The 144,179-nt window shown below is 41.6% G+C and overlaps 1 protein-coding gene across 2 annotated transcripts; it reads right to left on the reverse strand.

Annotated features, from left to right (window-relative positions):
* Positions 1–17,291: 17,291 nt before the first annotated feature.
* On the reverse strand, positions 17,292–95,636 carry NSG2 (neuronal vesicle trafficking associated 2). 2 transcript variants are annotated; one of them, XM_040415686.1, is made up of 5 exons: positions 95,500–95,636; positions 95,070–95,221; positions 85,601–85,717; positions 24,961–25,071; positions 17,292–18,945 (listed from the first exon to the last, which is right to left on the reverse strand). In XM_040415686.1, the coding sequence occupies exons 2-5, from the start codon at positions 95,196–95,198 to the stop codon at positions 18,754–18,756; spliced, it is 549 nt and encodes a 182-aa protein (XP_040271620.1). In that variant the 5' UTR covers positions 95,199–95,221; positions 95,500–95,636; the 3' UTR covers positions 17,292–18,753. The 2 variants fall into 2 exon arrangements, with proteins under 2 accessions (XP_040271620.1, XP_040271621.1); XM_040415687.1 differs by lacking the exon at positions 95,500–95,636 and adding an exon at positions 95,339–95,400.
* Between the last annotated feature and the right edge of the window lie 48,543 nt (positions 95,637–144,179).

Raw genomic sequence — 144,179 nt, forward strand, 5'->3', positions numbered from 1 at the left:
CCCTTTTGCCGTGAATAAACCCCTGCTGTGCCTGGGTGACAGGGGCCTAAATCTCTCAAAATCATCTGTTGTATTGCTGGGTAGGAAATAATTGTCAGAAAAATAAAAAATAAAATAAAAATATGCATATAAGATTTGGTCTATAGTGTTATTGACCTTCTTACTCAACAGCTACACAGAAAGCGCCTAATCCCCACAGACATCAATGATAAAAATCAATAAAAATGTTTTGATATATCTCTATACAGTACTTTTAAAATCATTAACGTCATGAATGGCGAATTTGTACACTGCTCCAAAAAATAAAGGGAACACTTAAACAACACAATGTAACTACAAGTCAATCACACTTCTGTGAAATCAAACTGTCCAAATCAACACTGAGTGACAATCAATTTCACATGGTGTTGTGCAACTGGGATAGACAACAGGTGGAAATTATAGGCAATTAGCAAGACACCCCCAATAAAGGAGTGGTTCTGCAGGTGGTGAGCACAGACCACTTCTCAGTTCCTATGCTTCCTGGCTGATGTTTTGGTCACTTTTGAATGCTGGCGGGGCTTTCACTCTAGTAGTAGCATGAGACGGAGTCTACAACCCACACAAGTGGCTCAGGTAGTGCAGCTTACTTAGGATGGCACATCATTGCGAGCTGTGGCAAGAAGGTTTGCTGTGTCTGTCAGCGTAGTGTCCAGAGCATGGAGGCGCTACCAGGAGACAGGCCAGTACATCAGGAGACGTGGAAGAGGCCGCAGGAAGGCAACAACACAGCAGCAGGACCCCTACCTCCGCCTTTGTGCAAGGAGGAACAGGAGGAGCACTGCCAGAGCCCTGCAAAATGAACTCCAGCAGGCCACAAATGTGCATGTGTCTGCTCAAACGGTCAGAAACAGACTCCATGAGGGTGATATGAGGGCCTGACGTCCACAGGTGGGGGTTGTGCTTACAGCCCAACACCGTGCAGGACGTTTGGCATTTGCCAGAGAACACCAAGATTGGCAAATTCGCCACTGGCTCCCTGTGCTCTTCACAGATGAAAGCAGGTTCACACTGAGCACATGTGACAGACGTGACAGAGTCTGGAGACGCCGTGGAGAACGTTCTGCTGCCTGCAACATCCTCCAGCATGACCGGTTTGGCATTGGGTCAGTAATGGTGTAGGGTGGCATTTCTTTGGAGGGCTGCACAGCCCTCCATGTGCTCGCCAGAGGTAGCCTGACTGCCATTAGGTACCGAGATGAGATCCTCAGACCCCTTGTGAGACCATATGCTGGTGCGGTTGGCCCTGGGTTCCTCCTAATGCAAGACAATGCTAGACCTCATGTGGCTGGAGTGTGTCAGCAGTTCCTGCAAGACGAAGGCATTGATGCTATGGACTAGCCCGCCCATTCCCCAGACCTGAATCAAATTGAGCACATCTGGGACATCATGTCTCGCTCTATCCACCAATGTCACGTAGCACCACAGACTGTCCAGGAGTTGGCAGATGCTTTAGTCCAGGTCTGGGAGGAGATCCCTCAGGAGACCGTCCGCCACCTCATCAGGAGCATGCACAGGCGTTGTATGGAGGTCATACAAGCACGTGGAGGCCACACACACTACTGAGCCTCATTTTGACTTGTTGTAAGGACATTACATCAAAGTTGGATCAGCCTGTAGTGTGTTTTTCCACTTTAATTTTGAGTGTGACACCAAATCCAGACCTCCAAGGGTTAAAAAATTTGATTTCCATTTTTTTTATTTTTGTGTGATTTTAATGTCAGCACATTCAACTATGTAAAGAACAAAGTATTTCAGATGAATATTTAATTAATTCAGATCTAGGATGTGTTATTTTTGTGTTCCCTTTATTTTTTTGAGCAGTGTATTATAAAGCCACCCACACTTAAGAAGTTGCTACTCACTTCACTGGGGGGCTGTCAGACAGGTTATACTCAAAACACCTGAGACAGTACCCCCCCGGCCAAGGTCGCTTAAAGAATCTGAAACGTTGGATTCAGCACGCGAAATCTTAAAAGGACACACACTTTGGAAAATTGCTACTCACTTCACTGGGGGGCTGTCAAACAGGTTAAGCTCAAGATGCCTGAGACAGTAAAGGCCAGGTTCGCTTGTAGTGTATCAGAGGTTGAAGTCAGCACACACATCCTGTTCCTAAAACCCCTAGAGCTCTCCCTGACTGCTCTGCCCATGCAAAGATCTTTATGATAGATAATTGCATGCCCTCGTACCTAGACTGTGTGACACCTGAAAACCCTATAATAGTGAGGGGACACGACCACCGGCTCCCTGCACTTAAAACGGAGGGAGTCAGGGTCACCTAGAATCAAGCCAGCACGGAAACACAAATAAAGGAAAAGACTTATCTGAGGAACCAGCAGTTGCAGCATGTAGCAGTGAACACAATCCAGGAAGTAGTATAAACCACAAAGTGAGGCAGTATGGGAGGGAATATAAAGGGAGGCAATCAGTGTAAATAGATGACAGCTGGGAGAAGGAAAAGATATGACAAAGTGAAACCAAAACAAAGAACATCATGCAAGAGGTACAGAAGAACGTCTGCCAGAGCTTCTCAGAGAGCTGGCGGTGACAGTACCCCTCCCTCTATGAGTGGACTCCAGAAACTCAGAGCCTACCTTCTCAGGATGGGACCTATGGAAAGCCCTGATAAGACGAGTGGCCTTAATGTCCGCCACTGGGACCCACATCCTCTCCTCAGGACCATAACCCTCCCAATGAACGAGATACTGGAGAGAACCGCAGATAATGCGAGAATCCACAATCCTAGAGACCTGAAATTCAAGATTACCATCAACAGCAATCGGAGGAGGAGGCAAAGAGGAGGGTACAGTGGGTTGGACATACGGTTTTAATAGGGACCTGTGAAAAACATTATAGATCTTCCAAGTCTGAGGAAGATCAAGACGGAAGGCAACGGGTTTGATGACGGACAAGATCTTGTAAGGCCCAATAAACTTAGGACCCAACTTCCAGGAGGGAAGCTTCAGTTTGATATTCTTTGTAGACAACCACACCAGATCACCCACATTCAGGTCCGGACCAGGCACACATCTCTTATCCGCCACACGCTTATATCTCTGACTCATCCTCTTCAGATTACCCTGAATCTTTTGTCAAATAAATGACAAAGACGAGGAAAATCTCTCCTCATCAGGTAAACCAGAAGACCCCTCTTCAGAGAATGTTCCAAACTGCGGATGAAACCCATATGCACCAAAAAATGGTGACTTATCCGAGGACTCCTGGCGACGGTTATTTAAAGCAAACTCAGCAGGGGACAAAAAAGAACACCAATCCTCCTGATTCTCTGCCACAAAACAGTGCAGATATGTCTCCAGATTCTGATTGACGCGTTCGATCTGGCCATTCGACTGCGGGTGAAAAGCAGAAGAGAACGACAACCGAACCCCCAAGCGAGAACAGAAAGCCTTCCAGAATCTGGAAACAAACTGCGTGCCCCTATCAGAAACTATGTCTGAAGGAATGCCATCCAATTTGACAATGTGATCAACAAATGCTTGCGCCAGCGTTTTAGCATTGGGTAACCCAGGAAAGGGAATGAAATGCGCAATTTTGCTAAAACGGTCCACTACTACCAGAATCACAGTCTTCCCCGAGGAACGAGGCAGGTCCGTAATGAAGTCCATGGACAGATGCGTCCAAGGACGGGAAGGAATGGGTGAAGGGAGGAGAGAACCCGATGGCCGTGAATGAGGGACCTTTGCACGAGCGCAGGTCTCGCAGGCTGCCACAAAACCCTCAACCTTCTTACGAAGAGCCGGCCACCAGAATCTCTGAGCAATGAGATCCACTTTGGCTCTACTCCCCGTGTGCCCAGCAAGGACAGTATCGTGGTGCTCCTTAAAAACCTTGTGTCGTAAAGCGAGAGGCACAAACAACCTCCCAGGAGGACAAAGATCAGGAACCTCTGCCTGGGCTGCCTGAACCTCTGCCTCCAAATCAGGATAAAGAGAAGAGACGACCACCCCTTCAGCCAAAATGGGACCCGGGTCTTCAAAGTTCCCCCCTCCCGGAAAACAACGTGACAGGGCATCAGCATTCACATTTTTAACCCCAGGGCAGAACGTGACAACAAAATTAAACCTAGAAAAGAATAAAGATCTGGCCTGTCTTGGGTTCAGACGCTTGGCTGATTCCAAGTAGGCCAGATTCTTATGGTCGGTAAACACGGTAATAGGGTGTCTGGCTCCCTCTAGCCAATGGCTACTTTGATGACCAACAACTCCCTATCTCCCACATCGTAATTTCTCTCTGCGGAGGAGAGTTTCCTTGAGAAAAAGGCACACGAGAGGGCACACGAGAGGGACCCTGAGACAAGACCGCACCCACAATCACCTCACACGCGTCCACCTCAACAATGAAAGGCAGAGAGACATCAGGTTGTACCAAGATGGGAGCGGAAGCAAAACTCTCTTTAATAGTAGAAAAGGCCTTAAACGCATCTACCGACCAGGAGGAAAAATCTACCCCCTTTTTAGTCATATCAGTGAGTGGCTTAACAACAGAGGAATAATTCAAAATGAACTTCCTGTAATAATTGGCAAAACCCAAAAACCGCATCAGCGCCTTCGGATTCTCAGGAAGCTCCCAATCAAGCACAGCGCGGACCTTCTCAGGGTCCATGCGAAAACCAGAAGCGGAGAGAAGAAAACCCAGAAATTGAATTTCTAGAACCGCAAACACACATTTTTCCAGTTTAGCGTACAATTTATTCTCCCGCAGAATGAGCAAGACCTGACGTAGGTGGTCCCTATGAGTTTTGAAATCAGGAGAAAAAATCTAAATGTCATCTAGATACACCAGTACAAATTTCCCCATTAAATGATAAAAAATGCTGTTCACAAAATGTTGGAAGACGGCCGGAGCATTCATCAAACCAAAGGGCATAACCAAATTCTCGAAATGACCCTCAGGGGTATTGAAGGCCGTCTTCCATTCGTCCCCTTCCCTGACCCTGACTAGGTTGTATGCCCCTCTTAAATCCAACTTAGAAAAAACTTTAGCCCCAACAATCTGGTTAAACAGGTCCGGGATCAGAGGAAGCGGATAAGGGTCACGAATTGTGATACAGTTCAGCTCCCTGAAATCCAGACATGGTCTTAAAGAACCATCTTTTTTCTTAAAAAAAAAAAAACAGCGGCAACAGGTGACTTCGAGGGTCGGATGTGTCCCTTTCTCAGGCTCTCAGAGATATAAGTACGTATAGCGACCCTTTCAGGTTGGGAGAGATTGTATAAACGTGATTTTGGCAGCTTGGCGCCTGGGATGAGATTAATAGGGCAATCGTACTCCCGGTGAGGGGGCAGCTCCTGGACACCACTCTCTGAAAACACATCCGAAAATTCAGAGAGAAAAGATGGTACAGTCTTGGTAGAAACCTCTGAAAGAGACGCCGTGAGGCAATTCTCTCTGCAAAAGTCACTCCAACCATTTATTTGCCTTGCTTGCCAATCAATGGTGAGGTTATTTTTAGTGAGCCAGGGTAGCCCCAACACTAGAGGAGTAGGTAATCCGCTTAGGACGAAATATGACATATCCTCAACATTAGCATCACCCACAGTCAAACGGATATTGTGAACTATGCCCTTTAACGATTTTTGAGAAAGTGGAGCGGAATCGATAGCAAAAACAGGTATATCCTTTCCCAAAGTGCATACCTGGAAACCATGTGTTATAGAAAATTGATTATCAATGAGATTGACAGCTGCTCCACTATCTACAAAAATCTCACAAACAATGTTCTTGCTCTCTAGCGCCACCCTGGCAGGTAGGACAAAACGGGAACTACAAGCAAACGGCAAGCCTTCAATTTCCACATCAACCTTGCCAATAGTAACAGATGGAAAGTTTTTAGAGGGTTTTTTTCTTTTTGTTTCTTTATTACCCTCAGAAAACTCCCTGAATCTCCTAGAGGGGCAAACATTTGCCAAATGATTTATACCTCCACAACAGAAACAAAACCCTCCTCTGAGAGCTGAATCCTCTACTATCAGAGGCAAGCAAACCCAGCTGCATGGCCTCCTGCTCAGAGGGGATTGAAAGAGACTGAGGCCCCTGCACACTGAATGAGACCGCCCCACTGTCCTTGGAATGAATATGACAGGAAGGAGTGATCTCTCCTCTCTCTCTGACGCCTGTCAATACGAACAGCTCGAGACATGGCAGACTCCAACGAGGCAGGTCTCTCATGAAAGGCAAATGCATCTTTCAATCCCTCCGAAAGACCATGGCAAAATTGACTTCGGAGTGCAGCATCATTCCAACCAGTATCAGCTGCCCATCTCTGAAATTCTGAACAATATACAGTACAGACCAAAAGTTTGGACACACCTTCTCATTCAAAGAGTTTTCTTTATTTTCATGACTATGAAATTTGTAGATTCACACTGAAGGCATCAAGACTATGAATTAACACATGTGGAATTATATACATAACAAACAAGTGTGAAACAACTGAAAATATGTCATATTCTAGGTTCTTCAAAGTAGCCACCTTTTGCTTTGATTACTGCTTTGCACGCTCTTGGCATTCTCTTGATGAGCTTCAAGAGGTAGTCCCCTGAAATGGTTTTCACTTCACAGGTGTGCCCTGTCAGGTTTAATAAGTGGGATTTCTTGCCTTATAAATGGGGTTGGGACCATCAGTGGCGTTGAGGAGAAGTCAGGTGGATACACAGCTAATAGTCCTACTGAATAGAATGTTAGAATTTGTATTATGGCAAGAAAAAAGCAGCTAAGTAAAGAAAAACTAGTGGCCATCATTACTTTAAGAAATGAAGGTCAGTCAGTCAGCCGAAAAATTGGGAAAACTTTGAAAGTAAGGGCTATTTGACCATGAAGGAGAGTGATGGGGTGCTGCGCCAGATGACCTGGCCTCCACAGTCACCGGACCTGAACCCAATCGAGATGGTTTGGGGTGAGCTGGACCACAGAGTGAAGGCAAAAGGGCCAACAAGTGCTAAGCATCTCTGGGAACTCCTTCAAGACTGTTGGAAGACCATTTCAGGGGACTACCTCTTGAAGCTCATCAAGAGAATGCCAAGAGTGTGCAAAGCAGTAATCAAAGCAAAAGGTGGCTACTTTGAAGAACCTAGAATATGACATATTTTCAGTTGTTTCACACTTGTTTGTTATGTATATAATTCCACATGTGTTAATTCATAGTTTTGATGCCTTCATAGTCATGAAAATAAAGAAAACTCTTTGAATGAGAAGATGTGTCCAAACTTTTGGTCTGTACTGTATCTCTGCGGACTGTTTACCCTGGCATAAAAGACTCAGTTTAGATTCAGCCAGAGCAATACAATCCGGATCATCATATATCTGCCCCAGGGCTACAAAAAATTCATCCTTCGATCGGAGGGGCCGTGCCCCCACCGGCAGCGAAAAGGCCCAAGACTGAACGTTATCCCTGAGCAGCGAGATGATGATCCCACCCTCTGCTCCTCATCACCAGAGGAATGGGGAAGTAGGCGAAAATGGAGTTTGCAAGCCTCTCTAAAACGAACAAAATTCTCACTACCCCCGGAGAACGTATCCGGAAGCGAGATCTTAGGCTCGGAACAAACTCCATGAATGCAAGCAGAACCGGTCACCTGAAACTGAGACACAGTTTTACGGAGATCTGCTAACTCCAGTGAAAGACCCTGCATGCGGTCAATCAAGGCTGAAACCGGATACATGCTTAAGACGGTTTCGGCGGTTTATAATGTCACGGATGGTGTTGCAGAAAACTGGAAGTTATAAATAAACATCCGACTGACTTGATCCCAAACTAAGGAACATATGGGTGAGCCCTATAAAACCTCTAGAGCTCTCCCTGACTGCTCTGCCCATGCAAAGATCTTTATGATAGATAATTGCATGCCCTCGTACCTAGACTGTGTGACACCTGAAAACCCTATAATAGTGAGAGGACACGACTACCGGCTCCCTGCACTTAATACGGAGGGAGTCAGGGTCACCTAGAATCAAGCCAGCACGGAAACACAAATAAAGGAAAAGACTTATCTGAGGAACCAGCAGTTGCAGCATGTAGCAGTGAACACAATCCAGGAAGTAGTATAAACCGCAAAGTGAGGCAGTATGGGATGGAATATAAAGGGAGGCAATCAGGGTAAATAGATGACAGCTGGGAGAAGGAAAAGAGATGACAAAGTGAAACCAAAACAAAGAACATCATGCAAGAGGTACAGAAAAACGTCTGCCAGAGCTTCTCAGAGAGCTGGCGGTGACAAAATCTCTCAAAATCCTCTGTTCTATTGCTGGGTAACATGAACCCCCTTTTGCTGTGAATGAACCCCTGCTGTGCCTGGGTGACAGGGGCCTAAATCATCTGTTGCATTGCTGGGTGACATGAACCCCCTTTTGCCGTGAATAAACCCCTGCTATGCCTGGGTGACAGGGGCCTAAATCAAAATCCTCTGTTCTATTGCTGCGTTACATGAACCCCCTTTTGCTTTGAATAAACCCCTGCTGTGCCTGGGTGACATGGGCCTAAATATCTCAAAATCCTCTGTTCTATTGCTGGGTGACAAGATCCCCCTTTTGCCGTGAATGAACCCCTGCTGTGCCTGGGTGACAGGGGCCTAAATCTCTCAAAATCCTCTGTTGTATTGCTGGGTGACAAGAACCCCCTTTTGCCGTGAATAAACCCCTGCTGTGCCTGGGTGACAGGGGCCTAAACCTCTCAAAATCATCTGTTGTATTGCTGGGTGACAAGAACCCACTTTTGCTGTGAATGAACCCCTGCTGTGCCTGGGTGACAGGGACCTAAATCTCTCAAAATCCTCTGTTCTATTGCTGGGTGACATGAACCCCAGTTTGCCGTGAATGAACCCCTGCTCTGCATTGCTGACAGGGAACTAAATTTGTTGAAAACATCTGTTACTAATCGGAAGATGCGCGACTACAAGCGCACACTGATGATAGCATTCCCACCTGACAGCGGGGGCACAGTGGAAGCACAAGGCGAAGGCAGAGGAGGAGGAAGAAGTCGCCAACGCAGCTGGGGCACCACCAGCACCTGAGAAGGCAGGGTTTGCATGGCCAAAATGTGGAAATGCTTTGTCAGCCTTGGAGGTGCTGACCTGCCTCGCAGCCAGTGTATAGTGTGAACGTGTGTTTAGCACGGCAGAGAGCATTATCACAGGCCGCAGCCAATGTGGACAAGCTTACGTTTATTAAAATGAACCAGGCATGGATCCCACAGGACTTGTCCGTACCTTGTGCAGAATAGACATTTATACCAGCCTCAACCATCCATTCTTGTACTTAAGTGCACTTATTCTTAGTTTTAATTATTTATATGTCCCAATATTTTGGAGGATACCCCAATTTAAAAATAAAAAATAACACAAATCAGTGTTGGCTACCTATTCCTCCTTCACCGCCGCTTCCACCTACACCGCCACGTCAACCTACACCGCCACATACACCCATCCACCGCCTCCTCAACCTCCTACTCCTAGATCCAGATTGTTATTTTAAATTTTTCTGTATTTTATGTTATTTTAAGTAATTTCCCTATCCACATTTGTTTGCAGAACAGTTGCCATGCTCTTAAGCACATTTTGATGCCTTTTGCAGCCCTCTAGCCCTTTCCAGGACTATTGTTTAGTCATTTTAGTGCCCAAAAGTTCTGGTCCCCATTGACTTCAATGGGGTTCGGGGTCAAGTTCAGGTCAAGTTCGGGTCCCGAACCCGAACTTTTTTTTCAAGTTCGGCCGAACTCGTCGAACCCGAACATCCAGGTGTCCGCTCAAATCTAGTTGTGAACATTGATGTAAACAGTGGTCTAGTTCAGTGTTTCCCAACCAGTGTGCCTCCAGCTGTTGCAAAACTACAACTCCCAGCATGCCCCCACAGCCAAAGGCTGTCCGGGCATGCTGGGAGTTGTAGTTTTGCAACAGCTGGAGGCACACTGGTTGGGAAACACTGGTCTAGTTAAACAACTCCTTTGTCATTATCAGATAAACTTATTGTACTTCCCCGGCAAATAGTCTCACATCTTCCACGAGGTGGAACCATGTAACCTGTTCTCCACTGGGTGTCAGGAAATATTACCTGCTGCACTCGGTAGCCAATACTAATGGACTGTATCCTTATTAAAGAGGCTCTGTCAGCAGGATCAATCCTATTAAACCATACTACCTGGTAGGGCTCATCATGCTGATTAAAACTATACCTTTCTTTTGTCTGTACAATAAATAGCTGCAGAGAAATCTGCCTTTTATTCATATGATTTTAAAATTGAGAGATTAGTCAACATGTCCTACGGTGTAGAACATGTCTAAGCCCGGACACCACGACAAGGTTTCTCAAGTAGCCCGGGACCCTACACTCTCCTACCTGAGCCGTATGGGCGATACCAGGAGCCAGTGGGCAAATTACAGGAGCATAAGGCCGACTCACAAACAACTCACCAGTTACCTCCAGCATGTGGCCATGCTTGCAATGGGAGGAGGGAGGAGTCTGTGAGTCCCACTCAAGACTTGCTGATATGTCCCAGGCCTCACAGGTGCACCTAAATGTGACCTGTAGATGGAAAACAGGCACATTTAAATAGGAGTTTATACACCTCCAGGGATCTATATATACAAACTAAGAAGACAGGTTGGCATTAGCAGGAGGTGCTCAAACCCACATGCAGTTGTGCATATATATAGGGGAGCAAATCCTGCACTTGTGGCCCGTTGCTAATGGCAATCCCCAGCAAAATGCATACAATGGAGGATGCCCGCTGCGAACCACAAGTACCACAATAGACATCCTACACAAGGTAACAAGTGCGGATGTCATAATTAATATAACAATATAACAAAACAATAACAAACACAGGTGCACTCTGCAGTCTAACTCAATCCTCAAACTGATTTTAAAATTGAGAGATTAGTCAACATGTCCTACGGTGTAGAACATGTCTAAGCCCGGACACCACGACAAGGTTTCTCAAGTAGCCCGGGACCCTACACTCTCCTACCTGAGCCGTATGGGCGATACCAGGAGCCAGTGGGCAAATTACAGGAGCATAAGGCCGACTCACAAACAACTCACCAGTTACCTCCAGCATGTGGCCATGCTTGCAATGGGAGGAGGGAGGAGTCTGTGAGTCCCACTCAAGACTTGCTGATATGTCCCAGGCCTCACAGGTGCACCTAAATGTTACCTGTAGCAACGGGCCAACGGGCCACACGTGCAGGATTTGCTCCCCTATATATATGCACAACTGCATGTGGGTTTGAGCACCTCCTGCTAATGCCAACCTGTCTTCTTAGTTTGTATATATAGATTCCTGGAGGTGTATAAACTCCTATTTAAATGTGCCTGTTTTCCATCTACAGGTCACATTTAGGTGCACCTGTGAGGCCTGGGACATATCAGCAAGTCTTGAGTGGGACTCACAGACTCCTCCCTCCTCCCATTGCAAGCATGGCCACATGCTGGAGGTAACTGGTGAGTTGTTTGTGAGTCGGCCTTATGCTCCTGTAATTTGCCCACTGGCTCCTGGTATCGCCCATACGGCTCAGGTAGGAGAGTGTAGGGTCCCGGGCTACTTGAGAAACCTTGTCGTGGTGTCCGGGCTTAGACATGTTCTACACCGTAGGACATGTTGACTAATCTCTCAATTTTAAAATCAGTTTGAGGATTGAGTTAGACTGCAGAGTGCACCTGTGTTTGTTATTGTTTTGTTATATTGTTATATTAATTATGACATCCGCACTTGTTACCTTGTGTAGGATGTCTATTGTGGTACTTGTGGTTCACCGCGGGCATCCTCCATTGTATGCATTTTGCTGGGGATTGCCATTAGCAACGGGCCACAAGTGCAGGATTTGCTCCCCTATATATATGCACAACTGCATGTGGGTTTGAGCACCTCCTGCTAATGCCAACCTGTCTTCTTAGTTTTTATTCATATGACAATTAGCAACTGGAGCACCAAGAGGTGGGGCTGAATCGTTTGAGGACTGCTTTGTAACACCCACTGTGCCCTGCACACTTCCCCCTCCCCTTGATTGACAGGACTAGACAGCAGGCTGTGTGGGCAGAGCTGTGTCCTAGCATGTAGATATCATTTACACTATGTACTATAGCTTCACCACACTGAGATCTGCTCAGAAATATACATATTATTGCTTTATTCACAGGCACAATGTATAATTATTAAAACGCCTGTCATGTGTGATAGCTTCTAAACATAGAAAAAACGTATATGTCTATGTGATAATGCTATAGCTTAGTGGTATAGTTGTTTACCATTCATGTTGAGATACTAGGTGCAATTCCCAGGAAAGATAAAAGTTTTTTTCTGTTATATTTTTTCCCTCATATTTAAAACCATAATAAAAGGCTATACTATAATAAATAACATATTATTATAATAATAATAATAATAATAATGATAATAATGATAATAATAATTAATAATAAAGGCCCTATTATATTGAGAACAGTGAGGTTTATTTTGCTAAAACCTTTAGCTTGTTTATTCAGACAATATATGATTATAAAAAAAACTGTAATATTTATTAGCTTTCTAAAAAAAATATATATATTCTCAATATGATAACGACATAGAATGTTCTTATGGGATAAATGTGGAAGGAAAAAAATATCTGAAGGAAAAAAAAATTTAAGTCTCTCCCAAAATTCAAACCTGGGGTCTCTACATGCAAAACTAATCATTTAACAACTAAGCTATAACATTACCATACAAAGATATATGTTTTCCCATGCTTATAAGCTAAAACATATCACTGGTATCTTTAAATCATACATTGTGCCTGTGAATAAAGCAGTAATATGTAGATTTGCTTTCTTAGCAGATCTAAGTGTGGTAAAGCTATAGTACATGGTGTATATGATATTGCTAGCACACAGCTCTTGGACACAGCTCTGCCCTCAGTATGTCTAGTCCTGTCAAGCAAGGGCAGGGGTGTTACAAATCAGTGCTCTCTCCTCTTAGTGCTCGAATTGTTCATTTCAATATGAATAAAAAAGCATAATTCTCTGTAGAGCTGTTTAGCATACAGACAAAAGAAAGATATTCTTTTAATCAGCATGATTGGCCCTTCTAGGCAGTATGTCTGTTTTAACAGGGTTCATCCTGGTGACAGAGCCTCTTTAAACTTAATCTATTAACAGTTAAACACTAATATCACATGTATCCAATCAAAACAAAAAATTCAATCATGAGTATACTTTTCATACTGTACCTCAAGCCATTCTAGCACTGAAGCAAAATGTGGACTTCTACAGGCAGGATCCTTATACTAGAGAGCTGCTTTAGTTTTATTTGTGCCTGCAGAAGGAGACAATCTCAATGGAATTTTAATGAATAACAAAGTAATTTCTCTTTGGGTTAAAAAATATATAATAATAATAATAATAATCAGTGTCGACTACTTTTCTTCCTCAATGTTGCATGAGTAGCTATATAGCCATTCAATGAATGTGCCTACAGCAACCCATATGTCAGCAGCCCATATGGATCTCTCTTAGTAAGAAAGTACATGGAATATTCAGCACAGCGCCAGTCAAACATTATTTCTTTTGTTCTTGGACTGAAATGTTTTCATGTATGCAGCTTGTAAGGATCCATCAAAGAGCTGACATTTTTGAGCTCTATACTATATTTCCATATGATTCTGATTTCAAACATTGCCACACAGAAGCTTTTTTTCTGTTGGATTTTATTCAACTGCAACAGAAAAGAGATTGTGGAATACTCCATATGAACACAGGTAATCTCCCCTAGAAACACTTAAGCACATTATGTCAATAGACAAGATAATAAACTGAAATTAGTGAATCTGTGAAAATCTGTTTTGATGGCATTTTGCCAGGGGTGGACTGGGAACTTAAAGTGGCCCTGGAAAAAATAAACATGGCCTCCATGTAGTAGGTCCAAATTGACAAACTGTGGGGCAACAAAAGTAGGCAGGGTCAACAATACCATACTGTAGTTCAAAATATTGTACCAGCAGAACCAAATACCACAGTGCCCCTAGTAGTAATAAGGCCCCCTACTGTGGCCCCAGTAGTAATAGTGCCCCAGTAGTAATAATGTCCCCTGTAGTGCTCCCAGTAATTTTAATGTCCGCTATAGTGCCTCCAACAATAATAATTTGCCCTATTGTGCCCCCAATAATACAAATGCCCTCTATAATAGCCCTTAGTAATACTAATGCTCCTCTAGTGCCTCCAGTAAAAATAATTCCCTCTATTTTGGCACAATATATATGTATAGTCAAGTGCATATACACTATAAATGTGTGTGGTGCTAAACATGTCTACTCTAAAGAAAGAAAAGGATATGCCCCCATCGTCTGATAGGTGCGGGGAAATGAATGGGGAAATGCGCAGCCGCCCTCCATTAATTTCTATGGGGCTAGCGAAAATAGCTGAGCGCTGGCTCGGCAATTTCCGTCTGCTCCATAGAAATAATGGGAGCAGGGGCCACGTGTTCACAGTGCGCTCCCATTCACTTCTATGGGAGCAGCGCTTGGTGGCGGACTGACTCCAGGAAATCCAGGGTCCTCCAGCCACAGTTCTCCCAGCTCCGTTCTCGTTGTAGGTGGGGGTCCCAGAGGTGGGACACGCACCTATCAGACAATGGGGCCATATCCTAGCGATATGCCCCCATTGTATGTGATGGGAATACCCCTTTAAAAGCCATACCCACAGCTTTAAATAGACACGTCAGGCATGGCGGAGGTGTGATGTCTGAGGAGTATATAGGGGAGGCTTTTGTACTGTGATTTTGGACTATTTTGAGGATAATTTTTTACAGCCTATTTACCTCTTAAATAAAATACCTATCTACTTGAATGTGTTTTTCTTTTGCAAATTAATGTATACACTAGACAGGATATTGGGTTGTAATGTTTTCATATGGCATGTTCTATCTATTTAAAGCTGTGGGTATGTATTTTAAATGATTTTATGGTATGGGTATGTGTTAATAAGAATATATTTATATTTGATACAAAAGTGTGGTGCCATCATTTTTTATTCTATCTTTGGAATTTACAATTTTGTCCCTATTAATAATGTCCCCTAGTGCTCCCTATAATACCCCCTATAGTGCATCAGTGTTAAAAATGACCCATAATTCCCCCTATAGTGCCAATAGTAATGGCCCCTATAGTGCACCCAGTAGTATGCATCCCAAGTGGTTAGGGAAAGACAAAAGGTCCTGTTTCCAGTCACTGTCTACGATGCAGGCCATAAGCCTTCTTCAACCTGTGCACGAGACGCCTGTGTCCCTGTGCCATTTTTACACTGCCTCATATAGTGCCCTGTGGCATATGAGGGTGAACAGCAGGGCAGGGAGTCATGAGCTCCCATCCTCTGCTGCAGTACTCAACTGTATCACCATCCTGAGGACAGCCATACAATTGAATTCATGAGGCCACCTTAAAGGGAATGTCCGGGCTTTTTAATATTGATGACCTATCCTCAGGATCGGCAAGAGTCCGACACCCAGAACCCAGGCTGATCAGCTGTACAGGGATACGGCTCATGCAGAGCGCACGTGCCATCTCCTTTCTCTCTTACTGTCCACTGCTGTTGTCCCATAGACTTACAGCAGAGGACAGGGAGACAGTACGTGCGCACTGTGCGATCCATCTCTCCGTACAGCTGATCGGCGGGGGTGCCGGATGTTGAAATAAATCTTTGGATTTCACTCTCCATTGTCTCATATGGAAACATTATGACTTCATCATTAAGAACTTTACCTGCTGACAATACTGTAAATTTTAAGAGATTTGCTCTAACCCACCATGTTAGGCTACTTTCACACTTGCGGCAGTGTGATCCAGCAAGCAGCTCCGTCGCCGGAACTGCCTGCCGGATCCGGCAATCTGCATGCAAATGGAAAGCATTTGTAGACGGATACAGATGCGGATCCGTCTTACAAATGCATTGCAAGAAAGGATCCGTCTTTCCGTATGTCATCCGGAAAAAGGATCCCTTATATATTTCTCTCACATTTTTACCAGTCTGCGCATGAGCAGACCGGAAGGACGGATCCGGCATTGCGGTATTTTTAATGCCGGATCTGGCACTAATACATATCAATGTAAATTAATGCTGGATCCGGCATTCTGGCAACTGACCCGGAATTTTGGACGGAGATACAGCAGCATGCTGTGGTATTTCCTCCGTCCAAAACGCTGTTCAGTGACTGAACTGAAGACATCCTGATGCATAGTGAACAGATTTCTCTCCATTTAGAATGCATGGGGATAAAACTGATTAGTTATTTTCCGGTAAAGAGCCCCTAGGACGGAACTCAGTGCCGGAAAAGAAAAACGCTAGTGTGAAAGTACACTTAGAATAATCAATGTCAAAATATCAATGGGAATTGAAGGAATAGGAACTCTTGTATTGGAATCTTATCATTATTAATTATGCCCGTTATAAATAATGTATGAAACATTAGTCACAATTCAGACACATCCAGCTTTATTTTCCTGTCAGAAAAGAGTGCAAGGATTACATCAAAATACTCCAGTCTCTGCTAGCTACTAACAAGAAACACACCACAAAATTAGAAACTATTCAGAGGGCAGATGATATTATACATAGTGACAATGGATGTACAGGTTAGAAAAAGTAGTGTAGAGAAGTCCATTCGAGAATTTGGCACTATAGTCTGGGTACAGCACATACTACACCTTCAGCTCAGGTTTATGGGGGTACATATAGCAGCATATCACAGTTCAGAAAGCTCTACACAGTTCTCACTACAAAAGAAATGATTTCAGTTTCAGAAATACATGGAAAATCTCTGAACTAGACCCTTAAGAATCCAGCTCGACAAACAACAATGTATACACCATCATGATATTTCATTTTTATGAATGTAGTGCTGGCCTGACCCTTGTGTACAATCTGACTGGCTGTGGAGGCTGCAGTCCGGTTACAAAAATGCAATTATGGCTTATGAAAATGCAATGTATGAAGTCTATCAAGGCAGGTGGATGTTACTCTTGTCTGTAGCACAGTCAGTTTTAACCATGATGATAGAGTGAGCTTTTATTGAATACCATAAGCTTAAGCAGGTTTAGCAAGAACAAAAATAGTAGCATTGCCTGGATAGGGCTCTTCGAGCCACAAAATCACAGTCACTTCTATTCTACACATAAGTTGCTCATAGGGACGACACAGGAAAGCTTGCCGCCATTATAATGTGAATTTAAATCATTTGAGTGGTTAGAACAAAATGAGGACATCTTCAAGCTACATTAATGTATTATCCTCAATAAAGTATCTTACTACATTTATAAGAAATTCTCAAAACTAGTGCAAAGAAAGAGAAAGAAGCTGCTCATAGCAACATGTAGACATCAAGTCTCGTTTCTCAGTGTTTTTTGGCAACATGAATGTAGCAACCTGATTAGTTACTATGGGCCACTGCTCCAGTCATTCCTTGCATTAGTCATCATTCTGGCAGGGCGATGGTAAGTCTGGTTCAGTAGAACCATGGTTGAGAGTGCAAGTGTTTTATCCTTAAAGGGGTTTTCCAAGATTAGTATGGTTTCTAAAAGATAAGCTCATGTAGTTGCTTCTCCATGCTTTTTTTTTTTCCTTTTGACTTTTCTGACCCATTTTCACCGCGTAAACCAATCCACCTGGTTTGTTTCTATTCTGTATGCAGCACTTCCTATTTCTGTATCCAACCAAACCCATGATGCACTTCTTCTTTCTCTGCCACAGCTTCAGCACCGCCCCTAACAACTTCCAGCTAGTTTATAGCTCCTCCCACCAGCTAGCTATATAGACACTTCCCTATCACTGCCCCATCCATGGACATAACATTACTGGGAAAAAGAAAGAAATATGTTCCAAAATTACAGCTACCATCATAAACAATTATTTTAAATGATACTGATACAAACCGGAAAACCCCTTTAATACGGACAGTAAAATACATTCCTATAATGAGCTAGGAAATGCTTTTTCAAATAAAGCGTGATATATTCCCCTGGCTACTAGTGTGCAATGACAAGGTCCCATTAAAATGAATAATTACTCTACAGTACTTCTAATCCCATCAATTTCTAGATATATCCATTTATTTTTGCCTACAGCACTACAAATGCTATATTCCTGGATCTTCTAATCTCAGAGTGCTAGCTATAGCTATTCTATGGCAACGTCATCTACCTGGGGTTCTGTATATTTCTAATAGCAAGCCTGCATCTGGATCCTTCCATTACATAACTGCTCTTTCCGCTAGTTCTGTCTCCGACACATTGCACACTTGTGAAGGGATCTATCCCGCATTACTCCTGTCCATACTATAGTGGATTGAGCTCCCTTTCAGAAGCACACAGTACCACTGTGCCAGCTCACAAAAAACAATGACTATTATAAATGAGCAATAAGCAAGCCATTCAGTTGCATATGTCTGCATTTTCTATCAATAGATTATTGAATTTGGCAATGTTAAAAAAAAGAATTCTCTTTGCACTTTTGTTTCCTATTTTTACATTGCAGATAGACAATAAACATTGAACATGCCTTTGTACAAGGTTGTGACTCGGTTACAAATTAACGATAACAATGCACAAAAAAGAAACATCTTGCTGTTCATTAAAGACTCCTGAAGTTTTTAGCTTCGCATCTTAAATGTGGCACCTCATCTGAGCCATGCCCAGGGCTCTAGGAACACCGATGTCCCTTGTTCTGCTTGACCTTCTAATGACCGTCAGTTTTACTAGCCTTGCTATCATGATTAACGGATCCTGAAGAAAGCCATGGAGAGACAGATCTTGAGCTTGTCTGCTTAGCCATGCTGTAGTGGCTAATTACAGTGTAAAATCTTCCTCGTGAGTTGGAATCCTGTGCAGAGTAGTAGGCATCCAGTGAGGAGGGTATGCATCGCTTATGCTGTAATGGAAGAAAATAATTGCCTTTTAATGAAAGCGGAATCCTTGGCATAAACAGTGATTTACACACTCTGTGTAGGCTATATGGTAACCACTGGACACATATAATAGTGATTATACTGCCTCTCAACCACGTGGACACAATGAAACATTAAATTAATAAAACTAAAGATTGGGATACAAAACCAAAGAAAAACAGGATGAAAACAACATAACACAACCAAAAGGATTCCCAGTAACATCCGGTTTATCAGACCACCATGCCAACTGTTTCATTATGTGTGTGTATGTGTACTGTATATACAGTTGTGTTCAAAATAATAGCAGTGTGTTTAAAAAAGTGAATAAAGCTCATAATCCTTCTAATAGCTTTTATTTCCATACAGACAAATGCATTGGGAAAACTACACATTCTATTCCAAATCAAAACATGGAGAAAAATATATCAAATTTGTGTTGTTCCTCTAAAAAAAATTGAAGAAAAGTGAATATTAGACTTCAAAAAAATAGCAGTGTTTGTATTCTTCTGTACAAACTCAAACATTCACTATATAAACTGAAAAAAATGTTTGAAGATTTTGTTTTTCTTTGAATCACCTAACTAATATTTAGTTGTATACCCACTGTTTCTGAGAACTGCTGTACATCTGTGTTGCATGGAGTCAACCAACTTCAGGTATTCCAGCCCAGGATAATTGGACTACTTTCCACAGTTTTTCTCTATTTCTTGGTTTTGCCTCAGAAACTGCATTTTTGATGTCACCCCACAAGTTTTCTATTGGATTAAGATGCAGGGATTGGGCTGGCCACTCCATAACGTCAATCTTGTTGGTCTGAAACCAAGATGTTGCACGTTTACTGGTGTGTTTGGGGTCGTTGTCTTGTTGGAACACCCATTTCAAGGACATTTCCTCTTCAGCATAAGGCAGCATGACCTCTTCAAGTATTCTGATGTATTCAAACTGATCCATGATCCCTGGTATGCAATAAATAGGCCCAACGTCTTAGTATGAGAAACATCCCCATATCATGATCCTTGCGCCACCATGCTTCACTGTCTTCACAGTGTACTGTGGCTTGAATTCAGTGTTTGGCGGTCGTCTGACAAACTGTCTCCGGCCACTAGACCCAAAAAGAACAATCTTACTTTCATAAGTCCACAGAATGTCTCTTTAGGCCAGTCAATGTGCTCTTTGGCAAATTGTAACCTCTTCTGCACATGTCTTTTTTTCAACAGTGGGGCTTTGCGGGGGCTTCTTGCAGATAGCTTGGCTTCACATAGGCGTCTTCTAATTGTAACAGTACTCACAGGTAACTTTAGACCTTCTTTTATCTTCCTGGAGCTGATTGTTGGCTGAGTCCCTGCCATTTTGACTATTCTTCTATCCATTTGAATGGTAGTTTTTTGCTTTCTTCCACGTATTTCAGGTTTTGGTTCCCATTTTAAAGCATTTGCGATCATTTTAGCTGAGCAGCCCATCAATGTCTGCACTTCTTTATATGTTTCCCCCTCTCCAATCAATTTTTTAATCAAGGTACGCTGTACTTCTGAACAATGTCTGGAACAAGCCATATTCCTCAGAATTTCAGAGAGAAATGCACTGTAACCAGCATGTACAACATTTGCTGCCTTCCTTCCTTAAATAATTGCCACCTGTTTTTCAAAGAATGAATGACCTCACTAATTGAACTACACACTGCTATTATTTTGGACATGCCCCTTTCAATAAGTGATTGAATTACAGAGAATCAGCAGCATGCATGTCATAACTGTTGGGTCTGTTGGGTTTCTATTACTCTACTACACCTGCTAGTAAATTATTTGCCATGTAGAAATATAATTTCTATCAAAAAGAGTGATTGATCAGGTTAGTGATGTCTGACTGCTATTATTTTGAACACAACTGTATATATATATATATATATATATATACACTGCCTGTCCCAAAAAAAAGTCGCCAGCTAAATTTAACTAAGCAAATAGTTATGAGCCTCCTATTGGATAATTACTGCATGGGTGATTATCTTTCATCTGCCAATAAGTTATTTAACCCCAACTGGTGCAATGAGTTGCTTCTCATTTCTTAAACAACCATGTCAAAAGACACCTCTCTGTTTGAGAAGGGTCAAATCATTGGCATGCATCAAGCAGAGAAAACATCTAAGGAGATTGCAGAAACTACTAAAATTGGGTTTAGAACTGTCCAATGCATTATTAAAAACTGGAAGGATAGTGGGGACCCATCGTATTCGAGGAAGAAATGTGGCGGGAAAAAAATCCTGAATGATCGTGATCGGCGATCACTTAAATATTTGGTGAAATCAAATCGAAGAAAAACAACAGTAGAACTCAGGGCTATGTTTAATAGTGAAAGTAAGAGCATTTCCACATTCACAATGTGAAGGGAACTCAAGGGATTGGGACTGAACAGCTGTGTAGCCATAAGAAAACCACTAATCAGTGAGGCAAACCAGAAAAAAAGGCTTCAGTTTGCTAGGGAGCATACAGATTAGACTCTAGAGCAATGGAAGAAGGTCATGTGGTCTGATGAGTTCAGATTTACCCTGTTCCAGAGTGATGGGCGCATCAGGGTAAGAAGAGAGGCAGATGAAGTAATGCACCCATCATGCCTAGTGCCTACTGTACAAGCCTGTGGGGGCAGTGCTATGATCTGGGGTTGCTGCAGTTGGTCAGGTCTAGGTTCAGCAACAATATGTGCTCCTAGAATAAGGTCAGCTAACTACCTGAACATACTGAATGACCAGGTTATTCCATCAATGGATTTTTTCTTCCCTGATGACACAGGCATATTCCAAGATGACAATGCCAGGATTTATTGGGCTCAAATTGTGAAAGAGTGGTTCAGGGAGCATGAGACATCATTTTTACACATGGATTGGCCACCACAGAGTCCAGACCTTAACCCCATTGAGAATCTTTGGGATGTGTTGGTGAAGGCTTTGCGAAGAAGTCAGACTCTACCATCATCAATGCAAGATCTTGGTGAAAAATTAATGCAACACTGGATGGAAATAAATCTTGTGACATTGCAGAAGCTTATCGAAACAATTCCACAGCGAATGTGTGCTGTAATCAAAGCTAAAGGTGGCCCAACAAATTATTTTTGGTGGCGAATCTTTTTTTGGATGGGCAGTGTATATAGGCACATAACTGATATGTTTGCTAAATTTGTTCAAAATGTGCGCTAAGAATTTCAACTTCTCTGTAAAGTAAATATGCAGTGATGCAATTCAAAATAACCCATATAACCAGTGTTGGCATATCTTAAAGCAGTTTGCCGACCTTACCATTCTCAGCCACACAATAAGACAAACATGGAATTTTAACTGGATTTACAAAAGCCAGTAGGATACATTTTAGGAAGACAGTAGTAAAATGACCACCAAATTATTTGGCCAGGAATTTGCATTATTAAATATATTATTTCAATAAGTAATCACATTTTATGCTCTTTTTAAATATTTGGTAACGAGTTTAAAAGGGTTTTCTGGGAGTTCAATTTTGATGGCCTATTCTCAGCATAGGTCATGGATATCTGATCGGTAGGGGTTTGATTCTTGGCATCCCTGCTGATTAGCCATCTGAAAGGGCTGCAATGCTCAAATGGCCTCTTCACAGCATACCAAAAACAGTACTTTACACTGTATAGCGGCTATACTTGGTATTGCAGCCCAGGTCCAATAAGTGACCAATGAACATAACGTCACTGGCCTAGGAAGAGGCTGCAGCTCTCCCCGAAGTGGCAAGGTCTCCTCAAACAGCTGATTGGCTAATGTGCTGTGAGTAAGACCCCCCACAGATCTGATATTGATTACCTATTCTGGGGGCAAGCCATCATTATTGATGTCCTGGAAAATCTTTTAATAAAGAACCCTTTACTGTTAAATGCAGAGAAATCTCTCCAAAAGACCAACCATTTAAAAGGCCACACTGTTATCTAGACCAGATTTCATGTGAGGATTTTTAGTTTCAACATCTATATTTTGCATACTGGCTATCTTGTTTGAGACTACTCCCAAGAGAGTAATTTTGCCAGTCCTCTCAAAGAGGTCACACCGTATATATGTTATTATTATATGACTAAAACCCATGCACATTAGTTTAACTAAAGTTAGAATTACAGTTGACTACTTTGGTCTAATGGAGGCTTTTAAAACTCATATCGGTGTACAGGCTGAACTTGTGAACCTGTTAGGTGTATTGAATGCCTAAGGCTACTTTCACACTTGCGTTTTTGTTTTCCGGCAGACGACCTCATTACAGGAAAAAAATGTTTTTGTTTAGTCCTCATGCATTCTGAATGGAAAGAGATCCGTTCAGGATGCATTAGTATGTCTTCCAATCCGGCAACATTCCACTTTGTGACCGGACACAAAACCGCCACAAGCTGCGCCACAAGGAAGTTTATCTTTACTTTGAATATTATATTGGCTTGTGCATGAGGGGAAAAAAGAACTTTTGCTGGGAGAAGTCACGTGTCAATTCAGAGCCTTTTGTTTCCTTATTCTGATAAGCTACCCATTTCATTTAACAAGTAATTTTATTGGTTTATTTATATCTTACACGTTACCTATGTAATTGATTGAACCTATTTGATCCTTATTCTTTGCTTGTCATCAATTCTATATTTTATTATTATTTTGCACAGATTTTTTAAAATAAATATATATATTTTATATACAATTGTATCCCTCTTGTCTTCAACTCAGCAGAAATAACGAAGTTGTATTAATGTTGATTTGTTGAAATAAGTTGGGAATCTCCTTCATTACAGATCCTTGCTTGTTTTCATAGATAGAAAACTGTTTATCAGAGCAGTATAAAGATTCTGACAGTGTAAAAAGGGGAAATTTATCAGAGTTGCAAAAAGGGATGATGACTGGTTTTCGGGCCAAGGGTGGTAGTATTTCTGAAACTGCAGTTTGTGAATTGTTCACGTGCTGCTGTGGTAAAAGGGTATCAGGAGTAAACAAATAGCAGCATTGTGAATAAGTGATGTGGAAACTGAGCAGCACCATGTGCCATTGATGTAAGGGGTGAACGTTGGCTACAAAGGTGCTCAAGGATGGACCGACACTATAGTTGAGCAGTTCACCACCAAAATGAACCAGGGGGCTAAAACAACTGTTCAGCGAACCCTATTGCATATGGGACTCTGAAGAAAACGGATTGTCACTGCATTTCTGCTAACAAATATGTATCGGCAGAAGAGGCTTCACTTTTCGTAGCAGTATTGGAGCTCCACTGATTGACAAAGGGTAGCCTTTACTAATAAGTCACATTTTCTGCTTCATCAAAAGGATGGATGTTGGCATGTCAGGCGGGAAACATCAGAGAACAATTACCATGCAACCATTGCTGGAAGAACACAAGATGGCTGGGGAATGTTTTTGTGGCATTCTCTGGGCCCACTCATCCATGTGGAAGGTGCTATCTACCGAGTTGGCTATGAATTCATCCATGCCGATCACGTACACCTATACATGCTGATTGTCTTCCCTAGGGCGGATGGGATCAGCCAGAAAGACAATGTGACATGTCATATGAATAGAAATGTCTGACACTGGTTGGAAGAGCATGTCCAAGACTTCCAAATACTACCCTGGCCCTTAAATTCCTAGACCTGAACCTAAATGAGCATCTGTGGGACCACTTTGATCATTGTGTTCGCTCTACGGATTCTCCCCATGCACCCTCCAGCAGTTGTGAGGTACACTGCAGTCTGCATGGCTCCAGATACCTGTGACAACCTACCAGGACCTCACTGAGTCACTCCCAGCTCATCTAGCTGCTGTCCGTACTGCACACAGCAGTTACTCTGGTGATCATAATAATATGACATGGTAATGTGGATATTTACTGAATGTTATTTAGCTCAGGATTACTATTCCTTTGAAGATGAAGATGTTTTTTTTTCAATCCCAAAATGTGCCATTTTTTGTATGGTATAGTTTAACATTGCATTTTTGTTCTGGGAGAGAAATGACTGCATACCTTGTATACAAATCCATCTGGACAGCTGTGATCATATGTGAAGGCTTTGTAGACCACAAGGAATACTATGCAAGCAAGAAATGCCAGTGCCAGGCTTATTAGGATAGTGACCTAGAGGAAAAAGAAACAGAATCATAAAGTGAAAACCCAACAACTGGGGAAAAAGTGATCTCACATTGTAAATGTAATCATTAGGGTCTCATGACATGATGTATCAGTTATACAAAAACTTCAATGGAAAATATGTTTTTAAGACTGTGTTTTGCCCTTGGGATACATAAGAAGGACACTACAGTAATGAAGCGATTGCAGTCAATAGGAGGAAATTGACAGCCTTCCTTTTGCAGCTCCTAGGGATGAAGACAAGTAAGCATCATTAGGAACTGAGAGCTCTTTCTGATCTTCCTGGAACCTGACATCATGTCTTTCTTTGCACGGCCTTTTTAAATGCATCATAAATTAAATTACACGGTGCATCTCAAGGATTCAAAGAAAAAAGCTTTTTAAGGGGTTTGTACTCTCAGCACATCTGCTCAGGAGCAGAAAATATTCTTAGAATCTATTTACCAAAAGATCACATATAACCTGGCAATCCCACCACTTACACTAAATATGTCGTTCTTATATCACAATATAATTAAGATATAATATCTCTAGAAATGGCTCAAACATGGGTGGAACTCCATTCAATTACATATTGAAAACATATACAGAAGTGGCATATATTAAATAAAATGGTTTTATTGCAAAATGGACTAAATTGGAAAGTGCTCATGCATTAGTCTCCAATTCTATAGTCCTCCCTTTTCATCTCCTTGCCTCTGGAATGTATCAACCAGGATACAGAACCTTTACTCTGATCACACTTCTCCAATGACACACATCCGATATGCCAAAAATATTTATAGTTGGAATACCTATAGGAGCATGTTTCTCCCTTGAGGATTCACTTCCAATTTTGACAAAAAGGAAAAAAAACTAAGCTACCTTGTGATTCTGATTAGTGTTCAGCGAATCAAAGTGCACAAAGTGCACAAATATAAATTTCGAAATTTCCTCGTGCTTCGTGGTAATGAATCGATTTTTCCTGAAATGGCGGTACAAATGAAAAAAATAAAAATACTTACTTCATCAAGACAGTGGAAAACTGCGCTGCTTGATACACCTCCTCCCTTCTTGGTACGGGTTACAAAAGGCACGGGGAAGGATCTGCAAGGGGTATACCCGAGGATCCCTCCTCTTTCCAACACTCCTGTGGGTAATTAAAGGTCGCTACAATAGTGAAGCCCAGACTGCCACTGTCACGTGCAAAGATTTATTGTACTTACAACAGTATCTCTGATAAAACGCATAAAACAATGGTATGCACACTTCGGTATCGCCCAACCCGTGTTTCGCTGTCACGCTTCGTCAGGAGCGAACATCTTAGCATCAGAAACTAATCTTAAAGAGAACCTGTCACCTGGATTTTGTGTATAGAGATGAGGACATGGGTTGCTAGATGGCCACTAGCACATCCGAAATACCCAGTCCCCATAGCTCTGTGTGCTTTTATTGGGTTAAAAAACCCGATTTGATACATATGCAAATTAACCTGAGATGAGTCCGTGAGGTTGTAAAGTGCCCAAATTGTACATCCATTCCACCTCTTTTTTGTTGATTTTGGCACAGAAGTCCCCCCCACGCCAGTGTGTTTTAACTAGTTCTACACCAGTGAACCTTAATCCTTTGGGATTCTTTTGATGACATTTATTGAAATGTAGGGGTACACTATGGGTCTCCAGACCTTTTTTTATGTTGCAAATATGCTCCTGTACCCTTATCTTAAATTTTCTGGTGGTCCTCCCTACGTACTGGAGGCCACATGGGCATTCCAGCACATAAATCACTCCTATGCTCTTGCATGTGATACTCCCCTTGATTTTAAAGTCCTGTTGATTTTTTTCTGGAATTAATGGACTGAACATTCCTCCCCTTATCTGACTTCCCTCTGTTTTTGCAGGGAAGACAAAAACCACACCAGGAGAACTTAAGTTTTTTTGCTTATCTATTGATTTGCATTCGGCACTATGTACCAGGTGTTGCCGTAGGTTAGGGGCTTTTTTGAAAATAACCAGAGGGTATTCAGGGAGAACTTCCCCTAGAACGGGGTCATTTTTGAGAATACCCCAATTTTTGCGGATCGCATTTTTTATTTTTCCTGCATTAGTGTTGAACTGGGTAATAAAACTGAATCTATAGTCTATGGTCCTATCTTTTTTCGCACCACTCTTTTCCTTTCCACTTCCCTCGATCTCTTCTATACACCTAGTCAGATCTTCTTCCGTATATCCCTTCTCCAAAAACCTTTCTTTAATATTGGTACTCTGTTCTTGAAACACTTTTTCATGGGTACAGTTCCAATAAATTCTCTTGAACTGCCCTTTAGGGATATTTCTAAGCCAGGGGTTATGATGGCAACTTGACATATCGATGTAAGCATTTACATCGGTGACTTTAAAAAACGTCTTTGTTTTTAGCCTGCCCTCCTCTACAAAAATAGTCAGGTCTAGAAAATCTACCATACTGGCACTAACAGTACTGGTAAAGTGAAGGTTCCAGTCATTGATATTTAGCTTGGCAATAAAATCCTCCAGACCTTGCCTCTCTCCCCTCCAGACTAATAGGCAGTCATCGATATATCTGCGCCAGGTAAACAGTTCACCCTTTTCCAGTGTTATATTTAGCAACGGGCTGATGTTATCTTCCTCCCCTGAGTCCATGAAAAGATTTGTGAAACTGGGGGTGAATTTCACCCCCATCGCGGTCCCGGTGCACTGCAGGTAAAAATTGTTCTCAAAAATAAAATAGTTATGGCACAAACAACAAATTTTAGTATGAAGTCCCTTTGGACAGGATTCATATTGGGGTTCCTGCTGAGGGCCTGCTCTACACCCCTAAGTCCCAAATCCTTGGGAATGACAGTGTAGAGTGAGGTGACATCAACAGTGGCCAAAAATATATTATCTCCAATGGGCCCCATATCATTCACCAGCTGTATTACACTTCCAGAATCCCTCAAATACGAGGGAATCTGCGAAACAGAACAGGATTGCTAAGTTGTGGATTTTTGGGAGGTGGTAGATGACCGGTGTAACTGGATGTTTAATCTGCAGATAGTCAAATTCTTTCTTATTTAGGGTACCCTCATCGTAGCCATCTTGGAAGAGTTTGAATATTTTTTTCTTAAATTCAGTGACCGGATTACTTTTTAGTTTCCGATAAGTATCCCCATCTGCAAGGAGCGTACGCATTTCTTTGTTATAATTTTCTACATCCATAATAACCACCCCTCCCCCTTTATCTGCCGGTTTAATCACAATTTTTTCATTAGTCTCCAGATTTTTGAGTGCCAATTTTTCTTCCTGTGTAAAATTAAAATACCTTGGTTTAGTGTCTGACCTTTCAAGTTCTCATATCAGACCTATTTTGAAACTCTCTACACAGTCATTCCCTTTAATAACTGGGAAGAATTTTGACTTATCACGTAACTGTGTATGAACAGTCCCCGCAGCTATTTTGGCATTTTTAATAGGCGCTGCCTGGTTATTTATAAAATATTTAGTGATGTTCAGTTTTCTTATATATTTGTGGATATCAAGGAAAGCTTTAAACTTATTCTGCCTTTTTGTGGGTGCGAATTTAAGACCTCTCCCCAAAACCCCTTTCTCCTGTTCAGACAACACGTGCGTACTGAGATTGAAAATCCCTTTTACTTCTCCCTGCTCTTTTTTCGGTCCTTTGCCCCTCCCTCTGCATCCTCTAAGGGTCCATTCACACGTCAGTATTTTTACCTTTCCAGATAAACGTTACTTTTTTTTGCGGATCCGTTTTTCAGTACAACCTTCCGTTTTTTTTACTAAAGTGCTTCCGAATCCGTTCTTCCGTTTTTTCTTTGTTTTGTTTTTACATCCATTTTCCTGTCAACGAATCTGCAAAATCGGATGACATTCGGATGGTTTTGTGCATGTCATCCGCATTTATGCGGATCCATTGACTTGAATGGACAACGGACCCGAAAAACGGACAGAAAGTAGGAGAAGCTTAATTTTTTTTTCAGGATCCGTATACTCGGAAATAGAAAAACGGAACGGATTCCGTGATTCGGACAGCACTATGATTGGTGTCCGCATTTTTGCAGAGACAATTGAAATTAATGGATCCGAAAAAACGTTCCGAGTTTCTGAACGGAAACGGAGTGTTATAATGGACGTGTGAATGGACCCTAAATGTGTTCTTTTTTGTGGGATATTTGATCTTTCTTGGGTTTTTGTTCTTTCTACTACATTCTCCCTTTGCTCTCATGGGGAAAATTTTGTTTCTCCTGGGTCCCTTCCCTTTGCACACTAGCCTGTGGGGGGGTCCTCTATCTGATCTCTTTAAAAGGAAAATTGTTCAGATGATTCATAATTTTGTTCTGTTTGGTGGTAATTGTGTCCCCTATTTTTGTACTGAGGTGGTCTTTGTGGATATATTTGATAGTTGCCTCCCCCCTGCTGGTAGGTTCCATTTCTCCACTCTCTGGAATAGTGTGGGTTAAAGCGTCGGTATGGTTTCCCACCTATTGAATTGCCTGGGGGGTCTCTCAAATCCATTCCCCCTACCTGGTTGATTGGAATAACCATCCCCATAATATCTGCTATACTGATTATACGGTCTATCTCCATAATTTCCACCCTGGGGGTTGTAGGGTCTATAGGAATTATTGAAATGATGGTTAAAAGGTCGAACATAATCGTTCCCACAATGGTAGTTCGGTGGTTGATCCGCATAATTTGGTAGTGCAGGTGCAGTCCTTGCATTCACCGTGCTTCCATAGTTACTACCTCGATTTCCATGGGATAATCCCTGGTCAGTAGTGCCCGTGCTTTTATTATCTATACCCAAAGGGATTGAGGGTGTTGTTTTTTCTTTCCATTTATAAACCGCCTTATTTTTATATTCCTCGCAAACTTTAAAATACTTTTTCTGCTTTTTGCCTTTTACTTCCTTTTCTACCTTTACAATATTTGCCTGACATTTCCCAAACAAGACCATATACTAAGACTGCTCTTTGTAAGGCTTCAGAACTTCATGCAGACATTCAATATTTGCATACTAAATGTAGGCTAGGGACTTTATACTAAAATGTACCGAATTTTGTTTGTGCCATAACTATTTTATTTTTGAGAACACTTTTTACCTGCAGTGCACCGGGACCGCGATGGGGCGAAATTCACCCCCAGTTTCGCAAATCTTTTCATGGCCTCAGGGGAAGAAGATAACATCAGCCCGTTGCTAAATAAAACACTGGAAAAGGGTGAACTAATTATCTGGCGCATATATATCGATGACTGCCTATTAGTCTGGAGAGGAGAGAGGCAAGGTCTGGAGGATTTTATTGCCAAACTAAATATCAATAACTGGAACCTTCACTTTACCAGTACTGTTAGTGCCAGTATGGTAGATTTTCTAGACCTGACTATTTTTGTGGAGGAGAGCAGGCTAAAAACAAAGACGTTTTTTAAAGTCACCGATGTAAATGCTTACATCGATATGTCAAGTTGCCATCATAACCCCTGGCTTAGAAATATCCCTAAAGGGCAGTTCAAGAGAATTTATTGGAACTGTACCCATGAAAAAGTGTTTCAAGAACAGAGTACCAATATTAAAAGGAAGAAATAATCCAGCTCACCTATCTGGTCTGTACATGATCCCGGCTCCGAGGGCCCTGGGGAAGTGTTCCCGTGGCAGGCAGAAAAAAATGAAGGAAGGATCCCGGATACAGATAAATTCCTCTTTCAGCTCTTCTTTATTAATTATAGACAGTAGACAGACATAACCATCAGGTGCACGGCAAGATTGACGCGTTTCGGGTGAGTACCCTTAGTCGTAACAAATTGCTAAATGTGGCCCCTCAATATAAAGGAGTTGAAATCACCCCTCCTCTAATGGGGGGGAACTGGTTTCAAGCAACATCCGTTGCACCACACCTAGACACACCTTTTTTCCAGCTTGCATCAATCAGTTTGTGATTACTAAAACACTGTGCGAACCTTCCTCTGGCATCTTAATCTCAGGTTAACCCGTGATTGCATTCAGTACAAGTCGCACAGTGTGAATACTTCATTGTATAGAAAACATAAAATATGTATAAAAAACTTTGGTACAAACGTTGACATACAAAAACAAGTACAAATACAGTGGCCTTTTGCATTATAACATATTCTGATTGATTCCCTGATAATGACATTCTCAGAGCAGATTTGTCTAGACATATAATGTTGAAAATACATTATTACATGTCGGTGGAATTGGAAGATCACCACCTACCCGGTATCAAACTGGGAGTTTGGGATACCATTACAAAGTAAATCAGGTAACAGGTGGAACATAACATGAAATTGTTTCGGTCCTGCGCATAATCGTTGGAAAATTATTACTTGCAGCATCTAAATAAATTTACTACTAGATGCTGCAAGTAATAATTTTCCAACGATTATGCGCAGGACCGAAACAATTTCATGTTATGTTCCACCTGTTACCTGATTTACTTTGTAATGGTATCCCAAACTCCCAGTTTGATACCGGGTAGGTGGTGATCTTCCAATTCCACCGACATGTAATAATGTATTTTCAACATTATATGTCTAGACAAATCTGCTCTGAGAATGTCATTATCAGGGAATCAATCAGAATATGTTATAATGCAAAAGGCCACTGTATTTGTACTTGTTTTTGTATGTCAACGTTTGTACCAAAGTTTTTTATACATATTTTATGTTTTCTATACAATGAAGTATTCACACTGTGCGACTTGTACTGAATGCAATCACGGGTTAACCTGAGATTAAGATGCCAGAGGAAGGTTCGCACAGTGTTTTAGTAATCACAAACTGATTGATGCAAGCTGGAAAAAAGGTGTGTCTAGGTGTGGTGCAACGGATGTTGCTTGAAACCAGTTCCCCCCCATTAGAGGAGGGGTGATTTCAACTCCTTTATATTGAGGGGCCACATTTAGCAATTTGTTACGACTAAGGGTACTCACCCGAAACGCGTCAATCTTACCAATATTAAAGAAAGGTTTTTGGAGAAGGGATATACGGACGAAGATCTGGCTAGGTGTATAGAAGAGATCGAGGGAAGTGGAAAGGAAAAGAGTGGTGCGAAAAAAGATAGGACCATAGACTATAGATTGTTTTATCACCCAGTTCCACACTAATGCAGGAAAAATAAATGTGATCCGCAAAAATTGGGGTATTCTCAAAAATGACCCCGTTCTAGGGGAAGTTCTCCCTGAATACCCTCTGGTTATTTTCAAAAAAGCCCCTAACCTACGGCAACACCTGGTGCATAGTGCCGAATGCAAATCAATAGATAAGCAAAAAACAAATAAGTTCTCCTGGTGAGGTTTTTGTCTTACCTGCAAAAATAGAGGGAAGTCAGATAAGGGGAGAAATGTTCAGTCCATTAATTCAAGAAAAAATCTACACGACTTTAAAATCAAGGGGAGTGTCATATGCAAGAGCATAGGAGTGATTTATGTGCTAAAATGGCCATGTGGCCTCCAGTACATAGGGAGGACCACCAGAAAATTTAAGATAAGGGTACAGGAGCATATTTGCAACATAAAAAAAGGTCTGGAGACCCATAGTGTACCCCTACATTTCAATAAATGTCATCAAAAGAATCCCAAAGGATTAAGGTTCACTGGTGAAGAACTAGTTAAAACACACTGGCGTGGGGGGGACTTCTGTGCCAAAATCAACAAAAAAAGAGGTGGAATGGATGTACAATTTGGGCACTTTACAACCTCACGGACTGAACATCGAGTGCGATTTAAAACCTTGCATCGTATAGTCCGGTTTATTGTACATCCTCCACTTCTCTTACCTGTGACCAGGTAGGACCTGTGATGGGAGGAGTTCTTCCTAACAGGGATAGGATGAGAGGTGGATTGATGGTCTGACGAAGTAGCCCGGGGCTAACTAGTCAAGTCATGTGACAGAATGAATGAGGTGATTGAGCAGAGCCGCTGTGACCAGCTAGAAAGAGCCGGCCTGAGATAGAAGTGTGGAGGGGTATTGTACATCCTACACTTCTCTTACCTGTGACCAGGTAAGACCTGTGATGGGAGGAGTTCTTCCTAACTGGGATAGGATGAGAGGTGGATTGAAGGTCTGACTAGTCGAGTCATGTGATAGAATGAATGAGGTGATTGAGCAGAGCCGCTGTGACCAGCTAGAAGGGGCCAGCCTGAGATAGAAGTGTGGAGGGATATTGAAAGAGGTAGTTTTAGATCTATTAGGAGCGAGTACTAGAAAGATGGTTTTAGTTGTTTTATGTATTTTGATGATGTGAATCTGTTGACATTTAGGCTACATGCACACGACCGATGTGTGTTTTGCGGTACGCAAATTGCGGATCCGCAAAACAAGGATGGCGTCCGTGTGTGTTCCGCAATTTGCGGAACGGCACGGACAGCCATTGATATAACTGCCTATTCTTGTCCGTTTTGCGGACAAGAATAGGACAGGTTATATTTTTTTTGCGGACCCTGGAACGGAGCAACGGATGCGGACAGCACACGGAGTGCTGTCCGCATCTTTTGCAGCCCCATTGAAGTGAATGGGTCCGCATCCAAGCCGCAAAAACTGCTGCTCGGATGCAGACCAAAACAACGGTCGTGTGCATGAGGCCTTACTGAAATTATTTATACACTTCTTTCATGATAAATTTTGATGTATTTTTTTATATTATTTTTATATTGTAACAAAGGAGGAGTGGTGACACAGGGAAAGGGTCTGCCTTTTAATGGTATTTAAGATTAGTTTCTGATGCTAAGATGTTCGCTCCTGACGAAGAGTGACAGCGAAACCCGGGTCGGGCGATACCGAAGTGTGCATACCATTGTTTTATGCGTTTTATCAGAGACACTGTTGTAAGTACAATAAATCTTTGCACGTGACAGTGGCAGTCTGGGCTTCACTATTGTTGCGACCTTTAATTACCCACAGGAGTTTTGGAAAGAGGAGGGATCCTCGGGTATACCCCTTGCAGATCCATCCCCATGCCTTTTATCCGTACCAAGAAGGGAGGAGGTGTATCAAGCAGCGCGTTTTTCCACTTTCTTGATTTACTTGCTTCTGTGATCTTCCCACATTGCATTGAAAACCTGCAGCGCAAGATTACAGATACAGATACGTTTACTAGTGACTTTTTTACTGTGAATACTTACTTCATCCATTTGAGTGAGAAAAGGCCGTCGGAGCCATCTTGCTTGAAGATTCCACGCAAAATCTCGTGCAGGGTGATGTATGACATCTCCATGCCAGCCAACATGATGACGTCATCACGCAAAGCATAAGATTTTGCGATGGATCAAGCAAGCAAGATGGTTGAGGCGGCCTTTTTGTGATCAAATGGATGAGGTAAGTATGATTACATTTCTTTAAGATTTGCAAACAGTAAAATGCTTTAATTTCAATTTCAGATGCCGCAATCAGTGATAAACTTGGCATCTGAGGCTTGGGGACGGCGCAATTGCTGTTCCCTGTAATTGCAACCACTATTTACAAAGAAATGCACTTTGTGACAAATTAATTAATCACAAAGCAAATTTGTTTGTAAAATATGGCAAAGCAGCTGAAATCAACTTTAAAGAACTTAGATCATCTCTAATCCTGATCACAAACTTTAGCATTTTGCAGAAAAAAAATTATGTGAATGTACTAAAAACATGTTGTAAGTGGAAATGTATAATTTTCCATTCAGTAACACGGAAATATCTGGATACTGTGGTCTACATTTACTAATGGAGTTTTTTTGTGGCTTAATTTGTGCCTAACTTTCAAGGCAACTGTTTCAAAACATATTTATCAGCCATTTGAGACAAAAAGAACAGTGTATAGGGTCTAGATGACAGACAGTGGTTTAGAGGTGTGAGGGATGAGAATCCATTTTGTATGAGTATTCCTTCCATCTTGTGCATATGTGGAAAATTAATGAGTCAGATGGCAGGATTTAGGGAGTCTCTGTGTATAAAGATCAAATGTTCCTATCTGCAAGGCCAAGGTAGCTGCCCCCTCGCTCCCTTATCAGAGTTTGACATACAAGAGAGAGTTATGTTTCTTCTGAGTTTAGAGATGTACTGCTGGAGAATGTTAACTTGCTAACTAAGATAAGATGCTGCAGAAACTTTTTAATTATTAGAATTTTGTTAGTATAGTGCGTAAGTATTGCCTTTTATGAATAACGAATCAAATCACTAGTTTCGATCTCCACCCCCTTGGCGGTGTGCCAGATTTGTCTATGATTATCTGTAGTGTTATAAAGATGTATACTTGTATGGAATAAAGGAGAGAGAATCTGACTCAGCAGTGTGTCTGTGTCAACTCTGTGAGCGCTCATAAGGACACTTCAATTGGGACCCCGACAATCATAGAAGAAGGGGTTTTTGCCCCAACAGAGGAGAGGGGACGTAGAGTAAAACCTGAAAACTTGCAACAAAAAGTACAAAAATTATGGTGCAAATATTTGGCAAAAACCAAGCCAGTGGACAGGTGGTTTATTGATGGACACAAAGGTCTAAAGGTGCATCAGATTTATCAAAGAGTATTTGCCAGTGTGATAAATGTAGCTTATTTTCTAACTGCTTGGTCTAGGATTACACTGTCTAAGGCTATATTCACATGGCTGTATCAATTTTGCAGTCTGCAAAGTGCAGATCTGAACAAAACATGGCTACCAGCCATGTGCACCCTGCATTTTCCAGTTCCACACATGCCTATTCTTGTTCACAAAATGGACAAGAATAACACATGTTCTATCCTTTTTGTGGGAAGGTGGAACAGACAATTTTTTTGTGGACCCATTGAAATTAGAGGGTCCGCATCCGATCCGCAATTGGGGACCACAAATACAATTGTGTGCATGTGGTCTTAATGTTAGACAAAATGGGTAAATGTTGGCCTGTGCACCTATACAGTTTTTTTTCTTCAGACTCTCATGACATGATATTGCAACTAGAGATGAGTGAAGCATTAGAAAATTCAACTCGGTTGCTTCGTCGAATTTTAAAAATAAATTATTTGTAAGTAATCGGTGCAATGACAGGAAATGGCGATTGCGCCGCTTCCTGTCATTGTACCCCTCAGATGCCGTGTTCATAGCTGATTGCGGCATCTGACATTAACATTAAAGTGTAAAATTAAAAATAAATAAATAAAATCATAATTACCTCATCCATTTTATCGCAAAGAGCCAGTTGCCCCCATCTTAATTGAAGATCCAGCGCGAATACTCCAGCGTAAATCCAGTGCGGCCTGTGATGACGTCACCACGTTGGCAGGCGTGGTGATGTGATATGTCACCGTGCACGGGATTTCGCACGGGATCTTCAATCAAGATGGCGACGGTCAGCCCTTTGCATTCAAGCGGATGAGATAAATATGTTTTTTATTTTTTTACGCCAATCAGGGAAAATGGATTTGTTACTATAAAGCACGAAGAAATTTGGCTTCGCAGACTTCATGGACTTCGATTCGCTCAACACTAATTACAACTCACAAGCCGCATACCTTATAACTATTCTCTCCATCTACTGTAGGTAGAAAGGCCTCTTTCACATCAGCTTAACTGATTTCCGTGGATCTGCTTCGTTATAGGAGCAGAGCGAAAATAACGTGTCAGATTCGACACATAACAGACTTGAGCGGAGCCAAACAGGTCCCACTGACTATAATGGGATTCATTCTGTTTCTGTCCAAGAGAACACATTTTTAGCAGAGAAAATGGAGTCTCCAACTCAGATGTGAACATGCTCCAAGTAACATCCAGTAGTAGTATCAAGCCTATCCCTACAATGGCTATTACTTGGAGTTTGTTTAGTGTTATAGAGTAAAGTGAGCTCGGTCTTATGTCATACCTAGAAATCTTTCCACCAAGAATATTTGACAATGTATAAGATACAATACACAGCATAAACAGATCTATTGCACATTTCCAAGTGAGACATCTATGAATCAATGTTATTTTCAGATTCAATGACTTTTCTATTAAAATGTACTATGAATGTATATTTGATGTTACTAACATTTCTAAGTATTAGACATTTTCTATCAACATATTCACTATTATCAATGATGAAAAACGTGGAGAAAATCACAGTGATAAAGGAATGAACATTTCCTTATAGCTGCTGAGCTGCGTGTAAGGCCTCTCAGGTAACCAACCAGTACCCTGCACTGTACTGATGAGGGGCAACAACAGTGCTGCCTACAGATAGGTGTCTCTGGTTTGGCTTCTATGAGTTCATTTGCACATACGGTATAAGATATTGACGTTAATGTACAAATTAATACTTTGATACCCTTTCTTCCTTGTATCCTCTACAACATAACAACGATGTTAAAAACACAACCTCACCCTATTTTTTACACCCATCTCTAAACCCATCTTTCCAGAAAATGTGATGCAATATGTACCATCAGAACTGGCAGAGTAGTAGGTGACCATGCCTAGAGATACAAAGTACCTTTCCATCTTAACCTACTGAGATGTTGATACACATTATTGGAGATGCGGCCCGTTTTTACCAACAGTGCAGTAACCATACTCACTTGCTACCCCATGTGACCTCTCTGGGTGTATTTCTCTGGGCACACAAGTACCACTCATATGTGACTGTCGGTGCAATATCTCGTGTGCACCGCGCTTTTTTGAGCGCTTTGTACGTCATGTATTGATATGGATGTATAAGGGGAGCTTTGGGTTCATTAGTCAGACTAGATATATGACTTATTATTATTTTCTACCTTAATAATCGTTTGCTTTAAAAACCTTGGATGATTATTATATTGCCATCTGTGAGACAACGCATTTTTGCTTATCTATTTGTATCTGTATGATGCCTATTAGGAAACAGTTTTTAGTGTCCCCTGATGAGCCCAACTAATAACATTGGCCGAAACGCGTTGGTATTAAGGGGCCTAATGCTATGTGCTGTCATTTTTGATTGCTTAGGTGCCTGCTGTAGAGAATATCTCTAGTATTTTTTATTGCATGTCTGTACATCTCAGTATTGATTGGAGCAGTATTATGCATTAAACATTTATTATTTTATGTATCTAGAATAGGCCACTGAATATGCGCATTGGGCACCTTATTATGGTTTGCCTGTGTCACCTGTTTTCAGGGCCATCCTAGGGAATATAGGAGGTTCCTGAATACGGGATTGCCCCTATCGGGGCGGCCATTCCATTCTCTAGGCAGGGACATATAGTTTAGGGTGATTATAAGGGAAAGGTCCCCAATCGATTGCCACCACCCTGCCTAAAGAGCAGTTTCTTCCAGAATCTTGGAGGATTTATGACTATTGTGTCCCTATCTTATTTATCATTTTTTTGTTTTTGTATATGTTAATTTGTTTGTGAGGATGTTTTAATCAGTATATTAAAGGTTACGGGTGGTACTCTGTGACGAATAGAGATACAAAGTAGTCATCTAATGTCTGTTATGCTTCTTTCTAGCTGTCAAACAGTAAGCTGTAGAAGAAATAATTAGAAGGGCTCACTCACAGTGCAAAATTCACTTTTACAGTATAAAATATGTAAAGTATAGCTGCATTTCATGGCCATTTTTGGATATAGCTGCCGTGCGTGTACATATGAAGAATAACACTATTTCTGGCTATTATAGGACTTGAATGGATCGTTTTCTAGCAGTCTTTCCCTTTGGAATCTCTGTAATTCTATTTTTTGACTTGTGGTTTGAGACTAGCTGAAATCATGTCTGCCAATACAAAAGACATGGGGAAACAGGATAATCTGCTTCCTAACTCATTGTAGCTCAACAGTAGAGTAATGCTGGATTTACACGCTCTACCCAGCAGCCAACTATCAGGAAGGAAGCGTTCCTTCCCAACAATTGGCTGCTCTTTCAGCAGAATGCTGTTTAGACAGCACATTTTGGTCATTTGGTGATCTGCGGCACCTTTATACGGATCATTCAAAACCCAGAATAACATTATACAACAGAATTAAGCAGTTTAGATGTAAATCCAGCAATCAAGGCAGTAAATCTCTTACTAGCAACCAGAAGTCTCTCTGTCTTTTTCTGTATCTGTACCCATCTCCAGTAGCCCAAACCTTCTACTCCTTCTTCCCTCTCCCTAGCTTTCTAAGTAATATGATCCTTCAGTAAGAAATCACCCATCTTCTAGATGTATCTGAATCAACTTTGCAGGGTAACAGGCAGAACTGGATGGGCATGTCTTTTTCAAAAACACTTCATTTAAAAAAGGCCAATTTCCCTGGGTTGAGGGCAGCATTTCAGGGCATGGACTGGGAGCAGCTATTGCAACATACTAGTACAGAGGATAAAAGGGAGAGCTTCAACTCTACATTGGGTAATTATACTGAAAAATGTATTCCTGTAGGTAACAAGTATAAACGGGTAAAATTAAACGTGGCTTAAAGATACTGTAAAAGAGCAATAAACAACAAAATGGACGTTTAAAAATATAAATCTGAAGGGTCAGCTGTAGCCTTTAAAATTTACAAAGGGCTTAATAAAATCTGTAAAAAAGGGATAAAATCTGCAAAAATACTAAATTAATGACTACTAGACAAAAAGTACAAAATAAAATCCCCCAAAATTGTTTAAATATATAAATGCTAAAAAAAAAACAAGATCTGAACATGTAGGTCCCATAAATAATGGTAATGGGGCATCAGAAAAGGCAGAGCTACTAAATGTTTTTCAGCTCTGTATACACAAAAGAAGTGAAAGGAGCTGATATTGGTGGTTTCATGGCGATATTACATCCAGTAACATACTAAATTAGCTAAATGTAGATATGATCCAAGCTAAGTTAAATGAGGTAAATGTGAACCAGGCTCCGGGTCCAGATGGATTACACCCAAAAGTTCTTAAAGAGTTCTATTATTGCTGTGTTCCTGTTCATAACTTTTATAGATTCTCTATCGACTGGTACCGTGCTAAGTGAATGGCACAAGGCAAATGTGGTTCTCATCTTTCATAGGTAATTATAGAGCAGTAGGTTTAACTTCTCTAGTGGGAAAATGTTTGAATGGACTCTTAAGGGTCTATATACATCAGTATGTGACTGTTAATAATATCATAAGTAAAAGCCAGCACGGGTTTACCAAGGACAGAAGTTGTCAGACTCACCTGATTTATTTTTATGAGAAGGTGAGTTGAAGCCTTGATTTATGGGTAGCTATGGACATAGTGTTCTTGGACTTTGCAAAGGTATTTGATACTGTCCCTAATGGACGTTTAATAGGTAAAATAAGGTCTATAGGCTTAGAAAGTATAGTTTGTAACTGGACTGAAAACTGGCTGAAAGATCGTGTCCAGATAGTTGTGGTCAATGATTCCTATTCAGAATGGTCCTTAGTTATAAGTGGTGTACCCCAAGGTTCAGTGCTGGCTCCCCTACATTTTAATTTATTTATTAATGATATCGAGGATGGGATTAATAGCACCATTTCTATTTTTGAAGATGACACCAAGCTATTTAGTACTGTACAGTCTTTGGAAGATGTCCATAAACTACAAGCTGACTTGAACACTCTGAGTGATTGTGTATCAACTTGGCAAATGAGGTTTAATGTGGATAAATGTAAAGTTATCCATATGGGTACTAATAATCTACATACATAATATGCCCTAGGGGCAGTAACACTGGAAGAATCACTGTAAAAAAGGATATGGATGCACTTCTAAGGCTAGAAGGATATTGTCATGTATTTATTGTGGGAAGCACCTTGATATGCCACACCTGGGAGGTGGGATAGATAATCTCGGCAAAGGAGAAGTGCTCACTAACACAGATTTAGACAGATTTGTGAACAATATTTGAGAGTAATGGGTCTTTTGTGTATGTAGAAAATGTTTCAGATCTTTGAGTTCAGCTCATGCAAAATGGGAGCAAAACCGAAAGTGTTGCATTTAGTTTAGTCACCCTGTACTTGAGCAGTGCTTATAGTGGATGTATTCACGCCCGCTGCTTGCTAGTGCGTGTGTGTTCCCCAGCCATATTCATAGCTGTATTGAACAGCTCCAAGGTGCATACCCTTGAGCTGTTCTATACTAACAGCCAGAGGACATAGGAGGTGGCCGGGAGAGGAGCTACTCTGAGGTGATACGAGGTGGCCGGGGATGGGAGTCACTGTGCATGCACACTAGCCTATGCACTCTGGTTCCAATGATCCTGGCCACCAGAAAGAGTGGCATTGCAGTGGTAGCTGTAACTCCCAGAGACAAGCAGTGTCTAAAAATAAGCAAGGACTGAAGGCATTATTGCTAATGAAAATATTTTGGTAAGTGACTAGTATTAAGTTTTTACACATCATCAAATGTCAGAACAATGAACTTCCCATTACTATATGGATCTATTAAGAAATTAAACAATGTAATTGACATGATGTAGGTTAAAAAAAAAAAAAAAACAAGATGATTATTTTATACAAACCCCAAAAATGCCACAAACCAGGACACTTTGTATGTAGACTTTAGAATAATTTACTATTGTCTTTAATGTAACAACTGGCACATCATTTTTAAGCATAAAATAAGGTTCAAAACACAGTAGAGGCTACTAATAATGCATCAACAACCTGTGTATGAAACCACCCTAAAATGGCCAAGGAATTCTAATGACATCAAAATTGAAAAAGAAATATAAAACATTTCCAAATTTTACAGCTCATGTAGGATTTTGAACTCTACTACATAAATCAATACAAAATGTCCAGAGAGAGTCAGAAAGTGCTGCCTGACACTTTAAAAGACAACTATACGACTAACTGCAAAATACTGTGCAAGAAAATTTTTGTTTATTCTATTCAAAGCTGACCTAGTTAGATGGAAAGAGTTAAAATAAAAGGTGAAGATCAGGTGATTCAGATGAAAGGTTTTATAGTGGTTGAGTCAGTCTATCCCAGTGGTTTGTCTAGATCTCTAGATGTTATTTAGGTCATTTCCAGCAGCACTGTGCTTGGAAGCAGTCTTGCTGCACCGTAGGTTTTTGGAAGCTGAAATTTGTACATTCAAAAGATATTGAAATGTATCAACTTGGTAAGGCTGAGTTCACACTTCAGTTATTTGGTCAATTATTTCCCTCAGATATTGTGAGCCAAAACTGGGTGCGGGTGAAAAGCACAGAACAGGTGCAGATGAAATCATTACACCGTATCTCTGAGGAGGCTTCACTACTGGTTTTGGCTCCCAGTCACTAATGGAAATAACTGATCAAATAACTGAAGTGTGAACTTGGCCTATTTATTCCTTGACATCTTTTGAACCCATAGCACAGAATCACAGGATTTGAAATAAATCTGAGTTATAGTTAAGTCACATAACTCGTAAGAACACTAATGCCCCTTGCAGACGAGCATGAGCAGATTAAGTCCGGATGCGTTCAGTAAAAAATGCGTGATTTCGCAAGCAAGTTCATTCAGTTTAGTATGCGATTACGTTCAGTTGTTCAGTTTTTATCACGCAGGTGCAATGCGATTTAATGTGTTTTGCACACGCGTGATTAAAAACTGAAGGTATACAAACATCTCTTAGCAACCATCTGTGAAAAACGCATCGCATCCGCACTTGGTTGCAGATGCAATGCAATTTTCACGCAGCCCCATTCACTTCTATGTGACCAGCTTTGCATGAAAAACGCAGAATATAGAACATGCTGCAATTTTCAAGCAACGCATAACTGATGCGTGAAAACCAACGCTCATGTACACAGACCCATTAAGATAAATGAGTCCGGACTCAGTGTGGGCACAATGCGTTCACATCACGCATTGCACCCGCGCGGAATACTCTCTCGTGTGAAAGGGGCCTAAAGGTGGACATACATGTTAGATGAACATCGGCCAGTGTCCCAACTCTCACCTGATGGCCAATGCTGGGAGAAAGAAGGATCAGGCATGTTAGGAGCATGCCTAATCCTTTCTCCTTACAGGAGACAAGCCACCACCGGTTGTATTTGGCAGCGACTTATTCCCTGTTCTCTACTGGGAACAAACTTGATTGAGCCAACAGTGAATCTGTATGAGATAGGGTGGGGTAGCGACATCGGGAAGAATAGCTGTGGAATGAACATTCAGCCGACAGCTATCAGAGGTTTATAAGCACCTTCAACCTTATTTATCACTTTTAATTCAAAAGGGCCTTCTTCAGTGTGACATGAACTTGAATCTTCTGTAAGAGACATGACAGATCTGTTGTATATTAAGCAGTCAATGCAATTATCCATGTTATGAAATAAATTTTATTTGATAATTTGCATAATAATATAATTTACCTAATTTCTTTTGTGCTAAGTCAGACAGCAGCAGGAAGGAAATGCTAAACCAGACTTCTTCCTGCTCGTATTTTTTCTAACAAATGGTGACAGCAAAATGAAATGTCAAGAAACAGAGAGGAAAACCTGTAGATTAAGTTACCACCTACTCTAATAAGTGAAAATTGATTTGTAGGGTAAAATTAACATTTCATACTAGGCACTTGTAATGAGCTCTCTAACTATATTAGTCACAAAAAGAATTTTTAAACAAAATTTTTTTTCCAATATATGAAAATGAGACAAAAAACAAACATAAAACTGATATGAATATGATCACAGCTAAAGTAAAAAACAAAAACAAATGTTAGAAGGGTTCAGTTAACTAACAGTCCCTAGGAGTAATCTCTACAAGGGTCATGTGACATGTCATAAAAAAGGACTCCATGGACTTGTATCTAGCAGCTCACTAATTTTAACTATATGGAGAAATACTGCAATATCATACGCAGACACAAGTACACAAGTGGCAGTGTTTCTCGATCTCTGGTTTGTTGAGTACAAAAAATAGAAAAATCTGTTAATAACTGTAGCACAGGGATCAGCAATTTTTGGTACTCCAGCTGCTGTGAAACTACAACTCCCAGCATGCACATTTACTCGGCTATTCTTGTAACTTCCATAGAAGTGAAAGGAGGATTCTGGGAGTTCTATTTTCAGAACAGCTGGAGTACCGGAGGTCGACATTGGGCGAAACAGCAAGACAATGATTCTTTAGAAATGCATGTTAGAGAGGTAGAACAGCATCCATTTACAGCATCCTGTAACCAATAATTGCAAAGCGAACACTGTTGCAGCACAGCATTCACAGACTACAGACTGTAATAAATGGCTACTACAAGCGGGACCCAATCTCAGAAGCCAGTAGATGCATAGGGCTTAGATTCTGCCCATCCATTTGGCTGCACCAAAATTATGTATGGCTTTACAATATTGTGATGTTCTATCTACTACATCTAGCAACCTCTTCAGCCTTCCACTTGTGCTTTCCTGGATGTCACCCAAAAGTGCTGTGATGCTGTAAATACCCATAATTTAAAAGGGACTGTCCAGGCAGAAAAAAAAAATCACAGTTAAATGTATATGATACAAGTAAAACAGTTAAGGCTGTATTACACAGCCGGTGGCAGATGATTGTCAGGAGGGAAGCGTTCCCTCCCAGCAATCGCCTGCTATTACATGCAGAGATCCCCTCCGCAGCATAGGGAGGAGTAATGGCTATGCCATGGCTTGTCCCCATGCTGTATAGTGGTTTGCTGGCGGCAGATGTTGATTAGACACCACAATCTGATGCCTGCAAACAAGGATTTTTTTTAACATGTTAAAAGATTTGGATTTCCCGATTGCTCGTTCATCGGGCAATCGGAGGCAGTATTACATTGCCAAATGATCGCTAATGAGCGCTCACACAAACGCTCATTAGCGATTATCCAGGCAGTGTAATACAGGCTTTACTAATATACTATCTGTTTGGTAATTGAGCTCTTGTGTGCGACCATCTCTCCCTTCCCCAGGAGGAAGCGCTGTAGCTTCTGATTTCACACTAGCTGTCCTCTCGGACTCTGGTACAGTGAAAGGCAGGGCTGGGACAAGGCCATTTGGTGCCCAGGGCGAAGATGGCAAACTGCGCCCCCCCCCCCCCCCCCCCCCCCCGCCCCGTTTTTAAGAAAGAATCAATGTTGTTTCAAAACAAGAATATACTTAAAGCAATAGAACAAAGGACTGTGGAACTTTGAAAGTCACAGACACTATAAAGTTCCCCCCCATCATCATGTGCCAGTATAAAGTCCCCCCCATCATCATGTGCCAGTTTTGTAATAAGCCCCCCCAATGTGCCAGTAACACTATTGTAAAAAAAAACAAAAAAAAAACACTTACCTAAGTGTCAGCGATGCGATGCAGCCTCTTCCTGTGTCCCACGCTGTAATGTAAGGCTCAGGCGGCACGATGACGTCATTGCGCCGGCCTCTGATAGGCTGCCGGCCTAGTGCCTGCAGCCAGGGGCGTACATAAAAATCACTGGGCCCCATAGCAGGAATCTAAATTGGGCCCCCATTCCCCTTTTATAGCCCCTCCCTTTGTTCCATGAACTATTCTTGCTGCTGCGTTTTATAATTTATGCCATCAGGGCCGGAATGGGATTACAAAACAGCCCTGGCACACAAAAGAGGTATAATAGATGCAGATGTATATTATATACAGCAGTGTACAGTTATGTGAGGTACGCAGTATAATAGATGCAGTGTGTACAGGTATATAGTATATTCCCTAGTGTTCTGATATGTGAGGTACAGGGTATAATAGATGCAGTGTGTACAGGTATATAGTATATACAGCAGTGTACTGATATGTGAGGTACGGGGTATAATATATGCAGTGTATACAGTATATACAGTAGTGTAATATGTGAGGTACGAGGTATAATAGATGCAGTGTGTACAGGTATATAGTAAATACAGCAGTGTATTGACACCTCGTACCTCACATATCAGTACACTGCTGTATATACTATATATCTGTACACACTGCATCTATTATACCTCGTACCTCACATATATAGTATATACAGAAGTGTACTGATATCTGTACACACAGCATCTATTATACCTCATACCTCACATATCAGTGCACTGCGGTATATACTATATATCTGTACATATTGCATGTATAATACTGTGTAATATATGCAGTGTGTGTGCATATATGTGTGTGTATATATATATATATATATATATATATATATACAGAGCAGTGTATTGATGTGACACATAGAAGGTATAATACTGTAGATGCAGTGTTTATAGAAATATGTGGTCAGTTATGCATTATAGTCACTGTGAGGTACATGAGGTAGTGGTAACTGTCTGAAGTAGTATACATGAGTGAGCAATGAGTAAAAACAGGGCATGGAGGGGGGGGGGGTAAATGATGAAAAGTGGAGGACCTCCTCTTACCTCTCCATTCCAGTCTGTATGGATCAATACAGAGCTGCTTGTGAACTTTTAATACTTGCTGTTAGGGGTTGAAGGACCTGTGATGATGTCATCACAGGTCCTGGCAGATGTACCTTTGAAACCTAGGAACTACACCATTTTTGGTGCAGTTCCTTTGCTAGATTCTGCAGGACCTGTGATGTTGAAGATGATGTCATCAGAGGTCCTGGCAGATGCACTGTTCTAACCTGGGAACTACACTTTACACTGTGCAGTTCCCTTACAGGACCTGTGATGACATCATCAAAGGTCCTTTAGCTTTAGAAAGGTAAACAGGAGTAATTAGGGGGCGGGGCCTCTCCTCCACTTCGGTGCCTGCCTGCAGCCTATCAGAGGAAAGGGAAGGGACACACCTCTCCCTCCCCTGCACCTCCGCTGGCACAGACAGTTTACAATGGAGATGAGCGCAATGGAAGCGCTCATCTCCCTGTGCCCGGCGGCGGCTGCTCACTTGGGGGGGGGGGGTCATTTTAGTTGGGGGGGCACAGCATGATGTAGGGGGGGCCGTGGCCCCCTCTGGCCCCCCCCTGGCGACGCCACTGCTGCTGGCACTTCACCTGCGCCCCCCTCCTGTCCGCAAATGGTAGCGCCCAGGGCACCCGCTCCTTCGGCCCCTGCCTTGTACCGGCCCTGGTGAAAGGAGATGATGTGTCACACTTCTCAAAGGTCCCCTGACCTTGAAATGGGTGAGCTGCAATACTAGATACAAGTTCATGGACAAAAAAAACTAAACAAAAAAGAACACTTCCTACTTACGGAACGGAGAGATAAAAATCTCACACAAGAGCTCAATAACCAAACTTTCAATATATTGGTGTTTTATTTGTATCATATACATTCAACAGTGAAGAGTTTTTTTTCTGTCCAGACAACCCCTTTAAACATGAACACACATTTCTGGAAAATGTTTCCATTACAGGCAATCCACCAGGTCAACTTAAAGATACTTACCTACTGTGCCTATATGTGGCCCAGGGTATAAGTTTCTTGAAGGATTCTGAATTTAACTGCAGCCCCACAGATTTCTGATCAGATGGTTCGATCTGGTAATGGGAGCATGTATTCCTCATTTCATTAAAGCTGACCTGGTGATAAGACCTTGAGACCAGCTTCTGAAACCCAGGGGTACAGCATATATTTACATAGTATATGTATCTCATATATAGTATATGTATCTCATTGTGTAGCAAGGGGTTGAGATACAGTAACTCCTTTAGATAATAACAGATAATATGGAGATCATGAAAAAATTTCAAATCAATATCCGTTTTTATATATGAAAAAAATCCAGTAAAATTTCCACTTATCATTTGCAGTTTCCACTTCCTACATACCTCATTGTTGTAGAATGCCAGGTTCATAGCACATGGGAATCACAGGGTGCCACTAAAAACTGCACCCAGTAACCCAGCAATGAGGAAAAACCCAGCCATCAGCCACTAATTACACAGAATCAATTTATCCTTTTCCATTGCTTTTATCTGCCAACATGAAACAAAATGAAGATGAAAGCTGAATATGGTGCCCAGTTTTCCACTGGCATCCCAGCACCTAGAGGAAATCAACTTCACACTGATTTTCTTAATTACTGGCTTAGAGGACAGAATTATTATCGTCTCAACATTGCAAAAGACTGAAGGGCAGTGCAAATCTAGTTCACACAATCCTCAAATAGCCTGCTGTCCAATTACAAAATATCACACCGAACACAAGAAAGTCTTCAAAAATAATCTGTTACAGGTTTAATTATTAGGTGAAATATTTGGTGACAGCCCAAACTTGTATCTGAACTAAAGGAAGGAAAACAAAAATGCGACAATGAAGAATACTGAAAAACCTACAACAAAATTCCCCACAAGGCAAGGAGGTACTACGACCCAAGTATTTATAAAAGTATCAAAATATCTTTACTGAGTACATCAAAACACAAACAACCCAATCATTGAGGAGAAATACCAGTACAAGAAGATGAAAAAGTATCAACATATTAGCTGTACTGAATTTAACACCCAATATATACCAAAGACACCCCCCAAAAGAAAGTAATAACATAGTCACAAAAAGGTGTAGGCAGGGACAAGAGCCATGGGGTGCACATAACCATATATCAACTACTACTGGTGATGTTCCGCTGTGGTCCCAAAAGTTATGGTAATAGTCACAAAACAATAAAAAATTATCATAAAAAGTCAACAGTGGTGCCACAGCAATGTACCTCAATAATTCCCCAAAATTGTGAAGTCCAACAGTATATACCGTATTTTTCGCCCTATAAGACGCACCGGCCCATAAGACGCACCTAGGTTTTTGAGGAGGAAAATAGGAAAAAATATATTTTTAACCAAAAGTTGTGCTTTTGGTGGGTTTTAAACTAATGGTGGTCTTTGCATGACACTACTATGGGGGATCTGTGGATGGCACTGTTATGGGGGAGATCTGTGGGTGGCACTGTTATGGGGGGATCTGTGGATGGAATTGTTATCCCCCATAACAGTGCCATCCACAGATCCCCCCCATAACAGTGCCACCCACAGATCTCCCCCATAACAGTGCCATCCACAGATCCCTCATAGTAGTGTCATGCACAGATCTGTGAATGGCAGTGTTATGGGGGGGTATGTGGATGGCACTGTTATGGGGGGATCTGTGGATGGCACTGTTATGGGGGATCTGATGGGGGCACTGTTATGGGGGGGACCTGTGGATGGCACTGTTATGGGGGGGATCTGTGGATGGCACTGTTATAGGGGGGGTGATTTGTGGATGGAACTGTTATGGGGAGGGAGATCTGTGAATGGCACTGCTATATATGTGTCACCCACAGATCCCCCACCCCATAACAGTGCCATCCACATATCCCCCACCCCATAATAGTGGCATCCACAGATGCCCTAATATACCGGAGCTAAACCTGTGTGAGGGGGAGGGAGGAGGGGCCGATGGCATGCAAATACGGTGGGGCCGGTGCGGTCACTGTACTCCGACCCCGGCGCTCACTCACTGCTATATTGCCTAAACCTTTTATAATAATAACTTTAATTGAAGTTCCGATCCCCAGCCCAATCTGTACTACTTACTAAATGTCCTGTAGCAGGCATAGCAGGGCGGGCGGCCGGCCGTAACTCACTGACGTCAAGTGCCTGCGCCGCCTACTTTATGAATGAAGTAGGCGGCGCAGGCACGTGACATCAGTGAGTTACGCCCGCCCGCCCTGCTATGCCTGCTAGAGGACATTTAGTAAGTAGTACAGATGGGGCTGGGGATTGGAACTTCAATTAAAGTTATTATTATAAAAGGTTTAGTCATTAAGGAAGTGGGTGAGCTGCGGGGTCGGAGTACAGTGACCGCACCCGCCCCGCCGCATTTGCATGACACCGGCCCCTCCTCCCTCCCCCCTCCAGCTGATGCATCGCAGACTGCGATGTAAAATGGCAGCATTCGCCCCATAAGATGCAGGGGCATTTTCCCCCCACTTTTGGGGGGGAAAAGTGCGTCTTATGGCTCGAAAAATACGGTAGTTAACAGAACCCAAAATATTATATCATAACAATTCTACATATATCCCTTTCCTCCCAGAATTCCAGAGGAGCATGTATGGCCTATAAGTCTCCTCACGCTGATTAAGGTGCTCACTCCCTAAGGAGTGCTAGTACCCCCCTAACCCTGACAGACCTCTCACCCAGTCAAGACAGTACTCTCTGCTCTGCACTGATGAGGGGGCAATCACCCTGAAACAGCTGTCTGCAGGTGAGGTGCTGGCTTATTTCATATCCAAGTCATGTCTCAAGGCTTAGTTGAAGAGATGAACATTGACTTATAGGATAGCTGCCTTACATCTGGTGTCATTAGAGGCACAGCTTGTTAAGAGCTCATTTGCATCCCTTTCCTCCCTACATATAATTATACATGGTACTAGCCATGTGCCCCTGATACTGAAAAAAAGAACTACCAGCCTTGGTCTGAGAGGCCAATGCATCTGGATGAGCGTTTGGCTTTTGAAAAACTTCAGCAGGAGTCTTACAGATAATGGAGTGATGCACCAATATATACAGAGAAGCACGCCATAAAAACAGGGGATGCTCATTATCGAGCGTGTATCACTGTGCGATGACACCTATGTCATCAAGAAATGTCACAAAGAATATTGGGGGTCATTTGCTAACCAGAAATACTCCTATATTAGGCATATGTATGGCGCAGATTGCAGCGCAAAGGTCCTTTGCGTTGCAATGTGCGATTTTTCCCTGCTCGCGCCAGAGTTTAAAAAGTGGGTGTGTCATGGGCGGGAAAGGGACGGAAGCAAGGAAGCTGTCTTACATTTAGAATCGGTTGTGGATACGCAGAAGTTATGTAGAGACTGGCGCCTCTACATAACTGTGGCGGATCCACCGCCAGCTATACGGCTTATTGAGAGCGACATCTAAAACACCGGTCTTAATAAAAGGGCCACTTTTTCCACTGCCTTATTTACTAAAAGTTGCTCCTTCAGAGGGTAGAAGAGGAGATAATCCCAACTACGACTGGGCCCCACTACTCTGCCGCTATGGTAGTTACGCCCCTGGATAGGTAGATATTAGATTGATAGATGGATAGATATGAAATAGATAGATAGATAGATATAAAATAGATAGATAGATAGACCAGGGGCGTAGCGTGGGGGGGGGGGCCAGGGGGGCCGTTGCCCCGGGCGCCAAATTGTAGGGGCGCCAGGCAGAAGGCAGTAAAATGAGGGTGATGGAAGCATATGGCTTCCATCCCCTCCGTTCCGCCTGGTCTGAAGCTTTAAGAAGCAGCAAAGGGGCGCCGGAGTCCAGGAGATCGCGATTATATCACCGAGACCTCCTTCGCCGGGTCTCGCGAGATGACGAGATGACGTGATGACGCGGCGCAGGAGGGCAGGGTGATGTGTTCCTGAACACCCTGCGCCGGGACGCCCAAGCAAAGGCTACAGGAGGTGATGAAGAGAGGTGAGTATTATATTTTTTTTTTTATCTAAGTACTGGGGGCACTATGGAGGTGGGGAGAAGAGATACAAAGGAGGCCGGTATATTTAGAAAGAATGGGGACCGTTTTATATTATACAGAGGGGCCATGATATATTATACAGGGGGCCATTATATATTATAGTTATACAGTGGGGCCATAATATATAATAATTATACAAGGGGGCCATTATATATTATAGTTATACAGAGGGGCCATAATAAATAATAATTATACAAAGGGGCCATTTTATATTATACATAGGGGCCATTATATATTATAATTATACAGAGAGGCTATTAATAATGGGCCCTCTGTCTCTGTATAATTCTAATATCTAATGGCCCCCCTGTATAATTATTATATATAATGGCCCCCTGTATAATTATTATATATAATGGCCCCCCCTGTATAATTATTATATATTATGGCCCCACTGTATAACTAATTTATACAGTGGGCCATAATATATAATAATTATACAGTGGGGCCATAATATATAATAATTATACAGGGGGGCCATAATATATAATAATTATACAGGGGGCCATTATATATAATAATTATACAGGGGGGCCATTATATATTAGAATTATACAGAGGGCCATTATTAATAGCCTCTCTGTATAATTATAATATATAATGGCCCCTATGTATAATATATAATGGCCCCTTTGTATAATTATTATTTATTATGGCCCCTCTGTATAACTATAATATATAATGGCCCCCTGTATAATATATAATGGCCCCCTTGTATGATTATTATATATTATGGCCCCTCTGTATAACTATAATATATAATGCCCCCCCCTGTATATTATATATAGTGAACCCTCTGTAATATTAGGATATATAATGGCCCCCTCTGTATTATTATTATTATTATTATTATTATTATAATATATAATGGCCCCTCTGTATAATTATTATATATAATGACCCCTCTGTAATATTAGGATATATAATGGACCCTCTGTATAATTACTATATATAATGACCCACCCCTGTATTATTATAATATATTATGGCCCCCTCTATATTATTAGGATATATAATGGCCCATTATATATCCTAATATTACAGAGGGGCCATTATATATAATAATAACTAATAATAATAATAAAACTCTGCATAGATGAGACGCGGCTAAAAGAAGGTGTCATGGCGGTCTTATCTCCGAATGAAGACGCTGAGGAAAGTCTACATCACAGGAGACGTCACTGGATGGATGAGGTATGTGGTGCTGTATTCTCCTGTATATTTTGAAGTGATGTATGTAATGTCCAAACACATATTTGTTTCATGGTAGGGTTGGGGGGTGGATTGAGAATTTGGCCCACCCTGCCGCATCCTGGCCCTAAACTTCAGGTCACACCGTGTTCTGAATTCTGGGGTCTTATACCCATCTACTACATCATCTGTACTTAGAGAGTTACCACCATGTTATCTGTGGTGTTACATAGGACTGCTACAATATCTGTAAAAGGGGCGTGGCCACAGGTTGGGGGTGGGGGGGGGCGCAATACATGGCTCGCCCCGGGTGCTGGCAACCCACGCTATGCCACTGAGATAGACAGATAGATAGATATTAGATAGATAGATATGAGATAAATAGATAGATAGATAGATATATATAAGATAGATATGAGATAGATAGATAGATAGATAGATAGATAGATAGATAGATAGATAGATAGATAGATAGATAGATAGATAATAGATATGAAATAGATATGAGATAGATAGATATGAGATAGATAGATAGATAGATAGATAGATAGATAGATAGATAGATAGATAGATATGAGATAGATAGATAGGAGATAGATAGATAGATAGATATGAGATAGATAGATAGATAGATAGATAGATAGATAGATAGGAGATATACAGATAGATAGGAGATAGATAGATAGATAATAGATAGATAGATAGATAGATAGATAGATAGATAGATAGATAGGAGATATACAGATAGATAGATAGATAGATAGATAGGAGATAGATAGATAGATAGATAGATAGATAGATAGATAATAGATAGATAGATAGATAGATAATAGATAGATATGAGATAGATAGATATGAGATAGATAGATAGATATGAGATAGATAGATAGATAGATAGATAGATAGATAGATAGATAGATAGATAGATAGGAGATAGAAAGATAATAGATAGATATGAGATAGATAGATATGAGATAGATAGATAGATAGATATGAGATAGATATGAGATAGATAGATATGAGATAGATAGATAGATAGATAGATAGATAGATAGATAGATAGATAGATAGGAGATATACAGATAGATAGATAATAGATAGATAGATAGATAGATAGATAGATAGATAGATAGTAGATAGATAGATAGATAGATAGATAGATATATAGATAGATAGGAGATAGATAGATAGATAGATAGATAGATAGATAGATAGATAGATAGGAGATAGATAGATAGATAGATAGATAGATAGATAGATAGGAGATAGATAGATAGATAGATATGAGATAGATATGAGATAGATAGATAGATATGAGATAGATAGATAGGAGATAGATAGATAGATATGAGATAGATAGATAGATAGATAGATAGATAGGAGATATACAGATAGATAGATAGGAGATAGATAGATAGATAGATAGATAATAGATAGATAGATAGATAGATAGATAGATAGATAGGAGATATACAGATAGATAGATAGATAGATAGATATGAGATAGATAGATAGATAGATAGATAGATAGATAGGAGATAGATAGATAGGAGATAGATAGATAGATAGATAGATAGATAGATAGATAGATAGATAGATAGGAGATAGATAGATAGGAGATAGATAGATAGATAGATAGATATGAGATAGATAGATAGATAGATAGATAGATAGATAGGAGATATACAGATAGATAGGAGATAGATAGATAGATAATAGATAGATAGATAGATAGATAGATAGATAGATAGATAGGAGATAGATAGGAGATAGATAGATAGATAGATAGATAGATAGATAGATAGATAGATAGATAGATAGATAGATATGAGATAGATATGAGATAGATAGATAGATAGATAGATAGATAGATAGATAGATAGATAGATATGAGATAGATAGATAGGAGATAGATAGATAGATAGGAGATAGATAGATAGATAGATATGAGATAGATAGATAGATAGATAGATAGATAGATAGATAGATAGATAGGAGATATACAGATAGATAGGAGATAGATAGATAGATAATAAATAGATAGATAGATAGATAGATAGGAGATATACAGATAGATAGATAGATAGATAGATAGATAGATAGATAGATAGATAGATAGATAGGAGATAGATAGATAGATAGATAGATAGATAGATAATAGATAGATAGATAGATAGATAGATAGATAGATAGATAATAGATAGATATGAGATAGATAGATATGAGATAGATAGATAGATATGAGATAGATAGATAGATAGATAGATAGATAGATAGATAGGAGATAGAAAGATAATAGATAGATATGAGATAGATAGATATGAGATAGATAGATAGATAGATAGATAGATAGATAGATAGATATGAGATAGATATGAGATAGATAGATATGAGATAGATAGATACAGTAGATAGGAGATATACAGATAGATAGATAATAGATAGATAGATAGATAGTAGATAGATAGATAGATATATAGATAGATAGGAGATAGATAGATATGAGATAGATAGATAGATAGATAGATAGATAGATAGATAGATAGATAGATAGATAGATAGATAGATAGATAGGAGATAGATAGATAGATAGATAGATAGATAGATAGATAGATAGATAGATAGATAGGAGATAGATAGATAGATAGGAGATAGATAGATAGATAGATAGATAGATAGATAGATAGGAGATAGATAGATAGATAGATAGATAGATAGATAGATAGATAGATAGATAGATAGATAGATAGGAGATAGATAGATAGGAGATAGATAGATAGATAGATAGATAGATAGGAGATAGATAGATAGATAGATAGATAGATAGATAGATAGATAGATAGGAGATAGATAGATAGATAGATATGAGATAGATAGATAGATAGATAGATAGATAGATAGGAGATAGATAGATAGATATGAGATAGATAGATAGATAGATAGATAGATAGGAGATATACAGATAGATAGATAGGAGATAGATAGATAGATAATAGATAGATAGATAGATAGATAGATAGATAGATAGATAGATAGGAGATATACAGATAGATAGATAGATAGATAGATAGGAGATAGATAGATAGATAGATAGATAGATAGATAGATAGATATGAGATAGATAGATAGATAGATAGATAGGAGATATACAGATAGATAGATAGGAGATAGATAGATAGATAGATAATAGATAGATAGATAGATAGATAGATAGATAGGATAGGAGATATACAGATAGATAGATAGATAGATAGATAGATAGATAGATAGATAGATAGGAGATAGATAGATAGATAATAGATAGATAGATAGATAGATAGATAGGAGATAGATAATAGATAGATAGATAATAGATAGATAGATATAATATAGATATGAGATAGATAGATAGATAGATAGACGAAAAGCAGTCTTTTGGCATATGTCTGGCTAATGCTATGTCTATGGGTACGGTAAATGCATATGTTGGGAGAATTTCATATTTATGCTAGTTTCCTGTAAATTGCTCATTAGCTTTTTAGCAGCTGTTACAAGGAGTGCTGAGGCAGACGTATGCCAGTATTCAGGCCCACTTCAGTAGTCTCGGGGAAAGTGACACAATCCATCAGATGTACAGCGTGTCTGTACCTGTTGCCTGGAATAGAATAGTTCTAATAATTACTGCTCATGCTGGGCCTACACCAGGATAATAGCCGCAATACTGTGTGGCATGCTGACCTAACACTGCACATTGTGAAATCCTTACAGCAAAGATTTTGCCTAAATATTTAAAATGCCTATCAAAAAATACACCTCACTTCCCAAGTGGGAATAATTTGAAGAACTGCCATAGAGAGATGAAATCAATGCATCTTTAGCAGAAGAGAGGCTTACAGTAGTTACAGCACCTAATAATGGAGAAAGCAGACGGTCTGATACACTGTACTGTAATAACCATCTGCAAACAGCTACCATGGGGCACTGGATTCCCTTGGGACTACTCGTCCCCATTACTCAAGTCCATAAGTGATTCCTCTACAAGGTGTGTATTATGAGATTGCTAAAAACTGAATTCACTGTAATTCACCTGCTGGTGTCTACTGGTCCAAGGAAACTTGGTAAGCATTAGCAAGGGATATGAATTCCGAGCTTCTGCCCTGTATTATTAGCAGGAACCTCTCTTGAGATGAGCAATTCCAATAACACATTAAGATTAGGAAGTCGTTTTAAAGTAGATTAACTCAACGCTAAGGTTATGTCTTATTACTTTTAACTGCCATTTTTACAGAATGTCTCTGGTGGACCCAGAACGCACAGCCTACAGAGTAGGCTACATCTAATTGCTTGAAGTCCCAGCGATAAGATTATTGGAGGAAAGTGTTAAGACATATTGTGCCTATGCAGTACTCTGAATTTCTATACTAGGCCACGTATCTTGTACACAGTGCACAGAATTACCCTGGTAATGATACAGAGGTGGACGGCATTCACGCTGAAAGTTATTAGGACTTCATGAAACCAGGTAGGAAAATTCCTTGCTGTACGTTGTTTGTTACCAGCAGTTCAGCTTTACTAAGGAGAGGAAAGATCCAAGCCAAGAATTAAAGTGTACCTATCATTTAACAAACTTACCTCTATACACTAGTTTCTACGATGTTCATCCTTTTCTTCCTATTCATTTTGATCCCATGCATTTCAAACCCCTTTTTTTGGACATGTCTCAATTCTGAGTTTCCGTTACTCCTTCTTCACAATATCTACGTTTCTGCTCTAAGGGGGCAAGACTGTAGTGTAGCTGTTGCCCATACGCAGCGCTCTTCTGACGTTGCCCTCACTTCCCATAATTCTCTGCTGCAACTCATCACCGGCAAGGGGGAAGCTGGGTAATGAGAGCGCTCTTCGGACAGTGTGGGAGCGCACATTGCTTAACCAACAGGAAGCAATTCGTAGACGTACGCAGTGAGTCAGTCTACGGATTATGCCTGACAACAGAAGACGTCCTCAATGTTTGTGAGTAAGACGACCATAGAAACCACAAAAGTGAGGACACAAATAAAGGATTTATGAACTACTTTTAAATAGACAATATATTATACATTTGAAGGTTAACCTGACAGCTACTGAATTAAGAAAAAAAGATTGAAATGATAGGTACACTTTACGGAGTGAGCTACACGGCAATCTTGGGCATGACAGTTGTTGCATGACCAAGGACTGCAGTATAGCAGTGCAGAATCACAGAGCAACCCCAAAATCACTCTGCTGGATTTCTTGAAATTCTGGAGTCATAGGGCCAGATTTATCATTAGCTCAAGTCAGAATAATGGAGTGAAAAAATCGCCCAAAAATTTGCAAACGCTAAAACTGCGCACAAATTTGCGACTTTTTTCTGCTCTGCACTATGCTCGCCAGTTTTCTGAAAGTGGGCGTGTTTTCTTATGTAAATGAATCTCTAGACAGATTTACTATTGGGACTATTTAAAAAGTCGCAAAAAAGTCGCAATTTCACTCCAGTGAGGACCATGCTTATCTTTTGAGACTTTTAAATAGAACATGCGACTTTTTCGTAAGGACGTGCGACTTTTGTAAAGCTGCTTACTGACAGATAAACTGCTACCGTCAAACCACATTTATTACAGTCTTAAAGGACCAATCATAAATCTGACTTGGCTAAAACTGACTTTAGCCATATGTGAAAGTGGAGTGAGCTGTCAGAGTAATGATAAATCTGGCCCATAATCTTGGCAACCTGGGAGTCATGTTGCCAGTGGCGTAGCTAGAAATGACTGGGCCCCACAGCAAATTTTTGAATGGGGCCCCTCTTCCCCAGTAATTTTTTCTCAACCCCTTCCTTTCATGCTGCCCCCATTCCTGTGGCTAGTAAAGATCGCTCTCTCAGACCAGGGCCGGCAGCTGTTCCATCCGTCTATACTGCCACTGTATATCATTTCATTGTGTAATACTGTTGAGGGGGCCCCTTCTGGGTCAGGGCCTCAAAGCAGCCGCTTCCCCTGCTTCCCGTATAACTACGCCCCTGCATGCTGCGACCCCATTCATTTCTATGACTGCACTGCTATGTTGCAATCCCATGCCGCGGACTGGGAACTTACAGTGGCCCTGGAAAAAAAGAACTGCAAGTAGTCCCATGTAGTAGGTGGATCCAAGTTGACAGAAGGCGGCAACACAAGTAGGCAGGGCCAACACATGTAGGCAACAGAAGTAGGCGGGGCCAGCAATAACATAAATGCAAAAGAGCAACGTAATTCAGCTCACCTCCATGGTGCACGAGCAGCTGTCTCCTTTAAAAACAGCAAATAGAAGTCTCAGCACCGCCCCAGTAGTAAAACCCTCCACTTTTTTGAGTAATGATCCAAAAAAAGTCACAGCAGTATAATCCACATATCGGTATTTCAACAGCATGACTTGGCATGACTGTCCAGTTGATGCATTTTGGAACGCAACTTGTTCCTTGAACATATCCTGATTAGGGTCCATTCACAAGTCCGTGTGTGTTTTGAGGATCCACCAATCCGCAAAACACGGACACCGTCAATGTGCGTTCCGCATTTTGCGGACCGGACATTACCAGCACAATATAAAATGCCTAATCTTGTCCGCAATTGCGGACAAGAATAGGACATGTTCTATTTTTTTCGGGAACGGAAATGTGGACCTGGAAGTTTGACTTAAACTTTGGATGTATTCACCAGACATATACCTCTGACATGTAGAGCCACTGAACAGTGGCATAAGTAAGCAATTGGTCACAGTACAAAAAAATATATATACCAAGAGGTATATGATTTATGCAGGAGCCTTCTACATAAGAAAGTGGGGTCTGCAGGAAAAAAAGGTATTCTGGACATATATAATCCCAGATGGAGACTAAAAGGACATCCATCCTGAGAAGGGGGCCTATGGCTATGAGCAGCGAACATGTTCACCTGAATGCTGTGTGAACATAGCCTTATTTATATTACTGTGACTATAAGATACCTGAAGTATTTATTTCTCTTATATAAATTGACTACATCTGTCCAGATTTCCCAAAAGGTGATTGGAAAATGAAAAGCCCGATTCTTCCAGACATGAGCTTCCGTCTGTACTCCTCCTCTGTAGCTCTCATGCATATTATCCAGCAACTGCCCTTATTCCACTTGGAATTGTTGTGAGCGCAGCATGCAGATTCTCTGTTAATGTAGCCGAGGTTTACTTATTTATCAGTCTGCAGAGCCGTGCTGCATGATGAGTAAAGGAAATGTCATTGAACTACTTCTATTATCTGTTTTACCATAGGGAAAGATACCGTTTCATCTGGCGCACATGTACTGTACAGCAATACCAAGTGAAAGCACCAAATTAAGATATGTATTTACTACAGAATGCATAGTTTCCTAAATTTTTAGGGATTTAAATGGGTTTTCTGATTTAAATCAATCCATCATTTAAGGTAGCTGTAATTGTGTAATGTATTTCTTTTACCTTTATAGCTACTATATTCCACCTGAGTTGTGGTCACATGACCATGTCCATGCAGCTCTTTCTTATTTCCTGTGATGTTATGTCCATGGGTGTGTCAGTGATAGGGAAGTGTCTATATAGCTAGCTGGTGGGAGGAGCTATAAACTGGCTGGGTGGTGTTAGGGCGGTGCTGGAGCAGAGAAAGGAGAAGTGCATCATGGGTTTGGTTGGATACAGGAACAGGAAGTGCTACATATAGGATGGAAACAAACCAAAGTAATTTGTGCACATGGGGAAAACAGGTCAGGAAAGTCCAAATTGAAAAAAAGCATTGGGAAGATGAACATGAGGTATGCAACTATATGACCATTCCTGTTAAAAATCACAGTAATCCCAGAAAATCACTCTAACGCTAACTTCAAGAGTGTCTAGAATGTAATAAAAAATGTCTACATTCAAGGAATGTGATAAAATAATAAATGAACAATGCTCACCAGCAGTGAAGCTTGCATTTATGGCTTGAGACCGCTGAGGCCAGTTAATGACTGTAGCAGTCAGGTGCATGTACTGCATGTCATCACTGCAAGAAAAGTAAGTAGAGACCAGCGGGGGCCACTAAAGTGGTGGCGCTGGAGCTGAGGAGATTAAGGCTCCATTCACACGTCCGCAAAATGGGTCTGCATCCTTTCCGCAATTTTGCGGAAAGGGTGCGGACCCATTCATTCTCTATGGGGACGGAATGTGCTGTCCGCATCCACATTTGCGGATCCGCACTTCCGCATAAGTGCTTCCGTTTCGGCAAAAAAATAGAACATGTCCTATTCTTGTCCGCAATTGCGGACAAGAACAGGCATATTCTATTATGTCGGCAATGTGCGGTCCGCAAAATGCGGAACACACATTGCCGCTTTCCGTGTTTTGATAATTCCGTATTGATAATATATTTTTTAAGAGAAATTGTTCTGCATCAATGTGATACAAATTACATGCTAAGGATTTAACAGGATGGTTTATTGATGACAGATATCCTCGATCAGCATTATCAGTGGCATATCAGAGTACCAAGGACTGTCCACAGGAATCCCTCTTGAAACTAAGATTTTTCAGATCCAACACTGATCTAAGCTTTATCTCCTAGCCTAACATTCAATGGATAGAACTGGGCAATATTCTTAAATCCCACTGGAATGTTCTACAAATGGATTGTGGATACGCAAAATACAGATACCAGCCATGTGCCTTTCGCATTTTGCCGAACGGAACTACCTTCTTCATGATAGAAATGCCTTCTCTTGTCCGCAAATACAAGAATATCTATCTTATCTGCGGGGCAACGGAACGGACATTCGGATGCAGACGGCACACAGTCACAATCCCCCCTCCCTTTTTTCCTCATGCTTTTTATCACATACTAATATAATACATAATAATCAACCCACCATGAAATTTCCCAGTAGGGTATATGGCCAGTCTGCCCCTGCACATCACTTCACATGTTTTCTTTAGAAGTGGGTTCATTATTTGAGTTTTGGTAAATTGCATAGTGGTTGAATCATTGACTTTTTTAATTACTTAGCTTCGTTTCTTTATGGGAGATGGACTCTCAACACCATCAACATAGCAAGCTCTTGTTGGATTCTCTTGCTAGATATCACTGATCTGAATTCTTGGCAGTATCTGTGACCAAATACTCAATGTTTTTTCCTCATTCTATTCGACTCTTCTAAGAGACCAAAAAGCCTTTACTAATTTTTTGTTGTTTGTTGTCCATGTCAAGAATATTTCAAAGGAACCCATGAGGTATTCTCACTGGATATCAGAATTGTTGACTATTAATATTTCAACCACTGTCCAATCTTAAGAGATACTTTTTAAATGGACCTGTAAATAAGTTTGGGATATATCATTGTGTGTAATAAGGCACTGTTTTGGTACAGTAACTTGTATAATCTAACAGAACAGTTATTACACGTTACCACTTCTAGTAAAATTCCTCTCTTTTGGTTTCTACATGTAATTAGAGCTTAAATACGTGTGGGCTTCTAAACATTCCACCTGATTTCTAAAAAATCTACCAGATTTTTTTGTTCTAATTAATGATCAGATCCTGTAATCGCTGTGAGCACAGTGTGCAGTGCAGTTTACGTTAGGTGATCCTTTTTGATTGTCTGAACCATCTGGATGTACTTCCATGTGCCAGCTATACATGGCAATCATACTTGATTTTGAACGTCAAAATTGTTATATTGTCTATTAAATTAATTTAAAAAGAGTGTTTTTGTCACATTTGCCTTATATTATAGTGTTATATGTCTGGGTTTATAAGGGAGCTGTCTCTCATGCGGGAGGTTTTCACCATGCGCATTGTGCTGTAAATTTTTATTAACATCTGGCAGCTGATTAAATTGGTGTTGGCTGTTCTCTATGATGCATTCATACTTAGCCCTGAAGGGTATGCGTTTTTTCTACATCTTATTATACAGTTGCAAGAAAAAGTATGTGAACCCTTTGGAATGATATGGATTTCTGCACATGGTAACATTTAATTCTTTGTGTGTTATTAGTTTAAGCAGACTGTGATTGTCTATTGTTGTGACTTAGATGAAGATCAGATCACATTTTATGACAAATTTGTGCCGAAATCCATATCATTCCAAAGGAATGCAACTGTATGTGGTTATACATCCACATGGGCTCAATATTCATCATTTAAACTAATAACATGATACATTAGAAATACTATTACTCATGTATGAATATATATATATATATATATATATATATACCGTTTTTTTAATAAAAGAATGTTTGTTTGTCTCTGTCCATCGTCTATAGGCATCCAAACGCCTGAACCGTCAGACACCAAGTTTGGCACATAGGTACACCGGGTGTCTTATTTTCGTAAGAGGTCTCAGCTCTCTAGGATATGCTGTTCTTGAGACATTCCCAAAAAATGCAAATATGGCACATCACCTGACCCGCATCAGCCAATAGAGGCTCACATCTCTTTCTCTCATATCCTAACTGACATACACACTGTCACATCTGTCGCTTATTAGGCAATAGAAACTTGCAGGTACTTCAGTCTTCACTTCACTGACATACACACAATTTTACACCAACTTCCATAACATTTTCTTCTTCTTGTTATAGGTCACAGTTAAGGGGGTAGGGTGCTGTGGAATGGGGCAAGCAGTGTGGAGGTCACTGTTAAGGGGGTAGAGCTCTGTGGAGGTCACTGGTAAGGGGCCGGGAAACATTCTTGGGCAGCATCAGGAACGTTTACGAGTTTATATTTTTATACATATATATATATATATTCTATATGCTTGATTACATTTCAGCATTGCTCTTGAATTTCTCTACTGTTTTATTTGCAATGATACACAATAGTATATTGGGCTCTATCATTATATTTTGTCTTACTGGCTGCACATCTCTTGTTATTACTTAGAGATTTATTTTCTGCATCTGCACATGTGCATATTGGATCGTGCATGTGTCCTGTTTCGTAATTTTTAAGCGTACCTGTGTGTATGTTGCACGCGCATAATACCTTCCTACTGAATATCTTTTAACTTTGCTTGCCTTTAATATATGGTGGATGCGCTCACTTGTAGAATATGCCTCAGTGATCCAATTCACTTCCTATTTGGCACATTTCTGGTTCCCGATTCTGTTACACTTGCATGTGGCTGCTTCTAAGGCAGTCACGGCGAACCTGTTAGAGACCGAGTGCCCAAACTGCAACCCAAACCCAACTTATTTATCACAAAGGGCCAACACAGCAATTTACCCTGAATACTGCAGTACAATATAGTATATCTTCCATGTACTTTATCATTTAGCTATAATAGCCTGCCTACATCCAATGCGCTGCCTTTACTGTTCATAGTGCGCCCTGCGCTGATGAATGGCAGGAAAAGTCTAAGGCATATTGGTACATCATAGACTTTTTCCAGGGTGCAGGGGCCCACAGAGAGAGCTCCGAGTGCCGCCTCTGGTGCCCGTAACTTAGGTCCGCCATCACTGTTCTAAGGTATGTTCATCCATAATGCAATTTTGACTATTGTTTTCACCTGTTGTATATGTATAATTATATTTTAATACACCACTGCAGAATTCAGATGCAGATTTCAGCCTCTGCAATGCTAAAGGTGAAATCTGCAGCAAACCTGCAGCATTTAATGAGAATTTTACCTCTGTAAAATTCCAGCAGGTCCGCTGCAAATTTTCCACTGCAGAAAACCCACAGCAGTCCAACCACATGTGGTCATGCTCTGATAGTCTTTCTGAAGTGGTCACTGGAGAGTGCTGATGCAAATGTTCAGTTTTAACCTGATTTAAAGCCTACTATTTAACTAGCTTCAGTAGTCCCAGGGGTAGTGATACAATTCATAGGTATACTGTATGTCTGTATCAGTACTGAAGTGAAGGGGAGCAGTGCTGCAGTAACAAGCTCTGTCCATTACAACTATTTCCGCCATCGGAGCTACTCTCAAACTGTTGATCTGTGGGGATGTGGTTTGTTGGACCACCACCAATTTGATATTGATGAGCTCACCTAGGTTATTAATTAATAAATCCAGGAGAGACCCTTTAAAGTGCAAATTCTGCAAGTTCCTGTTAAATACCTATATAAAAAATCTCTCACATCACATGCGGGAGCAATTTAAGTAATAGGGAGGAGCTGCCATAGGGAATTCAAATTCCATTCATCTTCTGAAGCAGAACTGAGGTTTAGGTTCAGCATCTATTAATGGAGAAAGTAGAAAAGTTGACGTGATGACCATCTGCTAACAGCAGTTACAGGGAATTTCAGTTCCTTAGCAATGCAAATTCCTATTACCTATGTCCTTCTAGCTTGTAATTTGAATAATTCCTGTAAAAGTCATGTTAAGGAACTGCTGATAATGTGATTTACTGTGAACAATCATGAACTTTGACTAGAAAGCATATTATATGCTAGCCAATTAAATCACTATATATTTGTTTCTGAGCACTCTGATGTCTATGCTTCAGACTGAGAGTGGACCTAAATATATTACTTGCACCTCTATGTCAGTAATAATTATCACTTTGCCTAGTAGTACTAGCTGCCATAGCACCTCTTGGATGGGTTGCAACAAGTCAGCTCACACTTCTCAAGAATTAAATTCCAGAGTGCACTGACAATAGATTTTACAGTAATGTGTGCTAAAATAATACAACATAACTTAAAGGGGTTCTTTGATTTCAAATGGCCACCAACAACCTGTTGTAGAATGTGAGCATGGCTGTTTGTCACCATTTGCACCACCAAAAAACTCTCAGGCTATGAGCTGAGCGCTGCGATTGGCCAGCGCTACAGCCTGGGCGAAGGAGACGCCGGCAGGCTCCACCCAGTTGAACTGAACATATAAAGCTACCGGAGCCTATACCGGGAGAACGGAGCGGCGCCCAGGGATAATAGTAAGTGCAGGGAGATCCCTGGGCGCCGCTCTCCATGTCTGTATGCTTAGTTTACATTTTTTATTCTAGTGAAAGGTCCTCTTTAATGCCACTAAATGCCCCCAGCGTGTCAGCCTGCAGTATTTTCTGCATGGTCATCAAACAAATATCCTGCAGAGAACACAGAGTTTATTTTCCAGATGATCTGTTCGATCTTTTAAAACTAATTACGGGACAGGGCTTAGAAAAAGGGTGGTGCTTTACAATTGGGTACAGGGGGTGGATTCTTCTCTAACCACTTGTCTTACAGGCAGGTAGAGAACAGTGAGGGGGAGGGGGCCATGGATGAGCTATTGAGAGACATAAAGAAGACTTCTTTATACAATTCTCAGTTTTAATTGAAATTGTATATTTTTTAATAATGTTTTCTATAATAGTTTTCATTTAGAGTGTAATTGTTATTTAATTTTTCATAAATCAATAGTACAGGTGAATAAAAGAAACTGTAATATATTTCATCATAGAAAATTCCTTTTTTTTTTTTTTCCTCATATCAAACTATTCTGCTCCCTCAGTAAGAAATGAGCCGGCAACTCACTGAAAGATGAGATTAAATCTGCAGCTCATAGGTATCTATGGAGAGGAAATGTGAAAGTAGGAGGCGGAGAAGGGAAGGGCTGCTTTAGAGAGTGACAGGCACAGAGTGACAGAGACTGCTGCTGGCCTGTAATTGAATTACTGTCTCAGCTTAAGGCCTCCTGCACACGACAGTATTTTTTCACGGTCCGCAAAACGGGGTTCCGTTGGTCCGTGATCCGTGACCGTTTTTTCGTCTGTGGGTCATCCTTGATTTTTGGAGGATCCACGGACATGAAAAATGAAAAAAAAATCTAAGTCAAGTTTGCCATTGAAATAATAGGAAAAAACGGACACGGATCACGGACGCGGATGACAATCTTGTGTGCATCCATGATTTTTCACGGACCCATTGACTTGAATGGGTCCGCGAACCGTTGACCGTGAAAAAAATAGGACAGGTCACATTTTTTTCACGGCCAGGAAACACGGATCACGGATGCGGCTGCCAAACGGTGCATTTTCCGATTTTTCCACGGACCCATTGATAGTCAATGGGTCCACAAAAAAAAACGGAAAACGGAACCACGGACGCGGATGCACACAACGGTCGTGTGCAGGAGGCCTAATACTGGATTTAGATCTTAATTGCTCAATACTGCTATATAGTGTCTTTCATTACTGCTGCTGCTTATGAAGATGTGTTGCAGAGAGTTAGGGGAGAATAATCTCCTGTTTTCTACATGTGTAGTCTATAGGAGACATATAACAGCTAATCTACACTCACTAGGTCAAAAAACAGAATTAGAGATTGCAAACTGCTGGAAAATGCCAGATAGAAGTCATAAAATTGCCAGAAATAACATTATTCCTCACCAACATGCATATGGCAACTAATTCGGAAAAGTCAACTGAAACAACAGTTACGCTTTAAAGGGGTTGTCTCACTTCAGCAAATGGCATTTATCATGTAGAGAAAGTTAATACAAGGCACTTACTAATGTATTGTGATTGTCCATATTGCCTCCTTTGCTGGCTTCATTCATTTTCCCATTACATTATACACTGCTCGTTTCCATGGTTACGACCACCCTGTAATCCAGCAGCAGTGGCCGTGCTTGCACACTACAGGAAAAAGCGCCAGATTATGCAAGCTCCCACAGTCCTGGCCACCAGAGAAGTCAGCGCTTTTTCCTATAATGTGCAAGTACGACCACTACTGCTAGATTGCAGAGTGGTCGTAAACCCTGGAAGTGAGAAGTGTCTAACGTGATGGAAAAATTAATCAAGCCAGCAAAGAAGGCAATATGGACAATCACAATACATTAGTAAGTGCCTTGTATTAACTTTCTCTACATAATAAATGCCATTTGCTGAAGTGAGACAACAAGGACTGTGGTAGGCTGTGGTAAGTCGCAACCATTTCTCTTCTGCCTTCTACAACCACAAATACCTTTTTACTTCTCCCTTCTTCTGTGTTTGCCATACAATAATACTGAATTCTGCCTGGTGCTGTTCCTCTACTATTCCTCCCTCCTGGAAATATATTAATAAATTGACAGCTAGCAAAGTGGTACTGTATAACCCTCCACAATCTGACAATGTCCAATCCTCTCTGCTAGTGTTAGATTGTGCAAGGTCACATAGCTCAATTTAGTCATCATTGCCAGTGGGAATAAATATTTCCTAAACCCTAAATGTCAAGGTAGTGGACAGATAATTTTAAATCACTCTGAATACTACGTGCATGTCTACAGAGACCAATTAGGACAAAGTATGGACTTGTACCCTAACAGTTGTAACAGAGTCCTATATTTCAGCTTATCTATGCTGAAATATGAAGGGAGTCAACTTTAAAGAAGACCTCTCCTGACAGGTCTGTTTTAATTACTACTTGCATTCCCCATGTAATAACAATTCTTGAACATGTATTCTTATAGCTCTATGTTGTGCCATTCCTGTATTATTCCTCCTAGAAGTTTACAAATACATTGCCAGCAGCCTGCAGTAAAGATATTGCTGGGTACTGCCAGTTATGGGTGGACACACCCCCAACTGGTAACACCCATTTGTATCTTTACTGCAAGCTGCTGGCAATTCATTTATAAACTTCTAGTAGAAATAATTGAGGAATGGCACAACATAGAGCCATATGAATAGATGCTCCAGAATTGCTGTTACATAGAGAATTCATGAAGTTAGTAAAACAGACTTGTCAGGAGAAGCGGCAGGTCCTCTTTCTGAAGAAGGGGAATTTTATTATGGAGGTTCAAAGGGCTTAATAGGGTTTAATAGGGTTAATTCTGGTGACAGAAACCCTTTAAAGTATAATTAATGTATATTTTATGTAACTTTATTGTGTAAACACATTAAACATCCCAATATGAAAAGGTAAAAGTGGCATCTTCTTTGCTTTCAATGAGTCTGTAGTTCGCTTTATATTCTATGTAAGTATTCACCTCCTCTGCCCCCAGAAAATCCATCTCCAGTTATACAGTGAATAGAAGATTGTAACAGGGAGGAGTGGGGTACAGCTGCTACATCTGACCACAATGTTGACCAATATGTATAATATAGGTATACACTACTGTATATACCAGGGATCCGCAACCTTTGGCACTACAACTCCCAACATGCACATTTATTTGGTTGTTCTTGTTACAAGGAGGATTCTGGGAGTTGTAGTTTCCGAACAGCTGGAGGGCCGGAGGTTGCTGATTCCTGGTATATGTTGTTATTCTGCAATTAGATCATTTTTCTCACATGGGGAAACAGTGATTTCTGGACCAGCAGGTACTATATTAGTGAAATCTTATTGTGTTGTTGATTAGCAAACACAGAATGATTTCTAAAAAATAATTTTGTTTACTGACTAGACACTTCATGTTTGTACTATATAACTGGAGTATAAAATATAAAAAGTATGGTATTTTACACCATAGGTAGGTGAAAAACTCATTTGTTAATCACAGCATGTCCTAAAATCAAATATACTTTTTGCCTAACATATCTATGTTTAGTCTTATATTTTTCATTTAACCTTTTTTGGAAGCCAAATGGGACTTGCTCTCACAATGCGACTTATAAATGCCTGGCATTTGCAATTGTCTCCTATATCAGGTGATGGTGATGTTGCCATAGAAACATTTTTTTCCAAAATGAAAAATCAAGTGAGATAATTGAAGAAAGTGCATATAAACTACAGGTAAGGAGAAAGAAGGTCCCGGAGACAAATGGAGTTCCTCTATCAGCTTGCCTTTAATTTTGCATAAAGTTGACAGACATCACCACCCTCCACATGACATAATATTGACGCGTTTCGGGTAGACACCCTTAGTCGTTTACGACTAAGGGTGTCTACCCGAAACGCGTCAATATTATGTCATGTGGAGGGTGGTGATGTCTGTCAACTTTATGCAAAATTAAAGGCAAGCTGATAGAGGAACTCCATTTGTCTCCGGGACCTTCTTTCTCCTTACCTGCAGCCTGCCACGGGAACACTCCCCTAGGGCCCCTGGAGCCGGGACCATATACTCTACTACAGAGGTGAGCTGGATTATATGTTTATCTGCATATAAACTACTCTTACACACGTAATAAGCACCCCAGAGAAGGGATTCAATTTGGAATTACTTAAAAAATATATATGTCCCTACCTAATCAGGAATGTCATTAAAATCAACTTATCAATTTATAAGAACCAAACTTATAAAATAGTACTTTCTACCAGAACAGGTTTTAAGGGTCAGCATCCTGATCTACTGCTAAGAGCCACCATATACCCTAAAAGAAGAGAAACCCAAGGGCAAACAAAAGCCAACCATACTTGGAATAGGCAACTTATGTTTCCTTGATGGGGGTTAGTCCTCTCAAATCTTTACGATCTTGTTGCTCCTGCGGGTGGCTTCTCAGGAATTCTACTAAAGCCTTCACCAGGAGAAACAACTAACTTGCCAACCAAGTCACTGTATATATAAAATAAAAAACTGGAGCCAAGGAAAGAGTAACATGAATTTCCACTAAAATGCATAATTTTAAAGCCACCTAGGTAAAGAAAGATTGTGCCTCTGCATCCGCTGCAGCCTAGGGGTAAAGTGGTGGTGGCATTAGCCACAGTAAGGTCTACACTCCCATCCTCGATAGCTCTTCTACTAGTGTTGACCAAGCATGCTCGGCCGAACAGCAGTTCCACTCGAGCATCGCTATGCTCGGCACATCGCAGTGTACAGCCGAATACTGTGTATGCTCGAGCACGATTGAACGCAATGGAAATCAATAGGAGACCCGAGCATTAAACCAGGCACCCCCTGCTCTGAAGAAGAGAGGGTGTCTGGTTCCCAGAAAAAGGTTATAAATTGATGGAAACACCACCGAAATGGTTTGGAAACAGCATGGGAAGGATGTCTGGATGCATCTTGGACTTCCATTACCTATGACATACAATAGACAGCCACACAAAGGCTATATGCCAAAAGCCAGGTATGTGCAAGCCAATAATCTATCCATGAGACAGATACAGTCAGCATACCTTACAATGGCAGCCTTGTGCACTATGAGACATTCAAAACCAGCTTTTTTTTTTTCTCAGATAGGAATATTTGCGATCTATCATTTATAAACAATCCATCCCATCATCATCGGACTTTATTGCATACTTTCTTATCAAGTTCTATCACTCCTAAACGTTCCATCCCTTCTGAGACATTCAAAACCAGCTCTCATCTGAATGAAAGCCAGTAAGCCTCAAAGTTGCTTCATAACTGTGGGATGGCTTGGGTGGACCTGCGCACCTAGATCATTATCATTAGGGTGACAAAAGTTTTTTGATTGTCCTAACTTAATATTCAATAACCTTTCTAGGCAGTTTTGTCATGTAAACTCATTTGCATAAGCATGGACATATGCAAATTAGCTGAATCTGCTTGTTTTTTAGCTGAACCACCATTTGCATGGGAAATTCTCAATTAGAATATTCAAAATCAACACTACTCATTAACAGTGCCAACTATTGGTTTCATAGTCTTTTTTTAATACATTTTATTAGGTTTTAATATAATTTATACATTTACATTCAAAGGTACATATTGGATCAAATTACAGGTCATATTCCTTTTTTTTACAGATATGTGCAGTGTAACGGATCTCCTGGCCCCGCATTTACCTCCTTTGATGGATGCTCCTAGCGCTTCCCAAGGACTCCAAGCACTCCACTCAACACCGATACCACCACAGGAACAAGGAACAGGAACAGCTCTTACAAGAGCTAGGAGTTATAGCCCGGGGAGTATACACGTATAGCAATCCCCACACACATGAGACGAGGCTCTGTGTTGAGGGTCAAGCAGTGGTCAGCCAGAGCTGTGGGTTTATTGTTCTTATATACACATTAGTACCACCCACAGGGTTTTGTAAAACAACCAGTAAACAAGTACAATACACTCAGACACTCCCACACAAAATCCTCCCCTCTGCCTATGATACAATTACCTTACACAATGGGTTAATGTAATTATCACAGGCAGTAGAATACACAGTTTTATACAATGTCTTCTGTCCTGGAGACAATTGGGAAGTAATCCAATTTATCTCCATGGGCAGAGGCAAAATTTCATAAGAATATTTAACTGTGCAGCTATTGCATAAAACATAGATATTTAACATATCCCCAGATAGCTTGGATCTGAGCCCATTCAATTATTAGGTGAATGGCACTCAGACTACACGAATACAGTTCAATTGCCATGGAGCCAAATTCTTTCACATAGTCTTTGCAGGGTAAAATCAAGCGTTTCAACATGGGGCCATTGTCTAAAAGAAACAGGCGGGCAACCAGGCTTCTCCAATGCAATGTGGCGAGATTGGTCTTGTCACATCTCTCCCCTTTTCCAAACAGACTAACAGGGTATCTGACTTCCTGCCAGTCAGTGCCCTTGTTAGTCCAGCAGCACACCCACAAAACAGAAACAGCAGTACAGCCCACCCACAATAAATGGTTACTACACCTGAGCAAGGGAGAAACCTGTCCATGTCCATGTACCTCACTACGGCTGTGTGGGGGACTGGTAGACTGCCTTGGTGAGTTGCTGAGTGGGCAGAGACCAGCGGTACTTTGCCCTAGTGCCAGCGCTACCATGGAAGAAGCTTGGTTGTAGCCTGGTTGTTGGAGGGGGAGACCGACTGTCTCCCCTTTAGATAAACCACCATGGTGCTGTGGGGGGAGACCGACTGTCTCCCCTTTGGCTAAACAACCCTTATGCTGGGGGACAGGACCGACTGTCCCTACCCCCTGTGCTGTGAGTGCAGAGATCACGGTCCCATCTGCACGGTTGTGGGGCTTACTGTCTCCCCCTGGTACGTTAAGCTGCTGCTGGGGAATGGAGTCTGGGCTCCTAATTCCCAACAAATCCTTCTGTTGCTGTGGGATGGAGACTGGGCTCCCAATTCCCAACAACTCAATCTGCTGCTGGGGGACAGGACCGACTGTCTCTGCCCCCTGTAACTCAGCCTGCAGCTGGGAGATGGAGACTGTGCTCCCAATTCCCTGCAAATCACACTGCCAATGGGGAGAGGGGGTAACAAGCTGCTCTCCCATACATACTTCCAGCCTCTGGGGAGGCAGACCGACTGTCTCCGCTCCCAATACAGTGTCCTGTTGCTGGGGCAAGGAGACTATGCTCTCTATTCCCTGTAGGACACTCTGCCGCTGGGGGACAGGACCGACTGTCTCTGCCCCCTGTAACTCAGCCTGCCGCTGGGGAATGGAGACTGGGCTCCCAATTCTCTGCAGGACCGGGGGAGAGACCTCGGTCCCACCTCCACCGGCCACCTGGGGTTCTTCCCAGTAAACCTCCACAATATCCTCCCAGTTGAAGGGCTCTGGACCTGGGTCTGACACTCTGCTCTCTCGCTGAGCCCTCTCACTGGAGTGGAACAGCTGCTGGTAGTCCTGTTCCAGCTCCATCTCCCGGGTCACCAGAAGGACCAGGTCTTGCTCAATTTTGTGAGTGTTGTCCCAGTCATACCTGCTCTCCCTCCACTCAAAGAGGTCCCTGAACCGGGCTTGTGTAGGGCTCCCAAACTCCAGCTCTGACAAAGTCTCCCATAACAAGCCAGGACCATCTAACTCCTCTCCCTCTGGCTTGTCATGCTCGGCTGTCCAGGGCAGGTACTGTGCTCCATACCACCAGAGCGCCTGGTAGGCATTTTCCAGCCACATCTCCTGCCATACTAAGTGTTCCAGTTCCTTCACCCATTCCTCCAGGGGCTGCTCTCCCAGGAAGTGCATCCACAGGGCTACTCGCTTCCGCAACCGCTGGTCTTCCTTGGGGAACCTCCCGATCTGCTGGTACTCCTCCATATCCAGTGCCTGGTACAAGATGCCTTTCCTTATTGCATCTCAGTCATCCATGACACACTCATCGTACTCCACTGCTGGTTCCATTCTGGTGCTGTCAGGGTCGCTGTACTAGGACATGCATTGCCCTCAAATTGTAAAATCCATGGAATGGTGTCTCCTGTAGCTGTCCTTCTGGCTGTGGGAACGATCCCGCCGTTTGCCACCAATGTAACGGATCTCCTGGCACCCCGACCGGATACCTCCATTAATGGATGCTCCTAGCGCTTCCCGAGGACTCCAAGCACTCCACTCGACACCGATATCACCACAGGAACAAGGAACAGCTCTTACAAGAGCTAGGAGTTATAGCTCGGGGAGTATACACGTATAGCAATCCACCACAAAACACCGGTCTTTGATAAATGACCACCAGGTCTTTCACTATAATTATGTATGATAAAAATAATGAATATATGTGTAGATAGCTAGCTATAGTATAATGTAGAATCCTACTAGAACCATGTGTAGTCACATGATGGCATTGGCCTCCTAAGCCAAAGGGATAGTAAGTGTTTCAGCCATTATTGCCTATTGGTATCATCTTAGGGTTTCTATCTGTGACTGCGGACTTATGAAATAAATGAGCATTTAATGTACAGTTAAGAACACTTTTACAAATATAAATCAATGGGGATGTTGCCCAAAAAATGAAACTGAGAGTCTGTCCAGCAGGTAGTTTTCCACTGAACCAAATAGATTTGATTTTAGAGATGAACCACTGGAAGTGCATGGTATCTGCCAACTTACTGTTAGCAATACACCATAATGCACACTGAAGCACCACACATCTGTCTACTGTATGCATTATATAGCATCTTCATATAAACAGAAATAACAACAAAACGTTCCAGCTAATATTCACAGCAATTATATCTCCCTGATCCACCATAAGTTCTTTTATATGGATTTTCATTACGGGATAGTCTGTCTTGTAATATCAGTCAAAAGACTTTTGAAACTAAATCTATTGTGATAAGTGGCAACACATTATTGATATACTATCATTTAGATACCTCAGATGCCCAAATTATTGGCACAAACAATAAACAATCTGTGTCTGCTCTGTCAGCTCTATAGATGAATCTCCATTTGTGTTATACCAATTAAAGGAGTAAGTTAAAGCAGACTACCAGATTCTCTCACCCAGGCCCATTATTCTAAGGCTACTTTCACACTTGAGTTTTACTTTTCCTGTATTGAGATCCGGCTGTCACGGATGCGGTGTGGGTGGGAAACTCCACACCGAGCACAGGAGGAAAGGGGATAGGAACTAGGCCTGGAAACTAGGGTAAAGGAGAAGGTCACCTCCTAGAACAACCCGAATCCAAGTCCTGACGAACTAGCAGTATGAACTGACCTCGATGATAGGAAAGTTCATACACAGGAACCTAGAGCCCTAACACACCCTGTAGGGCCCTGGTATAATGACAGGACTTGAGACAACCTATTCCTCCACCAGAAGGATGAACAGGAGTCTTTCTCAGGCCTAGATACAAAATACATGAAAATACAACAAACAAAATACAAATAGGGAAGACGACACTTAACTTCACATGGAGCAAAGGCAGCAAACAACCGACCTTATCCGGGTGAGACTTGTTAGCAATGATCTTCACAATTATCTTCTGGTGTGATAGGGACTTAAGACAAGCTTAATTTTTTCCCCTTAACCCACTCCAGCTTTATCAGTATATTTAGGGTCATTGTCCATCCTAGTCTAAAATCTCTGACCGACTGAAACAGTTTTTTCTCAAGAACTGTCCTGTATTTACTGCCAATCATCTTTCCTTCAATTCAGACCAGTTTTTCAGCCCTAGTCAATGAAAAGCATTCCCACAGCATGATGCTGCCACCACCATGGTTTCCATTTTGTTATAATGGATTTATTGGTGCTCTGTGTCACAACCTTGATCTATACTTCTAGGTATTTAGGTTGCTTGCTTAATAGTGTTGCAGACCTCTCAGAACAGATGTATTTATACTCACATCATGTGCCAGATCATGTGACTCTTTGAACATGGGGAGGTTTATTCAACTAATTATGTGACTTTAGAACTTAAAGGGATTCTGTCACCTCTCATAACACAAATTCGGATTTTAAACCAGTCATGCTCCACAGCTTACCTTGAATCGGCTGTGCTGTTCTATATTGTAATCCGTCCAGTAGTTTTGCAGAAAAACGACTTTTATAATGATGCAAATTAACCCTGAAGGTGCCCAGAGGGGCGTTATGTTCCCCTTTGTGTGCCCAGTAATGCCCCTCTTACAGTGCCCAAAACGCCTTCCTCCAGAATCCCTAACCGCCCACAGCGTCTCATCCCTCTCCTCCCCCTCACTGACGGCCGAGCGAAGTCTCGCGCAGACGCAGTACCCACTGAGGGCTGCGCCAGTGCAATTTGCTGGAGACTGTGGGCAGGAGCTTCATCATCGTCACTGGGCATGCGCCGAGCCAAGTGATGTCCGATGCTCGCTCTTCCCTCAGTCTCCAGCAAATCGCACTGGCACAGCCCTCAGTGGGTACTGCGTCTGCGCGAGACTTCGCTCGGCCGTCAGGGAGGAGGAGGAGAGGGATGAGATGCTGTGGGCGGTTAGGGATTCTGGAGGAAGGCATTTTGGGCACTGTAAGAGGGGCGTTACTGGGCACACAAAGGGGAACATAACGCCCCTCTGGGCACCTTCAGGGTTAATTTGTATAATTATAAAAGTCGTTTTTCTGCAAAGCTACTGGACGGATTACAATATAGAACAGCACAGCCGATTAAAGGTAAGCTGTGGAGCATGACTGGTTTAAAATCTGAATTTGTGTTATGAGAGGTGACAGAATCCCTTTAAATGGTTGGACCAGACTTTACTTTGAGTTTCCATATTAAAAGGAGTAAATACTGTACATATATGCATTTACAACTTTTAAAAAAAAATTCAACAAACTTTTTTTATTATTCTTTTCAACCTGCTAAGGGTTTAGCTAGAAAGAGCATTTATGAGCTTTTCAAGTATTCAGAGTAAAGTAAGGGCTACAGTCTGAGCTGTCAGAGCAATTTTTAGCCCAAAATGAGTAAACTGCAATAATAAAAAATTGCCCGAATGTGTGCACAGCCTTTAATTCCAGATTGTAATGCAAAAAAAAAAAAAGAAAGAAAGAAAGAAATAGGAAAAACACCAAGGGGTTGACTACTTTACGAAAGGCACAGTAGATCTACAGGTGAAACTCGAAAACTTTGAATATCGCGCAAAAGTCCATTTCTTTCAGTCATACAAATTAAAAGGAATTGCATTAATGCAGCTTAAAATTAGAATTTTGTGAAAAGGTTCAATATTCTAGGCTCAAAGTGTCAACCTCTAGTCAGCTAATAATCCATATCCCCTGATCAAAGGGTACCTCAAAATTGTGACTTTGGGGTTTCATAAGCTATACGCCATAATCATCCAAATTATAACAAATAAAGGCTTGAAATATCTTGCTTTGCATGTAATGACTATCTCATATGTTAGTTTCACCTTTTAAGTTGCATTACTGAAATACATTTTTAGAATTTCACCTGTATGCCAGTGGATCAGAACTAAAAGTAGCCAAGCAGCAAACACTTAAGATAATAAGCAGCTCATAATTTAGTGTGGGTACTTACGGAACTGAGGCCTCATGCACACAACATGAATAATGGCCGTGTGACAGCCGTCTAAGTAACGGCCGTCACACGGCCATTTTTAGCACCAATGAAAGTATATGGGGCTATTCACATGGCTGTTCTTTTAACGGCCAGTGAATATTGTCCGTCCAAAAATAGGTCAGTCCAAAAATCAATGGGACCGTTTTTAACGGCCGATTGACAAGAGTGCACCCGTCTAACGGCCGTTTAAAATGGGTACACTTTACCCAGGAGGGGTTAAAAAAAAAACTCACCTCATCCACTTGCTCGTGGTGCGGCAGTCTCTTCTCTCTTCATTGAGTAGGATCTGCTAAAGGACCTGCGATATGCGTGGTGACGTAACCACGTGGGAGCGCGCAGTGATTGCGCACCTTCGGCAGGTCTCATTCAGTGAAGAGAGAAGAGACTGCTGCAGCGCAAGCAAGTGGATAAGGTAAGGGTTTTTTTTAGTGTTTTTTTTTTGTAAAGTCAACAAAAAAACTGTGGTGGGCCATTATGGGGGCATTATTTAAACCATGGGGGAAATTATTTAAGATGGGGCCCTACATTGGGGGCATTATTAAAGCTGGGGACATTGAAAAAAAATATTCCTACACCATAGGGGACATTATTTAAGATAAGGGACTACATTGGGGGCATTATTAAAGCTGGGGGCGGTAAAAAAAAATCATACACTATGGGAGACATTATTTTACCAGGGGCCTACATGGGGGGACATTATTAAAGCTGGGGACAGTAAAAAAATTAAATTGCTACACTAAGGGGGACATTATTTTAGCTTGGGGCCTACATGAGGGTATTATTAAAGCTGGGGGCACTATAAAAAAAATTATTTACACCTTGGAAGACATTATTTTAGCTGGGGCCAAAATAGGGGGCATTATTAAAGCTGGGGGCAGTGAAAAAAAAATCGTACACTATGGGGGAAATTATTTTAGTTGGGGGCCTACATGGGGGCATTATCAAAGCTGAGGGCAGCAACAACAACAAAAAATCCTACACTATGGGGGACATTATTTTAGCTGGGGGCCTACCATTCTGTGGGTGTTCTCAGAAGGGTGTGTCTAGAAATTAGTGCCAATCAAATTCATCCATTTTTCATGTCCGTTTTTAACAGACATGAAAAACTCATGCAAAACGGACATTAAAAATGGACACAAGGCCAGAAAATGAATGCACACACTGATGCAAAATGGCCATGAAAAAATGACAGTGTGTCAGTTTTTAACGGACGTCTTTTTTTCACTGTCGTGTGCATGTAGCCTTAGATTCTGAGCCCCATAGGGGACACTGTGATGTTAATAATAATTAATACAAATAATAATAATAAATAATATTAATTAAAAAATAAATAAATAATAATTATATTAATAATCATTAAACCAAATTACTGACTATGACAACCAAGACTAGATATCACCTAGACTCACTGTCCTCCAGGCTCTGTTAACTGTCAAATGTTAATGTCTCTCACATGCCCTTCATGCCACTTATATTGTTTTGAATGTAAGGGGCATTAAGGGCACAGTTGTTATACAATCTGCACCCAGCTCAATCTAGATGCAGTACTAAGCTCTCTAGAGGGCATTGTCTTGGACTACTACTCCATTGTCATGGTGTCAGAAACAGGTGCAATGACAAAATACTAGGAACATTTTCCACAATGAATTTTCACTTTCATGTTATGTCTTTTATTTCAGTCCTTGAATTTGGCACTGCTTTGAAAGTCACATTTGCTTAGTCAAAATGCGATTAGAATGGCTGAAAAGAACAAAGCTTTAAGTAATGATATGGGGTTTCCTGGGACAGGCCATTTAATAGCTAGCCATAAAACACTTCAGAACCACATCTAACTGCGCCACAGACCACCATATATTTAGATTAAGTACAGTAACTGACATGGGCCATTTAAATGCATGATGAAGTGTATATACTTTTAAGAGAACATTTGATGAAGGAACGGGTAATAAAATCTGCTGAAACAGATTGAGTACTACAGAATTAAATGAGATATGCAGATTTTAATTTTCTTTTATGAGAACTAAATTCTTGACTTAAGAAGAATATTCTTGGCAAACACCAGAATATTGCACGTGAGTATTCCAAGTTACTGTATGTTTTGATTAAAGGTGTCTTAAAACCCACATAAAACCAGAAGCAAGGAAGAAGAGGTGGAGGTAGCATGCTTGTATGATGGTAAGCTGGCAGACTAGCAGGGCATGCAAAAGTAGCATAACATGACTTACCATGACTATTTTTTTAAACGCCAATTTAAAGTTTGTATATAATGTATTAAGTGTCAAGTTAATGTTTGCTACATCTGTACCCTGCTGAGACCTGCTGTCTTCTGTCTGTGTGCCCTGATGTGTCTGCCTTCCCCTTGGTGATACCTCTCGTATCCTTTCATTGTGAGCATCACTTGTCACTAGGCAACAGTGTTGCCTAGCTACATTGCAGTGAGGAAGGGCTGGTTGCCAGTATGAGCTTGTGCAGGATCCCAGCCCTGCTGACTGGTGCGGAGGGAAATGGCATAAGAGGAGGAGAAGAGACAGGGGGTGGGTTACTGTGTCATGGTGCCAAAAGACTAATACAAAGAGGTTCTGCTGTGAAACAGAAAGTGAGAGGGTCTGGTATATCACTAATATATCTCACAAAACTAAAAAAATAATAAAAAATTTAAAAAGTTAACAGAAGAACAATCACCCTTATTCCCTGGGATTTTTAATAACTATACCCTAAATTACAGTACATTCTCTACTTAGATACATTTCTGAGACTTGGAGAATAGAGATGATTTTCAGTTGCAGACATTTCTGTAACAAATCTGCGATGTGGAAATACGTTTCTAGTAGTAAAAGAACTGGACATGGCCACTGAGAGGAACGGTAGATTAAAGGGGTTCTCTTAGAATGTTATCAATATGGCCCCCAGAAACCCATTCTAGAATGTGACTAATACAGGTTTTCTCCACCTCGACAGTTGATTAGGGGTGTGAGGGTGTGGGGCCTTACTGCAGTCATTTCCCACTGATGAGGTGTGCTGTCAGGCTGCTCAGCCTGTCTGCAACACTCCGGTGCTATCTATTGTAAAGCAGGAACAATATACAGTAAAGATGCGACCCCCTCCAATCATGGCTGAGCAGCCTGACATGAACGTGGAGCTGGATCCTATCTCTCCTTACCCTTCCTGTAACATTCAAAGCTCGCTTTGTTCATCACTACTCAGGACCCTTTCTATGAGCCAAAATGGAGAAACACTCTGAACAGGCAGCTCTCATTCGGGCGGACTCAAAAAGTCCTTGTAATACATGGAGCCATTAATCTTAACAGATGCCATGTAAAAATACCTAGGGAAAATGCCTGACTGGCTTTGACTCCCCCCAGCTAAATTAGTAGTATGCTAGGTTGTAGTGGTCACACTTTTAAAATGGGTTGTCTCTGGTGAGGCAACCCCTTAAAAGCTACAAAGCACAAGTTTCTATTAAAGCCATGTGTGCATTCCCAGGCTTGTGGTGCCAACTGTTATTCTGACTTTTGGCAAATACATCAGTGCTTCTCCGAATATCCTGTCATCCATCTGGGCTTTCAAGCTTCTCAATCGACTGTTGATGATGTCTGTGATTGTATCTATTCATCCTGCTGCTGGATTTCTTATGTCTCTTCTTTCAACTCTTAGTATAAATTGGGATTTAATAATATTCCTAATAATAATAATCCAGATATGAGATGGTGAAGTTTTTTTGCTTTAAATAGGACAGGTTTAATAGTGAAAGATGTGTTAGTTTATTCTAACCATCCATGGAATACTGAATCACTCACAAAATCTTCAAGGCCATTAATACTTTATCAGTCTCACAGTAGACAATACTATAGTCTAGGTAATACTATACTTTGTTTTCATATATAAATTCTTACATTCAGGGATCTTTTTATAACAATTCTAGGTGCATGATTTTTATTTGTATTTCGTATAACTCTTGACATTTTGAAAAACTCTGTTACTGTAATGATAACTACAGAGATCACTAACTGGAACCACAGCCAACAAGCTCAAAACAGCAACTTGTCTTCATACAAAACACTGGTTAGCAGAGACTGCGGCTACCCCTAGGTATTCACTAGAGCCTGCTACAAGGTAGGAGGCTCTTGGCCACTAGAGATCCAGGTTGCATCTGCGGAGTAGGTTGAAAAAATAATACATAGGAGTTTGCAGGTCTCAAACCTAACTAGATGATCAAAGGGAAGCAAAAAAGATAATAAAACAAGCCTGAGTTAAAACCAGGAAGTAACACATACAACCAAATCAGTAGACAAGAAGTAAATCAGTAGAACAAGCTTAAGTCCAAACCTGAAGTGTATAGATATAGCCAAATCAGCAAACGAGAGGTTGATTAGTTGAACTAGCCATGGTTGGTATACATCTCAGACACCAGGCACAGAATAACAAAAGAGAGTGAGGACATGATAAAAAAAAAAATCACAGGCATTGCCCGAATTTAATCCCCCACTTACACCTATGATTGGATAGTGAGCAAGAGCCCTGAACAATTTGGTGTCCCAAGTCTCTTATTTTCTGACCAACCAGAGCATAACAACCATAAAGGGGTTTTCTGGGGATTAAGAAAATGAAAATACTCAAATATTACTTTATTGTAAATATATTCCCAAATACCTTTCATTAGTTATAATAGTTTGTTTTGTCTAAGGAGCAATCATCAGGGGAAATAAAATAGAGTTCATGAGGAGACATGAAGTACAGAGAGGACAGACAGGATGTGGTAATGTGGGGCTGTGGTAATGGAGACTGCATACAAGGAGCTGCTGCTCATTAGCCACATTCCCACCATCATCTCTGTACTCTATCCTCATGAACTCCATTCCTACAGATATTCAGCTGAAGATCTTTTAATCTGTATTCAGCATAATAATCCTTGACAAGCAGAGCAAAGAGGAGGATGAGGCAGCTCTATAGCTCACTGCTCTGAAGTAACTTGTCCTCCTGTGTGATTAGGAAAGGTTTTGTGTGTACTAATACGATAGCGACCATTTTATTTACCCTGATGATTTCTCCCTAGACAAAACAAGCCATTATAAGTAATAAAAGCTATTTGGGAATATATTTATAATAAAGTAATATTTAAATATTTTCATTTTCTTGAATCCTGGAGAACCCCTTTAAGGGAAATGGCCTGCGATTGTTGCACGCTCTTTCCCCTGTCTCCTCTGGAACAACCGTGTGACAGCCACATACGCCTCTTCTGATCTCCCCCAGCACCATAGCACAGAAGCTGCTTGGCAGAGCATCTAATATGTATGTTCAGGATTATACATCACAGCTACGAAGTTCCTCAAGTTTAACTCTTCTCACTTCTAAACCATCTTCTAAACCATCTTAAATAATGTTCAATAGTAATGGAGATGCAGAGGTGGCACATGACCCATATACCAACCTGTAGGAATATCTGACATACAACAAACTGGACTGAAAAGAAGAGTATGCATATTTATCCTAAAACAGGGCATTTTTGATGCATGCCCAAGGATCAAGCTTAAACATTCTTATTTTAGGTAGGTTTTTGTGCGCTATGCTTAATTGAGATTTTCTTTGTCTTACTTGTCATAGTTGAAGGTATTTGATACTTTATATTCACATTTCACAACGTTTGAATGACTATTAGTGGGAGATTTTAAACCCAGCCAAATCTACCCAGGAAAAATTATAAAAATATCCTGAAAACACTCGCTACTTAAGACCCATTTTGGAAAGCGATACAGTAAAAAATGTTACGGTTGAGAGAAAAGTATACATATATCGAATAAAGAAGTAAAATTTAAGAGAAAATGACTAGAAGCAAGAAGTGCAAAAATGTCTGCCCCCATAATCACAGCTCTACGTCTAATCATTTTTTCAGTGGGTGCTGTACTTTCTTACAAAACAGATATAACAAATAACTTATTGATGTTTTTTTATTTTTTTCTAATTTATGTTCAATTCTCATTGCTGTGTGTTTTCATATGTATAAAATATCTTCAGTAGTTCCAGGGTACTTACTGGTGTAATGTGTCCTGCATAAAACAGCTATTTTGATACAATAACGCTTATTGAATTATAACTATTTAATTGAGCGACTAAGAAGAACTCTAGCTTTAAAGCTGAGTCATCCAGAAATGCTAAACTTTAAAAGAAATGACCTGTAAACTGCAGCGTTGCACAAACCTAGTTTCAGAGTAATGACTCAATTACATTAAGCATTTGACTGTATAATTGCCAGACTGTTTGATTACAAAGTAAATTTGCGGCAGGAGGTCGAACATAAGATTGTGGCCTGAATATTAAAGCACAATATCTGATAGGAAAGAAAATAAGGCATTGAGCATCCTTGTACTTTGTATCCTTGAAAAGAATGAAACCATCTACTAATGTTGGGTTTGCTGAAGTTCTTAAAATTGTAGATAATGGTATATAATAGAAGATTGGTGACATTCTTCTGAAGAATGCAATGCACATTGTTATGACAGTCAGTACAAAGAGAGATGAACAAAGGTATAACAAAATACAAAAAGTACAGAGAAGCTGACAAAGCAAGCACAGATAATGGCTAATAATAAGTCACTCTTCATCTACCTTTACCACAACTGGATTACCTTGGCAATGATGTAAAGACTGAATTGTAAACCAGCCAGAACCTGAGAACAGTCATTTACCAATCACATTGTTCTCTTGTGATATTTGTAATCTGAAGAGCATGATATTATAACCATTTTTTTTACCTTTGAAGGGGTTGACCTGCAGCTTAACTGTGCTCTGTAAAAAAAAAAAAAAAAAACTCACCTCTCTGTGTTCCTGTCATGCCCATGCCACTGCCCTGCTCTCAGCAGCTTCGGGTTCCCACAGGACCAGGTAGTGGCTTGGTCATGTGACGGCTGTAGCCAATCGCAGGCCTCAGGAGTCACATTTGTTTGAATGGTACATCACTGCTGTGATATAACCTTCAAGTTAATGTGATCGCTGAGGCCTTGACTGGACTCAGCCTTCAAGCCACTTCCCGGTCCTGTGGGGACCAGAAGCAGTCAGGATTGGGGCAGCACTGTGACTTTGGACACGTGAGTGTTTTTTTGTTTTTTTTATGGGGCTCGGGTTAGTTGCATTGGAGTTGTCAGCTCTTAGGCTGGACAACTCCTTTAATTGAAGACTATAGATACCTGTGACTGGATTTCAATGCTAAGGAAGGGTATTATTTAACAGGAACCCATCACAAAGAAAATGAGGTCCATTGTGTAGGTACCATGTTTTACAGCAAAACAAGCTGTGCATAGTGATATATGTTTTTGTGATAAATAATTCAGTATAATCTGTAATTCAATCATTTAAACCTCTGGTCATTCTAAGTTTAGAAGTTCAGTGGGTGATCCATCTCAGTGACTGATAGTTATCTCTGTATACACATACATAAAGGGAAGGCTGTAAATCAGTAGGATAGCCACTGAACCCCTGAGATGGATTTACACAGCTCACTGTTCGGGCGGATTATCGGGAAGAAACATTCCTGATAATCTGTCTGTCTAAAAGTGCCACCAATTACCCAATGAACAAGTAAAACGCTCATTCATCAGATGAAATAATCGGAGGTGTGGACACCTTAATTATCGTTCTTGGGCAGCGGATCATGCTGTCTAAACTGCCTCTGCTGCCCAGGAGCAATGATTTTGTATGGGGACGAGTGATAGCAGCAGCCACCACTCGTCCTCATACTGTGGAGGTGATCGCTGTGTGTAAATGCAGCGCTTCACCTCCACTTAGTGAGCAGCTGATTGTCGCTGCTCCTCGCAGCATCTAAATGTGCCTTTAAACTGAGAGTAACCACAGGTTTAAATGAATGAATTAGAAGTTACTGTATGCTGCACATTTTACCACAAAACTAGATGAATCAGCTCAGCTCCTCCTACTCTACAGTAGCACACATATCAGATGGCTTTTTCCACATGGCAGGTTCCCTTTCAAATTTCAAGGCGCTGTTAGAAAATGTTGCTGCCTACTGTTCCTAATGTCTGTTGGCTAGCAAGAACACGGGGTAAAGAAAGTGGGGTAACACATTATCAGACCACTTACAGGTATACAAAAAATATATACGTTAAATGGATGCCTCAGACTGATGCCACATACAGTGGCATCCGTTCACCATATAGTACTATTGTAAAAAAAAAAAGTATACATTTTTTTACCAGACTGTGTAGGATACAAGAATGTGGTGTGCTACATTTTTGTATCCTTTTTTTTCAAACATATACATCAAACGGAGGCATAAAACTTGATATTAACCCACCAGATCTGGACCCATTCATTTTCAATGGGTCCTGAAAAAAAACGGACAGCTCAATGTCTGATTTTTTTTCAGGACCCATTGAAAATGAATGGGTCCAGATCTGGTCCAGATCTGTTCCGCAAAAAACGGAACAGATCAGGAAAGAAACAACGGACGTGTGAATAAGGCCTTAATGGCAAACAAATGGAGCTAAAGTAACCACAGGTAGAAATACAAATACAATACCTTTAACCTCTCAGTCACCCCATCCGTGAAGCTGACAGTGAATTCTGCAATTTTTGGGACTCTGATTTTCTTGTTCTTTTGTTCCGACTGATATTCTGTCCTTGTCTTGACAACCACCTAAAACACACCAGCTGATTAGAACTACAAAGAAGATGGTGTAAAGCACAAGAGATCTTGTATAATACTATATTATTTGGGTAGTATGGTCAGGACAACTTGTTTTTCATAGACCCCAATAAGCTTCTCTGACTGATGGTCCCATCTATTAAAGGAGATTTCTTATTTTGGATACTTATGGCATTTTCATAAGATATTATTTGCAATAGGTGTGTGTCACACTCCTAGGAATCCAATCTATTGGCAGAATAGGGTTTTTATACAGCAGCATTAGAGGAGGAGATCAAATGGAATGGAGGCAGTGCATGTCCACAGCTCTTCAATGGGAAGGTACCGTGAATTGTAGCAACCCATACACTAATTTTAAAAAAGAGTGGAATTTTTTAAATCACAGTCATCCTCCAACAGGCGATTGTGCAGGCATAGCATCTGTGCCCCTTGCGATCCCTATAAATATATAAATATATATATATATATATATATATATATATACAGTACAGACCAAAAGTTTGGACACACCTTCTCATTCAAAGAGTTTTCTTTATTTTCATGACTATGAAAATTGTAGATTCACACTGAAGGCATCAAAACTATGAATTAACACATGTGGAATTATATACATAACAAACAAGTGTGAAACAACTGAAAATATGTCATATTCTAGGTTCTTCAAAGTAGCCACCTTTTGCTTTGATTACTGCTTTGCACACTCTTGGCATTCTCTTGATGAGCTTCAAGAGGTAGTCCCCTGAAATGGTTTTCACTTCACAGGTTTGCCCTGTCAGGTTTAATAAGTGTGATTTCTTGCCTTATAAATGGGGTTGGGACCATCAGTTGCGTTGAGGAGAAGTCAGGTGGATACACAGCTGATAGTCCTACTGAATAGACTGTTAGAATTTGTATTATGGCAAGAAAAAAGCAGCTAAGTAAAGAAAAACGAGTGGCCATCATTATTTTAAGAAATGAAGGTCAGTCAGTCAGCTGAAAAATTGGGAAAACTTTGAAAGTAAGGGCTATTTGACCATGAAGGAGAGTGATGGGGTGCTGCGCCAGATGACCTGGCCTCCACAGTCACCGGACCTGAACCCAATCAAGATGGTTTGGGGTGAGCTGGACCGCAGAGTGAAGGCAAAAGGGCAAACAAGTGCTAAGCATCTCTGGGAACTCCTTCAAGACTGTTGGAAGACCATTTCAGGGGACTACCTCTTGAAGCTCATCAAGAGAATGCCAAGAGTGTGCAAAGCAGTAATCAAAGCTAAAGGTGGCTACTTTGAAGAACCTAGGATATGACATATTTTCAGTTGTTTCACACTTGTTTGTTATGTATATAATTCCACATGTGTTAATTCATAGTTTTGATGCCTTCATAGTCATGAAAATAAAGAAAACTCTTTGAATGAGAAGGTGTGTCCAAACTTTTGGTCTGTACTGTATATATATATACTGAGCAAAAATATAAACGCAACACTTTCGGTTTTGCTCCCATTTGGCATGCGCTGAACTCAAAGAGCTGAAACATTTTCTACATACACAAAAGACCCATTACTCTCAAATATTGTTCACAAATCTGTCTAAATCTGTGTTAGTGAGCACTTCTCCTTTGCCGAGATAATCCATCCCACCTCACAGGTGTGGCATATCAAGGTGCTGATTAGACAGCATGAATATTGCACAGGTGTGCCTTAGACTGCCCACAATAAAATGCCACTCTAAAATGTGCAGTTTGAACACACAGCACAATGGCACAGATGTCGCAACGTTTAAGGGGGCATTCAATTGGCATGCTGACTGCAGGAATGTCTACCAGAGCCGTGCAATGAATGTTCATTTCTCTACCATAAGCCGTCTTCAAAGGCGTTTCAGAGAATTTGGCAGTACTGCCAACCGCAGACCACGTGTAACCACACCAGCCCAGGACCTCCACATTCAGCATGTTCACCTCCATGATCATCTGAGACCAGCCACCCGGACAGCTGCAGCAACATTCGGTTTGCATAACCAAAGAATTTCTGCACAAACTGTCAGAAACCGTCTCAGGGAAGTTCATCTGCATGCTCGTCATCCTCATTGGGGTCTGGACCTGACTGAAGTTCTTCGTCGTAACTGACTTGAGTGGGCAAATGTTTACATTTGATGGCGTCTGGCACGTTGGAGAGGCGTTCTGTTCGTGGACGAGTTCCGGTTTTCACTGTTCAGGGCAGATGGCAGACAGCATGTGTGGCATTGTGAAGGTGAGAGGTGTGCTGAAGTCAACGTTGTGGATCTAGTGGCCCATGGTGGCGGTGGGGTTATGGTATGGGCAGGCGTATGTTATGGACAACGAACATAGGTGCATTTTATTGATGGCATTTTGAATGCACAGAGATACCGTGATGAGATCCTGAGGCCCATTGTTGTGCCATTCATCCACGACCATCACCTCATGTTGCAGCATGATAATGCATGGCCCTATATTGAAAGGATTTGTACACAATTTATGGAAGCTGAAAACATCCCAGTTCTTGCATGGCCAGCATACTCACCGGACATGTCACCCATTGAGCATGTTTGGGATTCTCTGGATCGGCGTATACGACAGCGTGTTCCAGTTCCTGCCAATATTCTGCAACTTCACACAGCTATTGAAGAGGAGTGAACCAACGTTCCACAGGCCACAATCAACAACCTGATCAACTCTATGCGACGGAGATGTGTTGCACTGCGTGAGGCAAATGGTGGCCACACCAGATACTGAATGGTTTTCTGACCTCCCCCCCTCTTCCCAGTAAGGCAAAACTGTGCACATTTCAGAGGGGACTTTTATTGTGGGAAGTTTAAGCCACAGCTGTGCAATATTCATGCTGTCTAATCAGCACCTTGATATGCCACACCTGTGAGGTGGGATGGAATATCTCGGCAAAGGAGAAGTGCTCACTAACACAGATTTAGACAGATTTGTGAACAATATTTGAGACTAATGGGTCTTTTGTGTATGTAGAAAAGGTTTCATATCTTTGAGTTCAGCTCATGCAAAATGGGAGCAAAAGTGAAATTGTTGCGTTTATATTTTTGCTCAGTGTATATATATATATATATATATATATATATATATATATAAATTTGTAGAAAAGTGAGGATGCAGCACACTATGTGCAGTGGGTACAAGTCAGGCCAATGTGGACCAGCACCTCGGTCCAATGTAGTAAAAAAGAAAGAAGGCCGGCAGCACTCCAAATATATCAAGAAAGCGTGTGGTTTATTGACCCAGAGTCAGCAGCGACGTTTCAACAGCTTGTTGCTGTCTTTTTCAAGCCCAGTGCACATGTGATACATTCAGACATTATAAAGGTACATCAATCAAGTGAAAATTGATATCAATTGTTACATACAATGTTCAAAATTTCATAAATACAATAATCCCTATAAAAAAACAAACGCATATGTGATGTCATAAAAAAACTGCCGAATACAGTACATATAAAGAATCTAATAATGATTCCATAGCATTTTAAATATGTGAAAAATTCAATAACAAGTGCTAATCAGTGCAGGTGTATCCTCCGATTAATGTGGAATTAAAACTCACGGTCAGGTGAGAGACTGTATGAAGCCGGCACCACGATCATCTCGGCGTTCCCATTTAGTAACTGCGCATGCGCGAGAGGAATAAGTATCGCGATCCCTCGAGCGTTCGGAGACTAACTAATAACCACATCAAAGATGGCCGAGACTGCCTAACAGCGAGTGTGCGCATGTCCAGGCTGAGGTAGGGGCCTCCCATCGGTCATCACATGAACACTATCATGTGATCGGATGACATTAAATGTAAACCAGTGGCTTATTACGGATAGTGGGTTTAAAAGAATATGATATTGATATGAGGGTTTAGACCGCGATAATCCCGGGATGTCCACTATGTCTAAGTGTGAGCACACTGGATTTTGCGTCTAGTCAACCCAATATCCTGCCCATAAAACGACACCTTGGCATACATATAAAGTGGGAAGTGGGTGTCCTATGACAGTGATGAGTCGCGTTAGCGTCCCCACCAGTGTCAAATGTGGTGGGATGGTGACGTCGCCAGGGGACTCCCCACGAACCGTCAATCATACCCCACAGGACCACCTCAATCACCCACCCATGTACTGTGTGTCAAAGCCAGAATTACATAAAACAATAATGCTAGAAAACATCACTCATTAAACCAAAGAATAAATATGTATGCGAAATCTGTATGGGTAGGCTCCCCAACCAGCACAGGTTACGTCGCACATCTCCGCTGAACCAGCAGTCTACTCATCCTATTTGTGGGTAAAAAGACCATGGGTAGCCAGCCAGATCAGTGGTGTTCTTCACATCACACAGTGCCCAATCCTGACCCGGATTGAGGCACTGTGTGATGTGAAGAACACCACTGATCTGGCTGGCTATCCATGGTCTTTTTTACCCACAAATAGGATGAGTAGACTGCTAGTTCAGCGGAGATGTGCGACATAACCTGTGCTGGTTGGGGAGCCTACCCATACAGATTTTGCATACATATTTATTCTTTGGTTTAATGAGTGATGTTTTCTAGCATTATTGTTTTATGTAATTCTGGCTTTGACACACAGTACATGGGTGGGTGATTGAGGTGGTCCTGTGGGGTATGATTGACGGTTCGTGGGGAGTCCCCTGGCGACGTCACCATCCCACCACATTTGACACTGGTGGGGACGCTAACGCGACTCATCACTGTCATAGGACACCCACTTCCCACTTTATATGTATGCCAAGGTGTCGTTTTATGGGCAGGATATTGGGTTGACTAGACGCAAAATCCAGTGTGCTCACACTTAGACATAGTGGACATCTCGGGATTATCGCGGTCTAAACCCTCATATCAATATAATATTCTTTTAAACCCACTATCCGTAATAAACCACTGGTTTACATTTAATGTCATCCGATCACATGATAGTGTTCATGTGATGACCGATGGGAGGCCCCTACCTCAGCCTGGACATGCGCACACTCGCTGTTAGGCAGTCTCGGCCATCTTTGATGTGGTTATTAGTTAGTCTCCGAACGCTCGAGGGATCGCGATACTTATTCCTCTCGCGCATGCGCAGTTACTAAATGGGAACGCCGAGATGATCGTGGTGCCGGCTTCATACAGTCTCTCACCTGACCGTGAGTTTTAATTCCACATTAATCGGAGGATACACCTGCACTGATTAGCACTTGTTATTGAATTTTTCACATATTTAAAATGCTATGGAATCATTATTAGATTCTTTATATGTACTGTATTCGGCAGTTTTTTTATGACATCACATATGCGTTTGTTTTTTTATAGGGATTATTGTATTTATGAAATTTTGAACATTGTATGTAACAATTGATATCAATTTTCACTTGATTGATGTACCTTTATAATGTCTGAATGTATCACATGTGCACTGGGCTTAAAAAAGACAGCAACAAGCTGTTGAAACGTCGCTGCTGACTCTGGGTCAATAAACCACACGCTTTCTTGATATATTTGGAGTGCTGCCGGCCTTCTTTCTTTTATTTATATATATATATATATATATATATATATATACAGTACAATGTGGGAGCAGGTCCCTTTCTGTGACATACATGTATGAGGGAAATACTAAATAAATAATCCATAAAAAAGGATCTTTTAGCTTCCTAAAGTACATATATATATGGCAACTAATGATAGCCCCTTTTTCACTGCATGGTACTGGCTCTACCCTACTCTACGCTACATGCCTCTTCTTGGTTTAGATACCCGGTAGTTTGTTTCCACTATGGATGGATATGGTACCCCCTAATTCTAGCTGGCCACAGTACAGTGGACCACAGTACTCTTGGACCAACAACTAGCCAGTAGTATGGTCAGGTGACTTTCATGGTACTGGCTTTGCTCGCTTGGGGCCTGCAGGAACTATCTGCAACTTTTGGCCTGGTGGAAAAACAGAAAAACAGGGTGGAGTCGAGTACAGGTCAAGCCAGTTCCATGCAGTGTAAAAGGGGCCTTTTGATGTTGCTCAGATATTTTTAGGCCACTGAAATCAATTACAGTTTGCTTTAAAATGTATATTAGGTATTTCACAGGATCCCTTCATGGACATCCATTTTGTTACATAGTCACATAATGCCAAAAGTTTGCAATAAATACATAAAAAGGGGAAAACAGGGATAATAAAACAGGGTCTCAAGAAGGTTAACAATTTACAAATACAATCAATTCATATCATTTGTAATATTCTAGAACCTAAACCCAAACCATTTCACATTTGTGTCATTTGTGTCACATAATATCAGAGAGTACAGAGCCCTTCAATACTGATCGCAAAACCTTATTTCCTCTTCAGTCTAATCATGACACCAAACTACCAGACTACCATGACTTTCCCAGGGTAAAGATCAGGCACAAGCACTCCTGTGTACTAAACAGTCTGCTCAATCCTGTTATATCTCCTGCACCAGAGCTAAGATGAAGCAGAGGGTGAAGGATGAGGTTTCTAAGAACATCTGCTGATTGACCGTCAAAGCAAAATCTTAAGAGGGCAGTTTCTGAGCAGGAGTATGGAAGGTTAAAGGGCCTGTCTCACTTCAGTAAGTGGCATTTATTGTGTAGAGAAAGTTAATACAAGGCACTTATTAATGTATTGTGATTGTCCATATTGCTTCCTTTGCTGGCTGAATTCATTTTTACATCACATTATACATGGCTTGTTTCTATGGTTACGACTGCTGATGAGTGAATCGAAGTTCACGAGGTGGACTTTGATGCGAATTTCAGGATAAATTTGATTCGCCACAAAGCCGAATTTTGATTTAAACTGAAATAGTGTAAAAAACAAAAAAAATAATAGCTAATCCATCTGCTCGTGACAGGTCACCCACCACCATTTTGCTTCAAGTTCTTGGCCCAAATTCTGTGCACAGTCATCGTGCAGACGTCATCTCAGAGATTTCGTGCCAGACGTTAAAACAAGATGGCAGCGGCTGGCCCGTCGCAAGCAAATGGATCAGGTAAGTATTTTTTATTTTACATTCTCTTATTTATATTAGATGCAGCGATCATTTATGAGTGCGGCATCTGAGGGGTACAATGATTGTGAGCAGCACAATCACCTATCCCTGTCATTGCAACCACTACTTACTAAGAAATGCGTTTCGTGACAAAGTAATTAGTCAAGAAGCAGGTTTTTTGTAAAATTCGGCGAAGCAGCCGAATTGAATTTTTTAATACTTCTCTTATCACTAGTTATGACCACCCTGCAATCCAGCATCGGTGGTCGTGCTTGCACACTATAGGAAAAGCCGACAACCTCTCTGCTGGCTGGGACCGTTGGAGTGCACCTAGGTTGGTGTTTTTTTCTATAGTGTGCAAACACGGCCACAACTGCTGGATTGCAGGGTGGTTGTAACCATGAATAATGGATGGAAAAATGAATCCAGCCAGCAAAGGAGGCAATATGGACAATCACAATACATTAGTAAGTGTCTTGTATTAACTCTCTATACATGATAAATGCTATTTGCTGAAGTGAGACACCCCTTTAAGTGTTTCCCACTGGTTGGAAGTGCTCACATTCCTCTATGGTCAGGCCATACACACATATATGGTATGAGACTTTTTTGTACGCCCATAATTGTGGCAAAGCTTCACAGAGTAAAATCCGCGCATGCCCTGTACATATGTCAGTGGCTATTCCAAATCCCAACTGTGCCTCAAGATAATGTCACCGAAAAGGTTAATGGGGTTGTGTCACTTTGGCAAATAGCATTTATTATGTAGAGAGAGTTAATACAAGGCACTTACTAGTGTATTGTGATTGTCCATATTGTCTCCTTTGCCGGCTGGATTCATTTTTCTACCAGATTATACACTGCTCGTTTCCATGGTTACGACCACCCTGCAATCCATCAGTGGTGGCCGTGCTTGCACACTATAGAAAAAAGCACCAGCATATATGAGTTCCCACAGTCTCGGCCACCAGAAAGTATGACACTTTTTTCTATAGTGTGCAAGCATAGATGGACTGCAGAGTGGTCGGAAACATGGAAATAAGCAGTGCATAATATGATGGAAAAAGGAATCCAGCCAGTAAAGGAGACAATATGGACAATCACAATACATCAGTAAGTGCCTTGTATTAACTTTCTCTACATGATAAATGCCATTTCCTGAAGTGACACAACCCCCTTAAGGGCTACTTTAGCGGCCCAAATGAGAAAGATTAACAGACACTGATTGACTAATCGGTGGCGCGTGCACAGTAGCTGCTCCCAAAGCAAAATGTGAGCTCCGTCAGCGGCGCAGGTGCATGGTGGAATGTCCGGCCCTGTCAATCATATGACAGGTAGGTGCTTCTTCACCTGTGGGGAAAGCCCCTCACAGGTGAAGAAGTCTGGCTAATGAAATGAATCAATTCGTTACAATCGACTCGCTCATCTCTAGTTTATACATTTTTAGATCTCTGCCCTTTCTGAGCTTATTTGTCCAAGTGGGCGGTCCTATCTGTGACTGACAGCTATCTCTGTGTACATATTTATTCAGAAAAGGCTGTCTATCACTGATAAGACCGCCCACTTGGACAACTGAACTTAGAAAGAGCAGAGATTTAAATGTATAAATTCTAAGTTTAACAAGCTGCCTGGAGACTACACTGCATTTCATCTTTTTTACGTTTATGATATTAGAAGAAATGCAAGTGACTGTAAATAACATGGGACTGTTTATCAGTTTCTATATAAAATAGATTATGTGCATACAGTACATTGATTTCTTTCTTTGTTTCATGCTTTGTGAACAAAACATGTTTATTTTCTGTAAAAAATATATAACAACCATCTCAGTATGAAAAACTGCACTGTCAATTACCTTTGTGTGACCTTTTTGCTAAGCTTTCTCAGAATTTTCAGCATAATTTAAATTAGCAGAAGATGAATATTAAGAATTTCAATACTAATGCATGGTATATTTCATGAACCAATGCTGAAACCTGTTCTGTCCTATTTGTGTTAATGTTAGAAATCCAGTGCAATACGAGCAAATTATGAGCTCACTATATATATATATATATATATATATATATATATATATACACACAATAGTGCCCCTCCCAACAGACCCCACATAGCCCTGATAAAGGCTTCCAGGCTGCAGCGAATATGCAGGTAGACCCTGGGTCCCCTGTGTACTACACATGCTCATCTGTTAAGCAGTCATGCTTGAGCAGCAGTGACATGTATGAACCACTCATTTAATGGCACATACACAGACGAGACAATGTAGTTGACAGATTGATGGGAATTACAGCTATGCCAGATATAAAGGAAAGTCTAGGACAGTCATTGGCAATATTACCTTCTCAGGGGCAGAGAACTGCAGATGATTTACATCCAAGGGTGTGATCAGAGGCACAGTCTGAAATCCATCTTCACCAGAAGGCTCCTTACTGGTTTTGTCACTCAGATTACTCCCCAGCTTCACCATCCTTTATTCCTCTGCTTGCAGACCTGGTGGTTGAGCAGAATAATCTAGATAAATAAAAAAATAACTTATTCCTATGGAGACATGCCTTGTAGATGACAATGCTAATAAAGGCTACCAAGGCATTGGCAGATGTATCCCACCTTTTAGTTGAGAGCCTCCATGCTGTGGCAGCAGTCAGCAGATGGCTGGCCATACATGTATGTGCCTATGTACAGGCATTCTATCCCTGGGCAGCCAGGGAGTGTCTCTGATCCAAAGCTAAGAGTGCAGCATGCCAGCAGAGAATAGGAAGAATACTCACAGTAAGATGCCTTCCTTCTAGGTCTATGGTCAGGCTGGTGTAGGCAGAAGCAGTGAGCCCTGTCTGTGGTGCTGATGCAGACAATGCTCCTAGAACAGCAGCTTCTCTAAGCTACTAGAAGGGGATAAGGCGCCTATTGCAGTACACCTTCCTGCGGCACTCAGCTCCGAACAGCAGCACTATTCCCCTGTACTCTGGCGCCATCTGGTGTTAAATATGTGAAACTGTCCAACCCGCACATTACACAAAACAAAACCATTGAAACAGCAACGCCCCCTGCAGGGAAACTAGAAGCATACCAGATCCTTGTTTATTTCTATTTCCTTCATCTTTTATAGTAAATCTTTTATAGTGGAATAAAAAACATAAATGACATCAATGGAGCGAAATATCCCCATTCTCAGACATTTGTTAAAGTAGATGTTTGGTTCTGTTGATTGAGAACAGGATTGGGGACGTGCGTCATGTTTCCAACCAGGACACATCTGCACAGTTTTCACCATAGATTGCTAATGAGGCAGATAGATTGATAGATAGAGGCTCGGACTGGCCCACAGGGGTACAGGGGAATCCCCCGGTGGGCCCCTGAGCAAGGTGGGCCCCTAGTCTCCCACCACCTGCACAAGTGGCACATAACACAGTAGACTTACTGCACTACATACATATATTCAATGTACAGCACCTCAATCAGCCTCTTTTCATATAAAAAAAAAAAACTTGTTACATTATTTATTATATTTGAATGTATCCATACGGTGGGCCCCCAAAATAAATTTTACTGGATAGATAGATAGATAGATAGATAGATAGATAGATAACGTATAAATACTATAAAGGTGCCTCCCACAGATTGTAATTTAAAAAAGGTGTTCTTTAATCACAAACGCGACGTTTCAGTCATCTCACTGGGACTTTTCTCAAGCTGTGATACATACAAATGGTGCTGGGTACATATATATATATAGGTGAAAAAATAATTGATAATGATATGTGAATATTAAAAAAAATCATCAAAAAACATAATTTAAACATTAATATACACATCATATGTGACACTTCTCATCAATACAATATTGTGATACATGATCTCCATTAATATTCATATAACATCATTATATCTACCAACCACATAAAAAGATAACGTGTCCAAAATTCATGTTCACACCTGATTAAAAACAAAGTTAAGGACATTGCAGATTACAAACCAGCATGGAATTTCCTACGATGTAATCGGCGTCTGGAAAACCCGACTGCGCATGCTCCAAGATAAATTAAATGGCTGTGGAGCGCAGGAAGCCGTGACGGGGTGAATGAAGTAGGCGGTGCAGGCACGTGACGTCAGTGAGTTACGGCCGGCCACCCGCCCTGCTATGCCTGCTACAGGACATTTAGTAAGTAGTACAGATGGGGCTGGGGATCGGAACTTCAATTAAAGTTATTATTATAAAAGGTTTAGGCAATAAGGAAGTGAGTGAGCGGCGGGGTCGGAGTACAGTGACCGCACCGGCCCCGCCGCATTTGCATGACACCGGCCCCTCCTCCCTCCCCTCTCCAGCTGATACATCGCAGACTGCGATGTAAAATGGCAGCATTCGCCCCATAAGACGCAGTGGATAGATAGATAGATAGATAGATAGATAGATATTAGATAGATAGATAATAAATAGATGATAAATTGATAGGTAGATATGAGATAGATAGATAGATAGATAGATAGATAGATGATAAATTGATAGGTAGATATGAGATAGATAGATAGATAGATAGATAGATAATAGATAGATAGATAGAAAAAGTGCGTCTTATGGGGCGAAAAATACGGTATATGAGATAGATAGATAGATAGATAGATATTAGATAGATAGATGATAAATAGATGATAAATTGATAGGTAGATATGAGATAGATAGATAGATAGATAGATAGATAGATAGATAGATAGATAGATAGATAGATATTAGATAGATCGATAGATAGATAGATAGATAGATAGATAGATAGATAGATAGATAGGAGATTAGATAGATAGACAGATATGAGATTAGATAGATGGATAAATAGAAAGATAGAAACAGATATTAGGGTAGCACCATTAATGATCAGTAGGCAAAGTGCCAGCAGTCCAGATGTATACCAACATCAATGTAATACAAGAAAAGTAAAGAACCGCAGCACATCCATTCGGTGAAATCTGTGGACAACACAGATTTCACCGAATGGATGTGCTGCGGTTCTTTACTTTTCTTAGATAGAAAGATAGATCTATAGAAAGATAGATCGATAGATAGATAGATAGGAGATAGATAGATAGATATACAGATAGATAGATACAGTCAGGTCCATAAATATTAGGACATCGACACAATTGTAACATTTCTGGCTCTATACACCACCACAATGGATTTGAAATGAAACTAACAAGATGTGCTTTAACTGCAGACTGTCAGCTTTAATTTGAGGGGATTTACATCCAAATCAGGTGAACGGTGCAGGAATTACAGCAGTTTGCATATGTGCCTCCCACTTGTTAAGGGACCAAAAGTAATGGGACAGAATAATAATCATAAATCAATACTTAGTTGCAAATCCTTTGCAGTCAATTACAGCCTGAAGTCTGGAACGCATAGACATCACCAGACGCTGGGTTTCATCCCTGGTGATGCTCTGCCAGGCCTCTACTGCAACGGTCTTCAGTTCCTGCTTGTTCTTGGGGCATTTTCCCTTCAGTTTTGTCTTCAGCAAGTGAAATGCATGCTCAATCAGAGATCCGGTGATTGACTCGGCCATTGCAGAACATTCCACTTCTTTCCCTTAAAAAACTCTTTGGTTGCTTTTGCAGTATGCTTTGGGTCATTGTCCATCTGCACTGTGAAGCGCCGTCCAATGAGTTCAGAAGCATTTGGCTGAATATGAGCAGATAATATTGCCCGAAACACTTCAGAATTCATCCTGCTGCTTTTGTCAGCAGTCAGATCATCAATAAATACAAGAGAACCAGTTCCATTGGCAGCTATACATGCCCACGCCATGACACTACCACCACCATGCTTCACTGATAAGGTGGTGTGCTTAGGATCATGAGCAGTTCCTTTCCTTCTCCATACTCTTCTCTTCCCATCACTCTGGTACAAGTTGATCTTGGTCTCATCTGTCCATAGGATGTTGTTCCAGAACTGTAAAGGCTTTTTTAGATGTCGTTTGGCAAACTCTAATCTGGCCTTCCTGTTGTTGAGGCTCACCAATGGTTTACATCTTGTGGTGAACCCTCTGTATTCACTCTGGTGAAGTCTTCTCTTGATTGTTGACTTTGACACACATACACCTACCTCCTGGAGAGTGTTCTTGATCTGGCCAACTGTTGTGAAGGGTGTTTTCTTCACCAGGGAAAGAATTCTTCGTCATCCACCACAGTTGTTTTCCTTGGTCTTCCGGGTCTTTTGGTGTTGCTGAGCTCACCGGTGCGTTCCTTCTTTTTAGGAATGTTCCAAACAGTTGTTTTGGCCAGGCCTAATGTTTTTGCCATCTCTCTGATGGGTTTGTTGTGTTTTTTCAGCCTAATGATGGCTTGCTTCACTGATAGTGACAGCTCTTTGGATCTCATCTTGAGAGTTGACAGCAACAGATTCCAAATGCAAATAGCAGACTGGAAATGACCTCTGGACCTTTTATCTGCTCATTGTAATTGGGATAATGAGGGAATAACACACACCTGGCCATGGAGCAGCTGAGAAGCCAATTGTCCCATTACTACTGGTCCCTTAACAAGTGGGAGGCACATATGCAAACTGCTGTAATTCCTGCACCGTTCACCTGATTTGGATGTAAATGCCCTCAAATTAAAGCTGACAGTCTGCAGGTAAAGCACATCTTGTGTGTTTCATTTCAAATCCATTGTGGTGGTGTATAGAGCCAAAAATGGTAGAATTGTGTCCATGTCCCAATATTTATGGACCTGACTGTAGATAGATAGATAGATAGATAGATAGATAGGAGATATACAGATAGATGTGAGATAGATAGATAGATAGATAGGAGATATACAGATAGATGGATAGATAGATAGATAGATAGATAGATAGATAGATAGATAGATAGATAGATAGATAGATAGATAGATAGATAGATAGATATAGATATGAGATTAGATAGATAGACAGATATGAGATTAGATAGATGGATAAATAGAAAGATAGAAACAGATATTAGGGTAGCACCATTAATGATCAGTAGGCAAAGTGCCAGCAGTCCAGATGTATACCAACATCAATGTAATACAAGAAAAGTAAAGAACCGCAGCACATCCATTCGGTTAAATCTGTGGACAACACAGATTTCACCGAATGGATGTGCTGCGGTTCTTTATTTTTCTTAGATAGAAAGATAGATCTATAGAAAGATAGATCGATAGATAGATAGATAGGAGATAGATAGATAGATATACAGATAGATAGATAGATACAGTCAGGTCCATAAATATTGGGACATCGACACAATTGTAACATTTCTGGCTCTATACACCACCACAATGGATTTGAAATGAAACGGACAAGATGTGCTTTACCTGCAGACTGTCAGCTGTAATTTGAGGGGATTTGAGGGGATTTACTTGTTAAGGGACCAAAAGTAATGGGACAGAATAATAATCATAAATCAAACTTTCACTTTTTAATACTTAGTTGCAAATCCTTTGCAGTCAATTACAGCCTGAAGTCTGGAACGCATAGACATCACCAGACGCTGGGTTTCATCCCTGGTAATGCTCTGCCAGGCCTCTACTGCAACGGTCTTCAGTTCCTGCTTGTTCTTGGGGCATTTTCCCTTCAGTTTTGTCTTCAGCAAGTGAAATGCATGCTCAATCAGAGATCCGGTGATTGACTCGGCCATTGCAGAACATTCCACTTCTTTCCCTTAAAAAACTCTTTGGTTGCTTTTGCAGTATGCTTTGGGTCATTGTCCATCTGCACTGTGAAGCGCCGTCCAATGAGTTCTGAAGCATTTGGCTGAATATGAGCAGATAATATTGCCCCAAACACTTCAGAATTCATCCTGCTTCTTTTTTCAGCAGTCACATCAATAAATACAAGAGAACCAGTTCCATTGGCAGCCATACATGCCCACGCCATGACACTACCACCACCATGCTTTACTGATAAGGTGGTGTGCTTAGGATCATGAGCAGTTCCTTTCCTTCTCCATACTCTTCTCTTCCCATCACTCTGGTACAAGTTGATCTTGGTCTCATCTGTCCATAGGATGTTGTTCCAGAACTGTGAAGGCTTTTTTAGATGTCGTTTGGCAAACTCTAATCTGGCCTTCCTGTTGTTAAGGCTCACCAATGGTTTACATCTTGTGGTGAACCCTCTGTATTCACTCTGGTGAAGTCTTCTCTTGATTGTTGACTTTGACACACATACACCTACCTCCTGGAGAGTGTTCTTGATCTGGCCAAGTGTTGTGAAGGGTGTTTTCTTCACCAGGGAAAGAATTCTTCGTCATCCACCACAGTTGTTTTCCTTGGTCTTCCGGGTCTTTTGGTGTTGCTGAGCTCACCGGTGCGTTCCTTCTTTTTAGGAATGTTCCAAACAGTTGTTTTGGCCAGGCCTAATGTTTTTGCCATCTCTCTGATGGGTTTGTTGTGTTTTTTCAGCCTAATGATGGCTTGCTTCACTGATAGTGACAGCTCTTTGGATCTCATCTTGAGAGTTGACAGCAACAGATTCCAAATGCAAATAGCAGACTGGAAATGACCTCTGGACCTTTCATCTGCTCATTGTAATTGTGATAATGAGGGAATAACACACACCTGGCCATGGAGCAGCTGAGAAGACAATTGTCCCATTACTACTGGTCCCTTAACAAGTGGGAGGCACATATGCAAACTGCTGTAATTCCTGCACCGTTCACCTGATTTGGATGTAAATGCCCTCAAATTAAAGCTGACAGTCTGCAGGTAAAGCACATCTTGTGTGTTACATTTCAAATCCATTGTGGTGGTGTATAGAGCTAAAAATCTTAGAATTGTGTCAATGTCCCAATATTTATGGACCTGACTGTACATACATACATACATAGTGCTGTGATGTCACAAGTTCACAACAATACTTAGTGCACCAATGTAGTCAGACCTGCTAAAATGTGAAGTTGCACGTATTGCACAAAAATATTCACATCATTAATTGCTGGACCTGACGATAGATAGATAGATATATAGATAGATGTGAGATAGATAGATAGATAGATAGATAGATAGATAGATAGATATGAGAGAGAGAGAGAGATAGATAGATAGATAGATAGATAGATAGATAGGAGATATACAGATAGATGGATAGATGGATAGATAGATAGATAGATAGATAGATAGATAGATAGATAGATAGATAGATAGATAATGTGGAGCTGGTAGGCTTGACTGTGCCCTTTCATAGGGAACACATTTTGGGCACCCAGACAACCTCTATAAAGAACATTACCACCAAAAAGTGAAAATGGTCAAATATAAGTAAAGTAAACTTTACACTGCTCGATGTTGGGGCAGATTATTGCTAACAAGCGTCCGCAGGAACACTCGTTAACAATAATCTGCAGCTGTACAGGTGCTTCCAATTACCTAATGAACGAGCGTTTACCCGATGAATTGGATTGTTGGTGCACTCTGCTGTAGGCCAACAATGATTTTGTATGCGGACAAGCGATGGCATGAAGAATTGTTCCTCCTTAGGGCCAGGACGAGGGTAAGCGCCCGACCAAGGCCCCACCTCACTAAGGGAGTGGGGGGGGGGCGCAATCATGGGTGCACCTATGGCCATTCAATCTCATAGGCCTCAAGGCTGCTAGGTCTGAAGTCTATAAGGCAGTCAAACAGCGCAAGAGGTCACGATGACATCACTGCGACCTTCTTCACTATGTCTCGCGTGATCACGTCATGGCGTGAGACCGGTGCAGGAGCCGTGATGTCAACCGGCCAGCTGGTGCCATGACGCGGAGTGCGGAAAGTGGGGGGGGGGGGGGTGTAAGAAGACTTCAGCACCAAGGAAGGGTAGGGAGAGTTTTATATATGCTTCGCATTATTGGTGGCACCAAGAAAGGGGGTGAGCATTTTACATATCTGGTACTACTGGGGGCACCAAGGAAGGTGGGTGGAGCATTATATATTCCTGGCACTACAAGGGAGGCATTATCTACTGGTCGTACAATGCAAGCATGATCTACTGGCACTACAGGGGGGCAATATATATATATATATATACACTGGCACTATAGGGGGCATGGTAGAGTATTATATACTGGTGCTATGAGGGGCATTATCTACAGGCACTACAAGGGAAGCATTATCTACTAGCACTACAAGAGTGCATTATATATACTGGCACTACAGGGGGGAATTATATATATAGGCACTACAGGGGGCATGGAGGAGTATTATATACCGGCACTACAGGGAGCATGATCTACTGACACTACAAGGGGAGCATTATCTACTGGTACTACAGGGGGAGCATTATATATACTGTTACTATGGGGGAAGCATTAGATACTGGCACTACAGGGGGAATATATATACTGGCTCTATGCGATGTACGGAGGAGCATTATATACTTGAACTATAGGGGTAGCATTATATATTGGTACTAAAGGGAACATTATAATAAAGAGGGCACTACAGGGGAGTTATAACTGCAAGGGGGCATTAGAACTACAGAGGGCACTGCAGTAGGGGCTTTCTAAATTATGGAAGGCATTGCTATGAATGGTGGCATTCTTGGAGAGTATTATCACTAATAGGGGCACTATTACTAAAGAGGGCAGTCTGGGATCACTATTAATATAGGGGACTATCTGTATGGCACTCTTGTTTCTGACAGTATAATGTTTGTATAAATTTGGGGTCTGTATAAATTTGGAGTCTGAGTTGCAAAATCTGTAACAGTCCCCATGTGCCATATACCTAGTAATATTGGAGTCTTCCTTTGTGGCAAAAGAGGACTTTTGCCAGAAATTCTAACAGTAACCTGTGGTTTGATCATGGTGTTCTTTTCGCATACAAAGATACTGGCATTGTAATATTAATCTGTAATCATGACTAGAACAATAGGCTCACATGGAGTGGGGCAGTCACACATTTCCTCAGATTTGATGAGATTAGCAATGTATGTCCCATTTTTCTTCCTGTCAAAAGTGTAGACACCACAGAGCAGTCCCATGGACATGTCAGTAAAGTTTGTCCAACATCAGTGTCGTCTGTCGTACAATGGGCCCGGCTTCATCAGAAGCCAGAATTAGATTCCCAGAAAATGATGACCAAGTGCCATTTTTCAGGATGTTCAAGCAATAACAAAATGACAGCTTTACAATCAGTAGCTAAAAAACTAATTTAAAAGTGACATTCAATAGGTTTTTCACAGCTGCAAACATGGCCGTGCATCTAAACAGAACGTATCCAATTACCATGAGAGCAACAAAACATACGCAATTACCAAACTTTCTGATTTACTATTACATGACAATTGTTGACATTCTCAGTGGATAGCATCTTTAACTCTTTCAGGGGTGAATTTATGATGAGGTGATCGCCTTGTCATAAATTAGGTGCATCCTCCTGCAGTCTGTGCACCTAACCAAAAATCTACAACAGCTCAGAGCTGCCATAGATTTCTGGCTTCATTTACACCAGAAAACTGGTGTAAATGAAGATAAACTTGTCACCGCGGCTGGACACAACCCTTGCCACACCCCCTTTTAGAAAAGTGGCGAGGACAGCGAAAAAGGGGAGATGCGTAAAGGGAATGATACATCTTCCCTATTATTGGGTTTTCTAATTATTCAAAATCAGAGATATCAATTAGTTTTATTTAGGGAACAAATGGTCCAAAATTTGACTTATCCACAAAAAAGAAACCTCTAATGTTCACATGCGTAGCAGAGTCGAAAGCAACAGTTTATGCATTTGCCTGGTTGCTACGGAACCTCAGTATTGTCTCTGTATACAGATCACTGCTAGAACTGAATCATGAGTGGTTACCATTAGATCACAGTTTTCAGTCTGTATATGGGGACTGCAGCTAAGACATACCGTACATGATGTGTTCCCTGCTAACCTGTTTCCTCATAGTAACAAAAATAATAACAATACATAGTCTAAAATGGAAAATCAAGTAAATAACGAAAACGAATACAATGAGAAAAATGTAAAACAGGATAAATTAAAACCAACTAAAAATAATATAATAAGAATAAAATAATAAAAGACATGCACCGATATTAAACAACCTGCATGACAAATTTTACGAGCCCAGGCAATAATATGTTCTTTTTTTATATCAGTCCTATCTGCTTTTGAGCCTTAGTAAAAAATGGTTGTATTTGGATGATTATCATCCGGGTACAGAGGCTGCATCTAAAGGGAGTGAGATACTTGTCAAATTAAATAGGGTTTTTGTTCTTGGCACTATAGTGACTTTAAATGTGTTTTTTGTTTTTCATCAACATCCTTTAAAGGGGTTGTCCCACGAAAAATATTGTACAGTTTTCAAACCAGCACCTGGATGTAAATACTTTTATTATTGTATGTAATTATAAATTTAGCATAGCCACTGAGTTATTCACTATGTATCTGTATAGTACCACCTGATGTTTGTTCTTTTTCTTATTTTTTGGTCCTGCTCACTGAGATGGCCGCTCATGCTCAGGTTCATCCTTCATCTGCCTCCTGAGCTGTGATAGGGAGAGTATGGTCATGCTCCATTAGGCTACTTTCACACCTGCGTTCAGGTGTCCGCTCGTGCGCACCGTTTGAAGGGGCACACGAGCGGTCCTGAACGCAGCCGTCCAGCCCTGATGCATTCTCAATGGAGGCGGATCCACTGAGAATGCATCCGCCTGCCAGCGTTCAGCCTCCGCTCCGCTCAGTGAGCGGACACCTGAACGCTGCTTGCAGCGTTCGGGTGTCCGCCTGGCCGTGCGGAGGCGAGCGGATCCGTCCAGACTTATAATGGAAGTCAATGGGGACGGATCCGCTTGAAGATGACACCATATGGCTCAATCTTCAAGCGGATCCGTCCCCCATTGACTTTCAATGTAAAGTCTGAACGGATCCGTCTGAACTACTTTCACACTTAGAAATTTTTCTAAGTTATAATGCAGACGGATCCGTTCTGAACGGATGCGAACGTCTGCATTATAGGAGCGGATCCGTCTGATGAAACATCAGACAGATCCGCTCCGAACGCTAGTGTGAAAGTTGCCTTAGCTGCAGCGGAAAGGACACTCCCCTTGAGGTACAAGGCTGGTTCTAGCTTTGTTACAAAGAGGTTATCATGTACTATATGAGGTCTGATTTTCATGTTTTACATTAGTCATGGTATAACCCCTTTAAAGAAGCTGTATTTTGCAATGTATTGATTTTAGTTTTATTGCTCCTATCTTCTATTCTGGGCTGTGGTCACCTTGTCCATGCAGCTCTTCCTTCCTGTGATGTTCTGTCCATGGCTGTGATAGGGGAGTGGCTATGTAACTAGCTGTGTGGGAGGAGCTATAAACTAGCTGGAAGTTGTTAGGAGCAGTGCTGAACCTGCAGTAGAAAAAGGAGAAGTGCATCATGGGTTTGGTTGGATATAGGATGGAAACCAGAGTGATAGGTTTACATCAGGGATGCCCAACCTGTGGCTCTCCAGCTGTTGTAAAACTACAACTCCCACCATGCCCTGCTGTAGACTGATAGCTGGATGCTGTCTGGGCATGCTGGGAGTTGTAGTTTTGCAACAGCTGGAGGGCCGCAGGTTGGGCATCCCTGGTTTACATGGTAAGAACAGATCAGGAGAGTCCAAACTGAAAAAAGCATGGAGGGGTATGCCGCTACATGAGCAGATCTGTTTAAAACCATAGTAATCCCGGAAAACCTGTTCGATGTACTCTACGCCCATCTGACAAACCCATAAAATGGCAGTGTAGTGCATTAGTTATAATATGTTGTCTCAGATACATTGGCTACTTCATACCATGACTTCTCATATATTAAAGTGGACCTTTCACCATAATAAAACCTCTAAACTGACTATACAGACGTGTACAGCGGCACCCAGGGATCCCCCTGCACTTACTGTTATCCCCGGGCGCCGCTCCGGTCTCCCGTTATAGCCTCCGGTATCTTCATAGTTAGGCTCCACCCAGTGGAACCTGACGCCGTCTCTTTCTCCTATGCTGTAGCGCTGGCCAATCGCAGCGCTCAGCTCATAGCCTGAGAGGTTTTTTTTTTCTCTCAGGCTATGAGCTGAGCGCTGCGATTGGCCAGCGCTACAGCATGGAAGAAGGAGATGCCGGCAGGTTCCCCTGGGTGGAGCCTAACTATGAAGATACCGGAGGCTATAACGGGAGACCAGAGCGGCGCCCGGGGATAACAGTAAGTGCAGTGAGATCCCTGGGCGCCGATCTACATGTCTGTATAGTTAGTTTAGAGGTTTTATTATGGTGAAAGGTCCCCTTTACTGCCTCTGTAGAGGACATCCTGTATCTGCTACAATGTTACTCAATATAGCAGAAAAGTCTTTCAGTTTCTTTGGTTAAGTCATGTCCAGTAGATATGAGTGATTTCCTTGCCTTTGCAAAGCTCTACATGCCCTTTTTAGCAGAGTCACACATTTTTTTTTTAAATCCATGGATCCATCTACCCTATTTTTCACCCCATAAGACGCACCTAGGTTTTTGAGGAGGAAAATAATAAGAAAAAAAAACAAAAGGTGTGTTTTTGGTGGGTTTTGAACTAATGGTGGTCTGTGGATGACACTATTATGGGGGATCTGTGGATGACGCACTGTTATGGGGGCTTCTGTGGCTGACACTGTTATGGGGGCATCTGTGGATGGCACTGTTATGTGGGTCTGTGGATGACACGGTTATGGGGGTCTGTGGATGACACTGTTATGGGGGCATCTGTGGATGGCACTGTAATGGGGGGCATCTGTGGATGGCACTGTAATGGGGGGCATCTGTGGATGGCACTGTAATGGGGGCATCTGTGGATGGCACTGTAATGGGGGCATCTGTGGATGGCACTGTAATGGGGGTATCTGTGGATGGTACTGTTATGGGGGCATCTGTGGATGGCACTGTAATGGGGGCATCTGTGGATGGCACTGTAATGGGGGTATCTGTGGATGGTACTGTAATGGGGGTATCTGTGGATGGTACTGTTATGGGGGCATCTGTGGATGGCACTGTTATGGGGGCATCTGTGGATGGAATGACACTACTATGGGGGGGATCTGTGGATGACACATATATAGCATCTTATACTATGTGTCATCCACAGATCCCCCCATAACAGTGTCCCTGTGTAGTGAATGACCCCCAATACAGGGAGTGAGGGTCGGCATCTGGTTTTGTAATGGCAGCGGGGCCTGGTGCAGTCACTGTATTCTATTATACCAGGCCCTGCTCACTGCAGTAATCATATCTAACCTGTAGGCAATGTTAAACTATAGAAATCATGTGCAATCCAGCCTGTAGTACTTACTACAATCTTCCGTAGCAGGCAGGAGCCCGGGCGGCGGCAGCGTATCTCACTATGTCACGCGCCTGCACCGCCTGCTTCATTTATAAAGTGGGAGGAGCAGGCACATGACGTAGTGAGTTACGCTGCCGCACGCCCGGCCTCCTGCCTGCTACGGAAGATTGTAGTAAGTACTTTAGGCTAGATTGCACATGATTTCTATAGTTTAACATTGCCTACAGGTTAGATATGATTACTACAGTGAGCTGGGTCCGGTGTAATAGAATACAGTGACTGCACTGGGCCCTGCTGCCATTACAAAACCAGATGCCGGCCCCCAGCCCCTCCTCAGTCCCCGCTGGCCGCGCTGTGCAGCATTGTGGCGGCGGTGTATCAGTGTAAATTGCAGCATTTGCCCCATAAGATGCACTGCCATTTTGCCTCCACTTTTGGGGGGAAAAGTGCGTCTTATAGGGCAAAAAATACGGTATTTTGCAGAACGAGCGGATCCGAGAAATGTTTTTGAGTTGGAGGAGACAGGATGGTGGTTTCAAGGACAAAGCCAGGTTCATATATAGTGATCTTGAATGGCCCTGTCAATCAAGAAGGAGAAGCTGGCAGAAGGAAGCAGGAGGAGCAAGGATGCACAGTGGTTTGGTACAGTTAGCTGCTCTTTTACATATAGATTAAAAGTACATTTTCTCCAGAATGAAGCAACAGATCACTTAGTGAACAGTATAATTATATGCAGCTAAGCTATATAAAGTGCATTCATAAAGTATTCAGACCTTGTCCGAAAATACAAAAAAAATCTAATTTTTCCCATCATTCTGCACTCAATACTCCATAATGAGAAATTGAAAACAGCATTTTAAAAATGTTTTTAAATTTATTAAAAAGGAAAAACTTAAATTTTGCATGGACATACATTCCAACCCTTTGCCTAGACACATGAAATAGAGTTCTGGGCCTCCTATTTCTCTTGATCATCTTTGAGATGTTTCTACACTTTGATTGGAGTCCACCTGTGGTAAATTCAGTTAATTGGACGTGATTTGGAAAGGCACAGCCCTGTCTAAGGTCTCACAGATGACAATGCATAACAGAGCAAAAACCAAGCCATGGTGATCAAATAACTGCCTGTAGAGATCAGACATAATCTTGTGTAGGCACAGATCTGGAGACAAGTACAACAATTTCTGCTTAACTGAAAGTACCTAAAAGCACAGTGTCCTCCAAAAATATTAAATTGAAGAAGTCTGTAACAACCAGGACCCTTCCTAGAGCTGGTCATCCCTCCAAACTAAGTAATCGAGGGAAAAGCGAGTAAGAGAGGTGTCCAAGAACGCAATGGTCACTTTGGCTGAGCTCCAAAGATCCTGTGTGCAGATGGCAGAAACTTCCAGAAGGTCAACCATCACTGCAGTATTCCTCCAATCAGGGCTTTATGGAAGAGTGCTGCAGAAAATGCACCAAAATGATACACAACTGACAATACTACCCAATTCCTCAGGCCGATGTTAAAAGCTGAGAACTTTGCCAATATCTTCCAGTCAGGAACATATCGGAGCCCCTCATGCACCACGTCACGGTGTCTCAGCACGCATGGGGTCCTACCACTCAACTGCCCGTGGTGTGTGAACAGGGTCTGAACCAACTCACAGCCAGACTCTCACATGCCTCCATAGTGGTATCACTAATGCACTGTGAGGTAGGATAAAGCTGTGAGCCGCACTACAACAGACCATGTGACACAGAAGCTACCAGGTGCAAAAGAATGTTACCAACAAAATAAAGTGGCACATTCCATACACATGAGGACAAAAACTCACTGAAAAAAGTGGCCTAAACGGGTGAAAATGCTCCAAACCCAGACACTGTAGTGTGTCTATAACCGGGGGGAGCAATTCCTCCGCATGCGGTCCGCAGACAATGGCAATACCCAGCAAAAAATGCATACAATGGAGGATGCCGGGGCAGACCGCATGCACCACAAGGACATCTTACACAAAATGATACATTGTGCAGATGAAAAAATATACAGTTGCAAGAAAAAGTATGTGAACCCTTTGGAATGATATGGATTTCTGCACAAATTGGTCATAAAATGTGATCTGATCTTCATCTAAGTCATAACAATAGACAATCACAGTCTGCTTAAACTAATAACACACAAAGAATTTAATATTACCATGTTTTTATTGAACACACCATGTAAACATTTACAGGGCAGGTGGAAAAAGTATGTGAACCCTTGGATTTAATAACTGGTTGAACCTCCTTTGGCAGCAATAACTTCAACAAAACGTTTCCTGTAGTTGCAGATCAGACATGCACAACGGTCAGGAGTAATTCTTGACCATTCCTCTTTACAGAACTGTTTCAGTTCAGCAATATTCTTGGGATGTCTGGTGTGAATCGCTTTCTTGAGGTCATGCCACAGCATCTCAATCGGGTTGAGGTCAGAACTCTGACTGGGCCACTCCAGAAGGCGTATTTTCTTCTGTTTAAGCCATTCTGTTGTTGATTTAATTCTATGTTTTGGGTCGTTGTCCTGTTGAAACACCCATCTTCTGTTGAGCTTCAGCTTGTGGACAGATGGCCTTAAGTTCTCCTGCAAAATGTCTTGATAAACTTGGGAATTAAATTTTCCTTTGATGGTAGCAATCCGTCCAGGCCCTGACGCAGCAAAGCAGCCCCAAACCATGATGCCCCCACCACCATACTTCACAGTTGGGATGAGGTTTTGATGTTGGTGTGCTGAGCCTCTTTTTCTCCACACATAGTGTTGTGTGTTTCTTCCAAACAACTCAACTTTGGTTTCATCTGTCCACAGAATATTTTGCCAGTACTGCTGTGGAACATCTAGGTGCTCTTGTGCAAACTGTAAACGTGCAGCAATGGGGGTTTTTGGACAGCAGTGGCTTCCTCTGTGGTATCCTCCCATGAAATCCATTCTTGTTTAGTGTTTTACGTATCGTAGATTCGCTAACAGGGATGTTAGCATATGCCAGAGACTTTTGTAAGTCTTTAGCTGACACTCTAGGATTCTTCTTCACCTCATTGAGCAGTCTGCGCTGTGCTCTTGCAGTCATCTTTACAGGATGGGCACTCCTAGGGAGAGTAGCAGCAGTGCTGAACTTTCTCCATTTATAGACAATTTGTCTTACCGTGAACTGATGAACAGCAAGGCTTTTAGAGATACCAGAACTGGCGTGTGTTTTTTAAAGGCCAGGGCAGCTGTAACCAACACCTCCAATCTCATCTCATTGATTGGACTCCAGTTGGCTGACACGTCACTCCAATTAGCTCTTGGAGATGTCATTAGTCTAGGGGTTCACATACTTTTTCCAACTGCACTGTGAATGTTTACATCGTGTGTTCAATAAAAACATGGTAACATTTAATTATTTGTGTGTTATTAGTTTAAGCAGACTGTGATTGTCTATTGTTGTGACTTAGATGAAGATCAGATCACATTTTATGACCAATTTGTGCAGAAATCCATATCATTCCAAAGGGTTCACATACTTTTTCTTGCAACTGTACATACAAAAATCACTGCAAAAAATGCACCAAAATGATACGCAACTGACAATACTAGCCAATTCCTCAGGCCGATGTTAACTTTATGGAAGAGTGGCCAGAAAGAAGCCTTTCCTCAGTAAAAGATATATGTACATTTACAAAAAAACACCAAACAGACTCTCAGACTGAGAAACAAGATTCTCTGGTCTGATGAAATCAAGATAGAACTTTTTGGCCTCAACACTAAGCATTATGTTTGGAGAAAACCAGGCACTGTCCAATACTGTACAATACCATCTCTACAGTAAAGCATGGTGGTGGCAGCATCGTGCTACTGTGTGTGGTGGTGGTGGTGGTGGGGGGGGGGGGGTTAGGGGCTTGGACAGGGTTACTGGTCAGGGTTGATGAAAATATGAACAAAGTACAAAGATATTCGTAATGAAAACCTGATCCAGTGTGTTCTGGACCTCAGACTGGGGTGAAGGTTTACCTTCCAACAAGACAATGACCCTAAACACCCAGCCAAGACAACAGGAATGACTTAGGAACAACTCTGTGAATGTCCTTAAGTAGCCAAGCCAAAGCCCTGACTTTGTTGAAAGACATGACAATGGCTGCCCACCAATGGTCCCCATCCAAACTGACATAACTTAAGAGGTTCTTGAGAAGAATTGCAGAAAATCTCAAAAAACAGGTGTATACACCTTGTGGAATCAAACCTAAGAAGACTAAGACTAAGTGTTGAGTAAAGAGTCTGAATACTTATGTCAATGTAATATTTTAGTTTTTATTTTCAATAAATGATCAAAGATTTCTAAAATTCTGTGTTCACTTTCTCATTATGGGGTATTGAGTGCAGATAGATTGGGAAAAACTTGATTTTATTTTAGCACAAAATGTGAAAAAGGTAAAAGGGTCTGAAGACTTTCCGAATGCACTGTATACCTAGAAGCAGTTTTTTATCATTTATTATTTCAAGCTATATACTGGCATAGCTACACTGTAGTGTACTAATTAATTGTGCACTAAATGATGGGAGACATCTTAATTAATTTTCTACCGTTCTCTGTTAATAAAGGTTAAAGGGAATCTGTCACCAGCGACCTCCCTATTAAACTTGTTGCCTAGACACATAGCTGTTGCTTAAATTAATAAAGCGCTATTTTTCTTGTTGATCCTAGGCTCCTTTCCCAATTTATGATACTTTTTATTATTATGCAAATTAGGCATTTGCTGTAATGAGGGCATCACCATTGCTCTTGTTGCACCCTTTGTGTGGCCAGTCCCTCCCTCATTGCTTTGGTTGATAAAGCCAAGCAGTCGCAAAGCAGCGAGGGAGCACAGAAAGGAGTGGAGATTGGTGACACCCTCATTGCACCAAAGGCCACCATATTTATATACTAAGAAAAAGTAGCATAACTTGGGAATGGAGCATAGGATCAACAAAAGAAAAAATCTGGTGAACTGCAGCTATTCAAATAGTTTTATAGGGAGGTTGCTTGTGACAGATTCCCTATAACTAAGACGAATGAACACAGTATGATGCACACTCATTAGAAAAGATTTTACTGTAATGCACAAAATGTCATTGCATGTTCTCTTAAAGGGGTTTCTGGGCTTTGACTATTGTTGACATATCCTCAGGATAGGTCATTAATATCAGATCGGCTGGGGTCCGACACCTGGGACCCCCGCCAATCATCTGTGTGAGGATACGGCACATGCACTGTGCACCTGCTGCCTCCCTTCTATCTTCCTGCTCGCTGCTGCTGTCTATGGCAAATCAGCAGTGGACAGGAAGAGAGAAGGGAGACGACACGCGCGCCATCTCCTCATACAGCTGATCGGCAAGGGTTTCGGGTGTTAGTCCCCCGCCAATCTGATATTGATGACCTATCCTGAGTATAGGTCATCAATAGTAAAAGCCCAGACAACCCTTTTAACTCATGGTTCATGAGGTTTGTCCATCTATTTCATCATTTAGAACTACACCTGATAGGTGCTCTGAAAAAGTCCAGATATCGGCCTCTTAATGTTACCTTTACCTAATATTACTTCAATACAGAAGTTGCAAATACTTGAATTTTGAAAAAAACCTTTATTATATGTGTCAATTTGCTCGCTATCAGTCCTAAAGGTAGTGACATCACATTCATTGAAAAGTTACGTCCATTGATCATGACAGCCAATCATGCCATGCTCATGTGGTGGCAACAAGCCGCGTTTGGCTGCCGCGGTCACATGACATCTCAGTGGATGCCCTGTCACTACCCCAAGGGTCGACAGTGGGTGAAATAAGGGTGTTCTAGTATAGTCTTCATTATGTTTAGACTCTGTCTACACTTACGCCATGGCTTACCTTCATAATGGAGTTATGGCATCTGTGATAAATCTGTTTTTAAACAGATCTCATTGGATTCTGATGGATTCCAGTGACATAATTAGGTCCTTAAGGTTTCTGTCTGGGTTCTAGTTTTTTTTTTTGCAATGAAAACAATGAAGCTCAGTCAAATAGGGAAAAGCACCAGCGATTTATTTTTCAACAAACTGCTACAGGTGCGTTTTTACTTTCCACCTCTTCACATGCCATATGTTTTATCAGCAGACGGATGTCGGCACTCCAGTGTATTATAAATGTGCTTATGCATAATAAAGAACAACACATTCTGTGTATGAACTCCCAAGGCTTTCAAATCACTTGTAAAGTCTTCTGTTCAGAATCCCAAGTAAATCCCCTGACTTAGTGCAAATCTTCACAGTTTCCATAAACTTCACGCATTATAAGCTAAAAGAAAACTTTCTATGGCTGTAGTGTAAGCGCATCAGTTCTGGGCTGTGTGGACTGCATGATAAATATACTATGGAAATGTTTGTTTTTGTTGTTGTTCCCATTGAAGGCACTGCCACATCACAGCCGAATTATGCTGCTCCTGTCTACAGGTTGGTACACCACAATTCTAACGGCTCAAGCAATATATCTGTGAGGGTTCTCATTCATCCAGATCAGAATATATCAGAAGCAATAAGTCGGAGCAACTAGACTTCTATTATTTTTTTCTTGAAGACGTTTCGCTAGTTATCCGACTGGCTTTCTCAAGAGTAAGCCAGTTGAAACCCTGGCAAAATGTCTTCAAGAAAAAAATCCAGTTGCTCTGACTTACTGCTACTAATAAAGGCTCAAACACAACATTACAAATGAGTCCAAAGTGTTATTAACCACCTCCGGACCGCTGTACGCACAGACGCGTCCTGGAGGTGGTTGTTTCATTCCGAGTGGACGCGCCGGCGCGTCCTCTCGCGAGACGCGAGATTTCGGTCACATCCGGCCCGCGCATGCGCATCGCGGGCCAGCAAAAGTTCGAGGAGAATTGCATCACAACCTGCCAGCCTAAAAAATCAAATCACAAGCCATATAACAGATCATATTAGTAAATATGATCTGTTATATGGCTTCTCTGCTCCTGTGCTGGTCCTTTTCGTCGGTTGGATCCAGCACAGGAGCAGACTGAACTGTGAGTAGCACCAACACTACACCTTAGCCCCAGATCACCCTCCTGCACCCCAATTAACCCTTTGATCACCCCTTTGATCGCCCCTGTCAATCACTAGTGAAAGACAAAAAGTGATCAGTGTAAACTGTCACTTTTTTTTCCCACTAGTATTGGCTGTTAGGTTTTAGGGAAAGTTTAGGCCCCTTGGTTAGGTAGTTAGCGTCAGTTAGCGCCCACCCCACCGCACCACAGTCACTTTTATTCGCTGATTAGCGTATTGCTAATCAGCATTTGTACTTTTATAGTATCTGTAAGTGATCAAAACTGATCACAGTCAGATCTATAATAGTATTAGTGTCACCTTAGCTCGCCCTCCACCCAAAACGCAGTGTTTGCCCGATCAGGCCTGATCGGTCGCCCACACGTGCGTTCACCCACGCCCGCCCCACCGCAGTGACAAAAAATTATTATTTTTTGATCACTGCACATTCACTTTACACGCACTGCGGCGATAAAAAAATCAGTTTTGATATTTTTTATCAACCGCAGCGGCCTCCGGTACTTCGCTAGCCTCCCCTTTGTAAGACAGGTTTGCTTTTTTTCTTGGGTAGTCTCAGGGAATACCCCTAAATTTAGTAGTCCAAAATGTCAAACAGGGGGTATTCTTCTGAAGAGGCCTACAGGATTCTGACCCAGTCGGATGAGGAATGGGAACCCTCATCTGACGAATCTAGCGGGTCAGAATATGAACCTGTAGAAAGCAGTGGCTCTCTGACCCAAAGTTCGGACGAGGAGGTTGAGGTCCCTGGCAGCACCAGGCGTACCCGGCCCCGTGTCGCTAGACCACAGGTTACGCAGGATCCGCTTCAAGAGCAGCAGAGTGGGGCTGTCGCTGCCGGATCACGTGGTGAGGCATACACCAGCAGCGCAGCCCTTCCTGGACCTAGTACCAGCACTGCCGTACAACCTGGTGAAGTAGCGAGCACCAGAAGGGCAGTTGAAGCTGGTACGGTGGCACGTGCAGTAGTTACCCCGTCGCAGCCACCGCGCAGACAGGCCCGTAGAGCCCCTAGAATCCCTGAGGTGCTGGCAAACCCTGATTGGCAGTCACCAACTTCAGCCGCACCTGTAGTTCCCCCTTTCACCGCCCAGTCTGGAGTTCGGGTTGAGACGGCTCAAATCGGTTCGGCCCTGGGATTTTTTGAGCTGTTCTTGACTGCGGAGCTCTTGGACTTAGTCGTGGCAGAGACAAACCGGTATGCCACACAATTTATAACCGCAAACCCGGGAAGCTATTATGCCCAGCCTTTCCGGTGGAAACCAGTCCAAGTTTCCGAACTTAAAATTTTTCTGGGCCTTCTCCTCAACATGGGCCTGACAAAAAAGCATGAATTGCGGTCATATTGGTCCACGAACCCGATTCATCACATGCCCATGTTCTCTGCTGCTATGTCCAGGACACGATTTGAGGCCATCCTGCGTTTTCTGCATTTTAGCGACAACACCACCTCCCGTCCCAGAGGCCACCCAGCTTTTGACCGGCTCCACAAAATTCGGCCCCTCATAGACCATTTCAACCAGAAATTTGCAGATTTGTATACCCCTGAGCAAAACATCTGCGTAGACGAGTCCCTAATACATTTTACCGGGCGCCTTGGCTTCAAACAATACATCCCAAGCAAGCGTGCCCGGTATGGGGTCAAATTGTATAAGCTCTGTGAAAGGGCCACAGGCTATACCCACAAATTTCGGATCTATGAGGGAAAAGATCAGACCCTGGAGCCGGTCGGTTGCCCTGACTACCTGGGGAGCAGTGGGAAGACAGTCTGGGACTTGGTGTCACCCTTATTCGGCAAGGGGTACCATCTTTATGTGGACAATTTTTACACAAGTGTGGCCCTCTTTAGGCATTTGTTTCTAGAACGGATTTGCGCCTGTGGCATCGCGCGAACTAGTCGCGTGGGCTTCCCCCAACGGCTTGTAACCACCCGTCTTGCAAGGGGGGAGAGGGCTGCCTTGTGTAACGAAGAACTGCTCGCGGTGAAATGGAGAGACAAGCGTGAAGTTTACATGCTCTCCTCCATTCACGCAGACACGACAATCCAAATTGAAAGGGCAACCCGTGTCATTGAAAAGCCCCTCTCAGTCCACGACTATAATGCGCTCATGGGAGGGGTGGACTTCAATGACCAGATGTTGGCTCCCTATTTAGTTTCCCACAGAACCAGACGCTGGTATAAGAAGGTGTCTGTATATTTAATTCAATTGGCGCTGTATAATAGTTTTGTTCTCTACAGTAAGGCTGGGAGAACAGGATCCTTCCTTAAATTCCAGGAAGAGATCATCGAGAACCTCCTTTACCCAGGAGGTTCCGTGGCCCCATCCACCAGTGTAGTTAGCCGTCTACACGAGCGACATTTCCCCAGTGTCGTTGCTGGTACCTCAACCCAACCGCCACCCCGAAAAAAATGTCGTGTCTGTAGCAGGAGTGGAATAAGGTGTGACACCCACTATTTCTGTCCTGACTGCCCTGACCACCCTGCCCTATGCTTAGGAGAGTGTTTCCGGAAGTACCACACACAGGTACACCTAGCATAGGGATTGCATCTCACAGGACAGGCACACAGGGCTATTAGGGCCCTTTTACTCACAGCTGCTGCAAACCTCTCCTTTCACCTGGGATAAAGTGCATAACGTACTTTGCCACATCTTTGGGCGATTTGCGCTTTGCACATTGTCCCATGGGGAAGGAGAGGTTTGTTCTATAAAGGTAAAAAAAACTAAACCAAAAAAAAATTACCGGTAAGTAAAAAAGTTAAAAAAGTAAAAAAAAAGTTAATATGTTCTGTTCTAAAGTTAATAAAGTTATTGCTTTGCGGCCTGGTTTTTGCTTTTTTCTTTTGTTTTTTTTACCTTCCAGGTGGACCAACCGATCGACTAGCTGCAGCACTGATGTGCATTCGGACAGAAGCATTGCGCTGCTGTCAGATTACACGCAAGTCGGTGTATGCGGCGCTGCAAGACGAGATTTCTCCTCTGCAGTAAAAGATACGTTTGCCGAGGCATATGTGCTGAGGAGGTGGCGGTGTTCATATACTTTGGCAAACACTTTGTATATATATAAAAAAAAAAATCCCGGCAATGATTTATTCATCCACATCGATTGATGTGAATGGAGAAATCGGGTTTGCCAGGGCATACGAGCTAAGTGGGTATGGATGTTGGGCGGAGCTCCTATGTCCTGGCAGACGCCTTTCCCCTCCTTTTTCTTTTTTTGGCAGAGATTTTTTCATCCACATTGATCGATGCGAATGAAGAAATCTGTGCCGTTCATTTTTTTCTTTCAGCCCAGAGGCTGAACGGAAAAAAAAAATCTCATTACCTGTATGCTCAATATAAGCAGAATAGCAGAAACTCCTAATGCTGGGCATACATGTAATGATTGCGGAGACCCTCAAATGCCAGGGCAGTACAAACACCCCACAAATAACACCATTTTAGAAAGAAGACACCCCAAGGTATTCGCTGATGGGCATAGTGAGTTCATGGAAGTTTTTATTTTTTGTCACAAGTTAGTGGAATATGAGACTTTGTATGAAAAAAAAAAAATCATCATTTTCCACTAACTTGTGACAAAAAATAGAAAATTCTAGGAACTTGCCATGTCCCTCACGGAATACCTTGGGGTGTCTTCTTTCCAAAATGGGGTCACATGTGGGGTATTTATACTGCCCTGGCATTTTAGGGGCCCCAAAGCGTGAGAAGAAGTCTGGTATCCAAATGTCTAAAAATGCCCTCCTAAAAGGAATTTGGGCACCTTTGCCCACCTAGGCTGCAAAAAAGTGTCACACATGTGGTATCTCCGTATTCAGGAGAAGTTGGGAAATGTGTTTTGGGGTGTCATTTTACATATACCCATGCTGGGTGAGATAAATATCTTGGTCAAATGCCAACTTTGTATAAAACAATGGGAAAAGTTGTCTTTTGCCAAGATATTTCTCTCACCCAGCATGGGTATATGTAAAATGACACCACAAAACACATTCCCCAACTTCTCCTGAATACGGCGATACCACATGTGTGACACTTTCTTGCAGCCTAGGTGGGCAAAGGGGCCCACATTCCAAAGAGCACCTTTCGGATTTCACAGGTTATTTACCTACTTACCACACATTAGGGCCCCTGGAAAATGCCAGGGCAGTATAACTACCCCACAAGTGACCCTATTTTGGAAAGAAGACACCCCAAGGTATTCCGTGAGGGGCATGGCAAGTTCCTAGAATTTTTAATTTTTTGTCACAAGTTAGTGGAAAATTATGATTTTTTTTTTTATTTTTTTTTTCATACAAAGTCTCATATTCCACTAACTTGTGACAAAAAATAAAAACTTCCATGAACTCACTATGCCCATCAGCGAATACCTTGGGGTCTCTTCTTTCCAAAATGGGGTCACTTGTGGGGTAGTTATACTGCCCTGGCATTCTAGGGGCCCAAATGTGTGGTAAGGAGTTTGAAATCAAATTCTGTAAAAAATGACCTGTGAAATCCGAAAGGTGCTCTTTGGAATATGGGCCCCTTTGCCCACCTAGGCTGCAAAAAAGTGTCACACATCTGGTATCTCTGTATTCAGGAGAAGTTGAGGAATGTGTTTTGGGGTGTCTTTTTACATATACCCATGCTGGGTGAGATAAATATCTTGGTCAAATGCCAACTTTGTATAAAAAAATGGGAAAAGTTGTCTTTTGCCAAGATATTTCTCTCACCCAGCATGGGTATATGTAAAATGACACCCCAAAACACATTCCCCAACTTCTCCTGAGTACGGAGATACCAGATGTGTGACACTTTTTTGCAGCCTAGGTGGGCAAAGGGGCCCATATTCCAAAGAGCACCTTTCGGATTTCACAGGACATTTTTTACAGAATTTGATTTCAAACTCCATACCACACATTTGGGCCCCTAGAATGCCAGGGCAGTATAACTACCCCACAAGTGACCCCATTTTGGAAAGAAGACACCCCAAGGTATTCCGTGAGGGGCATGGCGAGTTCCTAGAATTTTTTATTTTTTGTCACAAGTTAGTGGAAAATGATGATTTTTTTTTTTTTTCATACAATCATCATTTTCCGCTAACTTGTGACAAAAAATAAAAAGTTCTATGAACTCACTATGCCCATCAGCGAATACCTTAGGGTGTGTACTTTCCGAAATGGGGTCATTTGTGGGGTGTTTGTACTGTCTGGGCATTGTAGAACCTCAGGAAACATGACAGGTGCTCAGAAAGTCAGAGCTGCTTCAAAAAGCGGAAATTCACATTTTTGTACCATAGTTTGTAAACGCTATAACTTTTACCCAAACATTTTTTTTTCATCAAAGACATGTAGAACAATAAATTTAGAGCAAAATTTATATATGGATCTCGTTTTTTTTGCAAAATTTTACAACTGAAAGTGAAAAATGTCATTTTTTTGCAAAAAAATTGTTAAATTTCGATTAATAACAAAAAAAGTAAAAATGTCAGCAGCAATGAAATACCACCAAATGAAAGCTCTATTAGTGAGAAGAAAAGGAGGTAAAATTCATTTGGGTGGTAAGTTGCATGACCGAGCAATAAACGGTGAAAGTAGTGTAGTGCAGAAGTGTAAAAAGTGACCTGGTCTTTCAGGGTGTTTAAGCACTGGGGGCTGAGGTGGTTAAGCTTTATAGCACATGCCTAGCAGCTGATGTGCCATGTTGTTCCACCGTATGACATCAGAGGCCGTTTCTACCTGATTCATAGTAACGTAGTTATAGTTTGTAAGGCTGAAATCCTGCAAGTTGATCCAGAAAAAGGCACACAAAAAAAACTGAGGTAGAAGCCAATTTTCCTTCCCAACTCCATTCAGGCAATCAGAATAACTCCCTGGATCAACGACCCCTCTCTAGTAGCTATAGCCTGTAATATTATTACACTCCAGAAATACATCCAGGCCCCTCTTGAATTACTTTATTGTACTCACCATCACCACCTCCTCAGGCAGAGAGTTCCATAGTCTCACTGCTCTTACCGTAAAGAATCCTCTTCTATGTTTGTTTGTTTTTGTTGTAAATTCTTTATTTTCCTTTTTCATACTTTAGCAGAATGAAACTATATGTATAACTGTTATGGCCTCTAGGGCCATGCGCACGGGTTAGTGATGCGACGAGATGGTAGAGGTGAGCTGAGAAAAAGAAAGTGGGGTGAGGGGAGGGGGTTAACCAGTGTGTGATTGTGTAGCTATATGACGTGTCTGTCTGAGAATCATTGTCTATGTTTGGAGAGTGGTATATGATTGCAAGTCATGAGAAACTATGGTCTCATCAAGCGGAAGGAGCGCCATGGTAACCAGGTTTTGAGGTATTTGTCTCTGGTTCTGTTATTATACGCAGAGATTTCCTCAAACGTACAAATTTGGTCTATTTTCTGCATCCATTCTTGGTGGGTGGGTCTGAACTCAACCAATGCAAAGGAATTAATGTTTTTGCTGCCGCAATGAGGTGTGTTACCAGATTTAGTTTAGAAGGTTTTGCCTTGAGGAAGTAGGTCTGTTAATGTGGTGTTATTCAACTTCTGCCAAAAGTCATTGTAGGGCGAGTCTATGTTTGTTACCGCGTTTGGGATTAGGGCAGCAGGCATGCAAGGGGACGGGACTCGAGCCAGGGAGTTTCTTGTTGTCAACCATACCCTGCACATCCCCAGAAACAGGGGGTTCAGGTCTGGAACTTTTAACACATGCTCGGTCGGCCACCAGAGAATGGAACGTAGCGGTCTGTTTATAGACTCCTGTGCAAATAGTGTGAGATTGTTTTGTTTTCTGGGACTTATCAGGTCCATCCAGTTGTTAAGATGGTTTGCCCGATATATGCTCAGGATGTCTGGTAAGCCGATGCCCCCATCTGGGCATAGCTACTGTGAAGGGGCACATAATCTGGCATAACTACTGTGAGGAGGCACATATCTGGACATTACTGAGAGGGGGGCACATATCTGGACATAACTACTGTGAAGGGGGGACAAATTATCTGGGCATAGCTACTGTAAAGGAGGCACATATCTGGCCATAACTACTGTGAGTGGGGGAACATATCTGGCCATAACTACTTTGAGGGGGCACATATCTGGCCATAATTACTGTGAGGGGGCACATATCTGGCCATAACTACTGTGAGGGGGCACATATCTGGCCATAACTACTGTGAGGGGGCATATATCTGGCCATAACTACTGTGAGGGGCCACATAATCTGGCATAACTACTGTGAGGGGGCATATATCTGGCATAACTGCTGTGAAGTTGGCACATATCTGGACATAAATACTGTGAGGTGGCACATAATCTGTCATAATTACTTTGAGGGGGCCCATAATCTGGCATAACTACTGTGAAGGACACATAATCTAGCATAACTACTGTGATGGGCAAATAATCTGGCATAACTACTGTGGTGGGCACATATCTGGGCATAACTACTGTGAGGGGCACATATCAGGGCATAATTACTGTGAGGGGGCAGATATCTGGCATAACTACTGCGAGGGGGTACATATCTGTCCATAGCTACTGTGGAGGGGGCACAATGTGGATACTGTGTGCTGGCACAAAGGGGCAAAAATTACTATGTAGGAGCATTAAGAGGACATTAATACTCACCACAGTATCTGAAGGGTTACCCCTATCTTTGATGCGACTGATCACCCCTTCCCCTCCCTGTAGGATTAGGGGAAGATGACAAATTGGGGTCCCTTCTGCTGCCACACCTCATTGTATTAATCTTTACCTATGAGCTATGTTTATTTCTATATGTGTGGTTGGGGGGGGGCCCAGGCACATTCTTTGCACAGGGGCCCTCTGCTGCCAATGTCCGCCCCTGAAACAGGAAATACAGTGCTGCTACCGAAAACTAGCAGTCAGTAACCACCAAAGATAGGGCTCATGCACATGACGGTATGTATTCTACGGTCCGCAAAAAAAAAAAATCTGCAAAAAATACGGATGACCTCTGTGTGCATTTTGCGTAACGGAACAGCTGGCCCCTAATAGAATAGTACTATCCTTGTCCGTAATGCGGACAATAAGAGGACATATGGAAACGTAATGCAATTTTTTTGCAGACCCTTTGAAATGAATGGTTCCGTATACAGTCCACAAAAAAAAAAAACGGACACAGAAAGAAAATACATTTGTGTGCATGAGGCCATATAGAGTGGGCCATCATGGATAAGGTTAGTTATTGGCTGCGGCGACTCATGTGACTATCCATTTGGAAGTTTACAGGATGAGAACCAGAAGGCTGCTGAAGTAAACTGGGGCTGGAACTGAGTGATGGCTAGCAGGTGTCATTTTTTTCAACAGGTTGCTAGTTGTGCTGGACAACCCCTTTAAGGGTCCATTCACACGTCCGTAATTTGGGTCCGCATTCGTTCCGCAATTTGCGGACCCATTCACTTTCAATGGGGCTGGAACGGATGCAAATCCACATTTCCTGGATCCGCATCCGCATTTTCGGGATCCGCATCCATTTTTTCGGGATCAGTTTTTTCGGGATCCGCAATTTCGTTCCTGGAAAAAATAGAACATGTCCTATTCTTGTCCGCATTTTCTATTATAGTGTCTGTGATGTGCGGATCCGCAAATTGCGGATCGCACATTGCAGGTGTCCGTGTTTTGCGGATCCGCAATTTGCGGATCCGCAAAACACTTACGGACGTGTGAATGGACCCTAAGGGTCCATTCACACGTCCGTTGTTTCTTTCCTGATCTGTTCCGCAATTGCGGACAAGAATAGGACATGTTCTATAGGCTCTACAAAAAACGCAGTGTTCGCCCGATCAGGCCTGATCTTGTGCACACACTTGCGTTCAGTCCGCCCCACCGCAGTGACAGAATATTATTTTTTCTGATCACTGCAAAAACACCGTAAAATCGCTGCGACGCTATAAAAAGATCACTTTTGAGGGGCATGGCGAGTTCATAGAAGATTTTTTTTTTGTCACAAGTTAGCGGAAATTTATTTTTTGTTTTTTCTTACAAAGTCTCATATTCCACTAACTTGTGACAAAAATTTTAATCTCACATGAACTCACCATACCCCTCACGGAATCCAAATGCTTAAGAATTTTTAGACATTTATATTCCAGACTCACGCTTTAGGGCCCCTAAAATGCCAGGGCAGTATAAATACCCCACATGTGACCCCATTTTGGAAGGGGAATGGCGAGTTCATGTAAAATTTTATTTTTTGTCACAAGTTAGTGGAATATGAGACTTTGTAAGAGAAAAAAAATAGAAAATAAATAAATCATTTTCCGCTAACTTGTGCCAAAAATAAAATATTCTAGGAACTCGCCATGCCCCTCACGGAATACCTTGGGGTGTCTTCTTTCCAAAATGGGGTCACTTGTGGGGTATTTATACTGCACTGGCATTTTAGGGGACCTATAGCATGAGAAGTAATTTGGAATCCAAATGCGTAAAAAATGCCCTGTGAAATCCTAAGGCCCCTTTCACACGGGCGAGTATTCCGCGCGGATGCGATGCATGAGTTGAACGCATTGCACTCGCACTGAATACCGACCCATTCATTTCTATGGGGCTGTTCACATGAGCGGTGATTTTCACGCATCACTTATGCGTTGTGTGAAAATCGCAGCATGCTCTATATTCTGCGTTTTTCACGCAACGCAGGCCCCATAGGAGTGAATGGGGTTGCGTGAAAATCGCAAGCATCCGCAAGCAAGTGCGGATGCGGTGCGATTTTCACGCACGGTTGCTAGGAGACGATCGGGATGGAGGCTCGATCATTATTATTTTCCCTTATAACATGGTTATAAGGGAAAATAATAGCATTCTGAATACAGAATGCATAGTAAAATAGCGCTGGAGGGGTTAAAAAAAAATAAAAAAATTTAACTCACCTTAGTCCACTTGATCGCGCAGCCCGGCATCTCCTTCTGTCTCCTTTGCTGAACAGGACCAGTGGTGACGTCACTCCGGTCATCACATGATCCATCACATGATCTTTTACCATGGTGATGGATCATGTGATGACCGGAGTGAAGTCACCACAGGTCCTGTTCCTGTAATGAATGCTCACCACAGGTCCTGTTCAGGAAAGGAGACAGAAGGAGATGCCGGGCTTCGCGATCAAGTGGACTAAGGTGAGTTAAATTTTTATTAATTTTTTTTAACCCCTCCAGCGCTATTTTACTATGCATTCTGTATTCAGAATGCTATTATTTTCCCTTATAACCATGTTATAAGGGAAAATAATACAATCTACAGAACACCTAACCCAAACCCGAACTTCTGTGAAGAAGTTCGGGTTTGGGTACCAAACATGCGCGATTTTTCTCACGCGAGTGCAAAACGCATTACAATGTTTTGCACTCGCGCGGAAAAATCGCGGGTGTTCCCGTAACGCACCCGCACCTTTTCCCGCAACGCCCGTCTGAAAGAGGCCTAAAGGTGCTCTATAGAATTTGGGCCCCTTTACGCACTAGGCTGCAAAAAAGTGTCACACATGTGGTATCGCCGTACTCAGGAGAAGTTGGGCAATGTGTTTTGGGGTGTCTTTTTACATATACCCATGCTGGGTGAGAGAAATATCTCTCTAAAATGACAACTTTGTATAAAAAAAATTGGAAAAGTTGACTTTTACAGAGATATTTCTCTCACCCAGCATGGGTATATGTAAAAATACACCCCAAAACACATTGCCCTACTTCTTCTGAGTACGGAGATACCACATGTGTGACACTTTTTTGCAGCCTAGGTGCCCAAAGGGGCCCAAATTCTAAAGAGCACCTTTAGGATTTCACAGGGCATTTTTTTGGCATTTGGATTCCAGACTTCTTCTCACGCTTTAGGTCCCCTAAAATGCCAGGGCAGTATAAATACCCCACAAGTGACCCCATTTTGGAAAGAAGACACTCCAAGGTATTTAGTGATGGGCATAGTGAGTTCATGGAAGTTTTTATTTTTTGTCACAAGTTAGTGGAATATGAGACTTTGTAAGAAAAATAAAATAATCATCATCATTTTCCGCTAACTTGTGACAAAAAAGAAAAACTTCTATGAACTCACTATGCCCATCAGTGAATACCTTAGGGTGTCTACTTTCCGAAATGGGGTCATTTGTGGGGTGTTTTTACTGTCTGGGCATTGTAGAACCTCAGGAAACATGACAGCTGCTCAGAAAGTCAGAGCTGCTTCAAAATGCGGAAATACACATTTTTGTACCATAGTTTGTAAACGCTATAACTTTTGCGCAAACTAATAAATATACACTTATTGCATTTTTTTTTATCAAAGACATGTAGAACAATACATTTTGAGAAAAATTTATATAGAAATGTAGTTTTATTTTGAAAAATTTTACAACTGAAAGTGAAAAATGTCATTTTTTTGCAAAAATTTCAGTCAATTTCGATTAATAACAAAAAAAAGTAAAAATGTCAGCAGCATGAAATACCACCAAATGAAAGCTCTATTAGTGAGAAGAAAAGGAGGTAAAATTCATTTGGGCGGTAAGTTGTATGACCGAGCAATAAACCGTGAAAGTAGTATAGTGCAGAATTGTAAAAAGTGGTCTGGTCATTAAGGGGGTTTAAGCTAGGGGAGCTGAGGTGGTAAAGGAGTTATCTGAGACTAAAAAATGTACCCCATATGTCTGGGCCCCTCATACAGAATCTACTTACCTGGCTCCCCTCCCCTGGTCCCCAAACCGCCGCTGCTGCTTTTCCCCATGCGCGGATGAAAACATCCGGTGTCGGGGGGGAGCAGCCATTGGCAGGCGGTGACGGGGACAAGCCTCCCTAGCGTCACCCGAGATGCTGGGGAGGCTCGTCCCCATCACCTCCTGCCATTCGCTGCTCCCCCCCCCCGCCCCCCAATACTGGATGTTTTCAACCGCGCATGGAGAGAAGCAGCAGCGGTGCGGGGACCAGGAGTGGCGCAGGGAGCCAGGTAAGTAGATTTAGTGTGAGGGGCCCGGGCATATGGGGGACATCTTTTAGTCTCTGATAACGCCTTTAACTTGTAAATTTAAATGTGGAATTTTTTTTTACTTTTTTTTGTAGCAGTGATAGGACATGGGACAAGAATTATTGCAAAAAAACAACATCATAATGTTTTTATTAAATGCGTTTATGTATAGAAGTCAACAGGGAAAAAAAAAAACTAAATAATCATTACATTGGCTGCCTCAGTATTTTTCCATCTGATACTGACTGTAGAGAAAAAGAGAGAAGAAAAACTATAAATATGTGGTATTGTTGTAATTGTAAAGACTTGAAGAATGAAGGTAACAGGTTCAACTGCATAGGGAATATTGTAAAAACTAAATCCATAAAACTATAGTGCAATTGTGTTTTTATTTTTTTAATTTCACCCATTTGCAATTTTTTTTCAGATTCCCACTACACCGTATGCAATATTAAATAGTGCCACTAGAAAGAAAAACCTTGTCATGCGAAAGACAAGCACTCCAGGAACGAAGCAAGTAAAATACAAAAATGGAAAATTGCCTGGGGTTGAAGGGGTTAATTTTTGTGATCTTAACAGTAAATGATTTGGGATGCTCACATCAATTCACCAACGTATCACAGGGTTTTACAAGGTTAGAAAGAAAAGTCGTTTAAATTGGGATGAGCTGCAATACCAGACACAGCTAAGGGTATTTTCACACTTGCGGCAGGACGGATCCGACAGGCTGTTCACCATGTCGGATCCGTCCTGCGGCTGTTTCGCCGTGCCCCCGGGCCGCCGCTCCGTCCCCATTGACTATAATGGGGATGGGGGCGGAGCTCCGGCGCAGCACGGCGGTGCACGGCTTAAGGCCGCCGGACTAAAATTACTGCATGTCAGGTTTTTTAGTCCGGCGGCTTTCTCCGTGCACCGCCGTGCTGCGCCGGAGCTCCGCCCCCATCCCCATTATAGTCAATGGGGACGGAGCGGGGGCACGGCGAACAGCCACAGGACGGATCCGACATGCTAAACAGCATGTCGGATCCGTCCTGCCGCAAGTGTGAAACTAGCCTAATAGACATGAGTGGCGCTGTACAGTGCCTTGCAAAAGTATTCACCCCCTTGACTTTTTTCGTGTTTTGGTGCCTCACAACCTGGAATTAACATGGATTGTTTGAGGATTTGTATCATTTAATTTACAGAACATGCCCACAACTTTGAAGATGTTTTTTTTTATTGTGAAGCAAAAAACAAATAGGACAAAATAACAAGAAAAAGTCAATGTGCAAAAGTCTGACCACAGATTTTCTATTGGATTGAGATCTGGGCTTTGACTAGGCCATTCCAACACATTTACATGTTTCCCCTTAAACCACTCAACTGTTACTTTAGCAGTGTGTTTGGGGTCATTGTCCTGCTGGAAGGTGAACCTCCGCCCTAGCCTCAAATCACGCACAGAGTGGGACAGGTTTTGCTCAAGAATATCCCTGTATTTAGCACCATCCATCTTTCCCTCAACTCTGACCAGTTTACTAGTCCCGGCTGCTGAAAAACATCCCCACAGCATAATGCTGCCACCATGTTTCACTGTGGGGATGGTGTTCTTTGGGTGATGTGATGTGTTGGGTTTGCGCCAGACATAACGTTTTCTTTGATGGCCGAAAAGTTGAATTTTAGTCTCATCAGACCAGAGCCCCTTCCTCCATACATTTTGGGAGTCTCCCACATGCCTTTTCGCAAACTCACAACATGCCTTTTTGTTTTCAGCTGAAAGTAATGGCTTTCTTCTGGCCACTCTGCCTTAAAGCCCATCTCTATGGAGTGTACGGCTTATTGTCGTCTTATGTACAGATACTCCAGTGTCTGCTGTGGAACTCTGCAGCTCCTCTGGGGTTACCTTAGGTCTCTATGCTGCCTCTCTGATTAATGCCCTCCTTGTCCGGTCTGTGAGTTTTGGTGGGCAGCCGTCTCTTGGCAGGTTTGCTGTTGTGCCATGTTTTTTCCATTTGGTTATGATAGATTTGGATACTTTTTTATCACCTAACCCTGACTTGTACTTCTCAACAACACTTGCTTGGAGAGTTCCTTGGTCTTCACGTTTGGTTAGTGATGCCTCTTGCTTACCGTAGGTGTTGCAGGCTCTGGGGCCTTTAAAAAAAGGTGTGTATATGTAATGACAGATCATGTGACACTTAGATTGCGCACAGGTGGACATTTCACTAATTATGTGACTTCTGAAGGTAATTGGTTGCACCAGAGCTTTTTATGGGCTTCCTAACAAAGGGGGTGAAAACATACGCACATGCCAATTTTCTATTTTTAAGGACCAGGCTGTTTTTTGGAAATTAGACATGTGTAACTTTATGTGGTAATAACTTTGGAACGCTTTTAATTATCCAAGCCATTCAGAGATTGTTTTCTCGTGACACATTGTACTTCATGATAGTGGTAAATTTCAGTCAATATTTTTCATTTTTATTTAAAAAAAATACCAAATTTACAAAAAAGAGAAAATTTCGCAACTTTCCAAATTTCAATTTCTCTGCTTTTAACCCCTTGAGGGCCTCCACCATACATGTACAGCGGTTATTCCAGTCTTTAAACATGGCGTCCGCTCGCACGTTTGGCGGGTGCCATAACTGCCGGGTTTCTGGTATTTTAAATAGCAGAGACCCGCGGCACATATATGCGATCAGCCATAAGGCTGTTCGCATACATTTTCCCCTTCAGATGCCGTGGTCAAATTTGAGATCGGGGAACCTGTTACATTGCTGAAATAGCCCAAAGTAGGCTTCGGAGTCTATTTCAGGAATATACCAATACATGCCACTAGGTGGTAGCATAGTATTGTTATATTGCAAATGAAGTGCTCCATGGTGGCTATATAGCCATCAATTAACACATTGGGCAATCTAATGATTGCCAGATATTGTCACCCAAGGTAACTTAAAAAAAGTTAAAAAAATAAATAAAATTACTTAACCAATAAAAAAAATAAACATCATAGGCATCGCCGTGTGCGAAAATGCCCATAAAATTAAGACGTAGCGTAACAGGGAAAAAAAATAAAAACGGCCAATTCGCAATTTTTTGTCTTTTCTACTACCGATTTTTTTTTTTTTTTTTAAAGTTATCAAAAAGTTGCACACACTTCAAATTGGTATCACTGAAAAGTACAGATCGTCCCGCAAAAAATGAGCCCTCACAACCCCGCACACATTATTACAAAAAAGTTATAGCTGTCAGAATATGGTTATAAAATAGTTTTTTTTTCCCCTCAAAGGTTTTAATAATTTTTTCAGTATTAAAACGCAAGAAAAATTATACAACTGTGGTATCATTGTAACCGTACTGATCTGGAGAATGAAGATAACAGGTCAATTTTACCGCATTTCTGCATTACCAATTCTACCCCATTTGTAATTTTTTTTCCGCTTCCTACTACGTGGTATGGAACCGTAAATGGTGCCATTAGAAAGTACAACTTGTCCTGCAAAATATTAGCCTTCATAAGGCTATGTAAATGGAAAAATAAAAAAGTTAGGACTAAAAGGTAGGCAGGAAGTGAAAAAGGAAAACGCAAAAAAAAAAAACAGATCAGGGCCCTTAACCCCTTAAGGATTTAGGACGTACCGGTACGCCATGTTTGCCGAGTCCTTAACCCCTTAAAGGGAACCTGTCATGTGGATATTTGATTATAATCTAACTAATTATATACAATCATTAACTACTAAAAAGTACCTTAGATGTATTTCACTTACTGGTGTGACAGATGGTTATCTCATAATATACACACAAAGATGCCGCATGCTAATGAGCTGATTGGAGTCCAGTGTGATGTCATTGAGTCCAGCGTATATTTAATTCAGAGCTATAGCCACTCCCCTGCCCACCTGCTGCTGGTTCATATGGTGGGCGGGGAGAGTCAGGAGCTCATGAATATTCATGACTCATCATTATCAGCTGGAGCTTTTCAATACAAGATGTTGGCAGATTGACTGGGTCAATTAAAGAAAGTGACCCAGCATAGAATCAGTCACTTATTTATGTTGCCCTTAGTTAGGACACCATAAAACTGGTGACAGGTTCCCTTTAAGGACTCAGCCCTATTTCACCTTAAGGACTTGGCCATTTTTTGCAAATCTGACCAGTGTCACTTTAAGTGCTGATAACTTTAAAACACTTTGACTTATCCAGGCCATTCTGAGATTGTTTTTTCGTCACATATTGTACATCATGACAGTGGTAAAATGAAGTAAAAAAAAATCATTTTATTTATAGAAAAATACCAAATTTACCCAAAATTTGTAAAAAATTGCAAATTTCCAAGTTTCAATTTCTCTACTTCTATAATACATAGTAATACCTCCAAAAATAATTATTACTTTACATTCCCCATATGTCTACTTCATGTTTGGATCATTTTGGGAATTATATTTTATTTTTTGGGGATGTTACAAGGCTTAGAAGTTTAGAAGCAAATCTTGAATTTTTTTTTTTTAAAACCCCAATTTTTAGGGACCAGTTCAGGTCTGAAGTCACTTTGCGAGGCTTACATAATAGAAACCACCCAAAAATTACCCCATTCTAGAAACTACACCCCTCAAGGTATTCATAACTGATTTTTCAAACGTCGTTAACCCTTTAGGTGTTCCACAAGAATTAATGGAAAATAGAGATACAATTTCAAAATTTCACTTTTTGGGCAGATTTTCCATTTTAATAATTTTTTTCCAGTTACAAAGCAAGGGTTAACAGCCAAACCAAACTCAATATTTATGGCCCTGATTCTGTAGTTTACAGAAACACCCCATATGTGGTTGTAAACCGCTGTACGGGCACACGGCAGGGCGCAGAAGGAAAGGAATGCCATACGGTTTTTGGAAGGCAGGTTTTTCTGGACTGGTCTTTTTGACACCATGTCCCATTTGAAGCTGATCAGCGGTGGGTTGGGCGCAGTCAGTGCCAGCCACAGTCAGCATATGCAAAAATAAAACGCTTGCGCCCCCAAAAAATTTGTGTCACCATCACCTCTCAGGATCGCAGGATGGTGATTGGTGGTGTATTATCACACCACCGATCACCATCCTATTCCGGGTTATCGGGTCATCAGAGACCCGAATAAGCCGGAAACGCAGCAAACCGCAGGTCTGAATTGACCTGCGGTTTGCTGCGATCGCCGATACGGGGGGGGGGGGGGGGTCACAGGACCCCCCTCGGCATTGTGACAGAGTGCCTGCTGAATGATTTCAGCAGGCACTCTGTTCCGATCACCGCATGGCGGTGATCATAAATACACATGACGTACCGGTACGTCATGTGTCCTTAAGTACCAGGGCATCATGACGTACCGGTACGTCATGTGTCCCCAACAGGTTAAAGAAAAAAGTTGAAGAAATTTCTGAATTTCACTTTTTGGGCAGATTTTCCATTTAAATCCAATTTTTCCAATAACAAAGCAAGGGTTAACAGCCAAACAAAACTCAATATTTATTAGGGCTTGTTCACACGACCGTTGCCTCTCCGTGCCCGTGCTGTGGACCGCAAATTGCGGTCCGCAATGCACTGGCACCGGCCACAGGACTGCCACATGTGCATCGCGATCCCATTCACTTAAATGGGGTCCGCGATCCGTCCGTTCCATAAAAAGATAGAACTTGCTCTATCTTTTTGCGGTGCAGAGGCACGGAACGGAACCCAAGGAAGCACTCCATAGTGTTTCCGTAGGGTTCCGTTCCTTGCTTCCGTTCCGCATCTTTGGATTTGCGGACCGATTCAAATGAATGGGTCCGCATCCGTGATGCGAAATGCACATGGCTGGTGCCCCATATATTGCAGACCCGCCGTATGCGGGCTGCAATACGGCAATGGAGTGGAAACGGCCGTGTGAATGAGCCCTTACCCTGATTCTGTAGTGTACAGAAACACCCCACTGTATGGGCACACGGCAGGGCGCAGAAGGAAAGGAGCGCCATGTGGTTTTTGGAGGGCAGATTTAACTGGGATAATTTTAAGTTGCCATGTCACATTTGAAGACCCCCTGATGAACCCCTAGAGTAGAAACTCCAAAAAAGTGACCCCATTTTGGAAACTACGGGATAAGGTGGCAGTTTTGTTGGTACTATTTTAAGGTACATATGATTTTTGGTTGCTCTATATTACACTTTTTGTGAGGCAAGGTAACCAAAAATTGCTGTTTTGGCACCTTTTTTATATTTTTTGTTATTTACAACGTTCATCTGACAGGTCAGACAGTGTGCTATTTTTATAGAGCAGGATGTTACGGACGCAACAATACCAAATATGACATAATAAAGCATTTTTGAAAAAAAAAAAAACATTTTTACCGTCTCCATATTATGAAAGTCAGTCTTATGCAGGGGCTCTTTTTGAGGATGAGATGACTGTTTGATTTGTACTATTTTAGGGTGCATATGACTTTTTTATCGCTTGGTATTACACTTTTTTGTGATGTAAGGTGACAAAAATGGCTTTTTTAAAGTTTTTATTTTTATATTTTTACGGTGTCCACCTGAGGGGTTAGTTCATGTGATATTTTTATACAGCAGGTTGTTACGGACGTTGCAATACCTAATATGTATACTTTTTTTATTTATTTAAGTTTTACACAATAAAAGCATTTTTGAAACAAAAAAATCATGTTTTAGTGTCTCCATAGTCTGAGAGCCATAGTTTTTTTATTTTTTGGGCGATTGTATTAGGTAGAGTCTCATTTTTTGCAGGATGAGGTGACTGTTGATTGGTACTATATTGGGGTGCATATGACTTTTTCATCCCTTTCTATTACCGTTTTTATTTCCTTTTTTTTACGGTGTTCACCTGAAGGGTTACGTCATGTGATATTTTTATAGAGCAGATGGTTACGGACGTGGCAATACCTAATATGTATACTTTCTTTTATTTAAGTTTTACACAATATCATCATTAAAAAAAAAAAATCATGTTTTCGTTTTTGGGTGATTGTCTTAGATAGGATATAATTTTTGCGGGATGAGATGACAGTTTTATTGGCGATATTTATCACTTGGTGTTGCACTTTTAGTGATGTTAGGTGACAAAAAAAATGTTTTTTAGCAGTTTTTATTTTATTTTTTTGACGGTGTTCACCTGAAGGGTTAGGTCATGTGATATTTTTATAGAGCGGTCGTTATGGACGTGGCAATACCAAATATGTCTGTTTTTCTTATTTTTTTTACAATTTTACGTGTAAAGGGGTGTTTTTTTTACTTGAAACTTTATTTATTTTTTATTAAGGATAACACTTTAACTTTTTATTTTTGTCCCAATCTTGGAAGTCAACTTCTGGGGTCTGATCTCCTCTGCAATGCATTACAATACAGCCTGTAATGTAATGCATTGCATGTCAGCTTGTATGCTGACAACCTGCCTATGAGACCCAGCCTAAGGCCTCTTTCACACGGGCGAGTTTTCCGCGCGGGTGCAATGCGTGAGGTCAACACATTGCACCCACACTGAATTCGGACCCATTCATTTCTATGGGGCTGTGCACATGAGCGGTGATTTTCACGCATTACTTGTGCGTTGCGCGAAAATCGCAGCATGCTCTTTATTGTGCGTTTTTCACGCAACGCAGGCTCCATAGTGAATGGGGTTGCGTGAAAATCGCAAACACCGCAAACAAATGCGGATGCGGTGCGATTTTCACGCATGGTTGCTAAGGAGACGATCGGAATGGGGACCCGATCTTTATTATTTTACCTTATAACATGGTTATAAGGGAAAATAATAGCATTCTTAATACAGAATGCTAAGTAAATTAGGGATGGAGAGGTTAAAAAATAACAAATTTAACTCCCCCCATCCGCTTGGTCGCGTAGCGGATCTCCTCTTCTTTCTTCAGGACCTGGGTAAAGGACCTTTGATGACGTCACTGCGCTCATCACATGGTCCATCACATGATCCAACACATGGTCCATCACCATGGAGATGGACCATGTGATGAGCGCAGTGACATCATCAAAGGTCCTTTACCCAGGTTCTGAAGAAAGAAGAGGAGATCCGCTACGCGACCAAGTGGATGGGGTGAGTTAAATTTGTTTATTATTTTTAACCCCTCAATGGACAGTTTACTAAGCATTCTTTATTAAGAATGCTATTATTTTACCTTATAACCATGTTATAAGGGAAAATAATAAAATCTACAGAACACCTAACCCAAACCCGAACTTTTGTAAAGAAGTACGGGTTTGGGTCTGGGTACCAAACATGCCGATTTTTCTCACATGCGTGCAAAACGCATTAAAACGCTTTGCACTTGTGCAGAAAAATCGCGCTTATTCCCGCGACGCACCCGCATCCTATCCGGCCCTCACACGTGACGCACGTGTGAAAGAGGCCTTAGAGCTGGATCTCACAGGCTTCCGTAGAAGGCAAGCTCCGATGCCTATGGAAGGCATCGGGCTTGCCTTCTCTGCCATTGGGTCCTCGCCACTGAAGTGCGGGGATGCGATGGAGAAGCGGAGGGCACGCGTACCCTCCGCAAACCCCTTGCATGCTGCGGTCAGCTTTGTCAGAGGCATACAAGGAGTTAATACGCAATATGCAGCAGGGGCCCGGCTGTCAGTAACTGCCAGACCCCTACCACTGATCGGGCGAGCGCAACACCTGCACCCACCTGATCAGCCCGCCGTACATTTACATCGCTGGTCCCTGGTCCTTAAGACACGTCCACCATCGCCGTACATGTACAGTGCGGGTCCTTAAAGGGTTAAGTGGCATGTGGCACAGTTATGACATGTTAGGCTAGTTTCACACCTGCATCTAGCTGTTCCAGCAGGCTACAGTTTTTGCATGGCCAATTTCCAGCATATTTTCCGGGTAGCAGCTGGATCTTTGCTGTACCCCACAGTCAATGGGGTCTGGCAAGCAGGTGGCAGTGCCGGATCGGGAACAGCCTGCCGCAGAGGCAGCTGCAGTTGTGGAACACAGCAATGTATTCATTGACAGAGAGTATGATTTTTACGTTGTCAATCCATAGGATGGCAGAATAATGGAAAACAAAAGAGAATAACTAAACTGAATTACAGTGACGTATAATGAAAATGCATTAATACACTTTTACAGCTTTATATAATGCAGGATGTGATAACAATAATTATTATAAATATGCACAGTCATATGTGCTAAACACAAAGATGATAAAGACACTTATGTAACATGTCGCTGAGGGGGATCTTCGCTTCTCACAGATGACCTACATTCCAAATTTCCCATATTAGAAACAAGCACATCTTGTTCAGCAAGCACAGATCTTCCACTGCTAAACATCGGTGGCTTCTCGCTGAAATGAAAATATTTATATTGATATCAATTATATGCATCCTACAAACCGCCATACCACTGCATGGAGGATAACATCATGCAGGTGCAGCATATCTTCCTCCAGGTGCTACATGTTTCATTTTGTACCATCTGCATATTCTTCCTAAACTGGAAGATAAAAAGAAAAGCTTACAAAAGGGAAGGGAAACATTTTATGTCACAAACTTCATGGCACTCTGGTAATGCTGTATATGTTTTGGACATAGGGGGTCATTTATCAAAGACTAGCGCTTTGATATCTCCTATGCTGCCAGAGGATGCACCTAATTCATGATTAGGGGTGTGTATTGTCATAAATTAGGCACATCTTCTAGCAGTCCGTGCCTTGTTTGAAATCTACTCCAGTCCCTAACTTAAAGGGTTTGTCACACAAAAAATATTCTACAGTTTTCAAACCAGCACCTGGATCTGAATTTGTGATTACATGTAATTAAAACTGTAGCATAGCCACTGATTTATTCAATAAAATGTATGTGTATAGCGCCACCTGCGGTTGTTTTTATTTTTAATTATTTCTTTGTCCGGCTCACAGAGAAGGCCGCACATGATCAGTTTAATCCATTAAGTTCTTCCTGAGCTGTGATAAGGAGAGTACTCCAGCAGAGTAGACACGCCCCCTGAGCTGCAGCAGAAAAGACCCTTCCATTGAGCTGATATAAATCGAGCAGAGCAGTGAATGTGGAGATCTCTGGATCCATATGAGGTACAGGGCTGGTTTTAGCTTTGTTAGACCTCAGGAGAGGTCCTCATTACATCGGTGGGGATCTGACACCTGGAACCCCAGCCAATCAGCTGTTTGAAGAGAAGGCTGCGCTCATGCGGGCGCTGCCTTCCCTTCTATAACAACTTCAGCTAGGGACAGACAAGAACATTGAGCCTTAAGGCTAGAACACAGCCCGCTTTCCCTACCTACTTGCATTACAGACCCTAGATAGCTAAACCGCAACTGGTCGACGGTCCCTAGGCTATTTAAGTGCAGAGACGGACAAAAAACAAAGACAGACAAACACAATACCAGTCGTACGTAAATGGGTCAGAAACATACGGGCTACGCAGTACCAAACCAGAAACAGAAAGTGGTCAGAAGACAAGCCGGCGTCAGAAACACGAGCAATCCAATAAAGCCCAGGAGCAAAAACCAGGAACACAGCTAGTGAGTTAAAGAATATCACTGGTAATGGTGTATGGCCAGGAAGGGATTTAAATAGAGCACCGAGTCCCTGGGTCAGAACCTGATAGGTCCATGACTCGGGAGCTCCATTAGTCAGAAACACTAGTACACAGTAATAGAGCAGTTGAGCTAATCAGCCCATTGGTAATCTCCCCCAGCACACGCCCACTGTAGGGAGAAAAAGAGCATTGCATCCTGTTACTAAGGATACAGTCGCATCACAAGGGGGCGTGGCTCATTAGCGTGCCTCTCCCAACACAACCGTGCTGAGGATCACACTTTCATTGTTTACCTGCTTGCCATCGGCACCGTAGGTGTAATTACAAGACGCTGTCCCATTCACTTCTATGGGATAGCTCCCTTCCTATTCAAGTGTATAGGAAGGAGCCATCTCATAGAAGTGAATGGGACAGCGTCTTGTAATTACAGTATACTGCTCACTGCTGAGATGTTGACAGCAAGCAGGTAAGCAATGAAGGGAAGGCTGTGCTGATGCCAAGTGTAGGACCCCCGCCGATCTGATATTGATGACCTATCCTGAGTAAAGGTTATCAATATTAAAATCCTTGAAAACTCATTTAACTGTACTATATCTGTGTGTTGTGTAGATAGATATAGATATAGATAGATATATATATATATATATATATATATATATATAGTTTTACCACTTTTGTTGTAACAAAAAAAAAATCACTATTTTTTGTGTCACCAAAGCCATAACCTTTAATCAATAAAGCTGTGAATTTGTTTAGCAGGTAGTTTTTACATATAACTATGATTAGTTTTCACAGTTTTTGGGAGGCTGGATAAACAGCAATTTTACAAGGGGTCATTACAGACATGAGTTTATTTTTGTTTTGTATTACTGTATATACAGACTCTTTTACGGCTTTATGTTTTTTTTTTTACTTACAATTCAAAATATTTTCTTTCCTTTACAATATTTCTTAGCCCCCACAAGGGGACTTGATCAAGTGATCTTTTGATTTTTTTACATAATAAACTGCACTTCTTACATAATGCAGTGTATTATGTCAGTCTGTCAGTATGTTACTGTCAGGTGGCCTATAAGACCTTGCTGACGTCTTGCTTGGCAGACCCTCTCTCCATCATTAGATGTCTGAAACCCATAACAACCGTCTGCAACTCACAATCAAGTTGTGGGGGTGATGAAGTGACAGAGGGAGCCCCCTTCCCTCAGTATAACCATTAAGATGCCATAGTCAATACTGAGTACAGCATCTAAGAGGTTAAACAGCAAGGATAGGAGCTAGCTCTAATCTCGGCAGCGGTAGCTCATGCTGCAGATGGCATGGTCACAAGTGCTGTGGCCACAACATAGATGTGACTTAACTGTACGTTGAGGTGTGGAAACTTAGCTCTCAGTTCGACCACAGGTAGGGGTAAGGCAAGGTTGCAAGGAATAAAGCCTTCATTATGCTTAGTTGGTATATCCAGTAGTCTAAATACCGACATCTACCAACTTAGGGGCTGTTCACATCTAGTTTTTGCTTTACATCAAGCGGATGTTTGGACATACAGTAAAAAAAAAAAAAAAGTACACAAACGCATGCAATTTTGTGGTTATCTATCCTTTTTTTACGTATACTTTTGAAAAATGTGCATATGTTTCGATACGTTTGTGTCTGTTTTTTTAAAAATAAAAATGGAAATTTTTTTGCACTTTTGAACTATGTTTGCCCATTTATAGTCAAGGGTATGTCAAGCCATACGTTTCTATACAGTTTTCCCTTTACAAACGTATCCATTTGATATACAACAAAAAGGAGATGTGAATAGTCCCTAAGCCTGACGAAGGTTTATTACCTGAAACATCACCTTAATGTACTGATACATACCAGCTGTGTTTTTTTATTACTCCCAAGTTGTGTTTTACTATACTTACCAGAACTTGCCACATACAACTTTGTACTTTGTTTTTAAATTGTTTTCTTACGGAGCTTGTTTTTGTTGTTGCAGAATTCTAAATGTAAACAAAACAAATTTAAAAGTAAAATTTTTACCAAAAGTAGATTATGAATAATGACAACATTATCTGTAGTGCACTAGTGACATACGTGCCCCATTACAAAGTTATGTTGTTGTTCTGCAGTTTAAGGACTGTGACAAATGTTAATGTGTTTGATGTGTAAAGTCATGATCATTAACCCCGGTCTTTAAAGATGGCGCCCGCTCTCGATGGCAGCAGGCGCCATAACTGCCAGGTTTCTACTGTTTTAAACTATAATTATCGGCGACACTGCCGATCGCAGACCTTTAACGCCTCAGATGACCACGCCATCTGAGAGCGCTAAAAATGAAAGCCATGCACTTCCCGACCCTGTCCACCTTCCCCTGGCTGAGATCGGGGCAGGTGTCCTATACTAGTAATAGACCTGAGGCTGATTACTAGTATATTCCAATGCTGGCCTGCATGTGGCAGCACAGCACTGGAATATACTGAATCCTGTAATGGATAGATATCCACATATACAAATGAGAATCTAATGATTGCATGCTATAGTCAACTAGGGTGACGCGAGATTTCCTGTGAACGCGCGCACACAGGCGCGCGCGTTCACAGGATCGGAAGGTAAGCGAGTGGATCTCCAGCCTGCCAGCGGCGATCGTTCGCTTTCAGGCTGGAGATGTGATTTTTTTTAACCCCTAACAGGTATATTAGACGCTGTTTTGATAACAGCGTCTAATATACCTGCTACCTGGTCCTCTGGTGGTCCCCTTTGTTTGGATCGACCACCAGAGGACACAGATAGCTCAGCAATATGTAGCACCAAGCACCACACTACACTACACCCCCCCCCTGTCACTTATTAACCCCTTATTCGCCCCTGATCACCCCATATAGACTCCCTGATCACCCCCCTGTCATTGATTACCCCCCTGTAAAGCTCCATTCAGATGTCCGCATGATTTTTACGGATCCACTGATAGATGGATCGGATCCGCAAAACGCATACGGACGTCTGAATGGAGCCTTACAGGGGCGTGATCAATCACTGTGGTGATCACCCCATATAGACTCCCTGATCACCCCCCTGTCATTGATTACCCCCTGTCATTGATCACCCCCCTGTAAAGCTCCATTCAGATGTCCGCATGATTTTTACGGATCCACGGATACATGGATCGGATCCGCAAAACACATACGGACATCTGAATGGAGCCTTATAGGGGGGTGATCAATGACAGGGGGGTGATCACCCCATATAGACTCCCTGATCACCCCCCTGTCATTGATCACCCCCCTGTAAGGCTGCATTCAGACATTTTTTTGGCCCAAGTTAGCGGAATTTATTTATTTTTTCTTACAAAGTCTCATATTCCACTAACTTGTGTCAAAAAATAAAATCTCACATGAACTCACCCTACCCCTCACGGAATCCAAATGCGTAAAAAATTTTAGACATTTATATTCCAGACTTCTTCTCACGCTTTAGGGCCCCTAGAATGCCAGGGCAGTATAAATACCCCACATGTGACCCCATTTTGGAAAGAAGACACCCCAAGGTATTCCGTGAGGGGCATATTGAGTCCATGAAAGATTGAAATTTTTGTCCCAAGTTAGCGGAAAGGGAGACTTTGTGAGAAAAAAATGAATAAAATCAATTTCCGCTAACTTGTGCCAAAAAAAAAAAATTTCTATGAACTCGCCATGCCCCTCATTGAATACCTTGGGGTGTCTTCTTTCCAAAATGGGGTCACATGTGGGGCATTTATACTGCCCTGGCATTTTAGGGGCCCTAAAGCGTGAGAAGAAGTCTGGGATCCAAATGTCTAAAAATGCCCTCATAAAAGGAATGTGGGCCCCTTTGCGCATCTAGGCTGCAAAAAAGTATCACACATCTGGTATCGCCGTATTCAGGAGAAGTTGGGCAATGTGTTTTGGGGTGTCATTTTACATATACCCATGCTGGGTGAGAGAAATATATTGACAAAAGACAACTTTTCCCCTTTTTTTTTATACAAAGTTGGCATTTGACCAAGATATTTCTCTCACCCAGCATGGGTATATGTAAAATGACACCCCAAAACACATTCCCCAACTTCTCCTGAGTACGGAGATACCACATGTGTGGCACTTTTTTACAGCCTAGGTGGGCAAAGGGGCCCACATTCCAAAGAGCACCTTTCGGATTTCACAGGTCATTTACCTACTTACCACACATTAGGGCCCCTGGAAAATGCCAGGGCAGTATAACTACCCCACAAGTGACCCCATTTTGGAAAGAAGACACCCCAAGGTATTCCGTGAGGGGCATGGAGAGTTCCTAGAATTTTTTATTTTTTGTCACAAGTTAGCGGAAAATGATGATTTTTTATTTATTTTTTTTCCTTAAAAAGTCTCATATTCCACTAACTTGTGACAAAAAATAAAAACTTCCATGAACTCACTATGCCCATCAGTGAATACCTTGGGGTGTCTTCTTTCCAAAATGGGGTCACTTGTGGGGTAGTTATACTGCCCTGGCATTCTAGGGGCCCAAATGTGTGGTAAGGAGTTTGAAATCAAATTCTGTAAAAAATGACCGGTGAAATCCGAAAGGTGCTCTTTGGAATGTGGGCCCCTTTGCGCACCTAGGCTGCAAAAAAGTGTCACACATGTGGTATCTCCGTATTCAGGAGAAGTTGGGGAATGTGTTTTGGGGTGTCTTTTTACATATACTCATGCTGGGTGAGAGAAATATCTTGCCAAAAGACAACTTTTCCCATTTTTTATACAAAGTTAGCATTTGACCAAGATATTTATCTCACCCAGCATGGGTATATGTAAAATGACACCCCAAAACACATTCCCCAACTTCTCCTGAATACGGAGATACCACATGTGTGACACTTTTTTGCAGCCTAGGTGGGCAAAGGGGCCCACATTCCAAAGAGCACCTTTCGGATTTCACCGGCCATTTATTACAGAATTTGATTTCAAACTCCTTACCACACATTTGGGCCCCTAGAATGCCAGGGCAGTATAACTACCCCACAAGTGACCCCATTTTGGAAAGAAGACACCCCAAGGTATTCACTGATGGGCATAGTGAGTTCATAGAACTTTTTATTTTTTGTCCCAAGTTAGTGGAATATGAGTCTTTGTAAGAAAAAAAAAAATAAGAAAAAAATCATCATTTTCCGCTAACTTGTGACAAAAAATAAAAAGTTCTATGAACTCACTATGCCCATCAGCGAATACCTTAGGGTGTCTACTTTCCGAAATGGGGTCATTTGTGGGGTGTTTGTACTGTCTGGGCATTGTAGAACCTCAGGAAACATGACAGGTGCTCAGAAAGTCAGAGCTGCTTCAAAAAGCGGAAATTCACATTTTTGTACCATAGTTTGTAAACGCTATAACTTTTACCCAAACCATTTTTTTTTTTTTTACCCAAACATTTTTTTTTATCAAAGACATGTAGAACAATAAATTTAGAGAAAAATTTATATATGGATGTTGTTTTTTTTGCAAAATTTTACAACTGAAAGTGAAAAATGTCATTTTTTTGCAAAAAAAATTGTTAAATTTCGATTAATAACAAAAAAAAGTAAAAATGTCAGCAGCAATGAAATACCACCAAATGAAAGCTCTATTAGTGAGAAAAAAAGGAGGTAAAATTCATTTGGGTGGTAAGTTGCATGACCGAGCAATAAACCGTGAAAGTAGGGTAGGTCAGAAGTGTAAAAAGTGGCCTAGTCTTTAACCACCTCAGCCCCCAGTGCTTAAACACCCTGAAAGACCAGGCCACTTTTTACACTTCTGACCTACACTACTTTCACCGTTTATTGCTCGGTGATGCAACTTACCACCCAAATGAATTTTACCTCCTTTTCTTCTCACTAATAGAGCTTTCATTTGGTGGTATTTCATTGCTGCTGACATTTTTACTTTTTTTGTTATTAATCGAAATTTAACGATTTTTTTGCAAAAAAATGACATTTTTCACTTTCAGTTGTAAAATTTTGCAAAAAAAACGACATCCATATATAAATTTTGCTCTAAATTTATTGTTATACATGTCTTTGTTAAAAAAAAAATGTTTGGGTAAAAAAAAAAAATGGTTTGGGTAAAAGTTATAGCGTTTACAAACTATGGTACAAAAATGTGAATTTCCGCTTTTTGAAGCAGCTCTGACTTTCTGAGCACCTGTCATGTTTCCTGAGGTTCTACAATGCCCAGACAGTACAAACACCCCACAAATGACCCCATTTCGGAAAGTAGACACCCTAAGGTATTCGCTGATAGGCATAGTGAGTTCATAGAACTTTTAATTTTTTGTCACAAGTTAGTGGAAAATGATGATTTTTATTTTTCTAGGGGCCCAAATGTGTGGTAAGCAGTTTGAAATCAAAATGTGTAAAAAATGACCGGTGAAATCCGAAAGGTGCTCTTTGGAATGTGGGCCCCTTTGCCCACCTAGGCTGCAAAAAAGTGCCACACATGTGGTATCGCCGTACTCAGGAGAAGTTGGGGAATGTGTTTTGGGGTGTCATTTTACATATACCCATGCTGGGTGAGATATCTTGGTCAAATGCCAACTTTGTATAAAAAAATGGGAAAAGTTGTCTTTTGCCAAAATATTTCTCTCACCCAGCATGGGTATATGTAAAATGACACCCCAAAACACATTCCCCAACTTCTCCTGAGTA

This window comes from Bufo bufo, chromosome 1 (assembly GCF_905171765.1).
Source record: "Bufo bufo chromosome 1, aBufBuf1.1, whole genome shotgun sequence".
Taxonomy (NCBI): domain Eukaryota; kingdom Metazoa; phylum Chordata; class Amphibia; order Anura; family Bufonidae; genus Bufo; species Bufo bufo.

Bases quoted from the DNA above. Each gene is read 5' to 3' on its own strand.
- NSG2 (XM_040415686.1), bottom strand. From the start codon at position 95,198: ATGGTGAAGCTGGGGAGTAATCTGAGTGACAAAACCAGTAAGGAGCCT. The intron at 85,718-95,069 runs GTAATATTGCCA...GGTGTGTTTTAG, and splicing joins AGTTCTCTGCCCCTGAGAAG to GTGGTTGTCAAGACAAGGAC. The intron at 18,946-24,960 runs GTATGCAGTCAT...CTTCCATTACAG, and splicing joins CAGATGGATTTGTATACAAG to CATAAGCGATGCATACCCTC.